Source organism: Sceloporus occidentalis, unplaced genomic scaffold (genome assembly GCF_023333645.1).
Source record: "Sceloporus occidentalis isolate IW3139 unplaced genomic scaffold, rSceOcc1.0.p SCAF_3, whole genome shotgun sequence".
NCBI classification, from domain to species: domain Eukaryota; kingdom Metazoa; phylum Chordata; class Lepidosauria; order Squamata; family Phrynosomatidae; genus Sceloporus; species Sceloporus occidentalis.
In genome coordinates this window covers 131,704,977-131,824,419 of record NW_028316983.1, presented here as the reverse complement: position 1 = coordinate 131,824,419, position 119,443 = coordinate 131,704,977, and the positions used below count along the sequence as shown (strand labels likewise).

The 119,443-nt window shown below is 42.5% G+C and overlaps 1 protein-coding gene across 2 annotated transcripts; it reads left to right on the top strand.

Moving 5' to 3' along the window:
* The first annotated feature begins 24,121 nt into the window (after nt 1-24,121).
* On the top strand, nt 24,122-115,123 carry AFAP1 (actin filament associated protein 1). Of its 2 annotated transcripts, none has more exons than XM_089516333.1 (18): nt 24,122-24,181; nt 54,149-54,277; nt 54,970-55,067; nt 59,186-59,294; nt 62,024-62,235; nt 65,570-65,749; nt 82,067-82,159; nt 88,213-88,297; nt 90,846-90,995; nt 92,639-92,850; nt 94,377-94,522; nt 99,460-99,577; nt 101,156-101,413; nt 103,249-103,363; nt 104,962-105,126; nt 105,962-106,152; nt 106,804-106,965; nt 108,835-115,123. In XM_089516333.1, the coding sequence occupies exons 2-18, from the start codon at nt 54,151-54,153 to the stop codon at nt 108,859-108,861; spliced, it is 2,448 nt and encodes an 815-aa protein (XP_089372459.1). In that variant the 5' UTR covers nt 24,122-24,181; nt 54,149-54,150; the 3' UTR covers nt 108,862-115,123. The 2 variants fall into 2 exon arrangements, with proteins under 2 accessions (XP_089372459.1, XP_089372458.1); XM_089516332.1 differs by lacking the exon at nt 24,122-24,181 and adding an exon at nt 26,398-26,422 and having other exon boundaries at nt 99,460-99,595.
* Nucleotides 115,124-119,443: the final 4,320 nt, after the last annotated feature.

Genomic DNA, 119,443 nt, shown 5'->3' with positions numbered 1-119,443 from the left:
AAGTGCAAAGGTTCACGATGCGTTCAGAGACATACTGAGCATGTGCAAGGGTGCCAATTCGAATTGGTGAATCCACATGGTATGTACTGTTGTGATAATTTATTTTGCCTTTGGATTGACCACAATTTCACTCTTCACGTGTGGTAATTAATCACGTGAATTGACTTACTTGTGAATTGGGTCTACTTTCGCTTTCCTTCGGGGTGGAGGTACATTTCTCTCATATTCAGTCATAGTCCAGTTGCTCAAGCCACTATAGCACACTGGCTCTCTCTCTCTCTCATATTCATTCATATATGTGTATGAGCATGTGTACGAATTATAAAATAGGAGGAGCACTAACAAAGATGTTTGATAAGTCAGTGAATTACTTAATTCGTGGGTTTAGTTCATGGATGGGGAGCCTTATGGTCTTAGAGTTTGAAGAGCAACAGCTTTTACTTCCTTATATTATGTGACCAATTATTGTAGTTGATGAGAGCTGCAGTCCAGTATCTGGAAGAGACACAATTTCCCTATGGACTTTATCACACAGGGAAAATTGGAGTTTTAAACATTGATTATCCTGTGAAGATCATGCGATCATGATTAACATTTTCACACAACGTCATGATTAAAGTTCTATTATTCTGGGAATAAATAGGCAATAAACAGGAACAAATCACTCACGAGAAAATCCCATGGATGATTTCTTGCTGTTTATTGCCTGCTTATTCCCAGGATAATGGCTCTTTAATCGCGATGTGTGAAAATGTTAGTCGCGATTGTGCGATTTTCACAGATTAATCGGTGTTTAAACACCTGATGCTTGTTGGTCACTGCTCTCTCTACTGCATCCACAGCAGTCTAACTGTGCTTCTGCATTCATCCTAGGGACTGAAATGTTGAAGAGCCTACGATATGCACTTAGTCCGCCTGGAAACTTCACAGAGCCCTGCTCACAGAAAGTGCATAGTTCCCTGCACCAGACCATCTGTTCCAGCATGAGGGTCACATTGGTGCTATGCTGTCAAAAACGTGATGGAGGGGGCAGGGACCATGACTGCTATTTAAGCCCACATGATTGTAGCTGGTTGGATTGTAAAGTCTAAAGGGGATTGCTTAAGGCAGGGGTCGGCAACTCCCGGCCCGCGGGCCACATGCGGCCCGCCAAGGCCAGGGGACCGGCCCGAGCCCAGTCCTGCCGCCGATTTCCCAAAGGCCCCGCGCTGGCAGCAATCGGCGGCAGGACCGGGCCACTCATGTGGGGCCTTTGGGGGGGCTGCTGGCCTCCTCCCTCTCGCGCAAGCGGCTGCTTGCGCGAGAGATCAAAGGCCCCGCGCCCTCTCGTGAGAGGCCAAAGGTCTCTCCCGCGAGCGCGCGGGGCCTTTGGGGGATCGCTGGCCTCCTCCCTCCTTCTCGGCCTCCGTGGAGGCCGGGAAGGAGCCCATGGGGCCAAGAAAGAGGGGGAGGCCTCCAGCGCTGGCAGCCCCTGCTGGCTCCCTTGCCGGCTTCTGACGGGGACTGGGGCCCTGTCAGGGGCCGGCAAAGAGAGGGAGACCTCCAGCGCTGGCGGCCCCCCGCCGGCTCCTTTGCCGGCCTCTGACGGGGCCTGGGGCCCCGTCAGGGGTCGGCAAAGAGGGGGAGGCCTCCAGCCCCGGAGGGTGGAAGCTCCACCCCTGGCATGCGGCCCCGCCCCCGGAGGGTGGAAGCTCCTCCCCGGCTTCGGGCCCCCAGTTGTCTGAGGGACAGCAACCCGGCCCCTCGGCTCAAAAAGGTTGCCTAGCCCTGGCTTAAGGCCACCTAAGGAATTCTTCGCAGAGATGGCATTTGAACTGAGAATGTCCCAATCTGTAGTTTAGAATCTGTATTTTGTAGTTTAGAATTAGCTACTTTTAGCCACTGTAGAAAACAAGAGTTTGTATGCTCTACTCTTTTTTGTACTTTCTGTTCTCTTTCTCTCTGTGTGTCTCTCTTTATAATTTTTATTGCAATAAATGTTAGCAATCTTTGGCCTAAATCCAATTGTCAATAACTGTCGATCCGTGGAATCCATGGGAACTAAAGTCTATGTTCTATTGATTCAGCGGGTTTACTCTACATAGGACGAGCCATTGGATTTAGGCCCTTGTTTTATCCATTATGTTCCCTTTCCTAATCTATGTATAATTTCACAGTATGACACCTCCTGTTCATGTTTTATACATCTGTCTTATTTTCCTTTTCTAGATAGACTGTGTACACAGATTTCGTGACAGGACCCAAGAAGACTGCTGCTTCTGTCAAAGAAACCACATTATGTAACCAAATCAGTTAATATCAACACAAGGAAGCACTGAGCCACACACTGAAGTGGGTGCCACATATTTCAAAGTCCCCAGCAACAAATTTAGCAGGTTGAGCCGCACATGACTGACCCCCTTGCCACCATGGAGCAGCAAAAAAGCTCTTTAATGAAGATGAGCAAGAACAGACAGCCTCCTCACCCCCATGTTCAGTGCTCTTACAGTTAGCTGCCCCTCTTATGGTGCCAATATAGTAAGTGGCAACAAACATTTCTCACAACGTCGAAGTAGCCTTGGTAGCCTTCAGTGTTGTGAAGGCAATGGGGAGAAAGCCTGACATTTGAGCAGAGTAAAGCTAGTGACCCCATGTAGCTGAAGGATGTAAAGGCTCCTCTATCCAGCTCCATGATTTAGAAATGATGTAAGGAGGGAATAGCTTACATCTCCTGCTGTTGAGCACTGCAGCATCTTTCCTGCCTTTCAGTCTGGTTCCAGTATATCATAAAAAGCAGGGAGAACAACTTTATTCTATTGGGAATTTCAGAGCTAAAGGAAATATGCATGCCTGACTGAAGTTAATATTTCACTGCTTGAGCATAGCATCAAACAGCTGCTTCAGTGAGGGCACTGTGGTTGTGTGTTTTCAGGTAATTTCTGATTTATGACATTGTTGGGTGTTTTCAGGTAATTTCCGATTTATGGCAATCCTAAAGCAAACCTGTCACAGGGGTTTTTCTGACAGAATTTATTGAGAGGGGATTTGCCCTTGCTGTCCTCTGAGGCCGAGAGAGTGTGACTTGTCCAAAGTCATCCAGTGGGCCAAGAGGGAATTCCTGGTCAGGGAAGTTTAATTCTATAAATATATGTCTGTACTGGTAATGGATCTGTAGTGAGAAGGGACTGTCCGTCTTTAGAATCGTATGGATTCCAAGATGTGTCTTACTTGGAAGCCTCCAATTTGGTCCTTCGTTCTTACTATGTCTATTAATGGTTTTCATTGCATAAAATTCCACAGGCGTCTCTGAGCTGCTGCCTCAGTGTAAAAGGTGTTTTTCCTGTGGCAGTTTCACTTTCAAAGACCATTATTGCCTGAACATTCTCAAAATCATATTTAGTTATGAGCTTAATCCAAGCTCTAGCGTTCTGAAAATGGGAGGTACCAATTGTATCGAATGGAGCTGTTCCTTTCTGGAGTAAAATACAGCACTTTGAAACATAAAACTTCATCTCTTCTTTAAAAGGGGGTTATCTGGCAATTTAAATATCACAGTATTTTTCACTTCACAGCTTAAATTGTTCAAATTATCTTTAAAAATCACCCCCTGTCCCTCCTTCAGACATAAGGTAATTTTGTTCCATTGATGCTAGCCTCAATTCTAGCAGCTAAGTTAAAGCTTCTGAACTGTATTCAAGGGCAGGTCCATCAACTGGACTAAATTCTATAGTTAGTCCTGACTAGCATAGAACCATTTAATCCATGAGATTTACCTATATGCTGACTCACCATTCAATAATAGATTGAATGGGTCTACTCTAGTTGGGAGCCACCAACAGGATGCCAGCCATAATGTATTAAGGGGGCGTTTCCACTTGCGATTTAAAACTATTTTAAATACAGCGGTTTGTTTTGAAGCCACTCAAAATAAAGCAAGTGTTATCCCGCTTTTCAAATTGCTTTATTTGCATTGTTCCCATTTACGTAACGTTTTATTTTGATTCGCTGTAATTGACCTGGTTTCGTTCCCATTCATGGATGAATCGGTGTTTATTTAAATCGGTTTTGTTACTTTTTTGTTCACATTCACTTGTTTCGGCTGTCAATCAAAGAGACATCATCATGACGTCACAATAATTCGGAGTAACATGCACCGATATAACCTTTACCTGCGTTCCCACTACCTGACCGTTTTTAATTCGTTTTATATTTCGTGTTTTTTTTAAAAGAGCCAATGAGGAGGTGCTTAAGCTCTTAAGAGTCCTAAGCGCCTAAGCTCTTAAGAGTCTAAGCACTTAAGCTCTTAAGAGTCTAAGAGGAAAAGATGGCGGCGACGACGGATGGGGACAAAGAAAGGGCAACTCCCCTGAGCCAGCCCATCGCATTCTGCCCCTCCCATCCTGTGGAACCTGAATCAGACGCCGAAACGTTCCCATTTAAATACTGCGATTCGTATCTTGGATCAAGGGATAACCCGGGGTAAAACCTACTATTTTTTGCGCCGGTTTATAGGCTTCTGATCCGGTTTAAATGTTTGGATTCGAATCAGATTCGAAACGCAGTGGGAACGATAGCGGGTTACTCTAGAACTGTTCTAGAGTGAATTCGGGATTGAGTGAGAATGATACACCTTGGATTCGATTTGTAAACCGGTGTATAAATGAGTGGGAACGCGCCCTAAGAGTAATCCAAACTGGTGTTCACTGGAGAATGTACAGTGGCCCCTTGTTGTATGCTGGGGTTTGGTTCCAAGATCCCCGTGGATAACAGAATCCATGGATGCTCAAGTCCAATTTAATATAATGACATAGCAAAATGGTGTCCCTTATAAAAAATGGAAAATCAACGTTTGATATTTGAAATTTATACTTTTTTTGAACATTTTCAAACTGTGGATGCTTGAATCCGTGTATAAAAAATCCATGTATACTGTACTACTGTACCCAGATTATTTCTATCTAGGAAAGGCTGCAGCTGACAAACCAGACAAAAATAGTAAAATTCCCAATATTCAACTGGTTCCAAGACAACTGGTTCCTCGAGGTACAATGTTGTATATAAGAACAACTCCACACTATGCACCTTCTCTTTGGGGGAAGTGCAGCCCAGAATAGATGGGCACCTTCCTGTACTTGGGAACCAACAAAACACATTGCTTCTTTCTTGTCAGATATCAGCTTCAATTTAATGATCCTCATCTAACACATTACTGAGTATAGACAAAAATCCATGCTTCACTTAATCTGATGACAAGATACATATAGAGTCATCAGAAAGCTGATGAAAACTTACTCCAAATTCCTGGATAATCTCATCAAACAGCTTCATACAGATAATGAGGAGCATGGAGGGTGTGATGGAAACAGTTGAGATGCAACAGAAATGAGCGACCGTCTGTTGTTGCTGTTGTGAACTAATTTTATATGTATGAGCGAACCAGACTCAATTCATGGAGTCATTCTAATAGGATACCAGAACTGATAGGATCAAAAGCCACTGATCACGATAGGAGTATTTTAAAGTTTACATTCTTCTCTGTCTTCTGAAGTACATTACTGTTGGGTCACAAAGGTCTCAGATGCTATCCAACAGCGCTTGGGGCTGGATCACTATCACTCTTAGAAGTATCTTGCCCCAAAGGCGATATTTGCACCTGTGTGATAGTTGTCAAAATTTTCTAGATCCAGCAAGGATTCTTTCTTTCTTTCTTTCTTTCTTTCTTTCTTTCTTTCTTTCTTTCTTTCTTTCCATCAATCCATCATTTTATTTATATTTCACAAAGCGAGCTTACAAAATAGGGAGAATTACAAGTAAAAACACATGCCTACGGTAACACATTCAAAAAGTTATGATTAAAATGGTATTAAACTGACAACACAGTTATAATTATTTACATTTCTTTATTTCTGAATAATAGGCCTTAGAACTGCTTCCTTCAAAGCAGTTGAAACCACTTTCTCTGTCAGTGAGGCATCAATAACCTCCTGAGCCAACTCAGTCAGTCCTTCAAGTTGATGTAACTAGCAAGATGGGGGAAGTGTTTCAGTAATGGTGTCTAGGTCAGAGGAATACCAGGAATTTCATCTTCAAAGGGTCTAGCAGATTTGTCACAGCAGGCCTTTATAGGTTCCAACATAACATTTCCAAGGTTCAGATCTAACAATGCATCAACCGCATTTTCTACTAGGCATCCGCGTAAGTTATTATATGCTAGTTGCACTTATATATCACTATTTTTGCAGTGAGCTCAAGGTGGCATACTTGGTTCTCTTCCTTCCCACTTTACCTTTACAACAACCCTGCAAGAAAAATCAAATTAATGGAGAGGGGCACTTTGTTGTTCTTGATGTTGTTGTTGTGTGCCTTCAGGTTGTTTCTGACTTGTGGTGACCCTAAGGAAAACCTATCATGGGGTTTTCTGGGCAAGATTGCTTTGAAGGAGGTTTGTCATTGCCAAGGTTGTGAGTTCAATACCAGCCAGGGACTCAGGGTCAACTCAGCCTGGCTTCCTTCCGTAAGTCACTAAAATGAGTACCCAGCTTGTTGGGAGCAATTAGCTTACACTTTGTAAACTGTTTAGTATGCCAGTAAGTGGTATAGAAATGTACTTGTGATTGCTATTGCTTCCTCGGTGGCAGAGAGAGTGTTACTTGCCCAAGGTCACCCTGTGGGTTTCCATGGCTGAGCAGGGATTCAAATCCTTGTCTCTAGAGTTGTTGTCTCATATTCAGACCACTACACCACACTGGTTCTTTGTCGAAGGTTATTCAATGAGCTTTATGGCTCTGTGTGAACAAGTAGCTAGATTGCCTATTCCAACACTTTATCCAGTACATCACATTGGCTACAATGGCATCAAATAAGCTCAAGTAAGTGCAAATTCTTTGTACTCCTTTCATTTCCATGCAGATGTATTTTCATTCTATTCTGCTAATGTACGTGTTTGTGTGTGAGAGAGAGAGTGAGTGAGAGAAAGAGAGATACAGAATATGGTATTGCAGTGGTTTCCCCCTCCCATTCTGTTCCTCTGCTGCCCTCTGGTGAACACATTCCTCAGCAACTCCGCTCAGATCTTGCGGGTTGTAGGCTGTGGCTTCCTTGATTGAGTCAATCCATGTGGAATACAGTCTTCCTTTTTTCTTGCTACCCAACACTGTACCAAGGTTTATCATCTTTTCTAATGAATTACTGTATATACTCATGTATAAGTCTAGAAATTTTAGTCAAAAAATTTGCTCCCAAAACCCAAGTCGACTTATCTACAGGTCAGTGTAAGTTCTGTACTTTTTAACTCTTATTAAAAGAAGGAAACATCCCCTGGTGAAAGGCAAGAGTATAATCTGTCCTGGAAGCACTGACCCCCCTCTACTCTCTCATTCATCTAACCTTTAGTGTGAGCACAAACAGCTATTCCTGGTGAAATGTTGTAGGTTATTTGGCATTGTCTTCCTTTCCTTCATTAGAATCATAGAATCATAGAGTTGGAAGAGACCACAAGGGCCATCCAGTCCAACCCCCTGCCATGCAGGAAATCACAATCAAAGCATCCCTGAAAGATGGCCATCCAGCCTCTGCTTAAAGACCTCCAAGGAAGGAGACTCCATTACACTCTGAGGGAGTGTGTTCCACTGTCGAACAGCCCTTACTGTCAGGAAGTTCCTTCTAATGTTGAGGTGGAATCTCTTTTCCTGGAGCTTGCATCCATTGTTCCAGGTCCTAGTTTCTGGAACAGCAGAAAACAAGCCTGCTCCCTCCTGAATGTGACATCCCTTCTTTATGTTTTACCCTCGAATTATCTATGGGTCATATCAAAATCCATAATTTTGGCCCCCCAATCCTGCCCTTGACTTATAGATGAGGTTGACTTATAGTCGAGTATATATGGTATGTCTTCTCATGATATGGCCAAAGTACAGCAATCTCAGTTTAATAATCTTGGATTCTAGGGAGATTTCAGGTCTGATTTGCTTTGTCTTTTTAGCAGTCTGGTAGCTATAGAACTGTTCTGCAGCACCACATTTCAAATGAATTGATTTTCTTCCTATCAGCTTTCTTTACTGTCCAGCTTTCACAACCATACATGGAGATAGAAAATACAATGGTATGAAAAACCCTAATTTTAGTATTCAGTGATATATCGGCCTGGTACAAACGGGTGTTTTGTGGTGCCCTGGGGCCAAAACTAGGGTTCGGGAGAGTGGAGTGGCCACATGCTCCCAAACCCTAGTACATAATGGTGCCGCCTTCATGGCGGCCTCTTGTCCACATGGGGGCCACCATCATGATGCAAGCACAGTGCAGCGTCCGCATGTCATGGCGCCATGCTTGCATCATCACCGCGCGACAGTGCACCAATGGTGCACTCATGGCGTCCGCCACATGCACCAAAAAGAACCCGCTTTTAGCAGGTTCTTTTTGGTGTGGAGGGAGGCCGCACGGTTTGGCTGCTGCAGCCTCCCTCAAGAGCAAAAATGCGCACCTCCAGCCCGCCCTTTCGTGGCAGTCTGTCGAGCCTCATCTTTACAGTGCAGGATTTTGTCTAGTTTGTTCATAGCTGCCCTTCCAAGTCTTAGTCTTCTGATTTCTTGGCTCCAGTTTCCAGTGAGATCAATTGCTGAGACAAGGTATGGGAAATCTTGAACTATTTCTATGTCTTCATTGTCTACTTTAAAATTATGTAAAATCTTCTGTGGTCGTTATTTTTGTTTTCTTAATCTTCAGCTGTAAACCTGCCTGCACGTTCTTCCCTGACTTTCTTCAATAATTGTTCCAAGTCTTTGCTATTTTCTGCTAGTAGTATGGTGTCATCTGCATATCTTAGGCTGTTGATGTTCCTTCCTCCAATTTCCATGCCTCCTCCCTCTATATCTGCTCTAATTCTTGACATATGATTTTTTTCAGCATACAAATTAAACAAATAGGATAATAAACTGCAGCCTTCTCTGACCCCCTTGCCAACTGGAAACCATTCAGTTCTAACAGTAGCATCTTGTCCTGAATACAGGTTACACATCAGGACAGTCAGATATTGTGGCACACCCATTTCTTTAAGAGTGATCTAAGGCTTTTAATGATCAATACAATCAAAGGCTTTGCTATAGTCTATCAAGCACAGGCTGTTTTTCTTTTGAAATTCTATGGCATGCTCCATTATCCAGCATATGTTTACAATATGATATCTAGGGCCTCTTTCTTTCCTGAACTTTGGACATCTGGCATTTCTTGCCCTTATATGACCAAAGTTTTGGCGGGTTACACACCGCCACTTCCGATGCACTCCGTGCGTGCTAGGGTTACGAAGGGGCGTCCTAGGGTTAGGAAGAGTTGCCCCTTCCTAACCCGCCCTGGCCCCAACACGCGCGGAGCGCGTCGTAAATGGCGGCGCCCATCCACATGGGCGCCGCCATTTTGACGTCTTGGACGCTGTGCGTCCAGATGTGTCGCAGCGGAAGTGACGCCGCGAGGGTGCGCCACTTCCACGTTCCGAAAAGGAGCGCCATTTCGGCGCTCCTTTTTCGCTGCGGAAGGAAGCCTCGTGGTCTGGATGCTGGGGTTTCCCTCCGCAGCGAATGGCGGCGGCGGGAAAACGGCCCCTAGAGGGCCATCTGTAACCCGCCATAGTTATAGAATTTTGAACCATCACTTTGCCTGCATAGTAAATTAATGCAATGGTCCTCTGTTTCCTGAAATCCCTGGGGTCTCCTTTCTTGTGGATTGGAATGTATATTGAGCATTTTGCATCTGTGGGCCATTGTTTTGTTTTCCATATTTTTTAAAAGGTTTTAGTTGGAAGTAGAGTAGCGTCTGTATTGCTTGAAGCAGTTATATTGGTATGGGAACTGTTCTGGTGATTTATTTCTCCCAAGTGTTCTGAGTACAGCTTCCACTTCACTTTCTAAAGAGAGAGGTTTGTCTTCCGATGGTTCTTCTTCAAATGAATTGGTCACCTTTTCAGCTCTTTTATATAGTTCTTCAGTGTATTGTTTCCATCATCTTTTTATTTCTACTTTGGTCACATAATGTGTTTCCCTGCAGGTTGTAGAACATTATTGTATAATTACAGTCCATTACCTGAAGCCATTTGATGACTAATTGCTTCCTTGTGATTTTCCAAACCTTTCAACAATCTCTTTGCTCCCTACTAAAAAAAAAGTTATATAATTTTAGTCCCAGTGTATAGTACAAAGCAGGGGTAGGAACAGTGCAGCCTTCCAGAAGCTACTGAATTGCAACACCCAGCACTCCTAGCCATCACAGTGATGAGGAATGCTGGGAATTGCAGTTCAACAGTATCTAAAAGCCACATGATTCCCATTACAGGAGCATGCCTGATGGCGTTGCTTCCTGATGGAGCATGCCATCAGGAAGCTGAGTCCTGGTTGTCAGATGCCCTGACTTCAAAATAAGTTTGTTAATTGCAAGCCCTTTGCTTTTTTGAGACAATAAATAACACATCATACACCCTTCCTGATGTCGTTTCCTGCCAATACATTTTTTAAAAGTGAAGTCAACTCATTTTACACAATTTTACCACTTACGTCATCATTTTTTATTTCAGCATACAATCCATTGTGGAACGAAAAAACAGAATTACAGCATTCTTACTTTGGTTCAGGGAAAGAAAAGATATGAGCTACAGAGAGAAGTGAACACTGACAACATGTTGGGGTTTCTTTGGTTTCACTAACTCTCCCCCATCTGTTGTGTCACTTAAAACCATGGAAACATGCATGTCCAAAAAGGGATGAATGCTAAAATGGCTCTCACCCAATTCAAAATAAATGTTTGTGGATGTCAAACAGGAAGGTGTGGAGAAAATTGTGGGGACAACATTATCCTCATGGCTATGATACCTAGAACGGCATCACATAGCATATCAACACACACCAGCACTAGGCTCCTGATGTATGGACAGCCAGTTGCAATTTCACTTATAGCTCACACTGGAAAAGAAAAGATTTAGCGCACTAGGAGCCCATATCAGGAAACATTGTCTGTCTTCTCAGTTTCTTTATTCTCTTCTGCCATCTGCCATCTGGTGGGAATATTGATTAAGTGATCAGTCCTTGTTTTTTGGTGAACTGTCAGCATTTCTTTTGCACAGCTTCTGAGAACTATTTTTGAATTCTCAAAATCCATACTGCTCCCTCAGCCTATTTGTGAAAGGTGCTGGGTTGCTGTTTTCAGATAGTTTCTTTTCTTCACTTGTATATCATATTTCCAGTTTTGGGCACAGAAATTAATATATGTCTTCAAGCTGCCTGTCATTTTATGGCAGCCTTATGAATTTCATCATATCTTCCAACATCTCACAGATGAAAACTGGGACATATGTGGCTGTGCAAGTATCAGAGTGTGGTCAAGATGACAAAAGTTATTCACGAGGAAGAAAACCCAAGCTAGGAGTAGTTGTGAAGGGCAAGATTCTTCCTCTTGTCTCCCTCCTGTTGAGTTAACTGAGTATAAGGGGCAGTACAGATCACCCCGAAACGGCGGGTTGCAATTGCCCATTTTAACTACAGAAGGACGCTGCAGCCGCCAAACCACATGGCGTCTCTCCGCAGTAAAAAGAACCCAGTTCTTCCGGGTTCTTTTTGTGGTGTGTTGCGTACATCACGAGTGCACCACTGGCGCACTCATGATGTACACAAGGCACAGCAATGTGTAGACGCTGTGTGGCAGCATCATCATAGTGGCGTCCATGTGGACAGGATGTTTATACTCTCCAATCTGCCTGTACATGAACCTATGGTATAAAACTAAGTTATGTTTTAAATTGGAATTTTGTAATTGTGCTGGCCAAATGGCTGTAATAAAGTTATTATTATTAATAGGACAGGATGCTGCCATGATGCTGCCGCCTATACAGACTAAGGTTCCGGAGCGTGCAGTTGTTGCACACTCTGGAGCCCTAGTTTCAGAGCCGGCACACCGCTTTTGGCCGGTGTGTCTCAGGCCAAAATTACATTTGCACTGGATTATACTTCCAATTTCAGTTGTGTGATATCCTCCTAAGTACCTTGTTATAGTTACCAAACTCTAAAGCAGCTTCTTTGAATTTTGTAACTTTCCCCCTCTCCCGATTGATCTGTAGAGGACAGATGGTTTCTGCCAAGAGAGCTGCATGGACCTTCGTGATATCTAACAAGGGTACGATATGCTGTCACTCCAGTTATATTTGACATAAGAGCTATGTGTGTGGTGGATTCAGAGAATGGTACATTGATGCACCATAAGTGGAAGAAGCAAGCATCTATTTTTTTTTCTTGAGGCATTTTTAATGAAGTTCTAAAATCCCTTTAAAATATTTTAATTGTGTTTTGTATTTCTTTTTACCATATATACTCGACTATAAGTTGAGAAATGTCTGCCCCAAAATGGCGGCCAAAATCGTGGGTCGACTTATCTACGGGGCAATGCGGTACTTTAACCAAGCCTCTCCCCAGCTGGGCTACCTCTGCAAGAGATAGCCCAGCTGGGGAGACGCTGGCACGGGTGCCCGATTGCCCCGCAGCCCCCGCCAGGCTCAACGTCCAGAGAGGGAGACGATTGCACGCCCTGCAGCCTCTCCTCCACCAGGCTTTCCCCAGGGAAGGAGCCCCGCCAAAGGGACGCTGGGGAGGGCGATCACCTTCCCCAAAGCCTCTCTTCGGCGAGGCCCTTTCCCCAGGGCAGGAGCCCCGCTGAAGGGACGCTTCTGGGGAGGGCAATCGCCTTCCCCAAAGTCTCTCTTCGGCGAGGCCCTTTCCTCAGGGAAGGAGCGCCGCCGAAGGGACACTTCTGGGGAGGGCGATCGCCTTCCCCAAAGCCTCTCTTCGGCGGGCTCTTTCCCCAGGGATGGAGCCCCGCCGAAGGGACGCTTCTGGGGAGGGCAATCACTTTCCCCAAAGCCTCTCTTCGGTGGGGCCCTTTCCTCAGCGAAAGGGCCTGGCTGAGGAGACACCGAGGAGGGTGCACGTTCGCCCAAAAGCCTCTCCCTTGCTGGGCTTCTTTTGCAAGGAAAGATCAGTCAGGGAGATGCTGAGGCGAGCACACCCTCAACCTATTCACGAGTCATATGAAAATCCATATTTTTGGCCCCAAAAGTTGACCTCAACTTATACATGAGGTCGACTTGTACATGAGTATATACAGGGGTAGGCAACCTTTTTGAGCCGGGGGCCGGGTTGCTGTCCCTCAGACAACTGGGGGCCGAAGCCAGGGGGTGGAACTTCCACCCTCTGGGGGCGTGGCCTCATGTCGGGGCGGAGCTTCCACCCTCCGGGGGTGGAGCCGCATGCCGGGGGCAGAGCTTCCACCAAAGCCCCACGGGGAGGAGGAGGCATGTGCCCGCCCTCTCCTCCTCGGTCCCTTTCTGGCCAAACACCCCCAACCTGCATTCCAAAACACACACAACAGCACATTTGTGCATTTCACATGGCTTTACTTAACGTGGCCTCTTGCATATTTCAGAGGCTTATTCCATAACCAAACCCCTTGGGTTTAACACTTAGCATGGTTTAATATGGCTATGCATATTGAACATGTCAAGGTGGTTTCACCGTTCTTGCACCAAGTGTACTTCTCAGAAGTGTCTACTTGATCAAAGGACTTTGTTTTTTCTTCACTGCTCATGAGTTTGTAAAAATCACAGCAATTTACATTGCCCTTGCCTCAGAGGCTTTCTAATATCAATATCACCATTAAAGAACCAAAAACACACAGAAAAGGCACTTTGGAAAGTCACACTCTCTTGGCTTCAGAAACAGTGCGTGCATGCCTCTCAAGCTGTCTCATATCATCATCCTCACCATCCTCATCCTCATCCTCATCCTCATCCTCCTCATCATCACACTATCATTGTCAAAGCAAGGGAGACTTGTTAGCACTTAAAGCACACAAAATAAATTTTTTAAAAACCTTGAGGCCTCTGGCCACTCACCACCTCCTCCTTCTGCTCCCCCTCCTCCTCTTCCTTCTCCTCTTCCTCCTTCTTCTGCTCCCCCTCCTCCTCCTCCTCCTCCTTCTTCTGCTCCCCTCCTCCTCTTCCTCCTCCTCCTCCCCCTCCTCCTCTTCCTTCTCCTCTTCCTCCTCTTCCTTCTTCTCCTCCCCCCTCCTCCATGTGCTGCGCTGCCTGGGGGCGGGATGGAGGAGGCAGAGGAGAAGGAGGTGGGTGGCGGGGGGCCACGTGGGGAGGCAGGGAGGGCAGCGCAGAGCCGTGCGGGGAGGCGGGGAGGGAGGTGCAGGGCTTCCCCCTTTGCCTCCTCTGCCCCAGGCTGCACAGCCCTCCTCTTCCTCCTCCACGCAGTGGAGAAGAAGGAGGACAGCGCGGTCGCGTGGCCGTGCGGCCCAGGAGGAGGTGGAGGAGGAGGCGGCGGCGGTGCCAGCGGTGGCGGCAGGACCAGGCTGGGGCCGGTCCTGCCGCCTCTGCAGGCCGCCTCCGGCCCGCAGGCCAGGGGTTGCCAACCCCTGATATACAGTATTTGATTTTATCATTGTAAGCTTCCTTAAATGCCATTGTTGACAACACAAAACAGAATAAATTGTTTTCCAGTGTTAGTTTTATATCAGTTTTCCACCACCAGAGATGACTTATTTCCTTTCCTTGATCTAGAACTGGCAGGTTTGCAACATGCTTTCAGGGAAAATTTCTTCTACTCTGTTGCTGTTCACCTTCTAGTAATGCATAAAGTCTTTAAGTTCATGCAACAGGCTGTAGGGTATCAAATGACCCAGTGAGCTTTGATGCAGTATGAGTTCTTTTGTATCTAATCACCATTTTAACGCTGTCACATACAGCCATGAATTCTGCCAATAAGATCCCCCTCTTTCCCCCCTTTCTCTTTCTTTCTTTCTTTCTTTCTTTCTTTCTTTCTTTCTTTTAAACTGAATCTGAGAGTTCTGTCAAACTCACTGGCAGGTATTCTACACTATCTTTGAAGCAATTTAATTGTCAATGAATCATAGAATCTTTGTTGGAAGGGTACACAGCGGCCATTTACTCCAACATTTTGCCATGCAGGAACACATAAGTAACGTACTCCCAAAAGATGTCCATCCAACCTCTGTTTAGAGACCTCCAGAGAAAGAAAGTCCACCAACATCCGAGGTAATTTATTCCATTGCTGAACAGCTCTTACTGTAAGGAAGTTCTTCTTAATGTGTAGGTGGAATCTGAAATGGGAGAGCTGTTTAACAGTGAAATAGACTGCCTCTCTGGGTGGCGGATTTTCCTTCTCTGGAAAGTTACTTAAAGATGCTGAAATTCCATCTATATTACAAAAACAACGAGACTGTGACAGCGTTTACCACCACAGTTCTGATAAAATCAATAATAAAAAGTATGCATAATAATCAAAAGCTGTTTATTTTTCCTAGGTATGGCATGAACCCACAAGGCAATTTTGGACTGCAATAAGGCTGTTATTAAGAGATAGATTTTGCTAAATTTGATCTTGAATTCATTTGCATAACATCATGCAATAAGTGCATGCAATTTATTGTATGGCAACCAATAGATGCTGAACACAGATGGGAATAGGTTTTTTAAAACTGATTTGATGCATTATTCAAATTCCTAAGCCCTAAGGATTCTGTTTTAGGTGTTTTCAGCTAGCTGATTGGTTTGTTGAGAGCAATATTTTAAGCAGGGAGAGGTAAATAGACTCATGATTGTACATTTGTGTTAAAAGGGAAATAATCAAATAAATAAATAGCTGTGATCGATGCACAGATTAAAACGTCACTGAAATACATTGACAGTTTTAATACCAAATAAAAAATAGATTAAACCTTTTCTCACTATCCAAATATATTGCTATGATTCCATGGTTCCATCCTCTGGAATCCTGCTATTTGTAGTTTGGTTAGAGGCACCAGAGGAGCTCTCCAGCAGAGAATTCAATATCACTTTCTAACCACAAAATCCGAGGATTGCATAGAATGTAGCCATAGAAATTAAAGTAGAATCATGGAACTATTATTACATAGTATGAAAGGGCCTCTGGCTAAAGTAATACCTTTTACTCATTTTTCTTCCTTTTCTATTGCTTTAAATCTGTAATTCTTGCCTCCATGTAGCATAGTAAAGTTAGTAGTTTTGTGTTTTGTATGGACATGAGAGCTGGACAGTTAAGAAAGAAGATAGGAGGAAAATCAATTCATTTGAGATGTGGTGCTGTAGAAGAGTGCTGAGGATCCCATAGACAGCCAAGTCTGTGTCCCAGTATTCCTGTAATTTTATTATTTTATTCAATTATATCCTGTCTTTCTCCCAACATGTTGTTATTAGCCTTGAGTCCTTATATTGGGAGAAAGATGGGATATAATTGAATAAAATAATAAAATGATTAGTATTATTTGGTGATTGGTAGTTCCTCCACTTCCATTCTTTCTCTGTGTGCAAGGCCTATCAGAACTAGTACACTGACTCTATGTGCTGTGGCAGTTGAGAAGGTATACTCACCATGTATTTGTCTCTTCGATAAAATAGTGACAAATAAAAGCATGCACTTCTGAACCTCTTGTCTTTGAGCTATTTTCTCAACATAAAAGTAGCTATTTTCCACTTTACTGATGCACAGTGACAAGCCCACAGCATGTATGCCACGTCTCTGGAAAAATGACTTAATATCTACATTTGTGATGTCTCTCTATGTATAAAGAGAATGTCTAATAACAAACCACTGGCTGTCTAGTCCTATGAGGCACTTGATGGGCTTGCTTTTGATATCTGTCTTGAATTCTAGTTGAGAAGAAGGTGTTAGTGAATATCTATGCGATCTCAATATATAGTAGTCTGACTTGTGTGGACGTTTAGTTCTGGCAGTCACTGAATTTCAGATGTAAAGTTGGTTTACTGGTACATATATTCTCAGAGTGTCTGCTGTATTGTTAATGAGTGAAGAAAATATGAAGAGCTCTGCTAGGGCAGAGTCAGACCAGCATCTTGTTTTGCACAATAGTCAGTCAGAGGCTCAGATGCAGAAAAAGCAAGTATAAAGATGACTAAACTGTTTTCTAAAAAATTAAATACATTGTTTACAACCAGTTTACTGGGTTTACATGGGAAGATGGGGAGAAGGGGGTACATTCCTGGCCTGAGGTCAATCAAATAAGAAGTTAATATGTGCATTTATGGTAAGAGTGGGCAACTGCAGTGGGTGGGTTAGTGAACTGAGGTTTCTGTGTAAGGGTTAACCACCATCCTAGGAGTTGTAATTTGTTGCCTGGGATTACAAAAATGCTCCATTTTGCTATTATATTTTTGAAGTGTTGTGGCTTTGTAGTCAGACTACTATATATTGAGACCTTGGGAAAACCTTAGGGCCTGCTAAAAACAAAATATGGTTCCCAAAGTCCTCTTTCCTGACTCCTGGCTTTGGGATCTGCAGTGCTTTCAAAATATTAAATACAGCTGAGAATGCCCCTAATGAGGGGGCAAAGGTTTACATCTGAGTGGTGGCTTTCTGCCACTTCTTTTGGAACTGGCAAATCAACAGCTGCGGTTGCTGCAACCCTGATCCAGTGTGTGGTTGCTGCAATCCTGATCCAGCACTTAAAGGAGCAGTGTGACACCATCCCTTGGGGTCATCTGTTTAGACCCTAACTGAAAGAAAGAAGTTGGTAGCACAAGCTACCTACTTCCTCAGATGCGTGAGTTGTAACTGTGGTTTCTAGAAGGAAAATAACTATGCCAGTGAACCACTATGATAGACCATCACGGACGGATTCCATTTCTGTAATCAACTAAAAAAAAGTATCTATCTCTTTCAATCTAGACAACAGATTCAGTTTGAATTACAGCCCAGGAGTCAGGTTGCTAGGTGAAACTAAGGGCCTATACAAACAGGCCAAAATAAAGCTGCTTTGGGTCACTTTGGAGGTATGCTTTTTAAATGACGCACACATCTTAAGAGGCCAGAAGCTGCGCCAAAGCTGTGCTCCAGTCCTTAAGACTGGAGTGTAGCTTTGGCACGACTTCTGGCCTCTTAGGACGCATGCATCATATAAACAGCATACCTCCAAAGTGACCTGATGCAGCTTTATTTTGGGCCCTAAAGGACAGGTTATACAAAAGAGGGGATTTCAGGACAAAATGGACAGTATCACTATCCTTCATTTCACCTGGTAACCCTGTGTAGGAGGGGAGCAATGTGATTTGCCATCCAAACAGGGATAGTGATAAAGGTTTCAACTCACCAAATAGGAGGCGCATTAGAATAAAGAGGATGTTTAAAACTCCTAAACTGCATAGAACCCCTGTCCAATCTCAAAGGTTTCTTTTACCGTGATGGTCTATTGTAGAAATCCATGATGTCTACTGCAGACAAGAGACTTTTCCTAATAAGGTAGGTGATATACTCTGCATCCCATAAATGATGATCTGTGGAATATATCAGGTTACTTGCTTTACTGCAACAGGCCAAGGTTTAGTCTGAGATTGCTCTGTTATGTCCCAAGGTCTCTCTGATGTCTGATTTTAAAAAAAAAAACTCTCCCCCTTGCTGTGCAGTAAATTGCAGAAGCCACTTCTCTGACCTGCTTCAGAATAAACTAATTTTGCTCTTTGCTACAGCTAGTTTGAGAGTAGGACCAGGCATTCAGCCCTATGTTGGTGACCAGGAACTGACTGATTGAAAAGTCTCACTGCAGGGATTAACTCAGTCTGTTCCACTTACATATTCAAAGTCTCTGTTAGAATACTGTGGAATTGTAGGTGGTAGTTGGACCCCGCACAGCCCCAGACCCGCCATCTATGAAGGTGCTATATACATAGATCAGTATGCAAAGACAGGGCTTTGCCACACTGGGTTGGGATTCTGTGCCTGTGAGGAATCCCCACCGCTTGCATGAATCATAGAATCATAGGCCTGTTACAGACTGCCAAAATAAAGCTACTTCGGGTCTCTTTGGAGGTATGCTATTTAAATGATGCATGGGTCCTAAGAGTCCGGAGGTCGCGCCAAAGCCACACTCCATTCCTAAGCACTGGAGTGCAGCTTTGGTGCAGCTTCCGGATTCTTAGGATGCATGCATCATTTAAACAGCATACCCCCAAAGAGACCCGAAGCAGCTTTGTTTTGGCAGTTTGTAACAGGCCATAGAATCATAGAGTTGGAAGAGACCGCAAGGGCCATCCAGTCCAATCCCCTATGCAGGAACTCTCAATCAAAACATCCCTGACAGATGGCCATCCAGCCTCTGCTTAAAGACCTCTAAGGAAGGAGACTCCACTACACTCCGAGGTAGAGTGTTCCACTGTCGAACAGCCCTTACTGTCAGGAAGTTCCTCCTAATGTTGAGATGGAATCTCTTTTCCTAGTGTGTGTGTGTGTGTGTGTGTGTGTGTGTATATATATATATATATCCCCCGCTCTTTTCCCAGGACTGGGACTCAGAGCGGCTTCATAGCAATTAAAAAACAAACAAAAAGTACAATTAAAACATTTTAAAAAATAAATAGATAAATGACATTAAACAGAATGATTAAACTAGTCTAACATTCCTGCCTGTTCTTATAGTGATTCCTTAAATGCCTGTTTGAACAGGTAGGTCTTCACCTGCCGTCGGAAAGCCATCAAGGAGGGAGCCGTTCTTATCTCCCTGGTCAGGGAGTTCCAGAGTCTAGGGGCAGCCACTGAGAAGGCCCTCTCTTGTGTCCCCACCAAACATGTTTGTAAAGGTGTTGGGATGGAGAGAAGGGCTTCTCCAGAGGATCTCAGAGTCCGGGCAGGTTCATCCATTGTTCTGGGTCCTAGTCTCTGGAGCAGCAGAAAACAAGCTTGCTCCCTCCTCAATATGACATCTCTTCAAGTATTTAAACAAGGCTATCATATCACCTCTTAACCGTCTCTTCTCCAGGCTAAACATCCCCAACTCCCTAAGTCTTTTCTCATAGGGTATGGTTTCCAGATCCTTCACCATTTTAGTTGCCCTCCTTTGGACACGCTCCAGTTTTGCAACATCCTTTTTAAATTGTGGTGCCCAGAACTGTACGCATGAAGGACCACTACTTCTGTTGTTACATACAATTGCAGCAATACTTGGCCATAGCAGGGGGAAGCCACCCAGTCTTAGAACCCCCTCAAACCTACATTTTTATAGGTTTATTTTTTTAAAAGTTTTGGATTTAAAACATTAGATTTCAGAGGGTCTTTCTGAATAATGACATATTTGAATAATCTTCAGATAATGTTTTGATGTGATAAGAAATTTGTACTTTGTGTAAATTTACAGCACTATATAAATAAAGCATAATAATAATACTTAAGAGAAGAGGTTACTGTTAGAACAGAATATGGAGAAACAGAATGGTTCCCAGTTAGCAAAGGAGTCAGGAAAGGGTGCATTTTATCTCCCTACGTGCTCAACTTGTATGCAGAAAATACTACACAAAGCACAGTTTTAGACTCAGAAAAAGGAGGAATGAAAATGGGAGGAAGAAAAATCAACAATCTAAGATATGCAGATGACAACATACTACTTGTGGAAAACATCATGGACTTGGAACAATTTACTAAGGAAGGTAAAGGACAGTGCAAGACTGGCTTATTGCTGACCATGAAGAAAACAAAAATAATGACCATGGAGGATCTACACAGATTTGACCTACATACTGAGGAAATTGAAATAAAGATTTCTTGTCCTTTGGCTCAAACATTGATCAGAACAGAGACTGAAGTCAAGAAACCAGAAGACCAGCAATGGGAAGGGCAGCCATGAAAGAATTGGACAAGATCCTGAAGTGTAAAGATATACAAATGAGCATGAAAGTTAGAACCATCCAAGCCATTATATTCCGCAGCGCCATGTATGGATGCGAGAGCTGGACAGTAAAGGAAGCTGACAGAAAGAAAATCAATTCATTTCAGGTGTGGTGCTGGAGAAGAGTGCTGAGGGTACCACGGACAAACAAATGGATCCTAGAACAGATCAAGCATGAAGTCTCCCTAGAAGCCAAGATGACAAAGCTGAGGCCGTCCCATTTTGGCCACATCATGAGAAGGCATGACTCATTAGAAAAGACAATAATGCTAGGGAAGGTGGAAGATATGTAAAACAAGAAGAGTGCATGCCAGACACAATCATGGAGGTCAGGACCAGAATCTAAGCAGAACGATTGAGGACAGGGAGTCTTGGAGATGTCTCATCCACATGATTGCCATGAGTTAGAGGCGAAGACAGTCAATAACAAAAGTGTGTTTTTTAAAGCAAATATTTTGATATCTGATATTTGGTTTCCCTGCTGTTTTTATCAGTGGGAATTCATGTCTTGAAATATCACAGATATGTCACACATACAAATTTTCTTTTCATCTGTGAGGCTGCAATAAAAACAATTTATTCACTTGCAAATGACAACAAACCTTGCCATTTAGCTATTTAAGAGTCATATGATCTCTTTTAGTAGTCTTTGCCTCTTACATAATGTTGATAAAAATTCTGCAGAGTTTTCTGTGTGCTTTACCTGTTTCGTTCCAAGATAATTTAGATGAGGCATAGAATGCTTAATACCAAAACAACACAAGAGTTCTGTCACTTTTCCACAAGGTGTCACCAGAAATTTATGTAAAGCCATGTAAACTCCTCCAATAAGAGTAGCAAGCTTATCTTTCTTAAAAACCTCAATGTAAATTGTTAGATGTTGATTGCATTACCACAGTTTTTAACCTGAATAATTCCTTCCACAGTCAGCACTTCAGTAATTTATGGAACTCCCTAATGTAAAACAAATTATTTCCAGAAAAAAATAAGCCGGATAAAATGGTTAGCCATTAATTATACCGTTCTCTCTCTATAGCAAATCCAGTTCGAACATTGTAGAAGTACAACTACATCTTACTGGTTTTAAATCATAATGGTATAAACTTATGAAGAATGTTTATTTTTATGTTGTTGCATCAAATTCGATGCTGTTGTTACGTGTCTTTAAGTCAGTTCTGACTTAGCAAGTCAGCACTTATGGTGACCCTATCCCTATCTTGGCAAGATTTATTCAGGGGAGGTTTGCTGTTGTCTGAAAGAGCATAATTTGCACAAAATCATCCGGTGGGTTTCCATGGCTGAGCAGGGACTCAAATCTGGGTGTCCTGGAATCCTAGTCCATCACTCATACTACAACACTACACTGGTTTGCATCAAATGTTAGTCCCGAGTTAACAGAAGGATCCATCATGCCTGTATCCATTTGGAATTACCACCTTCTTTGGGGTAGGGTCTTGGTCATGACAAATACTTTCCAGTGACATTGTACACAGACTTGTTTGGGAAGCACCTTTCCGCAGTGAATGTCAATAAATTATGAATGCTCTAGAATGCTTTCATCCGTAGTATTTCAAGAAAAGGCTGGGAAAGATTATTTCCTGAAGAGTCCCTGCCAGCCATTGCAAACATTGAACTAGGTGGACAAATGGCCTTACTCTTCGTAAGGCAGCTTAATGTGTTTCATGGCCTGTGTCTCTTCATTGTTCATGAAAAATCCATTGATGTTTGCTGTGTCTCTAGTCACACAAAGCATGGATACAAAGCAGTTTGATCATGATCTTTTTTCTGGAGCTCATCAAACTTTCTCCACTTGGATGCTTTAGTTCAAAGTAGCATTAAAAAAAATGTTTTCATTTTGTGTGCCGACTAGATCCCTTTTTTTTTTTTGCGAGTGGCATAAAAATTATATATATATATATATATATATATATTTACTGTAAAGCTTTTAAAATAACGTTTTTATTTTGTGAGGTGACTTGTTGGGTCCCATTACTGGGAAGAAAGCCCCCCCCCTAATAATAATGAAATAAACAAACTGATGAGAGAGGAGGAAGAGGAAAACGTGTTTTGAATCCTTAACTTTCCCAACAAGACCTATATAATAAATAATAAATATTTATTTATTATTATAAGACCTATATAAAGGAGGAGGAGACCATTTTTCTGGGGCTGGGCCTCTTAGCATGGAAGCAGCCCCTTATAACAAAGCTATATGGCAGCAGTGGTCCCCAAACAGTGCCCTTTCAGAGATTGTTGGACTTCATCTCCCAGAAGCCTCAGCCATGTTGGCCAATACTCTGGGATTCTGGGAGCTGAAGTCCAATAATCCCTGAAACAGCACAGTTTGGGGACTACTGCACTACACATGATGGCAATATTGGGAGACAACGCGTTTTAAAGCGCAGGATACAGTGATTCCCAAACTCTGGCCTTCCAGGTGTTTTGGACTTCAGCTCCCAGGATCCAACACTATTGACCAAGATGGCAGAGGCTTCTGGGAGCTGTAGTCCAAAAACAAACAACGCTGGAAGCTCCCAGAATCCCACATTATTAACCAACATGGTTGAGGCTCCTGGGAGATGTAGTCCAACAAAATCACAGTGATTCCCAAACTCTGGCCTTCCAGGTGTTTTGGACTTCAGCTCCCAGGATCCAAGATTATTGACCAAGATGGCAGAGGCTTCTGGGAGCTGTAGTCTACAAACAAACAAACAACAACGCTGGAAGCTCCCAGAATCCCACATTATTAACCAACATGGCTGAGGCTCCTGGGAGATGTAGTCCAACAAAATCTCTTCAAGGGCACAATTTGGGGACTACTGATGCAGGGAGATCTTGTAGCACCTTTGAGAGTTAACTGAAATAAAGAAGTCGGCAGCATTAGCCTCGAAAGTGCTACAACAAGATCTCCCTATACCAGTGGTCCCCAAAGTGTGCCCTCGAAGAGATGTTGTTGGACTACATCTCCCAGAAGCCTCAGCCATGTTGGTTAATAATGTGGAATTCTGGGAGCTGAAGTCCACAGTTTGGGGGGGGCACTGCTATGTGGGGACAATTTTTCTCAGAGTTGAGGAGTTTGAAAGGCCTAAGGGCTCCTTCTTTTCTTTCCACTCAACTTTGGGGCCATGTTTCTGGGTCTGAGGAGCCCCTTTTCCACACTAAAGGCCTGTCTTCCCCCTCCTCCTCCTCTTTCCCCTCAATTGGGGGGAAAGGCCTGAGGAGGGGGACCAAGCGCCATTTCACAGGGGCTGCCCCCTCCCTCCTTTGTTCTCCGAGCCACGCCCCTTTCCTCTCCTTTTGGCCCGCCCATTGGTTGGGCCAAACGCCACTCCAGGGAGAGAGGGCGGGGTCAGTGAGTTTGGGGGACCCTCTTGGCCTGAGAGGTGAGCAGCACAGAGCCAGCTGGCCAGCGAGGAGAGAGGACGCTTGGGAGGCGGCTCTGGGAGGGCCTTCGCAGGTAAGGGCGGCCCAGGGGCCCTTCCCAGGAGAGGGATGGGGACCTGGCAGCAGCAGAGTGCAGAGACAAAAGGCAGCCTCTATGGTCCCTTTCTCTCTCTCTTTCTTTCTCAGCCCTGGCCGCTCCCTCCTTCCCTCTCTCTTTCCCTGCTGTGCCCACGCCCTACTGCCACTCCATCTCCATCTCCCTGGCCTTTGGAGCTGGGTCCACACTGCAGAAACAATCCACTTTGAGACCGCTTTAACTGCCCTGGCTCAGTGCTAGGGGATCCTGGGGAGTGTAGTTTGTTGTGGAACCAGAGCTTTCTCTCTCTCTCTCTTTCTTTTTTCTTATTTAAAACAATTTTTTATTGATTATCACAATAATAAAATAGTGCATCAAATAATGTCATCTAGTCTATTTATTATCATCCCCTGGTAATCTCCCTTTATAACTTTATTCAATGTAATATTCTAGTCTCAAAGGTGCTGCAAGATCCCTTTCCATACTGATTTTCCAGACTAACATGGCTGGGTCTTGAAGTCCAAAACACACTGCAGAGATAATCCGGTTTCAGACCGCTTTAACCGCCCTGGGTCAATGCTATGGGACTCTGGGGGCTGTAGTTTTTTGCGAGACATTTATCCTTCTCTGTTAGAGAGAGCTCTGGGGCCACAATGCACTACAATTCCCAGAATTCCCTAGCACTGGGCCAGGGCAGCAAAAGCAGTCTCAAACTGGGATTATGTATGCAGTGTGTTTTGGACAGACAGACAGGCCAAAATAAAACTGGTTCAGGTCACTTTGGAGGTACGCTGTTTAAATGATGCATGTGTCCTAAGAGGTTGGAAGCCACGCCAAAGCCACAGTCTAGTCCTAAGGACTGGACCACAGCTTAGACGCAGCTTCTGGCCTCTTAGGACGCATGCATCATTTAAACAGCGTACCTCCAAAGTGACCCGAAGCAGCTTTATTTTGGCCTGTCTGTATGGGGCCATAGATGTTGAGCAAGTCAGAGGGCTTTTTGTTTTGCCAGACACAGAGAGAGTAGGTTGTGGATTATTTTGCACATAGAGGGCATGTGGGGATCATTCCCGGGATCGATCGTAGGTGTTTTTACTCTTACTTTTTAAAACCAGCCAATCTATTTTCCCTTTCTCTTCCAGAGTTTAATACAAACACTTACAGAAATGCAGAAAAAAAGTTAGTTGTGAATAAGGCCCTTTGAAGTAAAGGGTCTTACTCACCAGTGACTAAAGTCCTATCAACTGAAGTGAGGCTTTCAGCCCTTTGCCAGGATGGGAGGCTAAAATATTTTAAAACATTGTTTGGAGTGTGTGTAATTTTCTCTAAACGGATGTGAATTGGCTGGAAATATATTGATCTGACTCAGGATTGTTAACGACTTCTTTCTCCTTCTGTGGTAAGAAAGACTTATTTCCAGATGACCAGACTGGGATAATTTAGTGAGGATGCCTAGTACTTTTTTCAAAAACATAAGCTATATTACAAGTTGCTAACAGGCAAGTGGGTTAATAAAAAAATATTTTTAGCTAGTAACGTTTGTGAACGGTTTGCAAAAATGAATGTTTCCCATGTTATAGCTGTGGGCAGTTAATGTTAGTGTTTCTAAGCCGTTACCTTGAAGCCCGATGGAAATCTCACCTCTTGCCTATCTTATAGTGAAGAATCATCAAGTTAATGGTTTCTGTTCATTGGAAAATAATGTTAATTTCTGTTTATATTCATGTGAGATGCTGCACTAGGCAACGGGAAGTAAATAAAATACACTTTCTTTGTTAGAGCGTACTTCATCAGATGCAGGAATGGACAGAGGCAAGGTGGAAGAGTCAGCTGTGCAGCTTGTGGATGGGGAGGGAGAGAGATATCTCCATCCACTGTTTTGGGGTGAGAATACCCCCCTTCCGTCCGTGAGCCGCCATTGACAGTTATAACCATTTGGAGAGCAAATATCTCATTTCTATTCAAAGTGTTATCTGCCGTATATAAGAGGTATTAAGCACAGCCTGAAGAAATGGAGCGAACTACAAACTGTGTATCCATGCAGCGTGCATTAAAACCTATAATCTGTGTTCAAAGTGAGACTTGACACAATCACATTTTAGTAAGAGACCCTGCTCAGCTATCTGATGTTCCTTTTCTCCTTCTGCATTGAATTCTCCATTTTAAAAGACAACAAAAACTCTGTAAACCAGAGGAAAAAAATCAAAAGGTTGTACAGGAGGAATATTGCAACTTCAGGTAAAGAAAGGAGATGACATAATCAATACATAAATTTCACCAACATCAAGGGTTTTTAACTCTTATAGGATCAGTGGATGAGCTTTAGCTGGTCACTGAACTGAGCACAAAAAATGGAATACCTTGCCTCTCGATTTCCTTGTTACATTGAAAATTGTGCTTACATGCATTTTTCTAGTGAGGGGCTTCATAGCTTTTGTCAGACTCTCAAAGGGGCCTGTGACCAAAAAATTTGAGAAGGTCGGCTGCCATCAGTTGTAAGAGTTCAGTCACTGGTTCCAACTTCCTACAAAAGATGACCAGTTACTCAAGCTTCTTTAGATGTTCTTAGTGTGTAAGTTCCATCATCGATAAAGTATTGTGCTCTTACTCATCAACAGATGAAATATGTTTTCCACATGGGTACCATCTCAGACATTAGTCAGCTGTTTCTTTTTTTATATCATTTTAAAGCAAACTTAACCAAATAGCAGCAAGCTCTTGTCTTGTAATTTCTGTTACTGTTTGCCTTCAAGTCATTTCTGACTAATGGTGACCCTAAAGCCTTAGTGGTTAAGATGCCAGTTCTGATGATCAGAAGATCAGAAGGTTGGCAATTCGAGGCCCGAGTGCTGCATGATGGGGTGAGCTCCTGTCACTAGTCCCAGCATCTGCTAACATAACAGTTCAAAAGCATGCAAATGAAGTAGACAGATAGGTACTACTTCTTGGCGGAAAGGTAATGTTTGGCACAGTCATGCTGGCCACAGCACTACAATTCCCAGAATTCCCTAGCACTGGGCCAGGACAGCAAAAGCAGTCTCAAACTGGGATTATGTATGCAGTGTGTTTTGGACAGAGCAGTCCTCGGACAATGCTGGCTCTTTGGCTTAGAAACGGAGATGAAGACCACCCCCTTCAGTCAGTTATGATTAGACATTCATGTCCATGAACTACCTTTACCTTTTTAAAACCATAAGGCTTTTATTTAAACTATCATGGGGTCTTCTTGGCAAGATTTGTTCTGAGGAGGTTTGCCATTGCCTTCCCCTGAGGCTGAGAGAGTGTGACTCACCCAGATCACGCAGTGGGTTTTGTGACCAAGCTTGGGATCAAACCCTGGTCTCCAGAGTTGTAGTCCAACACTCAAACCACTATGCCACACTGACTCTTGCTTTACATCTATTCAAGTTGCTCTTTGAGAAATTGTGTTTTTCAGTATGTATTTGGCTTTCAGTATGTATTAGACTTTCAGCAGGGTGTAGTGGTTTGAGTGTTGGAGACCAGCGTTTGAATCCCAGATCGGTCATGTAAACCTGATGGCTGACCTTGGGCAAGTCACACTCAGCCTCAGAAGAAGGCAAAAGCAACCCCCTTGGATCAAATTACTGCTCTTTTCTTGTCCCCCCCCCCCCCATTCTTCATATATTAATAATGGTGATTTCCAGAAGTGTGATTATGGTGACAGAACTTAGCTTTAACATGCAAACAAGAGGTGATGGAAGGAGGCAATTTTGATGTGCATCCGAATCTCATTGTGGTGTCACAGGCCAAACTCTTGAGCCTTGTCCTGAAAGAAGCACTACCCTGTGTTCCTCCACATTGATTTCTGAAAGAGCTGCCCAGGCAGGAATGTGTGTGTTTGTATGAAAGGGACGATTCTATTCTCAACCCAATGTTAAAACCTTCTCTCCCCATCCTTCTCTGCCTCTCTCTCCACCAAACATCCCATTTAACTCAATTTTCTTCCCTTTTCAATCCAATGTTAAAACCTCTCTCCACCAAACTCCACTTCCTACATAATCCGATGTTAAAACCTTTTCAAGCACCAGGGAAGTGATGTTAGGTGGTTGGGAGAGGTCTAAAAAAGGAGGGTGTGGAGTGGTGTTTTCGCATTTATATCCTTTGTTACATGTCCCTAACTTTTACCCTCGACTTACCCATGGGCCATATCAAAATCTTTGGCCTTAAAAGTTGTAGTTGACTTATACATGAGGTCACCTTGTACATGAGTATACATGGTAGTCTCTAAAATTTATGCTCATTATATTTTACTTAAAGCAAGGGATTCAGAAAATAACAGCAGAAAAAGTGGGTTTTTCTGAAGAAGAAACACAGTTCAGAGCAATGCTTTAATTTAGGGGCACAAAACCTGTAGTCCTGCTGATGCTGAACTGCAGTTCCCATCGTCTTGGGGCATTTGCCACGCTGGTTAGAATAGATGAAGTCCAACAGGTCTGGAGATTATGGCTTCCCCACTCCTGATTTTAATGATTTTTAAAGGTAACCATGAAAATACTTTAATTTACAACTTGTAACCAAAGGCTTTTATTTTAAATTATCTACTAACACCAATATAAGTTTATAGGTATTCATGATCAAATCATTGTTACCTCTAGAAGAATTGGAGAGGGAGCCAATGGTTAACATTGTGTCAGTAACTGCATTGAGTGTGTATTGGGTGTACAGTATTTTTCTAGCATGCAATTCAAAGTGCTGTTATTTCCTTCTACACAGACAGGAGTCAGATGATTCCTCAGAGATTTGCAGGATTTTGTAAACAGAAATATTTGCTGTTGAGTTATATCAATAGGAATAGCAGTGTATTTCAGGAGTGCAGTCACCCCTCTGTTTTTGCGGAGGAATTCGAATCCCTCGCCGTTTGCGGGTAGCAAATAATAATAATAATAAATAAAATTTTTATTTATATACCGCCCTTCCAACAGATCAGGGCGGTTTACAGCAAGTTAAAACAGTACAATAAACAATAAACAATAAAACCGTACAGCAATTCCATAAAAACAAGAACAAAAAGCCCCGGGTTAGCCAATCCCGTTGCCAGTGCGGAGGAAGGAGGCCTAAAGGACTTTAATCTGGGAATGCAATCCTAAACAGGAAGGTCTTTAAGTCCCGTCTAAATTGGGCCAGGGAGGTGGCTGAGCGGAGCTCTATGGGCAGCGTGTTCCAAAGGGCCGGGGCGGCGATGGAAAATGTCCTCCTAGTAGTGGAGACAAACCTCACCCCGGGAACCCTAAGTAATTGCTGCCCAGATGTTCTGAGGGTGCGGGGCGGAATGTATGGGGAGAGGCGGTCCTTCAGGTACCCTGGGCCCAAGCCATTTAGGGCTTTATAGGTCATCACCAACACCTTATATTGCGCCCGGAAGCAAATGGGCAGCCAATGGAGATCTTTTAGTACCGGTGTTATATGGCTGGCCCTGGAAGTACCAGTGACCAGCCTGGCTGCCATGTTCTGCACCATTTGTAGCTTCCGGGTTTGGTATAAGGGTTGCCCCATGTAGAGTACATTGCAGAAATCCAGTCTCGAGGTTACCAGGGCATGTACCACAGTTTCAAGGTCCCTCTGGGCCAGGTATGGGCGCAGCTGGCGAATAAGCCGAAGCTGATGACAGGTGCTCTTGACCGTCGCATTCACCTGAGTAGTCAGGCGAAGGGACGAGTCAAGAAGCACCCCCAGACTGCGCACGGAGTCCTTCACAGGGAGCATGACCCCGTTCAGGACAGGTGGAACCACCGCCATTCCTGGACCAGGGGAACCTATCACGAGTACCTCCGTTTTCTCTGGATTCAGCTTGAGTCGGTTTTTCCTCATCCAGCCCATTACTGACTCCAGACAGGCCACGAGAGGAGAGACGCCATCCTCGGTCACTGCATCAGTCGGAGACATAGAGAAGATTATTTGGGTGTCATCAGCGTACTGATAACCCCGCGCCCCATGTCTCCAGATGATCTCTCCCAGCGGTTTCATGTAAATGTTAAATAGCATGGGAGACAGAATGGCTCCTTGAGGGACCCCAGTTTTAAGGGCCCTCTCATCGGAGCACACGTCTCCCAGCTGCACCATCTGGGACCTTCCAGAGAGATAGGAGCGGAACCACTGGAGCGCAGTGCCACCGACTCCTACCTCTGCTAGACGCCCCAGAAGGATACCATGGTCTATGGTATCGAAAGCCGCTGAGATGTCCAAGAGCACCAGCAGGGACACGCTTCCCCTGTCGATGCCCAGACGGAGATCATCGACCAAGGCGACCGTGGCCGTCTCAACCCCGTAACCCGCCCAAAAGCCAGTTTGAAATGGGTCCAGATAATCCGTATCATCCAAGACCGCCTGAAGCTGGAGTGCAACCGCCCTCTCGATCACCTTCCCCAAAAATGGCAGCAGTGAAACTGGCCGATAATTATTATGTATCAGGGGGTCGAGGAAGGGCTTTTTTAATAAAGGTTTTACGATGGCCAATTTGAGATCAGATGGAAATTGCCCTTCCCTTAAAGATGTATTAATAATCCGGCGTAACAATAAAGTTACAGCCGGTCCCCCCTGGGCTGCTAGCCACGAGGGACAGGGATCGAGAGAGCAGGTTGTCTTCCGAACACTTCCGAGGATCTTGTCCACATCATCGGTACTTACCAACTCAAACCGATCCAGTTTAATAAGGTCCACGGAGGCCCTGGATGCCTCTACCCTAGGTTCTGCCTGAATGTCGGCGTTAAGACCTTCGCTTATGCGAGAAGTTTTATCCGCGAAGAAGTTGTTAAATTGGTCACAGCAGGCCTTAGAAGGTTCAAGGATCTGGTTCAGGGCAGGAGGGAGCTGAGTTAGCTCCCTGACTACCCTGAACAACTCTGCTGGACGCGACTCCACGGACGCGATACGAGCACCATAGAACAAGTTCTTTGCTGCTCGTATCGCCTCTCCATAGTCCTCTAACAGTTGGGCTAGGAGAGTCTTGTTGTCTAAGCGAAGGTGTTTCCGCCAACGGTACTCTAGCCGTCGCAGCTCCCGCTTCCTTGCCCGGAGATCTTCCATATACCAGGGCTTACGTTTGGAAGCGGGTCTGAGAGGGCGCTTGGGAGCGATGCTGTGTATAGCCCTAGAGAGACTGGTATTCCAGATACCAGTCAGGGCATCAACAGAATCGCCGTCACTTCCAACCATGTATCCCTCTAGGGCTTCCTGGAACCTTTTGGGTTCCATTAGCCTTCGAAGGTGGACCATCCTAATAGGTCCACCACCCCTGGGAGGGATCTGGGTAGAGACCTTGATTTTCGCCTCAACCAGGAAATGATCCGTCCATGGCAGGGGGGAAATATTAGATATTTCCGCCCACGGATTTTCCGCATCAGAACAGAAGACCAGATCGAGAGTATTACCCGCACAATGCGTAGGACCCAAAATCAGCTGGGACAGGCCCATGGCCGCCATGGTATCCATGAATTCACGAGCTGCACCGGGTGGAACATAGCTGGCCGTGAGGGAGATGTTGAAGTCACCCAGGACAAGTAGCCTGGGCGTCTCCAGCATCAGTTCAGCGACCAGCTGTGTCAGCTCGTTAAGGGAGTCCGTTAGCGCACGGGGTGGCCAATACACCAACAGAATCCCTAGACTGTCCCTCGCTTTTAGGGTCAAGTAAATACACTCGATATAGGACGTCTGTCGGATGTGGTTCCTAGTGAGGGACACGGTGTTCCTATGTATCAAGGCCACACCCCCCCCCCCGCCCACCTAACCTGGGCTGGTCCTTCACCAAGAACCCGGCAGGCAGGGCCTGAGCCCACACAGCATCCCCTTCAGGCCCAAGCCAGGTCTCGGTAATGAAAGCCAGATCGCAACTTCGGTCCTCCAACAGATCGTGGAGGATGTGGGACTTGTTGTTGATCGATCTGGCATTGCACAGGAGCAGCGACAGGGTTTGTGGCACGGTTGGAGTGACCCTCAGGTCCCTTAGGTTGGGAGAGGGACAGGAAGGGGAGATAGATATGAGGCATCGATCTCGCCTTCCCCTGGAACGCAAGTCCCTCCTCCCACCGCCATACCTCCCCCTGCCCCACACCACCTCAATAGGAGCTCCGCTCAAGGCGATGTTATCCCCTTCCTCCCCAGCCCATGCATCCCCCGCATCCATGACCTCCCCCACCCTTCTCCAGCAATTTAAAGAGCAGAGGTTAGCCACCACAGGCATCCTCTGCTCTAGGCTAACCCACAACCTCCCAAGCCCAGCAAAGACGGCGCAGCTGCGTAGCTGCGGAGTTCCGCAACGGTGCCCTTCCAGTCCGTGGGCGGCACTCCCGGGGCGGTGCGCAGCTGCGCACCTCCAACACCCCGGGAGGAGGCCGCCCGGCAGAAGCGCGGCTCTGGCTGCGGAGTCCGGCGAGGAGGCGGAGGGGGCGTGGCAGGAAGGTCCGGGACGCCCGGCTTTTAAGCTCGCCGCTCTCACCTGGCGAGCACTCTCCCTGTCTTCCCCCCAGCTGTCCTTAAAGGGCCCACTCCCGGCTGCCGCAAAGCGCCAAAGCAGCCCTGAACAGAGTCCCGCAACGGTGCCCTTTCAGTCCGTGGGCGGCACTCCCGGGGCGGTGCGCAGCTGCGCACCTCCGACACCCCGGGAGGAGGCCGCCCGGCAGAAGCGCGGCTCTGGCTGCGGAGTCCGGCGAGGAGGCGGAGGGGGCGTGGCAGGAAGGTCCGGGACGCCCGGCTTTTAAGCTCGCCGCTCTCACCTGGCGAGCACTCTCCCTGTCTTCCCCCCAGCTGTCCTTAAAGGGCCCACTCCTGGCTGCCCAGGGGGACAAAATGGGGAATGCCGCCATTTAAGCCAATGGGGCTTGAATGTTGGCAGTTTTCCATTTCCGCAGGTGGGAGGGTCCGGAAAGGATCCCCTGCGAAAATGGAGGGGGGACTGTACACAGAACCTTGTTACATCAGTAATGCTGCTGCTGAGAAGGAGAGAAAGAATGTTAAATATTGTCATGTTCTTTTAAATGGGGGGAAATTAGGCAACCATTGGAAAAAACAAGGTTCCAAGATGTCAAAAGAAGATGCTCTGCTGAAATTTGCCCAGTATAGTAAAAAGGGTAATCTGGATCTCCAAATTTAAAGAACTGTTGAGGATGATTCTTCAAACGTGTAGACCTCTAAATGTTTGGGGTATCAGAAATATTTGTTTAGACTAAGAACTGTTCAGGAAGATTCTTCAAATGTTATGAGCCTCCGTGGACATGTTTGGGGGCATTAGTAACATTTATGTTTAAAAATCTGCTTCAGTTTTCACTTCTATGCAGTAGTGATTTATTTGTGGATGAAACAGGACTACAGATTATTAAATTTTAGGTATACAGAATTTTGGAGAGCCAGTGTGTAGTGCTTTGGATGTTGGACTAGAAGAATGGGGGACCAGGGTTCAAATCCTGCTTGGCCATGGAAACCCACTGGGTGGTCTTAGGCAAGTCACACTCTGTCAGATTAAGGCACAGGCAACCTCTTTCCGGACAAATCTGGATATGAAATCATGTAATGGGTTCTGATTTAAGATTGTTATAAACCAGAAACAAATTGAAAGCACAGAACAACAAATACAGATTTTCTTTCATATTGGCTAAAGGCTTAGCAGGTGTGGTTTGTTTGCTTAACAAATGGGTTTTATTAGTAGCAATTTGTGAAATTCATAGAAAATAATTGGTTCAGACATGTGAAATTGTTATATTAAAAGACTAAGTGGCATCATAGCAATAAGTACCCCAGGAAAGTTAACATTTCCAAGCTGTGATCCTAATTAAAACTTTTAGTCAAGGAATCAAAAAGTCTTCATAGAGCAATCAAATACGCACTTTACGCGGCTTGAGCATACGCGCTCAAGCCGCAGGGCACATGCAGGGTGGAAGGGGCAACGCGTCCCATTCAATTGAATGGGTGCGTGTGCCCGTTGCACCCCGTGCGCCGCTCTGCACGAGCCCCATTGTTTACAATGGGGCTTGAGCATAGGCGGAATTCGCCTTACACAGAGGGATCCGGAACGGATCCCCGCGTAAGGCAAGGACCAACTGTATTAATTAATATTGGTGAGTTAAAGTATATTGATCTTGGTACATCTATTTCTATCTGAATGGAGAGGTTTGGGATGTCTTCAGCCTCTGCAGTTGAACTTCTAACAGGTATCCTGTAAGCACTGAACTGCTGAATCATATCTAATTTATTTTCCAAAACACGAGGCTGTCTTTGTAGGAAGAAAAAAATATATGTCAAAATACAGTGGAACCTCGCCATACGCGGGGGATCTGTTCTGGATCCCGCCGCGTATGGCGATTTCCGCCTATGCTCGAGCCCCATTGTAAACAATGGGGCTCGTGCACGGCAGCGCGGAGGTGCCTGGGGCGCAACGGGTGCGTGTGCAGCGCAACAGGCGTGCGCACCCATTCAACTGAATGGGACGTGCCGCCCCTTCCGCTCTGCGTGCGCGCCGCAGCTTGAGCGCATATGCTCAAGGCCGCGTATGGCGCGCCCACCTATGGCGAGGTTCCACTGTAGTAACTTATGAGAAATTCAAGAACTCAGTAGCAAAACTAAGAAGATGATCAGTATGTCGTTTCATGTGTGAACTGTGTGGTTCAGCAAGATAGTTCCCATATGTCGTAGTAGGCCCGTTACAGATGGGCCTAAAAGTGTGTGCTCTGCGCATGCTAGGGTTAGAAAGGGGTGTCCTTTCCAGACGCCCCCAACCCTAGGACGCACGGAGCGTGCAAAAAATGGCGATGGCCGTTCCACACGGCCGCCGCCATGACTACGTCATGACCGCGCCGCCTCTAAATGGGGCGGCTCGGGTGTGACGTAGTGTGGCCGCGTGAGGGCGCCTAGTGCGCCCTTTCCGCAGCCACGGAAGGAGCTCCGTTTTGGAGCTCCTTCCAGCTTTGTGTCGCTGGGCGCAGCCTTTAGATGGCTGCGCCCAGTGACGCAGAGGAGAAAGGGGCCAAGCGGCCCCTTTCTCCTCCTCCCCGCCAACGCGGGGTGTCCTTGGGGCTTGAAGCCCCAAGGACACCCCTTTCCAGGCCTTGGGGAAGCAGCCTTTTGCCGCTTCCCCGTGGCCTGGAAAGCGGCGGATCGGGGCCTCAGCGGCTGCCGCTCTAACTACTGAGGCCCCGATCTGGCGAGGTAAGGGGCAGGTGCAAGCCGCCGCTTTTCGGCAGTCTGTAACGCGCCATAGTTTCAAATTAAAATGTGTAACCCCTAAGCTGCTTGAAAGTCCTTAACATCAAACAACTAACAGAACTATGAACAGAATTTAGAAATGGAATAAAAGAATTCCCCCCTCCATCAACCGGGATATGAACTATATAGTGTTTTCATAAAACCCCATGTTTTGGCTGGAATGATGTTCAAGGCTGAAAAGTAGCTTTGGCAAAACCTGGAAAAACAGATATTTTTCAGTATTCCCAGTGTCATTTTCTGACAAAAGTTGTCTAGTGAAGCATGTACACAACATCTGCAGAAGTGAAGAGTTTTGAAAAAGGTACAGAAAACTGAGCACTGCTTTAGTTATCTGCCCCCATTCTCAAGATCCACTGTTAGAGACAGAGAGCATTCTTTCCTGTCAGAGAGTCATTTGTCCTCTTGCATCACAACTGTTCTATGCTGAGCCTGCTTCACTGTAACTGGGAGGAACTGGATAGTTTGTTCTAACCACCCAAGCACCTTATGTCTTTACCAAAAGAACTGACAACCATGTAAAGGAATGTATAAATGCAATTGGTTCTCGGCAGTTCAATGTACTTCAAGTATGAATAAGCAAAGCTGTGTGACAATGCATTGTAAACATTCAATCCACCTTCGCAATTTCACTTGCAATTATAAGTCAAAATTATATATTTGAAAGTTGTTCCTTGATTGCCCAACATTTATTTATTTCATTTTTATCCCTTGCTTCCATCCAGGAACTTTAGGTGGTAGTATAAATATATATCCCTGATGGCCCCACATATTATACTCACAACACAAGGACACCTGGGAAGCTCTATAGCTGAACAGGGACTTGAATGCAGGTCTTTTGTCTTCTAGTCTGACAGTCAATACACTAATCTAGTGACTAGACAACACTGGTGAGTAATAGTGACTAGTAAAGTTGGCTCCAACTATCTGAAAAGCTGTATTTTGCCACCAAAATTAATTCACTACATATATTTATTCAAAAATCATTGCATATTGCATATCTTCATTTGTCTTCAGCCATCTGGCAAACAGCAGATTCACAATTCATTTGTCAGAATGGGAACATCTACCCAAGTCAAATGTGTTCCTGCATGGGTCCAGGCTCAAGATTATTTCACTGAAGACCAGTATTGTCAAATACTCCCAAGTATGTTCCTGTGTAACCGTAATTACTCATCAATTTATTTATTTTTCTGAACAGGGCCAGGAAAATGTAGGTTTTGAATCCCCATTCAGTAATGACAGTGGGCTTGCAGTAGACTGCTGGGCTAGTCTACATGACAGTGTGGTGAAGATAACATTGGAGAGTGGGGCTCTGTGATGCCCTGAGTTCTTGGGAGGTAGAGTAGAATAAATATGTAAATGATTTTTTTCTTTAAACATTATTTAAATCCTGCATTTTTTTTCACAATAAGAGCACCCTAATTGTTATTGGGGGTTGGTGGGTTGTCCTTATAATGTTCATACCTTAATTAGGCTGTTGCTGTGTGCCATCAAGTAATTTCAGACTTATGGTGACCTTAAGGCAACATGTCATGGGGTTTTCTTGGCAAGATCTCTTCAGATGTTTGCCCTTGGTTTCCTCTGAGGTTAAGAGAATGTGACTTGCCCAAAGTCACACAGTGAATTTCCGTGGCTGAGTGGGGAACCGAACCCTGATCTCCAGAGTCGTAGTCCAACTCTTAAACCACCACACCAGGTCTCTATTTGACACCAAATTGGAAAAGGTCATTAATATTTTGAATGGAGATGGATTCAAGATTATTGATTGGATGGAGAACTGGTCTGAAACTAAAAGATAGACTTTCAGTGGAGAGAGAACTCAAATACAGTGGACCCTTCCCATTCACGGGGTTTGGTCCCCCCCCACAGATGTGGACAGTCATGCCCCATATTATTTAGTGGTGGTGACACATGAATGCATAATCCTGGAGTACAGAAAATATCAATAAATCCATTGATGCTTTGATATAGAGAGAATATGCCAAACAGCATCTTCACTTCATATGTGGCTTAAATGAATTCTTATATTCAGAGTGAGGTCTGTGATAGCAAACCATTCAGAAGAGGAATTTCGTAAACCTTGTTCCAAACCCATTAAGATTTATTTCCCTCCAGCTACCCGATAAAGAAAGCTTTGTTAGCAAAATTAGGCATGTAGTGATAGATATATTTATCCAAATATTTTTGTGGTGGCGAATGAGGGAGTGTTTAGTTTGATAATTTCTGGCAGTCTCATGACTGATGTAATATTCTGTTGAGACTTGTAGCTTCTTTTAGCTACACCCCTCTTCGTTTGGCACACAAGCAACTGCTCAATTTTTCTTCAGTTAGGTGTGGTCCTAATGTTTGGCATGCTGGGCCAAAGAAACCATTAGCATCTGACTTCTTTACTTTGTGGAGAACTCCACAGAACAAGTAAGAGTAATAGGTGTGTGGGTGTTCAGGCTAACTGCAGATATGTGAAGCCTTCTTATTCCATCATTTGCTCAATGATACTGTTAATGAAGTGCAGCGTTTTGTCAGCTGAAACCACTTGGGAATTGAAGTGTACTGACTTTCCATTCTCTCAAAACAGTATGCAAACTGTCTGTTGCCACATAAGCTGATCCATGAATGTGGAGTGAAACAGACCCTTTTTGAGTGTTTTAGGGTAGTCACATATTGCAGTACTGATTTAAGGAAGCATGTTCTGGGCTGCAGGATGTGCATGCAGAAGGGTCTTCTGAGTGCCACTGCTGTTTACCATGGATATTATGGAGGTAGATGGAGTAAAGGTATGAGTATAAGCATTTTCCATATAGCTTTTAGCAGTCCATCCCAGTGAAGACCAGAATGCACTTTCTGAGGTGTTGGGCAGCCAAGAAATAAAATGAAAGAAAAAAGTTAAAATAGCTCACCTTAAAAACCTAAACTGAATAGTGAAGCACTGTTTGAGAGACCTCAATTTTTGTCTTTTTGATGGCCACGCTGGATAAATATCCATTTATTACTGTATTGATCTTTCTATACTGTTATGAGAGATTTTTGGCTGAAGTTGTTGCTGTTGTGTGCATATGGCAACCCTAACGTGAACCTAGTTTTCTTGCCAAAATTTGTTCAGATGGGGTTTGCCATAGTCTTCCTCTGGGGCTGGGAGTGTGACTTGTCCCAGGTCACCCAGTGGATTTCCATGGCCAAATGGGGATAGGCTTCAAATGCATACCTGAAATGCAGTAATTTTGCCTAGTAATGAAAGATTACCAGCTCTGGTACCATGAAAGCATTTCTGTGAAGTGTGTGCTGCATGTGGGGGACCGCCTTCCTTACTTTCTACTTGTCTGAAGGGAAGGCAGGGCAACTTGGAGAAGGACCTTATGTGAAAAATAAAACATTTGGGTAGGCTTATTTGGAGCAGGCAATCTTTCAAAAAGTTTACTACGCTCTGAATGATGCTGAACTTATTGGAATTTTTGATCTCTCTGTGCGTGTTCTGTTTCTAGATTCACGTTAACTGTATACATAATGGAGAGAGCAAGGTACCAAAATCTACCGGTCTGTCTGCTACTCATTTAGTGGAAGGTGTGAGATATACATGTTATACTGTATACACTTAGACTCTTTCATGTTCTCCTGGAGTTTGTTATACAATGGAAAGGAGAAGCCAGGCATAGTCAGACACACATTCTAGATTTTAGGAAAGCTGATTTTAGTAAACTTAGAGAAATACTGGGGGTGATCCCATGGTCAGGAATAATAAAAGAGAAGCAAGTTCAGGATGGGTGGGAGTTTCTCAAAAGGGAGATACTGAAGGCATAATTTAAAACAGTTCCAGTGAGGAAAAAAAATGGAAGATGTCTCAAACCAGGATGGATGACCAAGGAACTTTCAACTGAGCTAAATTTTAAACGGAACATGTATAAGAAATGGAAAAATGGGGAAATCACCAAAGAGGAATTCAAACAAATAGCAAGCACATGTAGGGGTAAAGTCAGAAAAGCTAAAGCGCAGAATGAACTTGCTAGAGAGGTTAAGAACAACAAAAAGGGCTTTTTTGGATATGTCCGCAGCAAAAGGAAGAAGAAGGAAACGGTAGGGCCACTGCGTGGAGAAGATGGCAAAATGCTAACAGAAGACAGAGAAAAGGCAGAATTACTCAACACCTTCTTTGCCTCAGTGTTCTCAGAAAAGGCAAAGGGTGCTCAACTTAAGGAAAATGGAACAGAGGACAGAATAGGGGAAATTCAGCACAGAATAAGCAAAGAGATAATACAGGAATACCTGGTTAATTTAAATGAATATAAGTCTCCAGGACCTGATGAACTACATCCAGGAGTATTAAAAGAGCTGGCTAATGTAATATCGGAGCCATTGGCAATTATCTTTAAGAACTCCTGGAAAACAGAAGTCCCAGCAGGCTGGAGGAGGGCAAATGCTGTCCCCATCTTCAAAAAGGGGGAAAACGAGGATCCCAACAATTATCATCCTGTTAGTCTGACATCAATACCAGGGAAACTTCTGGAGCAGATAATGAAACAAAGAGTTTGTGAACATCTAGAAGGCAATTCCATAATCACAAAAAGTCAACATGGGTTTCAGAGAAGCAAGTCATGCCAGACAAACCTGATCTCTTTTTGTGATAAAATCACCAGCTTGTTAGATGAAGGGAATGCTGTGGATATAGTATATCTTCATTTCAGTAAGGCCTTTGACAACGTTCCCCATGATATTCTTGCAAACAAGCTTGTAGAATGTGGGCTAGACAAGGTAACTGTTACATGGATTAGCAATTGGTTGACTGGCCGAATCCAAAGGGTGCTCAACAATGGCTCCTTTTCATCCTGTAGAGAAGTGACCCGTGGGGTCCCACAGGGTTCTGTCCTGGGCCCAGTGCTATTCAACATCTTTATCAATGACTTGGATGACAGAATTGGCAGCATACTTATCATATTTGCAGATGACACCAAATTAGGAGGAGTAGCTAATACGCCAGAGGACAGGATCAAAATTCAAAACAACCTGAATAGACTAGAAAGCTGGGCCAAAGCTAACAAAATGAAATTCAACAGGGAGAAATGTAAGGTACTGCACTTAGGGTGCAAAAATGAAATGCACAGATATAGGATGGGGGACACCTGGCTGAATGAGGCAACATGTGAAAGGGATCTAGGAGTCCAAGTAGACCACAAATTGAACATGAGTCAACAGTGTGATGTGGTGTCTCCTTCCTTGGAGGTCTTTAAGCAGAAGCTGGATAGCCATCTGTTGGGGATGCTTTGATTAGGATTTCCTGCATGGCAGGGGGTTGGACTGGATGGCTCTTCCAACTCTACGATTCTGTGATTCTATGTGATTAGCTTTGTGATGCCCTAACCATCACACATTTTGCTGCAGTGATACACATCAGTATGTACATGACTGGGGCAGAATGTAAGAAGGTTAGTGCATTTCATACCTTTGGCTGAACATTGTGTAGATTGGGGTCAGGGCCAGGGCCATATTAAGTGCAGCTGAGCACAGGGAGTTTCATGAATCTCTGTACCTATTTATTTATTTGTATTAATATCTCAGTTTTCTACTTTTAATGGTACTCAAGGGAGATTACTACACACATCTTTTAAACTGTGATTATAGCAATAAAGTACCTTTGGCGATACTTATCACCTCCAACCTGTAGCTGCTGTGTGTGTTTAGTGTGGTTAGGGTGTCCTTTTTCATTGACGTGGGAAACCCGTTAGTAGCTCCCAATCAGGCGGCAGTCCCAGGGCTCCACCGGTATGAAACATCGCTGCCAGGGCAGTTGCAAGATGGGCAGTCATGTAGTGTCATAGTCTTCTCATCTTCTCCTGTCCCCTCTCCATTGCTGTTCCCTGGCAGCCCGATTTGCTTTTTGCTCTTTCTTTCCTTTCTTTCTGTTAAAATTTAAATTGCATTACTGGAACTGTGGAATTGCAATAAAAAAGGTAATGAAATGAAATGCATTGAAAGGCATGTTGGGCAGGGTGTAGAGCAAGCGGATGGTTTAGGGGGAGTCGGAAAGAGAGCACAATGGCAGCGGAAACCCTAGCTGCACGTTTGTGAAGACGTGAGGTAATGGCTGCTCTCAAACCAGCGTGTTTCCATTTTTATTACTTAGCAAGAACAGGGCTTGTGTGATAAAGCCCAAGATGAGCAGTATGCAGGGTTAGCCCCTCTGTGGTAATTTTTTTTTTAACAGAAAAGACAGCTGTAGTATAAACTTGAACGATAATAGCAAGGTTTGGTATATATTTAGAAGCAGTTGCATATTTGTATTGTAAATATTTCTGTACAGAAGTTCAAACTGAAATCACTGTCGTGCCTTTTATAAAGCTTGTAATGTATTTGCAAACAATCATGCTTTTTTTAAATTAAAGGATAAACCTCATGATTGAAAACGGAGTGAATTGATAATAGAATTGGCATAGTGCTTTTATGTCATTTATTCTGTTAAGCATTAAGAAACACTGACAAAAATGGATGTATGCCCATTTGAAATTTGTTACTATTTTAGAGGCAGGAGAAAAGGTACAGTATGCAATGTTGTACTATATATGATTTGGGAGTATAGTGTGCATGCTAAGGATTCCATTATACATTTCAAATTTGAACACTGTGAGTTATTCATCCAGGGCAGCAAGATATACAGTTGACCCACCACATTTGCGGCTTTGACTTTTGCAGATTTGATTATTCGTGGATTTGATTACTACATTCTCTCTAGGAATCTCTAGGTCCTCCAGCATGGCTTTTCTGGAAGTTTGATCATAGAGTCATGATGGAGTACCTAGGGATTCTTAGGGAAAACACTTCTCTAGGCACTTGTAGGTCCTCCTGCACGATTCTGTGATCAATTTCTGGCAGATGTTGACCATAGAGTTTTGTTGAAAGACACAGATTCCTAGAGAAGTGTTCCTTCAGAGGAAAAAATAATGCTTTTTATTTTCAGCTTTTCCATTTTCACGGGGGTATAACACAGTGTAGGGATGGAAAGAACATTTGCAAATATTTAAATTTAGATCGAGAATCTCTGATGGGGGGGGAATTCTAGATGGATGAAAACCTTCACAGTTCTTTACGATAAATCTACATATGGTTTTTAAATGAAGAAAATGCCATTTGTAGGTTTTTATTGATGAAATCCTGAACAAAGAATGGGCCTTGGAAACTGCACAGATGTCAAGGACCTTCTTACACCGTGGGGGAAATGGTTAAATTATTAATTGTTGCCCCCAAGAATGAACTTTAAGAAGGTTTACAGCCCTAGTGCAGTGTGACACTGCTTCTGAGCACTGCAATGTTATGATGAAACTTGGTTTTGTTTATTTCTTACTTGCTTAAAAATTCAAACAGAATTGATTCTCTTAGCCATTTTACTGGGAAGGGGAGGAGAATTGTGAAATACATTGCAACGGGATATCTGAAGCAAGGCCTCTTGAACATTTGCCTCTGCTAGCTACTCTTGTATACCACAGCTGTTTTGCTACAGACTGTTGGCAGCTGCCCCTTCAGACAGACTGTTAGAACATGCCAAATCCCATTGTGACCATTTCCAGCCATATGTTGATGAAACTTCGATAACGTCGATCATAATGAGGAGATTCAGTGAGAAGTGCTTCCCTAATATCGGGAACAACAGTTATGAATTGGAAGTATAGGTTTTTAGTGGTAAGTTTCAACCTTGTTTTGTTACACGGAAATGACTTCTTGCTAAGAGGGAGGCCAAGTGTGTTTGGAGAGGTAGGAAGTGAAATTATCATAGAAAAAGAATCTAGTAGAGATTACATATTGAAAAGCCACAAACGACAAATAAACTTTTCTGGTTCTTTTTACTTATGAAATATTTATTTGGCTTAAAGCCACCTAAAAGTTTGAAATACATTATGTTTTTGAAATTCAGTAATTTTGTTTTAAGGAAGAAAGATGTCTGCAATAGCATTTTAATGGTGATACTGGCCTTATTAAATTTCAAGTGAGAAGCAGAAGCAGCTGACAAGGAGAAAAAATGCATTCCCTTTCTTTTCTTTTCTTTTTTTCTTTTTGCCCATGACAGCTTTATCTTGGCTAGTTGTTGTCACTGCAAAAGACTCAGCTGGGTGTTATCCTGATGGTGAACTAATGGTTAAATTATTAATTGTTGCCCACAAGAACGGAATGTAAAAAGATTTACATCCCTAATGTAGTGTGATGTTGAACGCAGGGAAAATATTTCTATTTTTCTAGGCCTGGGTGGTAAATCACTTCTGAGTAATATGCCAGAACTGTGCAAAGGTGCCCAAAGTGCCTCATTGATTTTAGTGCATGCTCTGTTTCTTCTCTTAACATTCTTTGTTAAAAGTGACCAAAAATTCATATACCCCAGCATTCTTTATCTGGAAGCTCACAAGCAGGACAAGATGGTGGTGCTACTTTCTAGATTTAGGTATATAAATAGGGTTGCCATAACCCGGCGGCCCCCGTGCCATTCACGGTTTCGGGGGGCCCGTCCCGGTCCGGTTTGGGCCCCCACCCGTGCCTTGTTCCCGGTTTGGGGGCCCGCTCCGGCCATTGCCGCTGCCGCTAATGCGGCTGCTGCGGCGCCAACCCACCTCCTCCTCCGGCTCCGCCTTCCTCCTCCTCCTCAGCGGGCCGGCGGCAGAAGCGCCACCGCCACCGCGCCCCCACTGGGAGGGCTTGTGCGCCTTGGCGCGCGCCGCCCAGGCCTCAGCAGGGGACAGTGGCAGCGCGCGCGCCTGCCCATTCCCTCCGCACGCGCCTGCCCGCCCCACTTCTTTCCGCGCGCGCACGCCTACCCGCCACACTTCCCTCCGCGCGCGTGCGTGCACCTGCCCGCCACATTTCCCTCTGCGTGCGCGCACACACCTGCCCGCCACACTTCCCTCCGCGCGCATCCGCGCGCCTGCCCCACTTCCAGAAGGAGGAGGGGGGAGAGGAGGAGGAGGAAGGAGCCGGAGGAAGGGTGCCTGAAGGCCAGGACACAATTGGGCCAGAGGAGGAGGAGGAGGAGGAATGCTGAGTCAGTGGCCATTAGATCTGCCTTGGTATTTTGGTTTTTTTAAAATTATTTTTAAAAATATAAAATACTTATTTTATTTAATTTTTTTAATTTTTATTATTGCTTTTTATTTTTTATTTTATTAATTTTTATTATTGCTTGTTTTTGTTTTATTTTATTAATTTTTATTATTGCTTGTTTTTGTTTTATTTTATTAATTTTTATTATTGCTTGTTTTTGTTTTATTTCATTAATTTTATTATTGCTTTTGTTTTATTTTATTAATTTTTATTATTGCTTGTTTTTGTTTTATTTTATTAATTTTTATTATTGCTTGTTTTTGTTTTATTTTATTAATTTTTATTATTGCTTGTTTTTGTTTTATTTTATTAATTTTAATTATTGCTTGTTTTTGTTTTATTTCATTAATTTTATTATTGCTTTTGTTTTATTTTATTAATTTTTATTATTGCTTGTTTTTGTTTTATTTTATTAATTTTTATTGCTTGTTTTTGTTTTATTTTATTAATTTTTATTATTGCTTGTTTTTGTTTTATTTTATTAATTTTTTTATTGCTTGTTTTTGATTTATTATTAATTTTATTATTGCTTGTTTTTTATATTATTAATTTTATTATTGCTTGTTTTTTATTTTATTACATTAATTTATATTATCAAATATATAGCCCCTGCCTTGTTTTTTATTTATTTTTTCATTATTTTTTATTATTAAATATATGCAAGTGCATTTTTTGTGTATTTATGGTGCTTTGAATGCTAACAAATGCCTTTCCTGGACAATTATAGTGATGATGATGATGATGATGATGATGATGATGATGATGATGATGATGATATTGATATCAACAAGCCTCTGAGGCACGGCCTATGTAACTTGCTGTGATTTTTACATACTCATGCGCAGTGAAGAAAAACCACAGTCCCTTGCCCAAGTACACACTTCTGAGAAGTACAGTTGAACCCGAGGGCAAGTCCATTTCTGCCATCTGTCTAAGAATAATGCCAAAATGTCCTCCATTTTGATCATGCCTAAAAACATGCATTTATATTAACATTTTTTAAAAAAAATCTCAATTTTTTGCGCATCCTCCATTTTTAGAAAAATGTGTCCTACATTTGAAAATGTTGCCCTACATTTGTCCTACATTTGTCCCGGTTTGGAGGTCCTCACTTATGGCAACCCTATATATAAAAGTTCTTTGAATATTGAACTTCCTTTTGGCTAACATGCATTTCAGTCACTATTAATGGGCTTGCTCTCCAGCAAGATATTTAATTTTCTCTGAAGATGCCAGCCACAGATGCTGGCGAAGCGTCGGGAAGAAACTTTTCTAGAACATAGCCACATTTACCGAAAGCCCCCCACCAAAAACTATATTTAATTTTGTTGAAAGCCATCTAAACTTGGGGCCAGAACTAACAGTTTTCTCAAGCATCTGTGCACTTTTATCCAAGTGTGTGTGATTATATATCAGCATATCAAATATTACATTCAGCTTTTACTTTGAAAAAAAAAGTGCTGCTATAGAGAGTAAAGAGAATATAAACACCCACAATATGTTATAGCTGAATGATCATGGTGTGAATGCCTACTAGGAATTGGTCTTCTGCCAAGGAAGTGCCACATTGCTATCTTCCCTCCTGAGTGCAGCAAAGGTGAGGGTGGGTCAGTCAGGAACAAATAGTGCTTGGGTTATGAGTGCCATAGGTGCAATCACTTATGAGGCACGGATGGAGCTGAGGAGAAAATCGCCCAGGATCAGGGTTTCCCCCCCAACAGACAATGGATCACTAATTAAACGGACACAAATCTTCCTTGCATATCCTCCCACCCTGAGGCATTGCCATTCAACAACAGAACAGTACACAGATTAACTTGTAAATCACTCTTCCCAAGCTAGGGCACGTGTACCCCACTTACTTCCATGCCAGCATTTTCTGAGGATGCCAGCCACAGATGCCGGCCAAATATCAGGAATAAACTCTCTTAGAACTCAGTCGCCTGAAAAACCCACAAAAAACTATGGATGCTGGCCATGAAAGCCTTCGACTTCACAAGTTTAGGCTATTTGAAAGGACCCAGCAGAAAGCTAAGCAAGAGGAGCAAAGAGTGCGAGAGGGAAATAAGATCAGAAAAGGGTATTGGGTAGGGGCTTGAAAAGGGCAAGGTAAGAGGATTAGACTGAGCAGAGTAGAGGCAGAGGAGGCTACCTATACAGCTGAAGGGGAGTGATTTCCTCCTAACTAAGAGACGGTTGAACCACTGAACTCAGACCTCATCTCTTGGGCAGAGCTCTACCCTGAGGTACATCTCTTTGACCTCATTGCAGTGCCCAGCAACCAGCTAGCCCTTGAGAAAGTTATAGCAACATCAGTATTTAAAACAGAAGTGCTTTGAGAAAGATCAATACAATAATATTATTATTTTTATTCTACTACCTTTGCAGCATATTTGGGGCGAATGCAGGAGAGGTCTTTTCTAAGGCTGGTCCCACACTTTGCAACTCTCTCCTTAGGCAAGAAGCCTTCGTGGTTGTCTTTTCGGTAGCGGGTTAAGCCATTTCGGATCCAGCAAATTTTGGGGAATTAATTGATGACAGGAGAAGTTTTCATGGTGCTGTACTGTTTTTAATCTTTGTTTTAAAACAATATTTTAAATGATTTTAATTCTGTTGATAGTTTGATATTGTTTTAAACTCAGATGTATGTTTGTATGTCTTAACTATATGTGCGTTTATTGTCGTTTATTGTCTTTTGTAAGTCCTGTGAGAAAGGTGTGAATATAAATAAAGGGGCAGATGGATTTATGGGCTACTTCTGAATTTCATTGACAAAGCAACCAATCAGTGTAATTTGAGAAGGAATTCCAGGCTTGGCATTTCCTATCCTAATAGGATTTGTCCTCTGTCTGCCTGAATGGGCTTTTTCTTGTCTAGCACATGGTCTATCAATAAACCAAGTAATTCATTGCATTAAAATTTGGACTCTGGTTTTCAACAACTGTTTTCAACATTTGTTGTGAGTTATTCCGGACTCCCTAAATTGCAAAGGTGTGAATGCAGACTCAGATTGAACCAGCAAAATAACATAGCCCTTTGTGTATTTTAATAGAAAAAACAGTATGCAATTAAAAAAAAAAACCCTCAAGAAACAAATAGCTTACAGAAATAGCAAGGATTTACAGCTATTACTGTTGAACTGCCCCATTTTTTTCTGAATGGGACTGAACACAAACAGTCTCCTGTATTACAGACTATGAGGACAGGATGCTGCAGAGCAAATAAATCCCCTGGCTGCTTCAGCATTTCCTAGCATTGCGTGAAGGCAGGATGGGTGCATTTTGTAACAGCATGTAGGGATTTTGTTTGATGATTTCTTCTGTCACCTTTCCTAGTCCTGAAATTTTGCTGTCATCTTGATTGCTTCTAATTATTTCTCCTGCTTTTAGCTACTCCAGTTTCTAGAAAAGTGTATATTGGTGTGAAAGGGAAGTACTGTACCATACTGTTCTATCCAACCCATATCATTGTGTTGGATACCAGGCATTAATGGAGCCATCTTGTGAAATAATTGTGTACACCCTGTAGAGTTAATCTTGACATCATGAGAGGGTTACCTCAGTTTGGGTAGCTGTGCCAACTCAAGAGGCCCTGTGTTTTTCTCCCCATTTTCATGGATTGGCTTTCTATCAAAAAACAAATGGTGCCAGTTTAACAGACTTCAGTTAATTTCACTGGTAGTTTAGCGTGGAATTATGATATTTTGTTCTCTTGCTTTCTACAATAAATCCAAATGATGTAATTTCCAAATTTTTGACTGTTGTGTTCTAAATGAAAACTGGAAGCGGGGAGAGAAGAAAAGTATAAAGATCAGTAATTAAAACCTCCTCTGGGATTGGGAACTGTGATTAAGGTCATTTTAGAAGCTATTCATTCCTGCTGCTGCTGCATGAAACATGAGACAGTAAAAAGGGCAGAAGCTTCAAGAGGGAATATTGGGAAAGGTCTTTGCTGAATGTGACTGAATGAGTAGACATTAGACAAGAATCTTGGTTGTGAGGCTAATATAACATTGTACGATGAGAAAAATCTGAACATCACTGCTATTTGGAATAGATGAATTGAAATCAATGGGACTACAGTAGCCAGTCCTGTTGAATTCCATGGTCTGCGCCAGGAGGTTTCAAACCTTTGGCTGTTCAGATGGTAAAATGTTAACAGATCACAATGAACAGGTCCTCCATGATATTTTAATTAGCAAACCTATTAAATCTGGAGTAGGCAGAACACTGTTGAATAGATCCATAATTGGTTGGAAAACAGCGATCAAACCATGTCAGCAGTGACCGTGTTTCAAATTGGAAGGAGAAATCAAGTGGAGTGCCGCAGGGTCCTGCCTTGTAGTTGACACTCTTCAATATTTTAATCAATTATTTTAGATGATGGAGTGGAGAGAATGCTTAACGAAATTGGGAACACAAAATTGGGGAGGGGTAGCTAACAACTTGGAAGATAGGAACAGAGTTCAAAAGGACCCTGATAAACTAGGAAAATGGGCTGAAATTAATAAAATGAAATTCAACAAAGACAAAGAAAAAATGTGCATTTAGTTCATAAACACCAAATGCACAGGTCTAGGATGGGATGTTTGATGGATGGGTGCCTGGGGAAGGCAGGCACTGAACTGCCTGGGAAAGAGGCTTGGAGGGATGGATCTATCCCTTCTTCTTTTCCTTACGGATGGATGCCTACCTTGCTCAGGCAACCATTCTCCCAGGAAAGGAGCGAGGCTGGCCTATGCACACTTCCCAGCTTCTCCCTCCTAGGCTTTTTCCCTTAGGGGAAAACCCCAGGAGTTAAGAGGAGGAGTGCGTGTATACTTGGCCTTGATCTTGCAAATAATCAAAACTGCGAGTGTCAAGGCTGCAAATGCGAAGGGCCGAGTGAGGATAAGTTGGAGGAGATTCAGATAAGAGCCATGAGGATTATAAGAGACATGGATAGCAATACATAAGAGAGTTTGAAGGAGCCGGGTATGTTTGGCTTGGTGAAGAGAAGGCTGAGGGTTGACATGATTGCTCTTTAAATTCCTCAGGGGCTGCCAGAAAGAGGAGGGTATGGCCTTTTTCTCTGCTGCCTCGCTGCCTCAGAGAGTAGAACTAGATTTAATGGTTTTAAGTTATAGGACTGTTGATTTCAATTGAATATTAGAAGGAACATCTTGACAGTGAAAGCAGTTCGGCAATGGAACTAATTGCTTAGAGAAGTGGTGGAGTCTCTCCTGGATGTCTTCAAAAAGAGGCTGGACAACTGCCAGCTTTAGATGCTTTAACCTGACATCTTGCATTGAGAGTTGCACCTGATGGTCCAGCTCCATGATTCTATTTGGAGAGACAGGATGGACAGAAGAGAGTGTGTAGGTGAGAGAGTGAGAACATAGGCACATGGAGAGAAGCTTGGGTGTAGATATCTGGTTTGTGTGGATGGGATGCTTAGGGTGATGAGGTGAGTGCTTTGAGTTTTTTGTGAGAAGCTGGGGTATGTATGACTATGTATATATTTGTGCATCTCAATAGGAGGGAACTACGATGCTTGTAATCTCTCATCTGTCACAAATGTCATGGTAGGCTTGCTCCTAAATATGCAAAAGGGAAATCTGAATAACTAGCTAGATGCCAAAGCTCTGTTTATTCAATGACTACTGCCAGCATTCTTGCTGAAGCAAATAAATCATTGAGGGAACCAGATTACATTTTTCTTTGAGTTAAATTTCACTGTTGCCACACATTTTCAATGAAGGGGTTTCTGTTTCCCAAGGCAAGAGGAAATTCCAAGAGAAGCTTTTCACATGAGTTGCCTTGCAAAAGAAAGTCCCAGAGATTTACTAATAATCTTATTTGTATTCTGCTTTTGTATTTTTGGAAACAAAGCTATCAGGATTTTTATGATGGATGAGAAATTATGGAATCCCCTAGAAGGAGCAAATGTGTCAAGGTGTTAACAGTATTTGTTGCTGTAATTATTAGGTTGTGTGTTGTTGTTTTAAATCAGTGAGGGGAAAATTTGCCCTTCAGACCATAGGATCATCTTAGCAACCCTGATCTCTTTGTTTAAGTTTTGAAAAGCCCTAGTGCAGATCCATCACTAGAAACAGCCCCCCAAAAGAATGGAATGAGTGGACAGGGAGGCAACAAAAACTGGCAAATCCCAGCAAAATCCTAAGAGCTATATTTCAAGAACTCATGCTTCTTTAGACCAGTCTGAAAGAGCTCTATAGCTTCATTAAATGCATTGCAGTGCAGCATAGTGATAGATTTGGTTCCTCCATTAGATAATAATAATAATAATAATAATAATAATAATAATTTGTTTTATTTATATACCGCTATTCCAAAGATCATAGCGGTGAACAGCAAGTAAGCTAATTAGCAAGTAAGCTAATTTGCCCCCCAACAGTCTGGGTACTCATTTTAGCGACCTCGGAAGGATGCAAGCCTGAGTCGAGCTTGGGCCCTTTTGCTGGTCTTGAACTCGCAACCTTGTGGTTTCGAATGAATGGCTGCAGTACAGGCATTTAACCACTGCGCCACCAGGGCTATTTTTACTCATGGTAAAAATAGTTTTGATCACATGCACCTCTCCCATGATGTGGCTATTGTGCATACCATGCTTCTATACCTTTCTCAGGTACAAAACGAAATGATGGACTTTGGTCAGATTATTGTGCTTAAAGATCCTCACATTTTTGTTTGCTAATACAGCAGGCCCTTGGTATTGGGGGATCCATTCCAGCCTCCCTCCCCACGGATACCAAAATTTACAGGTGCTCAACCATGCATTGTACCCAATGGTGGTGCTTGCACATGGCTACACCACCATTAGGGACAATGGGAAGTCCCATTGGGGTCAACATGGGCTTGCTGTCCTTAGATGCTCAAAGCCGCAGATGGCAAGTTTGTTGATACCAAAGGTCCACTGTAGATGCACCCAACACAAATGAAAGAGTACCTTTATACTTTGAAGTAATAATTCTGAGTCCAGCTGAAAACAGTACTGCAATGGAAATTAATGGGACCTTCAAATCATAGTTACTTTTTCCCTTACATTAGCTGCCATCATGTAACTATTTGTTGTTGTTAAAAACATCTTTAATGTTTGTGAATTCCTGCTAAAGGAAGGGTGGACAAAGTTTGGCCTTTGGATGTTGCTGAAATGCAACTTCCATTATTCCTCACTGTCACTGTGCTGGCTAGAGCTGATGGGAACTGGAGTCAAACAATATCTGCCCATAAGTACTCTAAATGTATGTTGGACAACAGCAAAAATCTTCTCAAAATGCTCATGAAGGTTTGCAAATAAGCATTTCTAAATTTGGTGCTCATAAGCCAGTGGTGGCGAACCTATGGCACGCGTGCCAGAGGTGGCACTCAGAGCCCTCTCTGTGGGCACACACACCATAGTCCCAACACAGAGTTCACTGGAGTTTGTCACTAGAAATCCAAAGGGCCATGGCACTTTGCAATAAATAAATGAGTTTTGGGTTGCAGTTTGGGCATTCAGTCTCTAAAAGGTTCTCCATCACTGTAAGCCATCTGCTGCTGAGTTTGTTTTTCTGTCTATAGTGGTGAACCATTATTTCATAAAGCTACTGGTTGAAGGATGGGAAAGGACAGGGCACGGTGTGAAGGTGAGGGACGTTGTGATACTTCCTACAATAGCACAGAGCTATTGAAAAAAGGTAGATACCTGAGTATCTACGGACGTGGGACGTTAGGGAAGATGGAAAAACACAATAGCAATGGGACTTGGTGTAGATGTGAGTCAGTGTGAGGTTTTCTCTTCTGGTGGCACATTTTTTTATCCTGTTATGTCCTCTCTGACTGAAGATAAGAGAGGCTGTTTAAAGGTATTCAGTCCTTAAATAACTGGATGGCACTGTGCTGTTCTGTGCTTTGCAGGAAAGGAAACTGTTGTACTGGGATTTACTCCTGAATAGAAATTCATGGAACTGAATGAATGGTTTATGATAGTGGGAGAAGGGCTAACTGGAGTATTACAGCTGAGTCCGCCTTCTTTGATTACTCTGCTTACTTGGCCCCACTTACTCTGTCCTTGGCTGTGATTCATGCCAGAATGCCAAGACCCCTCCCATATTGGAATACAGCCTCTAGGCTTTAAAAGGTCCCTAGGCTTAAAAACTGTTTGGCATGACAGTGTGATTGGGATAACTTAATCTATTTTGCATTTTTGATACTCTTACAACACTGCTACATTTTAAACCTCTGTACGTAATGCAAAATTGCTGTTCTCATGCTTTCTTAGAAAATAATACGGTTCTCTGTAGAAAGTGTGGGATGAAAATGATTTATTTCAATAAATACTTCAATTTGGTGATTTTTTTCATGGGATTTATGGCCAATAAATGGATTAGTTTCCTATGGAGAGAACATGTAATGTTAGTATATGAGAGATTTCTTCTGATGTATATATTACTTGGATTATCTCATATACATTCTCCCTTTTTTCCTTTGTAAAGTTCAAATGTCATTACTCTTATGGAAGAGCTGTCAAAAAGTTCTTGCATTTGCAGGTTCACCATATATATGTACCTGTGTCTGAAAGGGTTTTTTTTTATCACACACATCCATTCATGTACCAGTTTTGTTGTTTGTCAAAAAGCTGGAAGTACAAGGAATATTCTTATTTTTTTTTCTTACCCTTGTTAAATGTTTGGAACACTTGGAGCATATGGAATACTAACATAGGAAATGTGTTTTTAGTAGTGCTCCCATGAGTGGGAGCAGATAACCCTTGAACTGGCCCTGACATAGAATAGTTTTTTGTCCCAGCAATGGGATATTTCTGAATCCTTAAGGGATACTCCTGACAGCAATTCAGGGGCTTGTAGTAACCTGTCCCAAATAAACAGATGCCTTCATGAAACGGTTCAGCAGTCAAAAGGTAGGATCTAACCATGAAATGATAAAGGTAGTATCAAATTCAATAAGGAAGGATGGGTGCAGAGCACATGTCATCACAGTGCAAAGATCTGGAATGTAAAACCATTTTAACTTTTACAGCCTTTAACGACCCATTTACATTAGAAAGCATAAACAGTGGTAAAGGATCTTGTTCCAGTTCATGAACACCATTTCTGCTACCAAAGAAAAAATTGGTCCAAATGGTAACAGGCTAAGGTGGTTTTAAAATATAATTTTAACCAGCAGGAATATTAGCTCCTCTTTATAGTTTTGCTAAGTTATCTATTCTGAATTTCATTATTACTGTATACACTCTTGCATAAGTCTAGAGATTTTAGTAAAAAAAGCTGGGTTGACTTATCCATAGGTCTATGTAAGTACTGTACCTTAACTTTTATCAAACTGGGAACCATCCACTTCTCTGAGTAGAGGTGAAAGGCAAGAGTTTAATCCATCCTGGGAGAACCTCAAAGAAGCATCAACCACTTTTTCTCTCTCTGTTGCAGCACTGCTTCTGCTCTTTTGGAATGTCTGGGTGGGAAAGTAGCATTGTGCTTTGGTATACTTTTCCTTCATCCTTTACATCCTTTGTTACATGCCCCTAAGTTTTACCCTCAACTTATTCACAGGTTATGTCAAAATCCATAATTTTGGTCCCTCCAAACCTGCCCTCAATTTACACATGAAGTTGACTTATGGTCAAGTATATATGGTAGGTTTAATTTAATAATGCAGGATTTTTTTTTATTTTTATTTTTTTTAGCAATGGAGGAATTAATAGTTGAACTTCAATTGTTCCTACAACTTCTGGACCATGAATACCTGACATCCACAGTCAGGGAGAAAAAGGCAGTCTTAAGTAACATTCTTCTGAGGATCCAATCATCAAAAGGTCAGTGTGAGATTGGCTTTATTTTCATATGGTATAGAGTGAAACAGATCTGTATTTATATAATGCACAAGGAAAGTGAAACATGTGAAACTCTCTTTGGCGGGTTACAAACCGCCACTTGGGACGTCCGCAGGACGTCCCATTTTAAAAAAGGGCTCTAATACGGACCCTGGCTCTAATACGGACTCTGTCCGTACAATATGGCGCCGGTCGTTTCACACGGCCGGTGCCATCTTTACGTATTGGATGCTGTGCGTCCGAACGTGTCGCGGCACCTGTGACGTCGCGAATGCGCCCCTGGCGCCTCGCGACGTCACAGAGGCGCCACTTAAAGAAGCTCCATTTTGGAGCTTCTTTTTCGGTCCGTGCGGGAGCTGCGCAGTGTGGCTTCTGCGGCTCCCGCACGGAGCAAACGGCGGCGGCGGCAGACTGCCTCAAAGCGGCGGTTTATAACCCGCCCTTGTATATGTGGTATCTCCAAATCCACACATATGAACTCTGCACATAAGCAAAAAAGCTTTGGAACATTCTCGAGCTTTTGCTTTTGTTTTTCGTATAGTGGGGCTTTACTTCAGATATTACTATTTTTTTCTTTTAGTTTCCCATGTGTGAGTGATGGACTCATGCCACAAAACCCATCCTTTTCATTGAGTGATTTCTATTTTTCAGTAGTCTTCTCCCTTCTCCTTTAGACTTTGACGTGAAAGAAAATGTGCACAAACAAGAGGTTGCCAATAGTTTACCTGCTCCTCCTCAGATGCCTCTGCCAGCAATTCCTCAGCAATGGCTGGTGAGTGTTTACAAATGGTTCACCAATTGTAAAGAGTTCTCTTCTTCTTTTTATTTTTTTAGTAGAAAGGTTAGAAACTTATTTATCTGTTTGTTTGAATATGTAACCTGCATCTACAAAATAATGTGTGGCTACAGCTGAAGAATAAGTGAATGAAACTCCCTCATTAAAATGTTATTTACACTTATACACAATGAGGTAAAAAATATTATTCAACAACAAATTGATAAAACTTAAAATACTGACTACTGAACAGTGATAATTATGCCCCTTTTTCTCACATGAGGTCCATTCTGAGATCTCTTCAACTCATCTCTGCAACAGAAAATATGATTCACTTTTTGTTGAGATTTAACCCAAACCTTATCTCCCGGAGAGAAGTAGCTTGCCATCTTCTTTCTCCAGCCATTATCTGTCCAAAGATATAGACAATGATGTTTACTTAGCAGGTTTCCCTGTTCACATCTAATTATCACTGAAATGAATTTTCATGATCGGTTTTGTCCAGATTGTACCTCATTATTAATATTTTACCACTGAATTTGATGTTCCTAATTATATTTGACTTAAGTGTTTGTTATTTGGTAGCTGATATTTTGCAGTTCATAGAAATCCTGAATGCTGCAGAAGAACTTGGGACATATTCTTGGTCTCATGCTCATTTCACACCAGACATTCCTGTGGCTGCACATTGCAGACTGGGATCTGTAATGATAGTGAACAAGCTGTCTCTCAGCTGCTCTTTTCATTGAGAAATTCCTGACAGGTTTCCAAAAAACCTGGAACATAGTGGGAAAATTGCTGTTAACGGTATATTCAATAACATTTAATGGTTGGATTGCAATATTATTGAGTATCAGATACTATGTGATAATTGATGTTGTGCTGCCATTTTATTTAATAGTATTTGATAGAAAACCAATACTATTCAGCATTCATAGCATTTAATAACCTGTATTTGTAGTAGTTAATTTCTGGTAGTGGATGTAGTGTATATCCATGGCAGTCTTTTGCAGCAAAAAGAACAGCAGAGTGCACTGGCATTTTAATGATTGACACATTTTATTTGGCATAAAGCTTTGATAGGGTATAGCCCACTTCATTAAATGAATGGAGTGGTGGCTCATTTGGCAAACATTTATACAAATGCATGGGTGAGAGCAGAATGTGTGGGGAATTGAAATGAAAAAGATATTCACATTAAGGATTATTGACAGTAGTAGGAAGTTTAAAAGGACAGATTACCACATGTATCATGGTGAAAAACATTTGTCCAGTCCAAGTAACAGAAGCTAGCATCTAGATTAACTCTTGTGGGTAGGGATTATTATTAGAAAGGCTAGAGGGAATAGAAATGCAAAAATTAAAGATAGTTTAAATTGTCTAAATAATAGTCAGTTAGCAAGAACAATAACAAAAGAATTGGGTGGTAATGCAGACATGAATAATTAAGACATGTAATCTGGTAAGCCTGTCACAGGAGCTGGAATTGCAGCTCCTATTGAATTCTTGTTCAGCTATTTCCATTTCATAATTTCATATTTCTGATAACCTATTTCAATGTTTGGACACCTTAAATTCCTTTCTAAGGAATTATTGCACGTTTCATTTTTGTTATGGTATGATACCATTAGTAATTACACCGTGCTAATTGTATTCTATAATTTTATTGGCAGACTATATATGCCCAACTTCATCTTAAAAATGAGATTTAAAATGCTTTCCCACTTTGTTGTCATTCATATATATTTGTCATCAACTGTTTATATTATTTATATGCTCCCACTAGAATGTCCACACAGTCTCATGGACTAATGGCAAACTCATTTTCCTACTGGGTATCTTTATGTAACCAAAACATATTCCCTCAGTATACAAGAGGGAAATATTAAGATGTAGAGGAGTGGCAAGATTTGCAGGAGTAACCCCTTTCCAAAGAATAGGGAGGAAAGGACGAGGCATTTCCCGCCAATCCCCAAGTGATTATTAAGCAAGTTGTATTGAGTATGGAGCTGATGTTAAGGTGGAATCTCTTTTCATGCAAGCTACAGGAAAATAAATTCCACTTTAACATTAGGAGGAACTTCATGACAGCAGGAGCTGTTTGACAGTGGAACACACTACCTCGGGGTGTGATGGAGTCTTCTTCTTTGGAGATCTTTAAACAGAGGCTGGATGGCCATCTGTCGGGGATGCTTTGTTTGTGAGTTCCTGCATGGCAGGGGGTTGGAGTGGATGGCCCTTGTGGTCTCTTCCAACTCTTTGATTCCATGATTCTGTGGTCAAGGAATATTGACAGAATGAGGGAGAATAATATAGTATCGAGAAAGAAAAAAATGTCTGCTTAGCTGCAGAGTTGGGGAAAAATCAGTTAAAAAAGAAATCCATGGGTTTTTTTGCAGAGGGGTTAATCTTTTTTCTCTGCATTAATGTGTGGGAGTACACTAATATAGGACTAAATGAACATATAAAGTAGCAAAATGCAGTCAGGTGTTATGGCTGCTAGCTTAAATAAAAGTTATTAAAAAGTTCTTAAAAAGTTGTTAAAATTCTAAAAAAATTGTTCTGATTAAAGCAAGTTGTTTTGGTTAAATTTATGGTAATTGAAGGGTTTGTTTCTGAATGGTGTTTCTGGCACTCTTAAATAAAGAGATTAAAAAGAAGCAACTGATACTGCAATAGCAATTGCAAGTACATTTCTATACCGCTTATCAGTGCACTTAAGCCCTCCCTAAGCAGGTACTCATTTTAGCGACCTACAGAAGGATGCAAGTCTGAGTGGACCTTGGAGTCCCTGGGATCGAACTCACAATTTTGTGGCTGTGAGAGGCCGCAGTACAAGCACTTAACCACTGCACCACCAGGGCTCCCTGCATACTGGTCTAACAATGAACAATATACTGTTAAACTTAACATTTTAAAATTCAAGCAATAATTGTTCAGTAAGCGGAGTGGAAAATAGCATCCAGACTTTAAAAAAAAATCAGAGAAATCAATTAAAAAAAATAGAAGTGGTGTGGGTTTTTCTCATCATTTAGTTTAAACCAAGGTTTAAACAAGCGAACCCTGCTTGGAGCATTCCATGCTGCAACATTTTGTTGTATAACCTAAATCTCAACGTGAACAATTTTTATTTGATGTTATTTACCCATTGTTATCTTAATGTTTCAAATAGCCACATAATTAACATCTGAGATAAGCATTCCTTTTTCTAATGACTATTGCTACATTACATTTTTTCTGACCATAGTGTTTATTATTCCCATTGACTATTAAAAATGAATTGAAGATTATTTCTCTTGTTTTGTAGCTTCTTGACGAAGTTATTTTTTTTAAACCAATACTAGGCTGAACCTTTTACTGCAAAAGTTTTCTAGTAAAGTGTTAGCATAGAAGGTTTTCTGGTAAAGTTTCATATACAGTGGTCCCCCGGGTTACGAAATTAATTCGTTCCGCTGCCGCTTTCGTAACCCGAAAGGCTTTCGCAAGCCGAATTGCCATAGGCGCTAATGGGGAAAAGCCGCGATTTGGTGCGAAATAGCGCCGAAAAGCACCAAAAGTTTTTTCGTAACCCGAAAAAACTTTCGTAACGCGGAACAGTTTTTTTAATAGGATTTTTTTCGTAACCCGGAAATTTCGTAAGGCGGCGCATTCGTATCCCGGGGTACCACTGTAGATCATTTCTGAAAATCCTGCTGCTTCTTAATTATCAGTGGTTCAATAATATACAGGTTGAGTGTCTGTTATCTGGAATTCTGAAATCCAAAGTACTCCAAAATCCAAAACATTTTATGGGTTCCTGAGATAATGACAACTTTGCTTTCTGATGATTCATTGTACACAAAACTTTTGTTTCATGCACAAAATTATTGAAAAACCTGTATAAAATGGCTTTCCAGCCATGTGTATAAGGAGTATATGAAAGATAAATGAATTTTGTGTTTAGACTGCTCCCATCTCCAAAAGCAGATTTTTTATAATGTCAACTCAGCTACGCCTGCAACTGTTTAGGAAAAAAAAATGTTTCTATTATAGTTCTGAAAATGGTCTGAAATGAAATTGATTCTTGATACTTGGTTTGATTAGCAAGTCTGCTTAATAATTTCTCCCTTATTTAGCCACCAGATAATGGCCCTCCTCCACTGCCTTCTTCATCTCTTCCTGAAGGTTACTATGAAGAGGCTGTACCACTCAGTCCAGGGAAGGCTCCTGAGTACATTACTTCCAGTAAGTAAAATATACATCCAAAGACTACAAAGACTTTCTCTTTATACTAAGTTTCACTATTTTTAGAGTAGGAGTGGACAACTTGTGGCCCTACAGAGGTTGTTGGACTACAACTCCCATCTACCCTGTTGAACTTAGTAAATGGTGAGGGATGGTAGGTTATACACATGATTGGAAAGGGCAACATATTCTTCATCTCTGTTTTATCACATGAAATCAACTGGAAAGGTGAAGGACCCAGATATTTCATAAGTTTAAATCTCTAGCTGAACATCTGTTTTAGTTAGACCAGATTCCATTGTGCTTGTTAGCTAGGTTATACAGTTCACATTGATGCTGTGCCACTGTTTTACAGTTGACCAATTCTGGTGTTGGTCGCCAGGAATAATAATGTAAGTTTCTCTAAACTGTTTAAGTGTTGAAACCCTTCTTGCTCTTACAAAACAGTAAAGCAGCTATATCTGTGACTTTGCCAAGACAAATGCTTATAAATGAACAACTCTGGTGGAATGAAATAGACTCATGGTACACTCCCATTGTTGGACCTTAGGTAAATGGCAAGACAGGTCATATCTTTTGGGTCAAGTTGCAGAGAAGATAGAAAAAGATCAAAGGGCTAGAGCAGATAGTGTGGCAAAAATGTTCTGAATTCAGGTCTCAAATGAAGTAAGCAAGGAACTCCTACAGCTAGTTTTTGAGATGAGTAGCATCAAACAGTGGAGTTAGCCAATTGTAGTTAAGTTGATACTGCAGCCTAGAAGTCCCTAACTAGAGACTCTAACTAGAAGATTATTGTTCATCCACATAGCTTAATCTTCCTTCTTTGATGGGGAACTAGAGAGCTGTTGTTGAAGGAGGCATAGCAGGATTAGTTTTCTCACAATTTACATTTATTACTGAACAGGGAATTAATTTTGATAACTTTGGTTGTCCTTTACACATCCAGGTAGTTCCAATACTACTGTCACTCCAGTGCCAAGTGAAAACATGTCTTTTTATAAGAGCCTAGGGACCCTTCTTGATTTTGTTCAGCTCTGCAGGTGTTAAGTTTTACATTATTTAAAACTATTTAAACTGTTTTTTAACTTGTCAAATTGTCAATATGCTTTTAGTTTTTTCATAATAGTTTTACTGTTTCATATTGTTTAATTTGGTTAAACTGGTTTTATTGTGTGCCTGCCTGAGGTCATATGATACAGGGAGAGATAGAAATATTTTAATAAATAAACACTAAAGAATTCTAAGCATATAATGTGATGCGGCTGAAGCCAGTGAGGTGGAGAATGCAGTCCAATGGACGGTCATTTAAGAAGATCCCACTCAATTTGGTGTAATTCCTTGAACAGGTATGTGTAGGATTCATTTTTAATTAATGTTTCTATATTTATTTTATTATAAGAGCGGCTGAAAACTCATGTAATACAATAAAAACACACAGTCAAAAAAACAAGAATTTATACTAAATGATTGCTCTTAAATTACTGAAATACTGAAATCTTACTGCATCTGAGGGAATAGAATAATCCTAGTCTTGTTCAGAATAAACAGCAATGATTTGCTAGATGAGCTTCCTTAAGGAGAATATTCCAGACCCAGAGGGTCACAATTAAAAAAAAGCCCTTCATTTTGTGGCCATTTTTCAATCCTCAGATTGAGGGGTACTCAGAGAAGCATATCCATAGTTGATCTTAAAGCATGGATAGGTTTATGTGGAAGGAAATATTCCATCAACTAACTAGGTCATATAGTGCTATTTGAACACTTAAACCACTATACCATGCCTTGTCCAAACTACAGCTGTTGTGGTCATGATTTGTTCTTGCTGAAATTTCAGGACTGTTTGGACTAGTTGTGTTTTGCCTTAACCGAGCCTGAACTTTAATTGAAATCAGTCTCATCCAATAGATTGCAGTCACAAGATGTTGGCATACTTATGGGCAATAAGAATATTTTGGTTTGGGGCATTTTGAAAGAAGCATTTTTTTTTAGTTTACATGAAGATGGAGGTAAAGCCATGGGTAAGGACTGGGCAGCAGGTGTCCCCTGAATGTTTGAACCAATTTTCAAATACTGTACCTAGTGTTAGAATTGTTAGGGATGCGGTGGTGCAGCAGTTAAGATGCCAACTGTGATGATCACAAGGTCAGCAGATCAGCAGTTTGAAACCCAAGCACTGCATGATGGTGAGCTCCCATCACTGGTCCCAGTTTCTGCTAGTCTAGCAATTGAAAAGCAAGTAAAAATGCAAGTAGATAAATAGATTCCACTTCAGTAGAAACATAACAGTGTTCCATGCAGCCATGCTGGCCATCATGGAGTCTTCTCTGACAACACTGGTTCCCTTGGCTTAGTAATGGAGATGAGCACTGCCCCCTACTGTTGGACATTACCTGACAACCTTGTCAAAGGAGAAACCTTTATCTTTTGTGTTACAATTAAACAAAAGTCACTTTGGCTTCAGTGGTTAATCAGTTTAAATTGATCAGTTCTGCTAATGGAATGTAAAACATATTATTTATCTTAATGTCTGCTCTACAAATTTGGTGTTTCTGTTAGAATTTGATACTGTTACATACCACAGATAACATACTGAAATCATGTAGGATTTTCTTTCAGTAGACATAAACTCAATCAAAAGAGACTGCTTGGTTCTAAATATTGCTCGTTCGGATTGTGCTCAGTGACTGATTTTGTTTTTATATAACTGTCCACTCTCCCTTTCTCTTAAGATTATGATTCTGATGCTATGAGCAGCTCTTATGAGTCTTATGATGAAGAGGACGAAGATGGGAAAGGGAAAAAAATGAGACATCAATGGCCTTCTGAGGAAGCATCAATGGACCTTGTTAAGGATGCTAAAATCTGTGCCTTTCTTTTAAGAAAGAAGCGATTTGGACAATGGACCAAACTGCTGTGTGTGATCAAAGAAAACAAACTACTGGTAATGAAGCTTTACTGCCTTTTGGAGATAATCCTTGTTATAATGTAGTCAGGCCTAACATAGTGCAGTGGTACCCCGGGATACGAAATACCCAGGTTACGAAATTTCCGGGATACGAAAAAATCCCATAGGAAATAATTGTTCCGGGTTACGAATGTTTATTCGGGTTACGAAAAAAAATTTTGGTGCTTTTTTCGGCTTTTTCGCACGAAACGCGGCTTTTCCCCATTAGCGCCTATGGCGATCCGGCTTACGAAGGCTTTTCGGGTTACGAACGGCGCCCCGGAACGAATTAATTTCGTAACCCGGGGCACCACTGTGCTGGGAAACTGCTGATGAGGATCAGTTGCCTGCCTAAGTGGTTTGGCTGCTACCTGCCTGAGTCTGTTTTATTCTGATTGTCTATTGGTTGGCTTCTCATGTAGAAACCAAAATATGTTATGGAATGTTTATCAGTGCATTTTTTCCTGCAACATTCCTCAGTCTGTTACATTTCAGTATGCTCGCCATTCATGGGGAGAGGTGGTGGTGATGGTGATGGTACTGGGGCTTTGAAGGATGGGACCAGAGCACAGGAGTAGCTACAGTGGTAGAACTGGCAGGAGGAATAGGCATATTGAGAAGTTCAGAGGCAACAAGGAATATGTAGCTCTGGCGCAGTGGTTAAATACCTGTACTGCAGCCACTCACTCACAAACCACAAGGTTGTGAGTTCAGTCTCAGCCAGGGGCTCAGGGTTGACTCAGCCTTGTATCCTTCTGAGTTCACTAAAATGAGTACCCCCAAAGCTTGTTGGGGGAAATTACTTTACAGTTGCAAACCACTTAGAGACTACTTAGTGCGGTATGAAGGGGTATATAAATGAAGCTGCTACTGCTATTGCTATATTGTTATGTATGACTGGATGAAAGGTGCCTGGGCTGTTTTCCAAGATCTTCTATCCAATAGGCTTTCTGGACTGATGGAACCTGAAGAGATATCACAGTTGTTTCAGTCTCTTACTAATGGCTGCTCTTGACAAGTACTGTAGTCACCACAAAACTTACTTTGAAAGAGTTTTGTATCTGCTAACAACAACAACAAACACCATCTTTTGAATATAATATTTAAACTTGTTATAAATTAAATATTTCTGTGCTGATCCTGAAGGAGCTGGTAGCCAAGAAGGAATTGGCAGTTTTAAACGAGTTTGGTTTGTACTAAATAAAGGCCGTGGCTGGGGTGGGGGAGTAAATGGAGGATAGGAGATTTGCCTTAGACTCTCCTAGTACATTGTGGAGCCTGTGGGAAAACAACCTATGCAACACATATTTGGCTGCTCAATATTCGCTGCAAAAAATGGATGTGTGTATGCCTTCTCACAAGCATTCTTTGGGACTGACTTCATTCAGTAAGGTGCCATACCATATAAGGTATCTGTCTCTAAATAAGAGAGAGCTTTACTTTGTTCATACTGGCTTGAGTCAGCCACATGTAATCGATGGATATGTGGTTCTGTATTTTGAGAGATGTTTCAGCCAGCTCATCAGTCAAACAGAGGTCAGGTGGAGGTGTAACCAGCACTCTAAACCAGTAATCATGTAACTTCACTGCAGCTAAATGTTTTACCACAATGGAAAAGACTTTTATAGTACCTTACCTTGATTGAGAATTGATTATATTCATGTTTATGGCACTAAAATCACTAAGACAGAGACTCTGGGACATTGCTTTCTGCAGTCTTAGGACCAATTCTGTTTCACCTTGCTCTCCTAGTGCCCTACACATTCATTTTGCAGTCTTTTTGTCAGCCTTCTTATCTAAAAAAATTGACTGTCCCAAGGTATCTCATCTTGTTCTCCAAGGCAAGAAGCAACGTGTTTCTCTCAAATGTTCTTTTCGGAAGATTTTCTGGACTACCCACATCTGCTTGATTTTGCCCTTGTGCTCAGGAAGTAGTTGAAACTCTATCACACATTTTGTTTTTGTGTGTGTTTTTATAACCAGTGCCGTAACCAGGTGATTGCCCCCTTATTGACATGCAAGCTGGGCCGTTCTGAATTATTTTACATCAAATTACTGTTGCAAGACAAATGCAAGAGTATCACCCTGTTGGTTGCAAAATTTTTGTCACTGGCAGTTAAAATTAGAGAGAGCACAGGATATAAATGTTGTTGTTGTTGTTGGGTCTGACTAATGGATCCATATCCTAATGCTATAATTTTATAATTAAGATAATCCCCAATGTTGCAATCCAGTCTGACAACTTAATTTTTCTTTTAACTTGCTACATTTTAATGAAACTTTTTATTTCATATTGGTTTTATGTTATATGTAATATTTCCATTTGTATGTTTTAAGTTATTGTATGCTTTGACAGGTCTGTTGACTGTAAATAATGATTGTATTGTATTGATTACTTTCCTGTTTATGGAATAATAGAATTGTAGAGTTGGGAGCAACCTCAAGAGCCATTTAGTCCAGCCCTTTGCCAGTGAAGAAATCCACCGCTAAAGTATTCCCAAGCGATTAGACATCCCACTTCTGTTTAAAATGTTCCAACAAAGTTTTACAAGTTCTTACAAATTCTTCCCATCATGGTGATTTTCTCAATATTTAGTTGGAATATCTTTCTTGTATTTTTAACCCACTGGCTCAGATCTTGTTGTCTGAATGAAGAGAAAACAAACTTTCTCCATCTTCCACATGACTGCCATTCAGATATCTGAAATTGGCTAATATATCATTTCTCGACCTTTTTTTTTTCAGTCTCAACTACCTGGTTCCTCCAACTGTTCCTTGTGAGCTTAGTTTTGAGATACTTTGCCATCTTGGTCATTTCACTAATTGTTCATCTGATAATGTTTTGTAGAAGTAATAGTAGTTATTCAACTTTATTTATACCCCACCTTTTTTTCAAACTTGGGACTTAAGAGACCATATAAATTTAATTAAATGTAATACAATTGAAACATTCAAAAGGACAACATCAAAATATTAAACTATTAATGACATTAGAAACAATTTAAAACCTAATTTAAAATGATGAAAAGCAGCTTAAAAACAGTAAAATTAAAACAATATGTAACCCGCTCAAAAGCCCTTTCATTAAAATCTTCAGTTCACAAAAGCCTTTTGGAATGAAAAGGTCTTTGCCTGCCAATAGAAGGACAGTAAGAAAGGCAGCATTCTGGCCTCATATGGGGTTATCTATAGTATCAGTATTGACTTTGGTGATTTTTTATTAATGGAAGGCTGATGCAAATAGGGTTTGTATTTTTTTAATTGTAAAATTGGCACTGCTTGTTGTTCATGATGACATTTTCTCCTCATAGCATTCTTATTTTTGTTTTAGTGCTATAAAAGTTCCAAGGACCAACAGCCTCAAATGGAATTACTGTTGAGTGGTTGCAGTATTACATATATCCCCAAAGACAGTAAAAAGAAGAAGCATGAGCTAAAAATCACACACCAAGGGCAAGATGCTCTAGTTCTTGCTGTACAGAGCAAGGAACAAGCAGATCAATGGCTGAAGGTATGTACAAAAATATTATCGTCTCATTTCACAAAATTATTATACAGTCTGCCCTCAGCATCTATGGACTTGCCATCTGTGGATTCAAGCATCCATGGATGGCAAGCCTTCCGTGAAGTGGAGGAGGCGGGGGGAGGAAGAGCCGGAAGAAGCAGAAGAACCAGGAGGAGGGAGACAAGGGAAGAGGAGGAGAAGGAAGAAGAATTGGGAGGAGGAAGAGGCGGAAGAAGAAGTGAGAGGGAGAAGAAGGAAGAAGAGAAAGAGGAAGAAAAGGAAAGAGGAGGAAGAGGAGGAGGAAGAACCAGGAGGACAAAGAGGTGGGGGGAGGAGGAGGAGGAAGAAGAACCGGGAGGAAATGTAGGAGGAGGAGGAAGAACTGGGAGGAGAAAGTGGTGCGAGAAGGAGGAGGAGGAAGTGGGGGGGGGGAGGAGGAAGAAGAAGAACAGCAGGAGAAGGAGGAGGAGGAAGAAGAAGAAGAACTGGGAGGAGGAAGAGGTAGGAGGAGGAGGAGGAAGAAGTGGGAAGAAGAGCAGTAGGAGGAAGAGGCAGGAGGAAGAGGATGTAGTGGCAGCTGCCAGCCACATACTCTCATGTGAGAGCCGGGAGGGAGGAAGGAATAAAGGAATGAAAGAAGGAAGGAGAGAAGGATGGACGTACGAGTCCCATTATGCCAATGGTGGCACGGCTGCATGGTTGCACATTGATTCGGAACAATGCAGACTTGAGCATCCATGGATTTTGGTATCCACGGGAGGGTCTGGAAAGGATCCTCCGCAGATATCAAGGGCCAACTGTAGTGATATTAGTGTCATTCTCAAGTGGAGATGGATAAATATGCTTTAAAATATGAACAACGTAATGTTTCAAGATATATTTGAAGGGATGAAATACTGATATTATTTCATCATCAAGCAGGAGCCCTGGTGGTGGAGTGGTTAAATGCTGGTATTGCAGTCACAAGGTTGTCAGTTCAATCCCAGGGCTCCCAAGTTGACTCAGCCTTCCATCCTTTCATAGGTCAGTAAAATGAATATCCAGCTTGTCGGGGGCAATATTACGGATTGTAAACCGCTTAGAGAGTGCTAAGTTCACTATTAAGTGGTATAGAAGTGTAAATGCTAATACTATTGCTATGAGAATTCAATCCAATAACATGCTTAAGTTATGAGCAATGTATGGTTATGATCTAGATTGTTGCTGTCCTTCTCTCAGGATTCAACAGGTGATGAAGCTAGTGCCCACTTCTCTTTCCCTATACCCCTGTCTTCTCATCTAGCTTTCTTTCCCAGTTTCTTTTTTCTTGTCACTTTCTTCCTTTTTTATTATTTTAATAAAGAAAACTTATGGTGTTACACTGTATAAACTATAATCAGATTTCCTCAAAACAACAATAACAATTTATTTATTTTGGTCATTGACCAGTATATCCCTCAGAATATCATCACTTTTCTTCTGTGTGTTCTTGCCTAATGAAGAAGCCAGTGAAGTTTTTAAAAGCTTGCGTGATATATTTTGTACATTTTGGTTGGCCTATGAAGGTATCTCTCTTTTGTGGATTCAAAACACCCTGTAGAAGTAGTAATAATAAAAGAGCAAGCATGCTGGAACCTATTTGCTTGATTGAATTTCAAAGCAATGGGACATCAGTTTAAACTAGCTTGCTCCATTGCATTAAACCAGGGGTAGGCAACCTGCGGCCCGTGGGCCGGATGCGGCCCGGCGAGGCCTTGGGACCGGCCCCAGCCCAGTCCTGCCGCCGATTGCCGCCGGGGCCTTTGGCCTCTCGCGTGCAGGGGCAAGGGGGCAATTGTCTATAGATGCCTCAGAAACATACATTTATATTAAAAAAAATTTAAAAATCAGCAAAAAATTTTTGCGTGTCCTCCACTTTTTTTTAAAAAAAGTGTCCACCATTTGAAAATGTTGTCCTACATTTGTCCCGGTTTATTTATTTATTTAATTTTTTTAAAAAAATTATTTAATTATTTATTTTTTGGCTTCGGCCCCCCCAGTTGTCTGAGGGACAGCAACCCAGCCCCCGGCTCAAAAAGGTTGCCTACCCCTGCATTAAACAGACCTTGTTTAAATAATTAAGAACTGGATTGAGGCTATTGTGTTGTAGATGGAAGGAATAATATTTAGCAGCAGAGAAGGGGCCGAGCATCCTGACTTCGGGTGGCTCCGCCCACTTGGCTCCTGGTAGGCAGGTAGGAAACAAAGAACAAAGGGAGTGACCGGGGCCCCGGGCCCCTCGCCCTTGCGGGCAGAGCTACCCAGGAACCCCAGTCTTCTTCCTGCCTCGCACCTGGTAGGACGTTTCTCATCCAGCTCCAGATTTCTCAGCTCATCGCTCCCCGGACCCGCCTGGCTCCTTTCTCTCTCTTCTTCAGCTCTCTCTCTCTCTTTCCTCCCTCAAACTCTTCTCCAAAAAAAACCCCCAAAAAACAGCCCAGCTCTTTTTCTACCTCCCGACTTTGTTTCTCCCCCCCCTTCTCCTCCCCCCCCCCACGGGAGACATGGCTACCGACAGGGAGGCCAGAGCCACAGGGGAGCTCGCTTCCACTCTGCCCGGGCCAGCCCCGGCTTTGCCGGCTGCTCGCCGAGCGGCATCTCCATCAGCGCCCCTGGAAGTGGAAGCGCGGCCGCAGCGGCCGGAGGAAGCCCTCCCTTCCGCTGTCGGGTCAAGAGACTCCCAGGCGACCCAGGTGTGGTCAGAAGAGGGAGAGCCCTCACCTTCCAACACCGGCGAGGACGTGAGTAACTCTCCCCCGCCGCCACAGATCTTGAGGTGGTTCAGGGCCTTCCTGGAGCAGGAAGCTCCCTCCACCACCAGGGCACTCCAGGGAGGGAACGAAGGCGCAGGCTTGCGCTCTCGCGAGGCCAGCACGCCAGCTTGGGGGACTGCTGCGTTCCCTGGGGGGGGACCACTCCTGATGTGGCCAGGGGCCATGCTCCCACAGGCCTTTCTCCCCAGCGACTCCTTCCCGGGGGGGTGGGGGATGGTGCTGGGCTTTCCCCAGGCCAACACGGACCTCGCTCCGGGGGCTCATGGCGGCCGCCATATTCGCCGGGCCGCGCCCCGCCCACTTCCGGAGGACCCGGAAGTGCCCCGGCGGCACCACGCGGCCACTCATGGGGGCCGCCATCTTGGCCATGTGGCCGCCCATGGGCGCCGCCATCTTGGCCAGTCAGAGGCCAACGGTCACCGCCACCGCGATCACGCGGCGGCGGGGCCGGATGCAGCTGCGCAGGAGGGTGGCGTCACCGGGGGGGTCAGGGAGGTCCCCTCCGCCACCAGCGAGCCTCAGGTCACGGACCAGCCCAGGGAGCGACAAGGACGCAAAGCGTCCAGAAAACGGAGCTCCCCGGCACGGGGGTTAGGCGCCAGGGAGCCCTCCCCCTCTCAGACCCCCCTAAGCCAGACAGGGGCCCACGGCTCAGAAGGGGAAGAGGAAGGGGCTTCATGCTCTTCCTCTGACTCAGAGCGCTCTTACCTCCCACCAACCAAGCGCCCCCGGCACGATAGGGCCTCTAGCCGCAAGTGCCCTCGCGCCACGCTTTCCTCCGAGGACGAAATCTCGGAGGACTCTCACAACCCTTCAGCCTCGGAGGCAGAGGAGGGCGAACTATCACAAGATGAAGGAGAGCCCAAAACAGACGCACAATTGTCCTCGCGCCTGTTTAAACCGGAGGACTATGTGCCACTTATTAAAAAGACAACCAAGACCCTAGGCATTACCCCGCCCACAGGACAGACCACCCCCTCCCCCGATTCAGACCTCCCCAAGATGAGCGAGGATTTGTTCCCAGTGTCGGTCTCTCCAGTCCAGCAAATCCCCTGCCCGCTTAACATCATGCAGATTATTAGGGACGAGTGGGCAAAGCCAGCCTCCGCCAGGTCCAATCACGGCATCACCCGCAAGTACTACGTACTGCAGCCAGCCGTCATGGACAAACTCAGGATTCCATCCGTGGACGCCCCTGTGTCAGCGCTCGTCTCATCAGCCGTCTTCACTAGGGATGGGGAGGACACCCTCAGAAACCCAGAGGACCGTAGGGCCGAGGGGGCACTTAAGAAGGCCCATGAGGCCCTATCCATCGCCATCAGGGCCGCGTCCACTGTATCCATGGTGATGCGGGCCAGCCTCCAGTGGTCCCGCCAGCTTCTGGACCTTCTGCCCAGCCCAGACACCAAGGTTAAGCAAACCATTAACAAAATTGCCAGAGCGGCAGCCTTCGCTGCCGATGGCACCCTTGACACCGTCCAGCAGTGTGCTCGAGCCCAGGCAGCAGCTGTGGCAGTCCGCAGACAGTTCTGGCTTAAGAACTGGAACGTGAATTCCAAGTCCAAGCAGAACCTGGCCTTTTCCCCATTCCTTGGCTCCAAGCTGTTTGGAGAATCCCTAGAGCCAGTGCTAGTAGAGGGAAAGGACAAGAGAAAAGCTCTTCCCACTTCCAAGAAAAGGGACGATAAGAGGCAGTATAGGAACCGCTCTTCCTTTCGCCCCAACCAATCCTCCTACCCCTCTTCCTCCAATTCCTTTCGAGCCAGGGAGTCCAGGCCCAACAGATCGCATTGGGGAGATTCAAGATTTAACAAACAGGCTAAACCTTCCTTCCCCTCCAAAGAAGGAGCGGGGTCCAAACAACCCCGCAAAAATAATTCACAATGACGGCGTTCCCTCAGTAGGAGGCAGGCTGCAGGGATTTGGCAACATTTGGGAGACATCCACCTCAGACAAATGGGTCCTAGATACCATCCGTCAGGGCTACAAGATAATATTCCATTGTACGCCCCCCGACAAGTTTATACTGTCTCCCAGATCAGCCGATCCCAACAAACACCGCCTCCTACTGGAGGCCATCGAGCGCCTACTACACATCAAGGCCATCGAGCCCGTTCCGAGACAAGAGAGGGGACTAGGCTGCTATTCCACCTTCTTCCTTGTTCCCAAGAAAAACGGATCCTGGAGAGCCATATTGAACCTCAGACGGGTCAACCGGTTCGTCCTAAAGAAAAGATTCAGAATGGAGACACTCAAGTCCATCCTAGACAGTTTCCAGCCGGAAGACTACCTCTCCTCGCTGGACCTACAAGATGCTTACCTTCATATTTTGATTCACCCTTCCTCAAGAAGATTCCTCAGATTCAGATATGGCAAGCGCCATTACCAATACAGAGCCCTTCCCTTTGGGCTAGCCTCTTCCCCCAGAGTGTTCACCAAGATCATGGTGGCACTTGTCGCCCTGTGGAGAACCCAGCGATTGCACGTCTACCCCTACCTCGACGACCTTCTAATCCGGTCATCCTCCAGACTCCAGGGGTTTCACGACATCAATCACATCCTCAGGTCCCTCCAGGATCATGGCTTCCTCCTGAACCTCGAGAAGAGCTCGTTGACTCCAGGGCAACAGATCCACCATCTGGGAGCCATAATAGACACCCAGGCGGGACGGTACGCCTACCTCCAGACCGCATCCAGTCCATACAGAACGCCATCTCGAAGGTCCTGGAGACCACGCGCCCCAGCCTCCAGCTCTTGGCCCACCTCCAGGGCCTTATGATCGCAGCCATACAGTGCCTTCCCTGGGCGAGATTCCACGCCAGACCCCTGCAATGGCTCCTTCTCCCTCACCAACAGGCCATTATCCTCAGGAGACACAAGAAGATACAGCTCTCCAGCGAAGTAAGACAGTCGTTTCGCTGGTGGATGTCCAAGGCAGTCCACCGAGGTCGCCAAATTTGGAGGCCCCCGAGTGTCCAGGTCACCACGGATGCCAGCCTCCGGGGCTGGGGAGCGATATGCAGAACACAGCTGGCCCAGGGCAAATGGAGCCCAGAGGAACGAACACACAGCATCAATTGGCTGGAGCTTCGGGCAATTCGCCTTTCTCTTCTCGCCTTCAGTCAGACGATACACCAGAGGTCAGTCCTGGTCAGGACGGACAACACCACAGCCAAGGCCCATGTCAATCGTCAAGGGGGAACCAGATCCAGGTCCCTGATGAGCGAGGCTCGATCCCTTCTAACATGGGCAGAGGCCAATCTCATAACCCTGGAGGCCGAGCACCTTCAAGGATCCCTAAACTCAAAAGCCAACTGGCTGAGCAGAATAGATACCGACCAGGGGGAGTGGAGTCTCCACCCCCAGACCTTCCAGATCATCACAGACAGACTCGGCCAACCCGTACTGGACCTGTTCGCCTCCCCCGCCAATGCCAAAACCCCCAGGTTTCTCTCAAGGTTCCAAACGGAAGGGGCCGAAGGAATGGACGCCCTCAACTGCCCCTGGCCACCAGGCCTCCTCTATGCCTTCCCGCCGACTCCGTTGCTCACGATGCTCCTAGCCAGGATACACAGGACCAACGCACAGGTTATCCTCGTGGCTCCAGCGTGGCCGCGGCGGCCCTGGTTCTCAGAGATTCTCGCCATGGCAACTCAAGGATTCGCCCTTCCGCTCAGGCCGGACCTCCTCACACAAGGGCAGATCCATCACCCGGACCCAGCCTGGCTACGGCTTCACGCCTGGAAATTGAACGCCACATGCTGAGCGGATATGGCTACTCTCCAGAAGTGGTTGACTCCATTCTCGCTTCGAGACACCAATCTACAAATAGAATCTACGAATACACCTTTAGGGCATTCAAAAGGTGGTGCAAGGTCAAGAACAGGGACTTCATCAAGATCTCTGTTCCGACAGTGCTCCAGTTCTTACAGGATGGCTTCCACCAGGGCCTGCGGCCCAACACCATCAAGAGACAAGTGGCAGCCATCACCTCCATACTGCCCCATAAGGTCGCAGCCAGGATTTCCCAACACCCCCATATCCGCAGGCTGCTCAAAGGGGTCGCCAACAAGGCGCCCCCAACAAAGCATCGATTCCTGTCCTGGGACCTACATAAAGTCCTCAAGGCCTTGACCATCCCGCCTTTCGAGCCACTGAGGGAAGTACCCCTCAAGTTCCTGACCCTCAAGACACTGATACTGACGGCACTCACATCAGCGAGGCGCATCTCCGAAATCGGTGCCCTATCTGTCCGCAAAGAATTGTGCATCATCAGGCCGGACTCTGTTCTCCTGAGGCCTGACCCAACCTTTGTCCCTAAGGCTAACTCCGTCTTCCACACCTCCCAGGACATCGTCCTCCCATCCTTCTGCCCCCGACCCACTGAAGACCTAGAAAAGTGCTGGCATACTCTCGATGTTCGCAGAGCCATAAAAGTCTACCTCAAGAGAACGGCCACTTTCAGGAGATCAGAGGCGCTATTCATATCCTTCCGACCTAACTCCAAGGGCAAAAAAGTGTCAGGCTCCACCTTAGCAATACAAACAGTGTATCCAGTGCTACAAGTCACTTAAGGTTCAACCACCAGCTGACATCACCGCTCACTCGACGAGAAGCGCGGCTACCTCTGCGGCCTTACCCACCAACGCTCCGTTGGCTGAAATCTGCAGGGCGGCCACTTGGAAGTCCCCGTCGACCTTCACCAGACACTATAAACTTGACCTCTTCGAATCGGCAGAGGCGGCCTTTGGCCGGAGGGTTTTGCAACAGGTGGTTTCGGATCCGCCCTCCGCGCCAGCCAGCCCTCCCTAGTATCTGGTCTGCTTTTCTAAATCCCGAAGTCAGGATGCTCGGCCCCTTCTCTGCTGCTAAATGGAACGTTGGACTTACCTGAGAGACGTCCCTTTACAGCAGAGAAGGTACGAGCATCCTCCCCACCCTACTTGCCTACTGGCGCGGGTGGGCGGATTTGAGTTCTTCAAGACCACATTAAGATTATGCTTCTCAGCTTAAAATCGACTGGGGTTCCTGGGTAGCTCCGCCCGCAAGGGCGAGGGGGCCGGGGCCCCAGTCACTCCCTTTGTTCTTTGTTTCCTACCTGCCTACCAGGAGCCAAGTGGGCGGAGCCACCCGAAGTCAGGATGCTCGTACCTTCTCTGCTGTAAAGGGACGTCTCTCAGGTAAGTCCAACGTTCCATTTTAAAGGAACAAAGGCAAAAAATTAAATCTTTATCTAAGATCCTGTTATCTAAGATCTGTATCTAGGAAAGAAAAAATTCTCCTGCCTTATGCTGGGTACAGATTTTAAAATGTAGTTCCCATTCTGACAAAATAGAATTGGAATGCAGCAGGTTTACTTATACATAAAGACTTCTTTGGCTTCAACATTTGAATGAAGGAAACTCCAATAATACTAATCAGTTCAAAAACCTTTAACATCTTAGTAACCAATTGTTTCTGATGGGCTTGATGCTCACTTTTTCATACAGCTCTTTTTGAGGTATTGAAGCCTGATATGTATTCAGAATGGCTGTTAGATAAAGTAAACTTTTCCCAGTGTTTTATTGAAATTTACTGAGCCAGCTTGTGAAGAATTCTTTCCCCTTTGCTTTTGTATGCCCTAATATTTGCAGATTGACATACTGGTTCATGCCAATGTCCACAATGGGAGAACTGTATTGTAAGAATAAAAGGCTATTCAGTGACTGCGTATTCCACTGGCACAGACAACTTAGCTTTACTGGATGTATGTCGTATGTATGCAAGTCTCTTTCAATCTGTCCAAAGACCAACTTCCCTTTACAGGAAGAGAGCTCTTTTTCAGTACCAAAAACTCCCAGAATCGGACATTTTTGTTAAATGCTTTAGGAAACGCTAGAGTTTTTGCAACCAGTGTGCTGACTAAATGTAGTGTGAACAACACAGTCACATCCTTTTCCCTCTTAAGCTATCCTTGTGTATACTGTTTGTTTCCAATGATTTTGTATTTGTAGCAACAGGTTTCCAATTAATTGTCTGTACATATGAATGATGCAGCACTTTCTTGTTTATCTCAAGTCTGTCATTTCTTGTATTATCTTGTCTTGTCTGAACACTCTGAAAATTATGTAGGGAAGCATCTTCTACAACATTTTGCCATTTCTTAAATATATTGATACATGGTCTTTGTACTTTACTAAGTCATTCATTTCTAGAAATCATAGCATCGGGATTTTTAAAGTTATTTGGATTACAAGGAATAAATCACTGATGCAAAAATTATTTTGTGTATGCAGTAAGACTAGCGGTTTTACTTTACTTTTCTTTTTTTGGCAGTATAGTCTAGCTCCTGTTGTGCCAGGGATGTCACTGTCTACCCTTTCATCTCCATGGCATAGCCTATTCCCCCGATCCTCACTCCTGGGTACACAAGAAATGTTCAGATTTATGAACCAGGCTTGTCCATTCTGCCTTGATCAAAAGTATTACAGTCGACCCTTCTTATACATTGATTTTTTTATACATGGATTCAAGCATACACAGTTTGAAACTGTTCAAAATAGTATAAATTTCAAATATCAGACCTTCATTTTCCATTTTTTATAAGGGACACCATTTTGTTTTGTCATTATATTTAATGGGACTCGAGCTTATATGGATTTTGTTATACACGGGGGATCTTGGAACCAAACCCCAACATATAACAAGGGTCCACTGTAGTAGGACAAGCAATTCTTTTGGAGTTGGGGGATTAGAAGCCTTATTTTCTCTCAGAACATCAGTTCTTCATATATACTCTCTTTCCTCTTCTTTTTGGATGAGTACTTTGTATGTGACAGGCTTATTGAACGTAGGTAAGGTGAAGTACACAGCCACATTCGTTTATTTCAGTATCTGAGCCCAACTTTAACTCTGCAGACTTATGTAACCAAGTACTCCATAAACCTTTCAATAAACTTTTCCCTGAAGGATTTCTGATGGCTCTCATCATTTAAAAGTACCTGCTTACAGCTGTAGAATTAAAAGTCATCGCTATGTTAGTCTGGAAAATCAGTATGCGAAGGGATCTTATAGCACTTTTGAGACTAACTGAAAGAAAGAAGCTGGTAGCACGAGTTTCCGTAGACTTGAGCCAATTTTCTCAGATGCATGTTGGAGTGGAGAGTCCAAAGACAGACCTATATAAGCTGGTTGTTTGTTAGAATGTCAATTGAAATTCAAAACGTTTTGGGTATGGAGATGAGATGGCAAGTTGAGTTTTAATGAGTTTTTGTGGGACAAAGGCAGAAAGAAGGATGTTGCCTAAACCCAAGGAGAGTAGATAATCATATAAATGAGTATTGGAATGTATTGTGGGAACCAGAGAGGAGATGTGATGAACTGTTCAAGGGCGCTCTCATGAGGATGGGGAATTAGATACTGTTGGAATATGTGTAGTGTGCCAGGAAACCGTTATTTCTGTTCAAGCAACTGCTGATGGACTAGAGCAGGGGTAGGCAATCTTTTTGAGCCAGGGGCCGGGTTGCTGTCCCTCAGACAACTGGGGGGGGGGGGGGGGGGAGCCAAAAAATAATTAAATAATTTTTATAAAAATTAAATATATAAATATCCTGGGACAAATGTAGGATAAAATTTTCAAATGGAGGACACTTTTTTTTAAAAAATGGAGGGCACGTGAAAAAATTTGCTGATTTTTAAAAAAATGTTAATATAAATGCATGTTTCTGAGGCTTCTATAGACAATTGCCCCCCAAAGGCCCCGGTGGCAATCGGCGGCAGGACCGGGCTGGGGCCGGTCCCAAGGCTTCGCCGGGCCAGAACTGGCCCGCGGGCCGCAGGTTGCCTACCCCTGGACTAGAGTCTGTGGATCCATTCCAATTCTGCTATTTCTCTTTCAACTCTTCCTTTTTAGTTCTGTTCAGAAATAATGTCATGCTGCTTCCAGAGTTGCTGGGACATGTGGGTGTGCCTTCTGGTCACAGTGGCAAAAACTGTCCCCTCCACAGTTGCTCATCTTTTGTTTAGGATTTGGGAGGCAGGTTTTTGAACTGTTTGCAGATTGGGATTGTTTACAGGCCAGTTTAGACCCATGGGCTGGAGTTACCTCTTCCTCTGTTTTGGAGGCTGGATTCAGCATAGTGAGCTGAATCCAGTTGTTGCTCCCAGCTAGAGTCCCAAGAGGTAAGAACTGACTTACCAAGCTCCCATTGACTGTGTTGAGTCTAGTTGGGACTAACATTTGGATTCAGTCCACCATGAACATAGCTAAAGTGGCAGAGACAGTCATTGAAAGTTACAACAACTCACAAGCAGTTATAAAGAACTATCTTTGCCACTTTAGCTATGTTCATGATGGACTAAATCCAGCTGTTAGTGCCAGCTAGTTTAGAAACAACTAGACTAGAAAATGGGTAGTTATAAAGTGGTCTTCTAGGGAACATAATCTTGAGTTGTCTGGACTATAGATTTGGCTGACATTTGATAGCTCCAAATACTGTTATATTTTTCCCTGAATCAAAGTGATGCAACTGTCCAGTTAGACTTAGTCTTCTGGTTAGTGTCCAGTGTGCACTTGCATTCACTAATGCAGGTACAGGCTATAATTCTTTTTGTTGAGGGCGAACTTAAGATCTGTGGGGGAGTTCTTTCTCTGAGTTTCACCATTATCATGGGCCCATCTGGTGAGGATACAGGAGACAAACCTCTTGGTGGCTGCTCCCAGGTTGTCATATTCCCTCCTAGAGGAAGCACGGGTGGCTCCCTCTGTGCATTCCTTCCCTCAGCAGATCCATTAGGGATCAATCCCCCAAAACAGAGGTCTAGTGCAGCTATCTTTTTCTCAGTAAATGTCGGTGTTCAGTAGTGGCTGAACTGCAGAGTTAATGTGCAGAGTATGTATATGGCAGGGTCAATCCTTTTTAAACAGTAATTTGGTGATTACCTGTCGGTGCAGAAAGCTATGTGTGCTGTGATTTTACCCTTATTGTTGTTTTAAAATGATTTTATAGTGTTTTAAATTATAGGTGTTTTAATATGCTAGCTTTTAATTTTATAAATGTTTTATCATCCAATGTATCTTGTTTTAACTGTATTGTAAGCCACCTTGCTTGGTTCATATCAGATTTCTTCCATCAACCATATTATCCCTCCACCCCCTTCCATCTTCAGGCACTATACCTTAGGCCTGAAATTATCAAGGAGGAAGATGAAAGGAAATTTTCAGGGTTGTTCTTCCCAAGAATTTATTAACCAATTTTGAAACAAAACTGCCTATCTATTGTGGTACTGGAGAAAGATATTAGGGGAAGGGGAAGAATTTTACTAAGGCCAAGTTGGCTCTCTTGTGAATAGTCACTTCTAAAGATATATGTCACCATTTATCCATTACAAATCAGCCAAAATAAAACTCGTTCATTTCATTAAACAAAATTCAGTTGATGATGGTTTCACAGTAGCAGCTGAGCTGCAGAGTGCCTCTTCTGTTCTTCTGCAGAGTCAGCATGCAGATAATGTTTATGGCTTTTTAGAGTTGATCTTAAGGATCATGGTGAAGCAGAGCAAGAGGTCCCAGGTTTGGTTCCTTGCAAGTCAAAACTAGGTCACTTGAGTTTTCATATAGAAGAAACTAGGGTGTGATTTGGTCATATTCAGTATATTGGTTGCATTGCAGTTCTTAATGAATTAGTTTGTGAGCTGTTCTGGAAGCTCTTTAGGATTGAAGAGCAGGATAAAAATTAATTCAGAAATAAAATTAAGATTGTTATTACAGTTGGCCCTTCTTATACACGGATTTTTTATACACGGATTCAAGCATACACGGTTTGAAAATGTTCCAAAAAAGTATAAATTTACCTTGATGTTCCATTTTTTATTAGGGACACCATTTTGCTATGTCATTATATTTAATGGGACTTGAGCATACACGGATTTTGTTATACACGGGGGATCTTGGAACCAAACCCCAGCGTATAACAAGGGTCCACTGTACATTGGCCTTAAAGGCAAGCATGTCTCTGCCCCACCCTTACAGCACTTAATTCTATGAACTGTAGCAATCAGCTTTGGAGGAAAAACAGCAATCTTCATAATAGTGAAGAGTCTGGATCCCCTTCTGTGGTAGTGATGCAATCAGTCATTTGAAAGAGCTCTGTGATCACTGCCAAATTATTCCTTGTGTCCTCTCTCTGACTTCCATTATCCTGTACAGCCAAAACTAATTGCCTCTTCTGTGGTATGAGCAGATGCTGAAAGTATGAGCAATTCTGCTGGGGTCATCAAAGAGGCAGGAGCAGAAATACAGATGTTTCTGCACAAGTACTGTAGGTTTTCAGTAAACCAGCTATTTGACTTTTTTTTTTAAAAAAAAAACTATTCTTACAAATATATTAAAACCTTTCTCCCTTTTAAGCACCCCTTGTGTTTTCCTCAGCATAACTGTGTTTCTTCCAAATATGAAAAAAAACCCTAAGGCAAGGAGGTATCAGTGATAAAGGAGAACGAGTAGGAAGAAACAGAAGAAAGCAAGATGTTTAGTGCATCAGTGCTACTCTAAAATCCATCAAATTCTCCTCCTGTGTGGTAAAAAAGGAAATGTATGTTCCATTTGACTGCGATACTAAAGCATGTCAGAAGACTTGGCTAGTTCCAGAGGCAGGAGACCTTTTCTTCTGTTGTGATGATAACTGGATATGTCTCTTACTCTGCTCCAGTTAAATGGATTTACTTTGTTCTGTCCTTCCCAGACATTTTTCTGTCAATCCTGTTTGAATTTAACCTGTGGCATTTTATAAAATCTCTTCATTTGAACAAAGTGGGCACCTTTCATCCGGTTACACAATACCTGATGAGAATCTATTTCTCCATTAAAAATATTCTTGATCTGATTATCTCTCTCAGACACCCCTGCTCCCATGTTCCCTCCTCTTCATAGTATAGTGGACCCTTGTTATACGCTGGGGTTTGGTTCCAAGATCCCCCGTGGATAACAAAATCTGTGTATGCTCAAGTCCCATTAAATATAATGACATAGCAAGATGGTGTCCCTTATAAAAAATGGAAAATCAAGGTTTGATATTTGAAATTTATACTTTTTTTGGAACATTTTCAAACCGTGGATGCTTGAATCCGTGTATAAAAAATCTGTGTATAAGACGGGCCAACTGTATTTGCTGCTCCTCAGTTCTCCTTCCAGTCCAGTTTCTTGCTCAGTGCAGAATCTCCCTTGTCCATCATTTTGAATGTCATCAGCATTCTTCTCTAGAATTAGCTCCCAGTAATCAGCAACCCTTTGATCCGACCACAAAATTCCAGCTAAATGCTGACTCCTCATTCATTCCTGGACTCCCTGTTTCTTTGATTTCCTCCTCTATAAATTCCATTCCCTCATCCTCTAAATTTCAGTCTATATGTCATTCTATAGTTCTTAAAATCATTTAATCACCAGTTTAAGTTCCTGCCATATCTCCTGCTATGTTCCTGAATTAGATTCCTGGGGCTGCATCTTCTGCTAAACAAAATCATGGTATGAAAGCCATTAACCTTTCTCTCTTCACAGTGACTTTTCTGACACAGTGTAGCAATGACAAAGCCCAGTAATTAAGCTCTCATTATTCAGGTTGCTTTGAATGGCCTCATTCCCATTACCTTTTAAACCGGATTGCAAATCGGGTTGAACCGGTTTAAATGACCCTGGTTCACACTTGAACCGGATTGCTGAAGCTGAGTTTAATAAAATCCAATCTATCTGATGTTGAGAAAAATACCTCTTGTGTGATACATGTCAAAGAGTGGGAAGCTTTTTTATTCAAATATCCTGGATTTGTTTTATCCAGTCCTGAAAATAAATGTGCAGAAGACCGATCAGTCTATCCATGTGTACCTGTGTTGACATGGGCACACTGATGAGCTGAAGATGTTTCACTCCTTAACTGTTACCCCTTTGAATTACTTTAGGTCCAATGAGGTAAATGAACAAACTCTACAATCTGCCCCCCTTTTTTTTGGCCTAACTGAATTTCTAACAGTTTGTCCCAGGTTGCCTTTACATTGAACTGATGATGCTACCTGGAAATAGTTTTTCAGCCTGGCACAAAGAAATAAGTATTACTATTTTGGAAAGTATCTTGACGACATGAAGAAAAGGTGTTAAAAAAACAAAAGTGAAGAGAGTCTGTTATCCTGTAGCTATAAATATTAAAATATTAGCTGTTCTGGGATTCAGGATTAAAACAAAAGTAGTTGGATTTCACTAACTGCCTACTCTTCTCAGTGTCATTGCTTCCTCCCCGAGACAAAGTATGAAGGGAGTTTCTTTATCTTTTGCTCTAAAAGTAACATGTGTTAACAATAACTGTTCAGAGCAGATTTTGCAACTGACTCACCTTAGTTACTCATCTCTAGAGTTTATATTTAATTTAAAAATCACAGTATATCTCACTAAACCTAATTGATGTCAGAGATCAGACCTGGGAATTGTGTTCTGTGGAGTAATCATAAAGAAACATTTTCCTGAGCCTTTGTGAAGGGTATTTGCTTCTATGCTGCAAGCCCAGAGTTCTCTGTGAAGCCACTGGCATGGGAGACTCTTTTTAACAGTTTTGTTGTGTGGCTTTTCTGAAAAACAAAATGAATGCCATCATATGGGAAGGGCCAACCACATAGATTCTGGGGGGTGACATAAGGATTACTGTAGTTTGTATCCAGAGAAGAACAGTTCGTTGCCAATTCCTTTTTCACCCCACAGCTTCTCATACACTGTTCTATAAGATCTTCTCAGTCTCCTTGGCAGATTTTGAGAGGTGTGTGTGTGTAGAGGTGAGGGAGAATGAGTGAAAATTGTCTTCCCACTTGCTCTTGGGCTCATCTAGTTTGCAGTTCTGTTCGGCTCAACTCTGGAACTATGTTTGTTTTGTCAGCTCTAGCTCCTTAAATTAAATGACTTATCATCACAAATAATTGCTAATTGGTAACAATGCAGAACATTAGAAGAAATAATTCAATCAGGCAATATGATCAGTTACAAACACAAGTTAAAATACTTATGTATAGTATAGTAATAATTGCCTTTTATTTAGAGATGATGTCCAGACTTTGATTGTCACTAGTTCTCCTTAAGATTACATGGGTGAAGATACAACATCGTATCATTGGTAGCAGTGAAAAGAAAGAAGTGGGTTCTCTGTGTGAGGGTGGGAGAAGGGCAAAAGAGCAAATATACGAGAGTGATTATGATTGGGAGGTCAGGAATGCTTAAGTCTCTGACCATTAATAGACAGATACTGTGGCCCAGTTAGACAAACATTTCTGTGCACAGAATGTGACTTTTCAGGACTAAACTATGTTAAAATCAATACAATCCACTTCTCTCTATTGTGGCTTCTCCAGTGTGCAGACGGGCAGTAGGTAGAGATGTATTGTTCTTTGCCTTCTGGTTTTCAAAACAGTGGCCACTTTAATCCTAATTTCAAAACAGTTGCCTTTTGTAATCCTGACACTGCTTTTGGTTTCAAACAATATCTAAATGAAGGCATTTTGTCTTTGCATTTCTTTGAAGGTCATAAAAGAAGTTTGCAGCAACTATACTGGAGCTACAGATTCAGATGGACCATCGTCTAATTCTCCTGTACACAAGACTGAACTAGAAAAGGTAATTGTCATATAAGAGACCACGGGGGGAAATGCAGTATGTAATATAACTTCACAATGGCTCTTTTAACATATCACTATCAGTCAAGAATTCTGATTTACACAACCAGTGTGAACAAACAGTGTGCTTGTTCATGCAGCCTATGTACTCCCTCCTCACTCTTCCCTTCATGTAAACAAGTAAATAAATCAAGCAAGAGTACTTTATTTTGATATCAGAAACTCCAATGGTGCCCATCAAGCCAGAATTGGAAGCTAGTTTTCAGCAATGGCTTGCTGTTGCCCACTTGCCTTAGCTTGTTTGAGTGTAATAAACATGATTCTGGGTTTGGAACTTATGGTCAGCTAGTCATTTCTGCTTTATTTCTGTGTGAAGGATGGAGCAAAGTGACAGCCAGCATGCAGCTCATTTACATGATTTGTGGTTTAAAGTGAAGTGTGAACGCAGTTGATGAAACACAAATAATAAATCTTCTTTTAAAAAAAATGCCAGTTTTAGCTGCAATTCCCTTCATATTTTCCACATACCTAAAATCATAATGTATTTCTCTGCATAAAATTTATAACATTGCCCCACATGCCCAGGATAATGATCTTGTCTCTTTTAAAAAAAAAAAAACACTACAGAATTGACTGGTGTTCTTCAGATTATTTTTAGGTCACTTTGTAAAGGGAACATTACTGGCTGCCTGGTTTTATTTTTAAAGCCAAGCTTGGTACTATTGTACGTGCATGTGTTAATTATACCTTAATGACAAATGCCCTTTAAAGCACAAAACTTAGGGGAAGTTTAGTCCTCCTGAAGAGTGCCCTATGTATAGGGCTGCCATAATTGTCCACTTTTACCAGGGACAAAATGTAGGACAAATTCAAGACCAAACTGTAGGGCAACTGCAGGACAAAACTCAGCTCAAAATGTAGGACATTTAAGGTCCACCATTTTTCTTCAATGTCCTACATTTTGGGCTGAGTTTTGTCCTGCAGTTGTCCTACAGTTTGGTCTTGAATTTGTTCCACATTTTGTCCCTGGTAAAAGTGGACAATTATGGCAACCCTACCTATGTATACTTTCTTAGGCTATATGTAGTATTGCCCTTTGAGTCAGAGCAATGGAGAAAGGGGGGGGGGGGAGAGGAGGGAAAAGTTCCCATCTACAGCAGTAGCTCCTTACAAGATAGAGGAAGGAAGAATGGAAAAAACAAATTTTGAGGTCTGTGTTAGGAAGTCTTTGGGGGACTCTGAGGGTAGGTGGGGATGGGCAGAGGAGTATTTTTATGCTCCTAAAATGTCTATAGAGTTTTCAAGCTTTTGTGGGGAGAATGAGGAGATGTGGATCATCTCATGTTAATCCTAGGTGAGCTCTGGAGAGATCTGTTCTTTATTCTAATCTCATTCCTTTAAATATACCCATGTTCCCCTTTTTCTGTCTCCTTTTCATGGCTTTCTTTTACCTTATTGGTTTCATTGAAAGATCTTAATGTTTAACTTTTAAGTTTGCAGATTGTAGTCCTTCTACAGCCCTGCATTTAAAAAAATGCTAGCCTTATAGTTAGATCAACTATTATAGTTGTTGTCTCAAGACTTCATTTCTTTTGGCACCCCCTTATCTTTGGAGCATATTTTTAATGGACCTTTTTAGAGTCAAGTCCCTCTAATTCTTAAGAAGCACATAAAGAAATTCTTTATTCTAATATCTTTCTAAGCAGCCAGAACGTTTCAGTTCAGTATCCCTCTTCCATCAGCACTTTCTCTTTTGCATCTCTTTCCTTCGTTGTAAATCTGCAGGGTTGGTTTTGTTGCCTTTTATTCTGTTTTATATTTCCGACTGCTTTGCTTTCAGGTATTTCAGAGATATTAATTTTATTAAAGTGCTTAAATTGACTTCATCAGTAAGTTACTATATTTTTCCAACTTCAGTAATTCCTTTTTAAATAAAAATAACTTAGTAATTCTCTTTGATTGGGGTGGGGGGAGAGACGCTATCTGTAGCAGTTAGCTCTCAAAATGTACAGTATATGACTATGTTCCCCTTATTCAGGTTGACTAATTTTTTAAAAAATGAACTTTATCCCCCCCCCTTTCCCCCCCTTCTGTTTGTCCTGTGAGAGAGATAAAAAGTATTTCCCCAAAAAGACTGCATCAAACTAGGACAGGAATAAAAACCATCTTTTCTGGCTAGTTTTGTGAATGTTATTTCTGGCCCAGTGTTTGCTGAAATGAGCTCTGTTATAAGGACAGGCAGGATTCCAAGTCATTTATCAAACATTTTCAGGAACATCAGTACAATAAAGACATGCTTAAACTTTGGAGCAGAAAGAGATCAAGGGCTAAAGGGATGCATAAATAACTGATACAGAATAGGATATATAAATTTCTATAGAATGGGGAAAGAAAGAATAAAAGAGACTGAACCATGTAATGGGAAATGGTTGTATATCATTTCAGATTTACATGTGGATGGGTTATTTATTGTTACTTTTATAGCCATAGTTACAGAATATTGATGTACAAAAGCATTTTAGAGTTTCATAAGTAAAGGAGATGGTCCATGAGCCAATGAAGTTTCAGGTGATGGTAAGGGAGAAAGGATAACAAGAAGTGAATATGAGTAAATGATTCCTTTTGCAGATTACTATCCCTTTAGCTTTCATGCAGTATGTCTGCAGGGAGGAAATCTATACAGAAGCAATAAGCAGTTGTTTGTGCATAGACTTCTCTGTGGTTGAGACACGGATGATCTAATCATTGAGGCATCTGTGCATGAGCATCTGTTTGTACAGAGATTTATTAGTGCCAATGTCAGTGCATGGATGTCATTAGCATGTGGGGGTAGTGGTGAGGCTGCTTTAAAGACTGGGAGACCGGCAACTAATGCATGAAGGGGGCTGTAGGTACAAGATCTGAAGCATTATTTTCAGCTGGGGTGAGGATTAAGAGGTTCATCCAGAATTCTTGCAAAAAAGGGTAGTTTAGAGGAGTAATTTAAAGGAAATGAATGGGAGGGGAAACCACATAGTAGCTTTAGGGGACTGCCCTAGAAACTTGGAGAATAGGCACAAGAAACAAAGGAGAGTTAGGCCATGGAAAACAGGCCTATAGGGCACCCTCGTCATGTGCTAGGAGTTGGCCGAGGGCGCACCACCCATATGTGCCTCACCCCTAGCACATTGCGATTGCGCCGCAGAAAGAACCCGCTTTTTGCAGGTTCTTTTTGCCTCGCAAGGAAGCTGCACCATTTGTCTGCTGCAGCTTCCTCACACGGCAAAACAAGGCGCCAGCAGACCGCCCTTTTTGGCAATCTCTACCCCGCCAAAGACAATGAATTGGCATTATAATGGTAAATAAAGACAGACAAGACAAGCTGTAGAGAGATTTAAACATAAAGAGAAGCATTTCTTGCTGATTATAATAAAGGATGGAGAGCTGGTATAATTGAGTCCTGGACATGTTGAGTTTGAGGTGGTGATAAGAAATCAAAAGAGAAGTATCTGACACAGAGAAAGAGCTGTGGATCCTAGAAGGATAATAGAAACACCATCAATCCCCTGAGAGAATTCAGCAGTTGATAAGGTGTTCACAAAAAGCATCACTAGCAGCTTTTAGCTATGCAAAAAGATCTTGTAGCACATTTGAGACTAACATGGAGAAAGAAGTTTGTAGCATAAGCTTTTGTAGACTTATGTCTACTTCATCGTATGCTTTAGCTATGTTTATGGGGAAAACAGTACATGTGGTTCTAAAGCTGCTACTACAATATTAAAGGATTAGGTGCCTTTTGATGAGATTGGTCAGGATCTGAGGCCCCATTCCCACTGGCCCATTTGCCCTGGATGGAACTGGGCAGATCTGGGTCCCCCCCCCCTCCTGAATCTCTCCGGAAGCAAATGCCCACTATCATTTACCTTAATCGGAGTAATTTATCCCTCCGAAGTTCACATTTGCGGTACCGGTTTAAAATGAAGACTCCTTTGCTGTCAGTCAAATTCACTTCCACTTTTGTCAAAGGTGATGTTTCCTACAGCCATTGGCCAACAGAATGCATGCTTTCCCCCCTCTTCTTTTAAAAAAACTGGCGGCAGCGTGCACATATTCTGTCAAATTTAAATCCAGGTGTGTGTGCGTGTGTTGTGTGTATTTGGGTCATTACACATTATGGCAACCCTAAAACGACCCCATCCTGGGGTTTTCTTGGCAAGATTGGTTCCGAGGAGATTTGCCATTGCCTTTACCCTGAGGCCGAGAGAGTGTAATTCCCCCAAAGTCATGGGTTTCCGCAGCCTTCCAGTCTCCCCTTCACTTCCAGCCCACTGCTGCAGCCCTTGCCTCCCCCATGACATCCCATTCCCATAATAATAATAATAATAATAATAATAATAATTCCTCACCCCAGAATGCCATCCTCTTGCTTTGTTTTCCCTCCTTGCGACCCCAGAATGCACACACATACATGTGTAGCAAAAGCATTTACATATTGTATCAATTTGCCAAATTGAAAGGGAAACATTTGTAACATTTGCATTGTAGCATTCGAATATTACATAATAATAATAATAATAATGCCTCTTGCAAAGTGAGGTGCCCTGATGGGAGCAAGGAAATGAAAGGGAAATGTAGCACAAGCACACACACATTCTATCTATATGTATCAACCTGTAGCAAAAAGCATTAGCATAGTCTTGTCAAAAATATAAAATTAAAAACTAGGAAGAGAGAGAGAAAGCTGCCTGCGAGAGGGAGGCATGTTCCATTTTCAGCTCTCCCTCTGACCATCCCTCCCCTGAACTTGACCCTTTCTCCGGCTCCATCCTCCTCCTCCTCCTTAGCCCCGATTCTGCCCTTGACACCCTTTCTCCGGCTCCTTCCTTCACCCCGATGAAGGGGAGGCATGTTCCGCCCTCTGCCCTCCCTCTGCCCTAAATCCCTCCCCTGAACTTAACTCGATCATGACCGGGGCAAAGTTCATATTTACCGGACCTGGTTTTTCTCAAAAGCTACAGTTTTTACTCTGCTTTCAAAAGACCCGCGCCAATGAGCATTTACCCCTGAATGGGTGTGGAAGCCTCAATTTCGCTTGTGGAAGAATCACGGCCAATATGAACTTCCCATGGTTAATCCGGTTTCTGAATCGGGTAGTCTGAATGGCCCCTGAGTGTGGCAAACTACTACCACTGGAGTAGAAAATTGCCAAAAGCCATCAGGGGTCTCACATTGCCCCCTTTCCCAACAGAACCTCAGGGGAACATATTGCTGTAGTGCCCCACCCCTGAAATATTTTATTTCCCCCCCTCCTTAAAATGACAATGGTTTGATGGGAGGCAATTTTGCCATCTTTGAGAGAGGGTAGCTAGGTTGTTTTAGGTCAAGGAAGAAAACAAGGAGTGTGGAGGACATTTCTTGTAAAACAACAATTATTTCAGATTTACATGGCCCTTGGACACCCAGGAAATGTCCTTGGGGTTGTATGTGGCCTGCAGGCAAAATTTTCCCCACCCAATGAATCAGATTGTTTCCCTAAACAATTTGATCATCTCTGCATTCATACAAGAAGGAGAGTGGCAGTGGGGTATTGTGACAGGAGGAGGTCACTGGGTCTGGGCTACTTCTTTCTATGAATGCTGCTTTGGAGGTCTTTGGGATCAGCTTTATAACCTTTCCTCCCATAGTGCCTTGGCTGCAAGGACCCTGAGCCAGAAATTCATGAAATAAGCAGCAAAGAGGCAACATCCCCCTCTTCCTCCTCTTTTCCCCTGCTGCTTCAGCTACCATTTCCCAAGTATATAAGCAGAGCAATAGTGCATTTTAGTGTTGAATGGTTTTGTTTAAAGTAAAAGTATTATGCAGAAAATCTCACAGTGGGGGAATCAGGAAATAGTCAACAGTTTTGGCAAGTATTATGTTGTTAATACTTGTATGTAAAGTTGAATTCCTCAAAATGAATTCTTGGCTCTCTCACTATTCCATGGATAGATGACTGTTTGGCACATCGTTTGGTTCATGACAAATCATTTACAGCTTGATCCTGTTAATAATGACCTCATTATTTTGTCCATGCAGAAATTGTCCTCAGAAAGACCAAGTTCTGATGGAGAGGGTCCTGTAGAAAATGGAATAGCTGCCATCTGTAATGGAAAAGAACAGGGTAAGATTCTGTGAATAATTGAGTGATACTGTAGAATACTCACAGGTATTCCTAAGTACTGGAAAAGTGAAAATTTTCATAGGCATCCTCTTTGAAGGAACTGAGAAGTCAGTTTGGAAGGATGTAGAAGCTTGCTGGTGGTAGAGATAGATAAGGCTGTGTGGACTGGACAAGGTAGGAAGGCCCAGATGTTATGGAGGTCAAGGAAAAGGAAAGCTGTAGAAAAGGGGCAGTTAGAAATTCACTGAAACAGAGAAACGTAGGAAAACATTAGGGACAGGAAATAGATGCCAGAGGAACTTGAGTAAAGCCAATAAGTACGTATGTAGCAAAGGTTGATCTCTCTCTCTTTCTGGCTTTGCTTTGCGAACGAAGATTCAGGAAGGACTCATCCCGCGCTTTGTACAAGCGTGTTGGTGACTAAAAAGGCCAATCCGGGACAGACAGGTCCAGTTGCAGAAAACACAGCGGAAAGTCTCCTTGGGTGATGTTCCCGGGTTGTAGTTCTTTCTGCGTTCTGCAAAGGTTGATACAGGACTTCCAAAATGAGCACAGAATAAAATTAGTACTAAACACTGATTGATTCTAGCTGGCAGGCAAAGGGCTAATGAGACCATATCAGTGGGCACAGCCCCAAAATATATCCCCTGAGAGAACACTTCAGAGAGAGGTGCACGTGCCAACATGCAGGGATCCTGTACATTTTGTGAGTGCAGTGCAGTAAACAGAAGATTCCCCATTACTACACTTCTATGTTCAGTTGAGCAATAGATGTTACACTCTTCCTTGTCATTTGAAAGACACTGAGAATTAAGATGGCAGGTAGGTGAAAACCAGGCAGTTCTCTCTGCATTGCCCTGTTTGGGCTGCTTGCTGAAGTTTCTTAAAAGGAGTTGGTGGGGGGAGAAGGAAAATAGAAATGGGAAGGAAGAAAAGGCTCATTTCCTGCCTATGTCCCTTGTGTACTTGAGGAAATGCTTCAGAGTGACCTACAGTGGACCACGTAGGGTTGTGGATATGTGCAGGATAACTGAGGGGCTGGTTTGGGAAGATAGAGGGTATGCACTCACTTGTATGATGGATTAATGGAGTTCATGGTTGCATTTCCGTCAATGGGCAAAACTGTTTAGAGTGTGTTGCAAGTATGTGTGGATCTTGTGGTTGCAGTTTGGGGAATGAGTGAATGAGGCAAAGTGTCTGTTTGTGGGGGTAGGGCTGATCCTGAAAAATTGAGAGAACTGTGGGTTTACGGGAGCAATTTTATGTGTTGTGGTCAAGCCTCCCCTCTATCCTCTACCAAGGACTTGGTTAAATTACTTGTCTTGAACTTTAACAATCTCTCTTTAAGTGAAATTGATGTTTTGTCCCCAGCCATCCCCATCACAGCACTCTTCCGGTGGTGGGTGTCATGGCAATGATAACATTATAAATGTGCCTACTAGCCTGGAAAGTTCGAAACTGTAAGAGCTCTTGTATTTTCAAGAAATACATAGAAGGATTCTGATGTTCACTGCAATGCTATGTAATCGTTAAGTTTCCTCTTCTTTGCAATTCTTAAGGGGGAAAAGGCACATCTCTTACTAACATTTAATTACTATTCTATGTGTGCCTATGTAGATGCAAGCCCGTTTGAGTTCTGACATTAGGGCAGTTAAGAGACCATTAATCATTTATCCCCTAGTTGGCAATCAGCAGGAAATGATCAGGGTCTCCAGACAGCAAAAGGTTTCATTAACATTGGAAATGACATACAGAGTATGTAATTGTGAAAATAAATTAGAAGAGAATCTTGTTAGAGTGCTTTATAAAGTGTTTCTGTGGCCTGTTACAGACTGCCAAAATAAAGCTGCTTCGGGTCTTTTTGGAGGTATGCTGTTTAAATGATGCATGCATCTTAAGAATCCGGAAGCTGCACCAAAGCTGCACTCCAGTGCTTAGGAATGGAGTGTGGCTTTGGCACGACCTCCGGACTCTTAGGACCCATGCATCATTTAAATAGCATACCTCCAAAGAGACCTGAAGCAGCTTTATTTTGGCAGTCTGTAACAGGCCTGTGAAACCTTTTTTTAATTCTGTATCCTGCGCCATACTCGGTCTTGAGCGTATGTGCTCAAGCCGCGGGGAGCGCATGGGGCGGAAGGGGTGGCGCGTCCCATTCAGTTGAATGGGGGCGCGTGCCCGTGGCGCCCTGCCGTGCACAAGCCCCATTGTTTCCAGTGGGGCTTGAGCATAGGCGGAATTCGCCTTACGCGGCAGGATCCGGAACGGATCTCTCGCGTAAGGCGAGGGCCAACTGTATGATGCCTGACCAGCAATGAAAGAGTATAATGGAGAAACAGCTTTATCCAGAAGTATGTAGGGATTTTCCATGGCTGATCAAAAATTTGTTCTAGCTATGGGTATTCAGCCATTCAATCATATTGGCCCTTCACTACAGGCAACTTTTTTGTCACCTGCTCATGATAAATATTTTTGTGGCACAACTGCATCTGATTCATAGTTCGGCTTTTGAAATATAAAACTAAGATGATCATCTTTTTCTTGACAGTAAAGAGGAAAAAAAGTTCAAAGACAGACTCCAAAAGCACTGTCTCTAAAGTAACAGGGAAGAAGATTACAAAGATAATTGGCTTAGGAAAGAAGAAGCCCTCCACAGATGAGCAAACCTCATCAGCTGAAGAAGATATCCCAACGTGTGGTAAGTGGTCTCATTATAGTGTCAGCAGCAATTAAGTCAGAAAGAAGAACAAGAAGCAAAAGCTCAGCCAAGCTTGTCTTCTAGGTTTCACTAGCTCTGTTCTTCTAAAGGCTGCCTACTCTCAGGTTTCGGCTCAAATAACTTTAAACATTGTGACACACTCTTGACCCTCATAGTTTACCAAAAAATTCCAGTCCAGTTTCACGAATTCTTGCTGTTATGTTAGTGTAAGCGTGGCTAACTCTTAAGGGAGGGGCCACGTGCTCTTGCTTTAAAACTTTTGCAATATTTTTGCCCCATTCCCCCACCCCTGCCATATTTTGAAGTCTTTCTGATATATTTTAGGCCCAGCATGGACCTTTGTTTCCCCAAGAGAAAATGACCCAGAAGTCAACTTTGCACCCTTTCCTGTTAGAAAAACGGACTGTCCTGGACCTAAAATGGCCTGGGATGGGGACTTGTGGCAAAATTGCCTAAAGGGCACTTATGGGCAATATTTTTAAAAAAAATTAAGGCGGCCTGGGGATCACAAAAAGAGTACTGGGGGCTGCATGGACATGCTTTCCCTACCTCTGCATTAGAGTACATCTCCATGTGTGCCAGTTGTAAGCACACAGCCGTAGACATTCCCCAATCCAATGACATTGCTTGATTTCCCATTGACTAGTCTGATTAATATTCTCTCCCTGTGCTTCATAACTTACCAAATGTGTTTTCTGACTGGGGAGTAGACAGTTGCAATTGTATGTAGCAGCATTCCTTTATAATTATCTTTTTCAGCATCCCTAACATTATAGCTCTTCCTGTCTTGATTCTATTTTGACTTTATTCTGAGACTTCCCTTTCTCATCCTCTCTACCTGTTGTTCTTCTGAATGCCACCCCATCAGCCTCCTGACTTCTTTGCTTTACTTTCCTGGTATGTGGGCAGCCTTTTGCTTCAGTACTTTTTACTCAGTGCGTTCATTCTCCTGCCTACCCATTTAACTTTTTATCTTATCCAGCTTTCCTGTGTGCGTTTGTGCTTTTTATCACTAACACACATCCTCTCCTGTCCTGAGGTGTTGTGTGATTCTTTTCTTCTCTGCACCTTTTTTCTTTTTAAGACTTATCTCAGTTGCCTTTTCTGTCAGCATTGTATAGGGTCTTGCTTGTTCCTCTTTAGTTAGACCAGAATTTTTGAAAATGTTTCAGAAAGCAGCAATGATTCCCATTTCATTGTCAGAAGAATTTAATGGAGGAAGATATTGAAGAGTGATAGATTTTTTAAAAGTCTCCACTACAACATATTCAGTAGAAGCCTCAAAGATATTCTTGGGTCTCTCCCAGTTCTTTGCTTTGAGATAAAAAATTTCATTGTGAAATGGCTGTACAATCAGGACTGTGTAATAATTCATGCTACTAGTATGACATCACAACTTCCAGCAAAAACAAGTTTGCAACTCACTGTGTTTTGAAGATGGCTATGCAGTTGAACTGGTGAAATGGAGATCATTCAAGTGACTTAAGAAAGCTTTGGTGTAAAGCAATCCCATTTTCTGCTTTGCTCCTGTTTTTACTCCTTAGACACAAGCAGTTTGTGTTGATAAGCAATTTGTACTTACCTGAAGTAAAATAGTGAAGATGCTTGTTTTGTTCCTGTAGGATACCTTAATGTACTATCAAATAACCGTTGGCGTGAGCGCTGGTGCAGAGTGAAGGATAATAAGCTCATTTTCCATAAAGACAGGACAGATCTAAAGACCCATATTGTCTCTATTCCTCTCCGTGGCTGTGAAGTCATTCCAGGATTGGACTCCAAGCATCCCCTCACATTCCGCCTGCTTCGAAATACACAGGAGGTTGCAGTCTTAGAGGTATGTCTTTTACATCAAGGTGGGGAACCTCCAGCCTTTGGGCCAAATATGGCTGGCCAGTCTGGCCTTAGGATAAATCTCTCCCCTTCAGAGGAGTCATCCCCCTCAGAAGGAAAAAGGGAAAGGAGAGTGACTGATGTACAACTTTTGAGACATATCTCACTCAGTTTGTTCCTCCCTCCCCTTCTCTCCCTTGCACTCCCCATGGGGGAGGTGATGGAAGACTGCAGGCAGCACTGCCTTCGAGGGGTTCCTGAAGTCTTTACTGAGTGCACTTAACTCTGCCTTTCCTGTGTGTGGAAGGAAAAACTGAAATGAAACTTGAAGTACCAGAAGAGCTCTGATCTCATGGGTCACCTGGCTTCTGATGTGCTGGCTGAGTGCCCTTATCTATGCCTCCCCTGAGTGGAGAAGGCAAAGGAACAGAGGAGGCAACCGGTTGACTGAGGCACTGGCAGGAGAAGATGATGCTTTATCTGTGGATCCAGTGACATCAGGGGTCTGGCCTCACTCTCAGATATCATCCAGACCATTGCAGGGTATGGGGAGTATATGTCTCCCCCTAGAAACAGTTCTCCACTCCAGATTTACAGGAATGGGTGTGAACAGTATTGCCTATGGAGCAAGCAGTATGTTCTATATCTAAGAAAATAATGTACTTCTGTTAAGAATCCCTGGTTTACCTTCATCACCATTCTTGGCTATCAGGAGCTCTTAACCTTTCCTGACTTTTCATTCTAAGCTCTATTTAAACTTTAGGAGTACTAAGCCTACCATTCACTTTACTATAATGCTTCTTTCCCTAGAAGTATCTGATACCCCTGTTATGAAACCCCCTTTTCCCCCTCTGCCTCTATTTACAGTGAGTTTCAAACTCAAAACTACTGCTATTTCACATGACAAAGTCATTGACCTACATCTTCAGGCCAGAAAGTGGCTTCAGTGGATTCTCTGTGTCTAGTTTTTAATTTACATTCATTATTAAGTCCCTGAGGAGAAGATATTTGGGGAAGTAGGATGATGGCTTGTCTTTTCTCATTATGGCAGCTGTTTGATCCCACAGTGTAATTGTCTTCTGTGTTGTACTATATATGTCAGGATGAACTTATCTGTATTGTAAGGTTGCCTGCAGGACCAAGTCCCCTGCCTTCCGAGGGTCATCTTGGCTATCACATTTTTTTCTCAGAAACTTCTCCCTCAGGAGGTTAACTTGATAGCAACTTAGATGTCTTTTTAGTGCCACACAAAAGCCTTTTTATTCCTTCAATCTCTTAATTCTTAACTATATGATAGCCTTTTATTAACAGCTGCTTTTATCTTGCTGCTTATACATTTTTAGCTGCTTTTATTCCTGTAGTTTTTCGATTCCATGATGCATGTGAACCACCCCAGGGTTTTTTTTTTCATTAAAAAGCAAATCCACTAAATTTGATAAAGCTAAAAAATTGATTGCACTCATATTAAAGTGGTTGGTATCTCTGCAAGAGATGAAGTGTTTTCCTGTAATTTCCCCCCTTCTTACATAGGCATCATCATCAGAAGACATGGGCAGGTGGATTGGGATTTTGCTGGCTGAGAGTGGCTCCTCTGCAGACCCTGGCACTCTGCACTATGACTACATTGATGTGGACATAACAGCAAGTGTCATTCAAGCTGCAAAGCAGACCTTCTGGTAGGAGGAGCTAAATCATACAAACTTTTCCAGGCACTCTGGGTTCCCATTGCTTGCATTTGGTATCACAAAATCTTGGCAGTCTTCTGTTCATTAATAGATGCCATGCCAAAAACTCACTAAGGCCTTCTCTTCACTGGAGTATCTTGGGCTTGGAGTTGACCTCTCCCTGTTACCTGGCCCTCCGTTTCTGCACTGTGGCGGCTATCTGCTAGAGAAACTTGCTGAGATGCCCGGTGCTTCCACCACTGTTATGGGTCACTCATTTCTGAACTCAGAACAAGAAGCCCAGTGCCAGTCACATGGCTGGCCTCCTTGTTCTGACCTCAGAGCTAACATCTGGTGAGAATAGCATACATACTGGGCAGTTCTGTGGGATGCCCATGCAGAATGCTGGTGCAACACGGAAATGAAGGACTCTGGATCTTCCCAAAAGATTTGAAGTAAGAGGTAGGCTATTTTACTTAGTTCTAAGGTTGTTATACCCTGGTTCTGGTGCTGAATGTGCTTGATGCTGTCCAGACTGTTCTCACCAGAACCAGAGTTTTGGCTGTGTGTTATCTGAAAAGGATGACACCAGAACAGTGGGAAACGAGCCTTTTGACCTGTGCAGATAAGGCCTAAGCTCCCTGTGACAACAGTTTGTCTGTATCTCCTTGAAACAATGAGTGGAGGGAAAACTTGCCAAGCAACTTAAACTACAATCACTTATTTGAGAATACTTTCAGTAGAATTTACCTCTGGGTAAATATGCTTAGGATTAACAATGAACTATTCATTTTTACTTTACACAATGAAATTGCTGTTGATTAGTGTTACATCCCAATTACAGAAAACTTAATTGATTTATAATTGATCTATCAGTGAAGTACATATGTGGGGAAAACATAATTCTAAAACAGTTTGCTTAGAGGACACACACTCATGTTAAGAAGAGGCATTCCTCCTGTGGGTATGAGAAAAAAGTGTTTTATGATTATGTTTGCCTTTTGCAGTTTTCTTATATATACCCTATATACTCATGTATAATTTGAGAAATTTAGGTCAAGAAATTCATCCAAAAAACCTGGGTATACGATATGACCTGAGTCTCTCCCCAGCTGGGGTTGGCAAGGGTTGGGCCAGCTGGGGAGAGGCTGGGAAAGGCGACTGATCACCCTGTATCCTCTCCCCAGCTGTGCTTCCTTCCCTGGGGAAAGCCTAGCTGGGGAGTGTCTGGGAAGGGCGACTGATTGCCCTGCAGCCTCTCAGCAGCTGAGCTTCCTCCCCTGGGGAAAGCCCAGCTGGGGAGAGGCTTGGAAGGGCAGCCGATCACCCTACAACCTCTCCCCAGCTGAGCTCCCTCCTTAAGTCTGGCCTTTGACTTATCCACAGGTCATATAAAACCCCTAAATTTTGGCTCCAAAAGTTGACCTTGACTTACACACGGAGTTGATTTTTAGTCAAGTATATACAGTACGTATATTAAATATATTTTTTAAAATGTTCAAATGACTCCTACAGTCAACCTACAATCCTTTCAGATTTCAAACAAGGTATATTTGTGCCCTGACCATTAACTCACATTGAATTAAAACTATATATAATGATAATAAATCAAAGCAAATGTGACTGAACAAGGGCTAGAGCCTATTTCAAGACTTATTTCGTGGCAGAGCAGGCTGCAAAGAATTTTTTTGCAGCCAACATTGATCTGCAGGGATCCATCCAGCAGAACAGTTCTGAGTGGTTGGAGGAATCTTACACACACACCCTCAAGTAGAGAATGCAGACCACTGTGCAGAATTTGCATGCACTTTGCAGATAAAGTTGCTCAGATCTGCTCCAAACATTGTGGTTAATACATTGCCAGTTTGGATATTTTTCAGTTTGTGCAACCTGATGATGTGGGCAGGATCCTTGGAGAGGTGAAAGCCACCAGAAGTGTTTTAGATCTTGTCCTTCTTGACTTATTAAACAAGCCAGAGGGGGACTGCCTGGGTGGGTGAAAGGGGTAGTTAATGCCTACCTATAACAAAGCAATGTTCCAACTTGCCTAAAGGAGGCACTTTGTGAGGTCTTTGTTGAAAAAGCCATCCCTGAATCCCACTATAATGTATAATTATCACCCAGTGTCCAACCTACCATTTTTTGGAAAGGTATTGGAACGTGTGGTGGCTTTTCCAACTCCAGGGAATTCTGGATGAAAAGAATTATCTAGATTCATTTCAGTCTGTTTTCACACCTATGCAGGAAACTGGACAGGGGAAGTGTATCCCTGTTAGTTCTGCTGGACCTCTCAAATGCTTTCAATACCACGGGCCATTGTATCCTTCTGAGTTGCCTCTTTGGGATGGGACTTGAGGGCACTGTTGTGCAGTAGTTCCGGTCTTTCTTGGAGGGGCGAACTCAGATGGTGGCATTGGGGGCTTCTGTTCGACACCCTTGCTATTGGGCTGTGGAGTCCCACAAGGTTCAGTTTCATTCTCCATGTCATTTAACATCTACATGAATGCTGGGAGTGGTCATCCAGAGTTTTGGGTGCTGTGTTACCAGTGTGCAGATGACAGTGAGCTCTGTTTCTCCTTCCTATCTGATTCCAAGGAAGCTGTCTCTGTACTGAACCAATGTCTTCTGTCAGTAATGGACTGGGTGAGAGCAAACAAATTGAAGCTTAATCCAGACAAGACAGAGAGGTACTCCTGGTCCGTCGGAAGGCAGATCGAGGAGTAGAGATTGAGCCTGCATTAGATGGGATTGTGCTCTCCTCGAATGCTCAGATTTGCAGTTTGTGGGTACTCCTGGTTTCAGCTTTGAATCTGGAGGCCCATGTTTCTGCAGTGATCAGGAGTGCTCTTGCACATCTAAAGCTTGTGTGCCATCTGAGCCTGTTCATTGAGACGCCAAATATGGCCATGGTGGTACATAACTTTTTACATTACATTAGAATTACTGTAATGAGCTTTATTTTCAGTTGAAGGGCATTCGGAAACTTCAGCTGGTCCAAAGAGCTGCAACCAGACTGTTGACTGGGCCAGGTTACAGAGACCCCACAATGTCACTGTTGAAAGAGCTCTACTGGCTGCCAGTTTGTTTTGGGACACAATTCAAAGTGTTGGTTATGACCTATAAGGCCGTATATGATTCAGGACCAGTCTGTTTGGCAGACCATATCTCCCTGTGTGAGCCAGCCCAGGCTCTGAGATCATCAGGAAAGGCCCTTCTCTAAGGTCTGTTACAGACTGCCAAAATAAAGCTGCTTCGGGTCTCTTTGGAGGTATGCTATTTAAATGATGCATGGGTCCTAAGAGTCCGGAGGTCGCACCAAAGCCACACTCCATTCCTAAGCACTGGAGTGCAGCTTTGGTGCAGCTTCCGGATTCTTAGGATGCATGCATCATTTAAATAGCATACCTCCAAAGAGACCCGAAGCAGCTTTATTTTGGCAGTCTGTAACAGGCCTATGTCTCACCACCGTCATAAGCACAGTTGGTGGGAACACAAGAGAGGGCCTGCTTGGTGGCTGCCCCCTAGACTCTGGAACTCCCCAGAGAGGCTAAAATGGCCGCCTCCTAATTTTTTCTTTTCTTGTCAGGCTAAACCTTTTTATTCCGACAGGCTTTTAAAACTGAAAGTCTTTAAAGAACGGGCTGAGGTGTTGTATTATTTGAAGTGTATAATAATGGTAATAATAAGGCTGTTTTCAAGCAATAAATAAGTGAGCACAATAAATAGGTGTACAAAGGTTTGCTTTAAGCAACTCGCAGCGCAGTCTACAAAAATAGAGGGGTCTCTGGAAATCCTGTATTCTGTCAAATGTTTGATATAGAACAATATGTGGATAAATATTTCCCTTAGGCCAAAGCTACATGAATAATTTGATCTGGCTATCAGTGCAGGAGTAACTTTTTGTGAAATATGCTTACAAATAATAGGCCTTATAATTTAGCTATTAAATCACTATGTGTATGTTTTTACTAGCAGTCCATAATTTACATTTTACACTTTAATGTCCTTTGCAGTCCTTATAAAAGTTCTCATATACATTTGGAACATTATGATAAACTTCTGTTTTACTTAAAGCAGCATTTTATGCAAAGCATCCTTTAGTCACCGGACTTATCCAAATCAAAATCAGATGAACATTTGGATGAATATTGGGTTAAGTCTGACTTCTTGTGGCAAGTAAGCACATAAAGATGAATCTAGACTGAGAACTTCAGTAGCAACAATACATTTGAGTCCCTTCAGTATTAGTAGTTAGCTAGTTGCAAAGCCTCAGACCTTTGCTCTTCTCTTCACCAAAATCAAAATGCATCTTCTTCCCTCCTGAACTGAAGGTCTGAAAATCTGGTTGTGGATCAGACACGTGAATTCTCAGATTCTCAGGCAGCCATCCAGACAGTTCACCCACCATTCCCAGTGAAAGACCCACCATGTATAATAAAAGACCATTCTCTTCTAGTGAAATAGAAATATAATACCATCTTCTTCTCAGAGTTGCCTCTTTGGATCTACAAGCTGTAATTATAAAAGTCAAAGCTATTTGCTGCTGCCTCTTAGAACAAGGTACCTCCACTTTCAGAAAGTATATGACCTTCCTTGAGAAAATCTTTTTCACTGGATAGATGGTCTTAAGAATTTGACCAGAGCCCCTACATATTCAGCCTTTCCCCCTAAAATCTAGCATTGTTCTTCTGACTTGGTTATTCCCACCCATCAAATAATTTACATTGCGTCCTCCCCCCACCCTGCATATTGTGCTTTGCTAAACAATAACTTCCTGGCTGAAATTTCAGCTTGCAAATACTTGGTTATACATGTTCTGTAATATAAAAGGGGGAGACGGAAGGATGAAGGGAAGAATTTGAGGGGAGGAAGCTAAGATGAATCAGATGTTTTTCATATATAATTCACCATAAGATGAGATGTGTGTATTGTTTTCTGTCTTTTTTTAGTTTTATGAACAGACGAGTTCTCTCTACTAATCCTTATCGAGGAAATTCTGCCAATGGCTACGCATGTCCCAGTGGGATGGCACTTCATTATGACGATGTTCCTTGCATAAATGGATCAGTAAGAATTGATTTTTGTGTAGGTCAAATCATTTATGTGTGTTGAGCCCTCCAAGGCCTATGAAGCCACTTAGAAGAGTATTTCTAGGCATGATTCTAAAGTGCTGCTGACAGTGTCTTATCTGTAGATTGCTTAGATAAGGGACTTACTGTTTCAAGATTACATGCACATGTAAGACAACATAAATATATGTAGTGCAGTATTTCTTGGTTGGTTTAATCCAGAATGATAAGGCAGCTCCCTGGGGGTCAAGGATTTGAATAACCCTACATTTCTGCAAAATAAAATGGGAAGGTGATGCTTTGTCCTTTGCTCGTCCACCTTTGTGGACTGTTTCCCTGATATCCTCTTACCTATGCCAACACAAGACTAAAAAAGAATAACTCCTAATTGCTTAGTTCGGCTGCAGCAAATCAAATTTGGGTTGCAGTTCCTGAACCCATTGATTCCTTTTCATCATCATTCAAAGTAAATGGGCCAGCAGTGCTTTGTTAGAAAAAGACTTGCTCCTACTGCTATTTCATAATGCAGGGGTGGGGAACATCAGGCTCTGGGACCATATCTGTGTTGTCCCTCATCATCCCCTCCCCCAAGTCCCAATCCAGCCTATAAGGTTTCCCCAAATGGCCATACCCTCTTCCCCTGACCACATATTCTAGTAGTTTCCCAGCTTTTCTCATGTTTGAATGTATCTATTTCCCTGTATGAAAGACGAAAATGCCTTTCCTAAAATATGCTGGATTGCTTGAGCCTACCCATTTGCCATTGGCCATGCCTAACACTGGAATTTGGTGGTCCCCCTCTCCTCCATTTATCTGAAGTTTGGTTTTGGTTTTCAAGCTGAAATAAAATCCCAAAGGGATTCCCAAAATATGCCATAATACTTGAGGAAGTGATTAGATCCTGAGATAATCCTGGTTAACAACAAACCCCCATTTTCTGCTCTGTATGTCGTGAACATCTGTGGTTTAAGAAACCAGGAAATCTCTACCTCAGTTACTCATGTGAAATAAAGGGAGGAGGTAGCACTCTTACTGCTTATTCATATTCAAATAATTACTGATTCATCTAGCAGTTCCATTATGATGTGAAATGGACTATAGAAGTGCTAACTTTGGTATAGGATAGGCCAAAATTATCTGTCTTGTTTCCCTTGCAGTTTCAACTCAGTAGTCAAATTTCTTGCCTTGCCTCATTGAGATTTATAAGATGCAAGTTTAGCAAGGCAGGCAACCTGGGTGCTAAATCTTCAATTAATTTATGGACGTGTCTGTTGGTATGAGTCATCCAGAAAAGCCAGTCCTTATTTTCCCTTTCAGTAGAATCTTTTCAGACATTACTAAGACCTCCAAAATGTAATCCAAGAATTGAAATAATTTCCATCATGATAAAATAAAATCTGTAAAATAAAACAAATAATTCTCATTTAGTTTTTTAGAATGTGGGGTCACTGATGCAAACTTACAATGCATGCTGCAGTGTGTGGGGAAATCTTAATTACCCAGTTAACTTTCTAATGATATAATTATTTCACAGTGCATGGTGTATATGCTAATTTACTAAGTATGTGTATTGCAGTGGGAACCAGAAGATGGCTTTCCTACTTCTCGTAGCAGAAGCACAGGAGAAGATGGGCTTTATGATAACATGGGCCTGTATGATAATTTGCCGTCTCCGAAAATCTTTGCACGCTGTCCACCGACCGACAGAAAAACCAATAGGTTATCTACTGACAAACTGTCTTCTAACCACTATAAACACCCTATCTCATCCAATCTATCTTCTGCTCAGTCTGTCACTAATACTTCTGCTGTGGGGAGGGGATCTGTGTCACAGGTACTGTAGTGCTTAATTCTTTTAATTCAACTTTCTGTTCTTGTTTTTGAATATATCTTAATGCACTGATCATTAAATGCACTTCATGCACTGACCATTAAATGCCTTATGATTTCAGTAATGCCACATAGTACTTTTTCACTTGGGTGCTTAATTCTTACACGGGAATGCTGTATATTGGAGAATACAAGCACAGAGATAAAATTTTAGATTATAAACGTCTGTATTACTATGCAGAGTACTAGGTCAGTCTAGATTTTGAGTAAGAAATTATTTATGAGGACATGAAGTCTTGCATCCCAGGACTGTGTTAATAGCAAAAATTAACCTGCCTGTTTCAGAGTAGAGTGGACTCATATACACGTGAGCATGTACACACAAGTTTACAATTCAGAGGTACTGGAACCTCTACATTCTGCGTTGTGCAAGAGGCATCCTCTAATTCTATAAGGAAAAAGCCATTTATCATGAATATAAAAACTCCTTTGGCATCTGTACATGTGTCCCCTCCTTATTTTTTTCCAAAGTCTTGCCAGGATTTTATTTCCCTCACCCTCATGAACAGTACATTCTAGCCAAATAAAGGAGATGATAAAATTCCCACAAATAATTGAGGTAGTGTGTTCACACTGCAGACATTTTCATAACTACCTCAGCACATTACAGCCAAGTAGCAAGGTCAAAGCTCTCAATCTTCTGAAATACATTTGGAACATAGGGTGAACCGCCACTTCAACATCTGGCAGTGCTGTTCTTAAAAAACCATGCTGTGGTTGATCCATCAACTCAGATGTCCATCTGAATTTGTCCAAAGGAGTTATACTGAAGTCAGGAAGGATACCAAAAAAAAAAAAAAAAAAAAAAACTGTTGGAGAGTACAAACGGCAACCAGGTATCAATATACCAAATAATAATAATAATTTTTTTCTGCACTTAATGTGCTCAACATATTTAAGGACACATAAATTCAGTAGCCTGAAATACAATTAACTTTTTCTAATAATAAATAACAAAGACAGAACAATACAAATTAAATACAAATTGTAGTAAAGTCTATGTGTGACCCATATAGATCTCAGCAGTTGTTTTACTAAAAACACACCTACACTTAATTTTTATTTTGTAGCCCCCTTGGAAAAACCCAGTGTATAGATTGGGTAGAAATTCATTTAGGACATTAATTACCAATATCTACTTTTTGGCAATTTGAGATGTAGTCTACTTTTTGTTTTTTGTTGAGTCCAGGAAGGCTTCTGAAGTTGAAAATAAGCACTAAGATGTTGGTGGAATCACTTTTCCAGTATTTACTGTGTGGTATACACCATGATTATTTGCTTTGAAAGGATATTATATAACATATTATATTATATTATATAACAACCTGAAAAATAGGTTTAATCTGTTAAAGACAAGGTAAAGTATATGAATAGAGATCTTGCCGTCTATATTTCTTATAATGGATCACAAGTCCATTGAGGTACTGCGAAGGAGGGGAGAAAATATACTTTGCAGACCTTTTCCCCACATTTTAAATAGCTAGACCTAACTGGAGTTATTTGTTTCAGTAGAACAGAACTCCGAAGTCTTGAACACTTATCTATATTCTGTGTCTTAAGAAATGTTTGGTCTCATCCTTCTATGCTTCTTAGTAGCTGTTGTAGATGCTTTTTGCTTAACTACTGGTTAATATGCACAATTTCAATGGAACTAATTTTAAATTTGTGAGCAAAAATGACCTGCTTTCATTGAATAGCTTTAGCTCTTTATATAAGAAAAGTGTGAACCATGTCATCTAGTCACTGAATCACTAAATAAATATTTGATTTTCCTAACAGTTTAAAGGAAAGAAAGCTTCTCCAGCTACAAATGGAGTTATGGGGAAAGGAAGAACATTAAACAATCCACAGAAGAAATCAGAATTTGCTTCAAATGTGAAACGCAGCACCTCTAGTGAGTGTTCCCCCATTTATCTCCTGTCTTAGGAAATGTCTTATCATGGGAAACTAGCCTGTGAGTAGGTTTTTATGTCGTATTGCTGGAATCCAGTGTAAAATACAGTATCCTGTATATTTGAAATTTCATTCCTTGTTGAGCTATCCTGTAGGATTGGTGGTTTTTAGGTAGGCAGTCACCTATCATGAGCCTAGGCAGCAGTCCAGTTGGTATGTCCAAAAGGCTGCTTCTCAAACTATATGGGGTGGTTCTCTGTAGCTCTCAGCACATCTCTTCGATGATGGCTGCCCACAAGCTTCCCAACATGATAGACAAGCTGAAGCCAGGAACAAGGTGGCTTCCACCACAATTAAAAAATCACTTAAGACAATGTGAAATGTGAAAGCAAGCGGTAAAATATTTAAAAGTTTAACATTAGTTTTAAAGCCTCAGACCATAACAGAAAGGCAGGCAGTTTCTGAAAGCCTGGATGAAAAGAAAAACCTTTGCCTGTTGGCAGAAGACCAATAGGGAGGGGACTTGCCTAACCTCTCTTGGAAGGAGGTTCTGTAATCTGTGAACAACCACCTCAAAGACCCTCTCCCATGCCTGCACCTTGAATCTCTCAAGGTGGGTGAGACTGAGAGAAAAGCCTCTCGCTGATCACAAAGCATGGACAGACTTATATGGGGGAATGCAATCTGAGATTTTTACTTTAAATAATTATTTCATTCACACTATCTAGAGCAGGGGTAGGCAACCTGCGGCCCGCGGGCCGGATGCGGCCCGGTGAGGCCTTGGGACCGGCCCCAGCACAGTCCTGCTGCCGGGGCCTTTGGCCTCTCGTGTGAGGGAGCATGGTGGGGCAGTTGTCTATAGAAGCCTCAGAAACATGCATTTATCTTAACATTTTTTAAAAAATCAGCAATTTTTTGTGTGTGTCCTCCATTTTTTATAAAAAGTGTCCTCCATTTGAAAATTTTGTCCTACATCTGTCCAGGTTTATTTATTTAATTAATTAAAAATATTTAATTGTTTATTTTTTGGCTTCGGCCCCCCAGTTGTCTCAGGGACAGCAACCTGGCCCCTGGCTCAAAAAGGTTGTCTACCCCGATCTTAGAGGATACCATGTGATGGAGGGACAACTGTAAAAATCAATTAAACTTTTGCCTTCTTGTCTCAGTAAATACAGTTTGTCTGTCTTCATTACACCAGAGTTTTGGAAGAATTCTAGTCTTTTGTGTGCAGCTTTGTTGGTGTGGGTGCCTCTGTCTGTCTGGCTACTCCAACTGCACTCTAGCGTCTAAACATCTCGTAGGCTTGCAGATAACTCATAAGAGTCCTCCTAACAGGACTTGTATGATTTGTAAATATGCTAATAAGTTGATCTTCATGGGCAGAGGTCTTTACACACTTGGGCCAATGCTGGAGTTACTGCATATGTGGCGGCAGCATGGTGAGAAAGATATGGGAATGTTTGAATAAGGTTTAGCAATAAGCAAGCATTTGAGTGTCCTGGGGAATTGGCCACCAATATATTTGATTGTCCCTGGGATGTCCAGACATGGCCTAATTTTTCATTCTGGTCTCAAATATCCAATAACTTTTGTGTGCAGATGCAGATCAGTACAGATACGGCAAGAACCGTGTTGAAGCTGATGCAAAGAGGTTACAGACCAAAGAGGAAGAGCTGTTAAGGAAAAAAGAACTTCTGAGAAATCGCCTGGCTCAGCTTCGAAAGGAAAGAAAGGATCTTCGAGCAGCCCTTGAAGCAAATGCTGGTATGTCACACATTTGATTTGGGTTGGTGGCTTCATTATAAGAATCCAAGGGAACAGGCTTCCAGCAGCAGCTAGAGAGGGTTTTCTGTGTACTTATAGCAAGAAGGGAAGTATGACGTGAAACTGGAGCACGATTCCAACGTAAGTTATCTCCTGTGTGAATCTTGGTGAAGCCTCTGGATGGAGTTATGGGGAACTGATATAAAGAAGGAGCTTCCTCCACCTGAACGTTTGTCTTCTCCTCACATTGTCATGTTCTGCATGTCTTTGGTTTTGTCAGTGTCACCCAGTGACATGGAGCAGGTTGATAGTGATACATGGTAATATAACTAAGAATGGCTTTGGCCTCTAAGAAATGGGTATGTTACAATTCCTCTCCATCCTACTAAGACTACATTTTTATGGGCTTCAATCTGCCATGATTCTTTCTACATACCATAATGTAACTTCACCCATGGAAACTCTGTCCCCTCTTGTTAGCTAAGATAGCTAAATGGAACTGCTAAATAGCAATTTGTTTTTGCTGTATGCCTTTAAGTCATTTCTGACTTATGGTGACCCTGTGATGGGGTTTCCTTGGCAAGATTTGTTCACAGGGGATTTGCCTTTGCCTTCCTTTGAGGCTGAGAGAGCCTGGCCTAGCACTAATTTCTTTATATTTGTGGTTTTTATGTCAGAATCCAGCTATGTATGTGATCAGTTTACTTATTTTACTTACTTTATTCTGATGGCTCCATTACGAAGTTACTTACTGTGAAGTGGGCCTGCAGAATAGTTAGGAGTTCTGCCAATGGTAGCATTTCCTCCAACTTACCCATTTGTTTCTGGATTTCAGGAAGGAGACCCCTAATTATGCTTGAAGATAAATTAAAGAAGCTGGAAGAAGAGTGCAAATTGAAAGAGTCTGAACGTGTTAGCCTAGAACTGGAGTTGACAGAGGTGAAAGAGAACCTGAAGAAAGCCTTGGCTGGTGGCATCACGCTGGGCCTGGCAATTGAGCCCAAATCAGGAACCTCAACTGCACAGGTATCCCCCCTTAAAATACTGCTTCCAACCTGGAAAGACAAAGGCAGTTAGTAGGGTGTTTGAGTTCAGTTGCACCACGCTGTCCTAATGCTTAAAATCAGTTTAGTCCGAGTTTTGATATTTTTAATATTTAATCCACTCAAAGAATTGTAATGTAATTCTGATATATTGAATATACGACAGTTTGGCATCTTTATTAGGTTGGTTTAACATCATATTGAGTGGCCTAATAATTAAGTGTTGGAACAAAGTTAAGTTGAGTAACCAGAGATATGACTAGGGTTTCCTCCCTATAATGTGGAATATTACGCTGCTAATGAAAAAGTTCCATTTCATGTGTCAAGAATTATATGATAGCTGCAAGGTCTTATAATTCTGCTATTTCTTCAAGGTATACAATTGTAATAAAACAACTAATTAGAATGTGTTCTACAAAATATTTGATACTATTACATTCAGAATGTAAAATTCCAGCCAAATTGATCCCAGCTTGAGCCTATTGTGCATTGTGGTTCTACTTAACAAGCCTGCTTCAGGATGAGGAGTTAATGTATTGATTTTATGTGGATTTATGCATGACAAAGTCTTTTCTCTTGCACTCTTTATTGATAGCTGCCATGATTTCAATGTGTGTTTTGTATTGTCATTTAGTCTCCAGTTTTAAAGCATCAGACACTGGAAAATTCACCCATCTCCAGCTGTGATACAAGTGATACTGAAACCTCTGTGCCTGTGAACAGTGCTGTAGTCATGAAAAGACATTCCTCTTCAGGCAGTTCTCCATGCAGAGGGCATGTGCTTCAGAAGGCAAAGGTAAGATTCCCATCCGTATCTGTTGCTTTTCTGTCATGATTGCCTGCCACTGCTTCTTTATCTTTTTTAGAAAATAGAAATTGACATACAAATAGAAGTATCAGAGACCTCTAGTGCCTCACCGAACTACAAACCCCAGGATCCTGTGGGATGTTTCTGTGACAGTTAAAGTGAAATTATAATGCTAGTGTGTAGTGTGAAAAGGTCCCTGGAAAAATTATTTTCTGAGACTTTTTATGGCCAATTTGAGTACTCAGTAACATCATTCGCTCCACCCCACCCCACCCCCACCCCCTGGAGAGTCAGTGGTTTAAAAGTGAATCCTTTACCGCATCAAAATGTGCTGCCTCTGAAGCCTCATTTTGCAGTGGAACATTCACATACCTGGTAACCTTTTCATGTGAATGTATCAGATCATCTGCTCTTCACAGAAAAGACAAGGGGTGGTCCAGCACCACATGATGAGTATTCTGCTTCAATGGCTGGTTTTTGGAATCAAACACCCCCAGCCCCATAGGTTATATCAGTGACCCCAAAAATGTGCTCTTTAAGGGATTCTGGACTTCAGCTCCCAGAATCCCAGACTATTGGCCAACATGGCTAAGGCTTCTGGGAGCTGAAGTCCAAACTCTCTTAAGGGGCACAGTTTGGGGACCACTGGGTTATATGAATAAAAAGGAATTCCACTCACATCTTATTTGTGCCCATTCCCTTTTAAGAAGAGCAGGCAAGCTTCCCTGTTGATATGTGACATGTTCCCATCTAATCTTCATCTTCTGCCCTGACTTTGGTTGTGGCCAAACACTTACTGAAATTATATTATTGGCAAGTCTAATGCAATTATGTTGTCGAGTCAATAAGATTCACAGGCTTTAAACATTCTCTGTGGAATTGTCTTGTTTCCTTCTTGTAAGCTAACTGGTAAGAAAAAACTGCTGCATGCCTCTAGTATATTAATCTCATATTAATGCTAATTGTATGCCTTCATTCAAATGGAAACAGATTGCATGTAACTTGCAAAAATTGAAATTTATCTTTTTTTTTCCTCCTAATGGGTTGGGGTGGCTTCCTGAAAGATGTAGTGTACATATACAGTGGGCCCACCAACCCTGAATTGAAAATGCAGAAATCATCCTCATCACCATCATCATCTAGCAGGGATCTAGTGTAACCAGGCTGAGAATCGGTCCCAGTTGAGGTGGCGGCAAGGGCCGGCCACCAGGCATACATTCTTTGGGCATGCAAAGCACGCAGCTGGTGGTGGAGGTGGAGAGACACAAATGTGAGACAACAGAAAACTGTGAGTTCCTATTAATAAAATGGTGTAGGGCAGCAGTAAGTCCTGGCCGCCAAGCGTCCTTTACCTCCAGGGAGCCTGAGAGCTGCCTGCTTCTGAAGCCTTTGAAAAGAACAAGCAGAAGCATCTTTGATGTGATGGGTGTGGTACTTCTACTCATTTGTTCCAAAGGTAGAAGCAGGTAGTTGGCAGGCTCCCCAGAGGCAGGGGAGAATGAAGAATGTGTACCTGGCAATAAGTACTTGCTGCTGTTGCTGCTGCTGCAGCTACAGCTGCACTACTCCATATGGGGTTTCTTAGATGACTTGCATTCAGCTCTCTCTGTCTCTGGGAACACTGTGAGCTGCCTGCTTCGCAAATCCAAAGAATGCACACCTGGTGGGTGGATCTTGCTGGTGCCCTATACCATATTATTAATAGGACTTTTTCATCCACATATTTGGCTATCTGTGTGGGGTTCTGGAACCAAACCCCTGTGGATACTGAGGGCCTATTGTACGTGAAAGACATTCTAATATACTTAAATCTATTGTGACAAATCTTGTTTATAATTCTTTCTTCCTTTGTTCTAGGAATGGGAGATGAAAAATGGAACATAGAAAGATAATGCAGTCACTTAGCACCCTGCTTTAAAGCTCTGTTTGGTATTGCTCAAGATGGACTGAGGAAGAGTTTCTGCACAGTGGTATAAAGAGTTGGTCAATCCTGTTCAGTTAATGGTCAATAAGTCTAATATAGCCAAGAGAAAGGTCATCTTGAATGTGTTATTTTTATTACAGAGACATTTCATCTGGAATACTAGAAGAATAAAAGGAACAATTGAAATGATTTCTTAGCTGGATCAGATATATCTAGCACTAGCAACTGTGTTAGGTGGAAATGGAGATTGGCATGTTTCAATACCCATTTGAAATAGTTTTAGATAGCTTTAATCATTTGGTATGAAAGCAGATGTTGACTCCCTACCGAGTTACTGGAGAAATGTGGGGACTGAACATTTTGTGGCATTCTGTCCAACCTTATGAGTTCTACAAAGGTGAAGAATGGAAAGCTGTGGCCATTGCTGAGGTTGTGCACCTTCTGTTTTCCACAGTGATCAGCAACTAGAGGAGGCTGAAATGCAATTGGGAAGCAGCCTTGGTACTACCAGAAGAGGCCCTTCCAATTGCAAGTATAAAGGACTGCCATCGTATTTAACTCTTCTTTTTAAAGATATTTATTTATTATTTTCTCATGTTTTAAATTGTTTTCTGAAAGTTCAGTAGCAACAGATGCCACTTCACAAATACACACAAAAACAAGCAATTGTGACTTTCCCCTTAAAAGCCCCTTCTATGACAACTGCCATTTTGAGAGGGCTTTGTGGAAAGGAAGTAGAAAATGGCTAATAGAATAAATAATGCATTGTTGCATTTCAAAACATTCCAAGAAAAAGGTATCAGAATTGATCTAAAATATTTTACTACATTTCTCAGAGAATGACTTTTTCTCACTGCTAAGAGGCAAAGTTTTTTCAACCAGCAAGGAATATCTAAAACAAATTGAAATATTTGAAGTGATCTCTGCTAGATATGTGTTTCTGTGTATTTATGTTTATTTTTCTATTTTTTTAAAAAAATAAAAGTTTCTTTTCCTGCTGTAACACAGTGCCCCAGAGTCCCCAGTTGAAATTCTCTAGGGTACTCACTGGGTGGACACAGGTAAGGTACAGTCTCTTAGCTCCAACATCCAATCTGCAGTATGGGAACAAGGAAAAGAATGCTGGCCTGTTTTTGTTGTAAGGTTTACTGAGATAATGTATATGAAGTGCTTTGACTGCTTGAAACAGGTTGTATAAGTTTTCACTCTTATTCTGCACCTCCCCAAAAAACATGAAAGTAATTAAAACACTTCCTCTCCTTGTCTTTCAACACCTACGTTCTCCCTCCCGTCCCAAATTTTGTATGTGCTCTGATGAAACTACAGAGCTCCTGTGTGCATGGACTACTCCAGTATCATTTAATTTTCTAGCATGTGATGCAAGACAGAGACATCCTCCATTGGACAGTAGGTTGATTCTGGTGAAAGGGCCTTCCTTGGTCTTTCCAATTTCTTTTATCCTGATTGGAGATAGAAGGAGCCAGGATAGGGAAGATGCATTTGCGGGGACATTATCCCTGTATTCTTCCTTTTGTCTTAGTCACAGGGACCAAGAAACCTCTTTGAGACATGGCTGTTGGCAGAAGAAGGGGCCTTACCATCCCTCTGGGAATGGGTTGAACTTAGGCTGGGGTACGAGACCACTGGAGGATCTCTCCTCTGAGTGCTGCTCAATGCAGTGGAAGCTCCTTTGTCCTTCAGTCTTCCACTTTGGGGATGCTGAGACAAAAGACAAGCCTGGATGAGTTCTCTCCAATGGCAAGGTATTCGGCTTGCATCCAAGCTTGTGCCCCACCACTATTGTAATTTTTTTTTTTCTGTGCCCCTCTAGGTCATGTCCAAAAGCAACACTTAGAAGAGTGAACTAGCAAAGTCCAAAAAAAGTTGTAACATTTATTTATCTATTTTTAAAGCAGATAATACCTCTGCAAATTGGGAGTGGGCAACACTACTGCTCAGAGGTGGTACAATGTTTTGGACATCAGCCCTTTTCTCACCCTCCCATCCCAGCAGAAAGAGCAGTAAGCTATGTCAGGGTCTTTCCAGAAAGGGTTTCTTGGCCCTACAGTAGAGATAATGCTAAACAACACTGAAGGCATAAAGTTGGCTCTAGAACATCTTATTTCTATGTTCTATGAACCCAACAAAGTGCACAATAAAGTAGACGTGCAGGCTGTCAGTAAGCAGGTAGAGCTGCCATGTCAAGATGGAACTAGGAAGTTGATAGTGGAGAGTTTGAAGCACAAACAAAGGAAAAGAGTTAGTTATTCTTTTCTGGGTGAGTGCTTTGTTATATCCCTAGCTATATTGGTTTATTCTATGGAGAGAGAGAATGGATAAGGAAACCTCAGCACCCCAGTAAGTTGTTTTTCTGTTTCTCTTTTAAGCTGACCATCTGTTCTGTTATGGGTCCCTTTCACACTGCAGAATTATAGTACTACAATTCCACTTTAACTGCCATGGCAACAACCTATGGAATCTTGGAACTGGCAGTATAGAGAGGAACAATAAATTCTCAGCTATAACTCTCCTTTAGTGCCTCTGACCCCAAACTACAAACCCCTGCGCTTTATAGAGTTAAAGTGGGATCATAGTGCTATAATTGTGCAGTGTGAAAAGGTCTTGTTTCCTGAATATGTCAGTCTGTCAGGAGTTAGCCTTGTGCACACCAGGCCACATTGCTTCTTTATAAAGAACAGTCTGGTTTTGTTTCATCAAGCTTGGGATTCCTATATTGGCCAGAAAGATTACCTGCATCTTAGACTAGAAGCAGCTACTAACCAGCTTTCTAACTTCCCTACTTAACCTTTGTCTTCTTTTCATGTTAAAAAGTGATTAGGGTTATTTTGGCCATGCAGAGGACATGCTCTCTGTTTGCACATGGAATAGCCTCTACTTGTATAATGAATGGAGCAGCCCATGACGACGTATGGCAGTGGAGAAACAAAATATACAAACTACATGCAGCATAGTGGATGTATGCGGAACAGGTGGACATCCTGCATTCCACAGATCCTCCCCAAAATTGTCCCTCCAAATTTTGGCAGCAAACCACCAAAACCAACAAACTTAAAGCCAGCATTTACCACTTGTTTTAAAGGCCTTTATGCAGTTTATTGCTGCAATTTGGCAATATTTGTTTGTTGTCTCATTTTGGCAGTATGGGGGAGCACCACCCAGGATGGGGGTATTGGCTCCCTGATCAACCAGAATTGCCCAACACTGCTGCAGATGTGGGGTTAGTTTTGCCAAAGTCCTCTGGGTCTGCGCAGTGGTATCATGCCGCTGCCAGCCTCTTTCTTGTTTGTCATTTATTCTCCAGAGATTGTCTGGATATTATGGAAATTTGGCAAGGGTGATGACCTAAAGCATGCTGACATATCATCATTATCCTATGAACTGACACTGCAAGAAAGTTTATGCAAAATGTATTTTGTTTAGCCAAATTATTTTAAACTAATTTATTTGTATATTTCATTTAAGTTATGGATGTATGGATGTATTTATGATGTATTCTAGACAACTGATCAATATGTTTAATGAGGACATGATTTCTGTTAAATGGTTCGCTCATTTTATGACACAAAGTAGACTAATTAGAATTACTTTACCAGATATGTGCAATTTTATTTTTCCATTGTGAAAATTGTTTTGAGCAGAGGGTACACTTTAAAATTTTAGCTGCTGAATCTTCATCTCTTTTAATAGGGTGGCAGATTCCAACAACTCAAGCCTTTTCCAGATGTGCATAGATTGAATAGTGAGCCTGCTTTGCATCTGCAGTTGCTTCTTTTAGGATGGGTGTAAAATTTGGATTGTAAAGATACCAAAAAAGCACAGGAGCATCTGATTTTTTCATCTTCTAGGAAAAGAAGCGGCAGAATGCTGATTAGCTGGCCTTGTGACAGTCGTGAAGCTACTGCCTTATCTGGCGATGTAAAGCACTGATTGCCTGTTTATTGTGGCATTCACAAGGCTGCGGCTTCACTCTGTACCCCCAATTTCATTAAAATGTGCACAAATGTATTCAGTTCAACCTTGGGAAAAATGTGGGTATGCATGTGGATGTACAGACAGGTTTTTAAAAATGCAGGAACCTGTCCAAAGCATGCTACAGCAGAACCATGTGTTGGTAGGGGAAGAGGAAGATGCAGCTGGCTAAAAATGGATATATTCCCAATATCTGCCTGAGGCCTTACAGAGAAATGAGTCTGTATAAAACTTGAGTTGGAGAAATACCTGCCTTCATACTTTTTTGTGTGCTCCTTTTTTATAGAGCTGGGCACTTTTATGGCCCTCTGACCTTGCACCAATCATTTTTGCTGCAATTTATCTCCATGGCAGTTTGTACTCTTGAAAAACAAGCAAGGCATTTGAAGAGGCTTACTATAATTCACACACACCTCCCCGTCCCCATGGAGTCTTTATAATGTTACTGCTGTTACTTGGCTTTTTGAAGCCATTTCATCCCTACACAAAAACTATTCCCCTTTTTATTTACTATGCTAGCAGTTCCTCTTTTCCCAGGGTCATCCAGCCCTGACAAGGGAAGGCCCAGTTCTGAGCAGCCCATGTTTCCAATGCCTGGTTCCCTTCATGGCTGTTGCCTGGTAGCCTTTTCCCTCTTGCCACAAGTACCCTCTACATCAGCCTAGGACACCAAGGAGAATTCTGGCCAAGATGGTATGTGATCGAGAAAGCGGGAGGGTCAGGACAGGGGAGGAGAGTGCCCAGAAAGAAGTTAGGCCACATTAAATGCTGTGAGGCATACCCCAACAGGCACAAAGGTTAGCACAACTTTGTATGATTTGCATCACCCTAGAAGGCTTGTTTACATGCCTCATTGTGAATGACTTTATTGACTTCAGCCTGAGAGAGAAAGTTTGCATGTTCACAGACTCCTGCTCTGCAGAGACTTTTGAAAAACCCACAGAGCTGTAGAGTCCTGTGGCACCTTTTAAAGGTTAACAAATCATTGTACCAGCTTTTGTGAACTGTATAGCCCATGGGATCAGAGAGGTGGAGTATTATCTAGAATTTGAGGTCTGTATTCTAGACAATGTTGGAATTGTAGGCAGGTAAAGACCATATTATCCCAGTGTTTGCCTAAGACATTTTCCTGCCTGTAGTAGCCCAAATGCTTCCCCCCTCACTCAAAGGTTTTGTTGCATCATTCAGATAGCAGTGGCCTTCATTTATCCCCCATTCATGATGCTGACTGAAGCAGATGGCTTTTTGTTGCCATTGTTCTTGATTTTTATTCCAAATTGGAAATTACATTATCCTTCTCAAAGGAAAAGCTGGGCGAAAGAAAGTAATCTCCCCTCCTGAGGTTTTGTTTGGGCAAGAATCAGGACCAGTGTTCCCTCCCTTCCTTGGCAGTAGACGTGTATGATGGAATTGGGGAGGGTTGAGGATCTGCTGAGCAAACTGCATCTGTAGCCTCCTCCCTTGTCAAACATACATTTCAAAGGTATTGAGCAAGCAAGAGGGTCTTTATAAAATGAGCTATTCCACTGTCTTGATAACAGGTCTCCCAAGTACTTTTAAAAGGGTTTTATATGCATTGCATTTTTACGTATGTGAAAGAAATCTTTACCAATCCAGATTTCCTGAACAAACTATAAATCAGAAATTATTTTTATTGTTGTTATGGAAGCTGTATTTGGCATCATGGGGTTGGGTTTTTAGGTTTACTTTTCAAGTATCAGATTAGTATTTGAGGGAAAACTTTTTCAATAAACACTTCAGTGTTTTTGTAATTTTTGTATCTGTCTTCCATTATTACTGTAACTGATCTGACACTCTTGTATTAATGACTGTAATTATTTCTCATCCTGTGTTTTCAAAGATAAGATTGTATTTGAAGCTCTCAATGGGAAAAAAACATGCTGAAAGAAAAGCGAGAATTCTTTTTATTTGTGAGCTATCATGTTGTTTTATTTTACATTCATTTTGTCTGTATTTCTCAGTGTATGGCGACTGTTAGAAACTAAATGCTAGATGGAGCTTGGCCAGCGAGGCATTCTTTATCTACTGAGAAAATACATCTGTAATTTTTCTTAAAGAAAAAAGCCCAAATGGAGAAAGAAGGCCACAAAAAACCTAGGCCTTGTTAGCTACAATTTATTTTTTACCTTTCTGACCCAGAAGGTAGGATGACAGGCACCTAATTGGTGTAACATTCACATTATTAATAAAAGATAACCTGTGAAAACTCCACTTTTGTTTCTTGTTCTGATATGCTGCTTGACAGTATCTTAGTGTCATCTTGACAAGCCAATTAGTCTTTTATGTATTTGGACCACACTGGTAATTTTCAAGAAGCTAGTTGTGAGTTAGATTCAAGAGCAAGAGAGTCATACTCACCTTTTAGATCATAATCAGAAATGCTTCTGATCTGCATCCATCCTTCCACATCAATTTGGTTTGTGTTTTGCAAACCAGAAAGCAGAGTTTTGTTGGGAGCACACTTCTAATTTGTTCACTTCTGGTGCCTAAATGAGTTATAAGTGCACCTTATCTGTGTCTTCAGTTAGTTCAGAGGTGGGAAAGCTTTGGCCCTCCACATGTATTGTATTTCAATTCGCAGAAGCCCCAGCCAACCTGGGATTTTGGAAATCATTGTTCAAAATATCTAGAGGACTAAAGCTTCCCTACTCTTGTAGAGTGGTATTACCTCTACTTTTCCAACTTATGTTAGACTGCCAAAAGGAATAATTATTGGAGTTACATACATTTTGAATTCATTATGTTTGCATTTACATAGATATCTTCTGATGGAAAGGTGCACCAGTAGGAAATTTAAACCTGAAGTATCACTTAATATATTTTTTCCAAAACAGCAAGTTGTACTCCATCCTAGCTTTGTTATTGAATGGAAGTTGGTGTTGAACTGGAAGTGAGGTGGAAGTGCTGTGAAAGAAAGACAAAATCGATAAACTGAGTGGCAAACCATTTTTAATGAGGGAACTTTTGTGATACATTTTCTTGGAACAAATTCATTCCTTTGGATACAGTAGTCGACTTCCTACATATCTGAACAGAATAGTCACAGGCTGCGTTGTGCAGCTTATAAATATTTTATTATCAAATCTGTAGCACATCCTAATTTAGAGTCTTGGCTATGTAGGTTGAATTACTGATTGTGCAATTGACCCATAGTGAAGTGTTAACATAAAGCATCTTCAAACATATTTGTTGCTGCTTCTCAAAACCAGATCATATTGCTACAAAAGCTGCCATTTTGTCAGTCTCATATATACAAAAATATACAGGCTCCTCCATCCTGCCCACCCTCAAACCCATTTCGATAGTTATGAACCCCTTTTGTTTTGCATTGTATACAAAGAGACTTGGATAACATTATCTAAAATAGTAATAGGAAAGTGTGACCGATATTCTCACATTAAAACTAAGTGATACAAAAGATGGGACAACTTGTGATGGTTATTTATGTGTTAAAGCAAGTTCAACGTGTTCTTCACAAACTGAGTACAGAGCAGTGCTAAGCGCGTACTCGTGCTCCCATGAGTGTAGGACATTTGGAAGGTAATCTTAACACCTTCAGAGTCTATAGATCTAACCATTTCCATTGACTGAAATGTGCATGCAGGAACCAAAAGCCTTTAACTGTACATTAATTAACTGTATTTCATAACATTTTCTAGAATCTAGAAAGATTCATTCATCTCACTGGGTTCAGGATCTGTCTTCCTTGAGTGGAACATTTCTGCTTAGGTGCTGCCACCTAATTTGGGGGGAATTCCTCTCTTCAGACCACAGCTCAACCCTTCAGGCTCCTTCAACCTTTGTTATAGCATTTCAGGTAGAGGGATTATTGTGCGGAGGAGCAGAAAGGACATTTTGCTTCCATCAGCCCATTTGCACATATCCAGATCTGGATCCAAGTCAGTGATCACAAAGGTTTACTTCACATCGGAATGGACCCAGTGTCATGGCTGTTGCAACAAAAATGGATATCAACAATAGGTAAACTCTGATCCCCATTGCTGTCTTTCAGGGGGAAGAGGGAATGGTGAGGGCCATAGCTCTCAGGCTGTAGACTGTCAAAAATTACAAATGTGTGCTATCCTCATTTACAGACTCCCATTAGCAAGCCCCACTGCACATGTGGAATACTTAAAACATCAGTTGGTCCTACAAAAGGGCAGACATACATTAAAGGGCATCATCCATATTAGCACATAATGTAAAACTGCAGAAACCTAAGTTGTGTTTTTAGGATTAAAAGCAAGAAGCTGATTGTAAGTAAAGACTCTGATTTTAAAACATCTGTCAGTTTTTATGTTGACTTTGAATTAGGAAGTGATCTGATCAGGTATAAATATAAGATTCCCAAGAGCTGAGAATCTCAAGGCTGGGCTAAGAACTTAAGAGCAGAACTTGTCAATTGTTATGACCACCCTGCAAAGTCTTGGCAAATAAGGAGGAAACAAACCATCACTAATCTCTGGGAAGATCAAGTATGGACTTCTCACCTAGCAGCCATCACTCTTTTCTCCAGGACTGAAGAGTGGAGGGAGGTTTCAGCAAAAAGAATAGGAGCACCTAAGTTCCAAACATGTTGAAGGCCCAGGAAGGAAAGGCCAAGGGGAAAGCCTTTGGAAGCTCAATGCTATTAGCTGTGTATTGTTAATTCTGTAGTGTTCAGATCCTGATGCAGTCATGTAGGGATAGCAAACATAGACCAAGGCACCTGGTATTTGGAAAACATTGAGGCAGGAATGTGTTGCATAAAGGCCAAAACTGTTACTGGACAGTAGACATAATGTCATATGGAACTTACAATTTAGGTAACATCCTCTCACACCCCCACAACTAGATACACCTTATGTGACACCTGGGTTCAGTCTTACCCACCTGTGTAGTAGGCAAACAGCATGCAGCACTGAGACTTCTAAAAGTGAATGAATAGTGCCAGATCCATTCCCCGCTTCTCCCCCACCCCAGCCACTCTTGTAAGGATGGCCTTGGCACACAATCTGGAACTACAGGATTAAGCAATCATTCTTTAAAATGAAAGAGCAATGAGTAGAGAAGAAAAAGTTTTCTTCCAGAAAGGGTCGGATTTTAAGTGGTAATGGGGAGGAACTAATGTGCTACTTGAGGTTTTTACTTCCAATAAAGGTAAATTATTTAAAAAGGTGGGGGAGCTACATTTGGAATGTTTTATCAAAGCAGCACCTAACATTTTCCTAAAGCAAAAGCATGGAGGTTTCTCTTAACAGATTTAGTATTCTCTGTTTAACAAAGGAGGTTGTGGCCTCAACGAGGGACGGAGACATTTTGGATCTCAGAGGAAGTGCCTTGTATTACTAATGGAATTCAAAATTTATCTCCTAGACTTTGAAATGCTTTGTTCCCATGGCCATATGGCCAGGAGGAGAAGGGGCCTGCCTACATAGATATCCCTCCACAGAATAATACAACAGCATCATAACAAAATTCAGGCTGGTGAATAACACTGTCATCCCCCCCAACACACACACGCACTTGAATGATTTTTAAGACCTTTCCCCGATGAAGAAGCCAGTGGACTTTGAAAGTTTGCAACATGTATTTTGAGCATTTTGGTTGCTCCAATAAGGTATCACTGTTTTGTGAATTTTGGCTGTTATTGTACTTTGCTATATGGCTAGCATGGCCACCCCTAAATATGGACCAGGGGCTGAAAGAAGCTTGGTGGTGGTAGTTACCTAAAGGTTAATAGAATCTTTATAATGAACACAGAGCCCTGACAGCACAGTGATTAAATGCCTGTAATACAAGTCACAAGATTGTGAGTCCAATCCCAGGCAGGGCTCCAGAGTCCACTCAGCCTGGCATCCTTCTGCGGTCACTTAAATATCCAGCTTGTTGGGGGCAATTATCTTACACACTGTAAACTGCTTAGGGAGTGCTTAGTTCACTGATAAGCAGTACATAAATGTACTTGCTATTGCTTCTGCAGCCTTTCATTTAAGAGAACCACTGACCATGGTTCACAGGGCCATAGTTCAGCAATACTGTTGGGCCAGTGTTTGCCTGGGTTATTCCTGGTCAGATCACTATGCCAACCTGGTCAGTGATATGGTGCCAACAGTGTTAAAAATGGCCCTCGTATGTAAATAAAGATTATATGTGGGATCCAGTGCAGACTGTGGCCCCTATTTTTAGCTGCTCTTTGTTTTCATTGGCCATAAACCACCTTGGGTTCTGTGCTGGGAGAAAAGTGGGATATAAATTAGATAAATGCATCATTAAGTAATATTCAGGAGAATTATTCTCATGCAAGTTTGAATTGCAAGAGGCAGAGTAAAGGTGAATCAATAAGTTATGAGTAAAGGTGAATCAATAAGCCATGAGTTGGAGGGCAATGTTTTACAACATGCAGCTTGCCCTACGTATGTTTGCTCTCCACATGATTTAGCCATCTTCCTCGCCGCACACGGGAATTTAGAATGCTTGCATGGGCCATGTGTTCACAATGAATGTCTGTGCTCCTAGGCAATCTGTTAACATACTGGACACTTTCCTGTA

Bases quoted from the DNA above. Each gene is read 5' to 3' on its own strand.
- AFAP1 (XM_089516332.1), top strand. From the start codon at position 54,151: ATGGAGGAATTAATAGTTGAACTTCAATTGTTCCTACAACTTCTGGAC. The intron at 103,364-104,961 runs GTGAGTGTTCCC...TTTTGTGTGCAG, and splicing joins TGTGAAACGCAGCACCTCTA to ATGCAGATCAGTACAGATAC. The intron at 106,966-108,834 runs GTAAGATTCCCA...CCTTTGTTCTAG, and splicing joins ATGTGCTTCAGAAGGCAAAG to GAATGGGAGATGAAAAATGG.